A 129,890-nucleotide genomic window follows, 5' to 3' on the forward strand; every position below is an offset into this window, starting at 1 on the left:
TCTAAATATGAGAGATTTTATCTGTTATAAAAGACAGAAAAATATGATTTATAGCATCGTGACAGCGAACTTGTTCGTGCAAGCCAAAACTGGTTCACAGCTGAAGACTCGGCTGTTACAAGGAAATTTCTCATTCAAAAAATCCGGATGGATCCCTCGACGCTACACGCACGTCACGCGGCGTCACGGTGAAACTATTAGGCAAACATTGCGCAGCGCATTGATTCGAGGGGACGAAACTTGGCTGGTCGTCGTCTTATTCATCGTACTGTTTTCTTTCGTTTGTGTTACTGTCTTATATGTGCGCCGTCTGTTTATTTCTAATGGAATGGAACGGAACTTGTTCGATACATTCCTCTGCTACTACCGTAATTCGATAATGGCTCCAACTACTACAGAAAAGATGAACTTGAATACTACTTACTAAAGTTATCCTCAACTACAGACCATAGGAGCACCGTTCCCCGGCTCACGATGACAGCTGTAGTTCCCCAAATTAAGCACTAAACGGTGCCTACTTTGGGGGTATATATAGCTATAGAACGCTCTTAAACTTAACTTTCTATTTACTATTGAATAAATGCGCTCTATTGACAGTCTCTTATAGTAATAATAACAACATTGACAGACTTGTTAATTCAAAATCGCTTCACTTTGCTCCATCGAGCTTCTTACTAAAGTGGCCTGAGATCCTGATAAAAAGCGCTCGGATATGTACTAGAATTATGAGTAATCTGTGAGCGTCGACGAGCAAATCAGTTCATCCGGGCGTCTGCTTTCAACTTCCAGAGCTTAATGCGGTTCCAAGTGAGTCGGCCCTATTATTGGGTACACGGGCCGCGTTTGTCAAATGACGCTCTCTCCTATCGTATATAGTTTGGTGCGCAAGTCATTAGAAATCGAACCAATATTGGGGATCGAGCTTCACTTCTTGTTAAGGAGCTTGTAACGAGCACTTCGCTAGTGTCCGACGATAATCCTCGTACGGAGTTAGAGGGAAAGAAGCGTACCTGCTTAGGTTTACGATGGCTCTTGCGATAACTGATCCAACAAACTTATAAGCTGAGCGCCTTTAACAAACCTTTCTCGTTCCCACTGTATTACTTGCCTATAATATTATTAGTTACATTAATATGTACCTGAATAAGTAGCTATTTTTAACTTCCATATAAAGTTTGGACGCTAAACTGTCTACTTCCAAGCTTTATTGCTGGAATATAGTGGTATTTATGTTAGGTGGTTTCCTTATGTCATAGCTGATTTTAAACAATTAATGGATAGAAGTATTTTCTTTCGGACTAATTTGGTCTCGTTCCATTAATTGTAAGTATGTGTGCTCAGGAGGTCAATGTGCGTACATGATCTAAATAGAAAATTCGAACCGGCACACTTCTACCAACAACGCTACTGTATCCTTCTTATCGAAAATCCTGCTCTCTTGCCTCTGAAATTCTCCGAATCGGTGCTGTTTTGTTGCGGTATGTCTGAAATCATATTGTGCAAGTTTATTTGTCATAGAACTATGCCATTTCTATCCGACAAATATTAATTTTAAAGGCTTGCGCGGGCTCATATCTAACCAATGCTTTTTCAGGGGTGCTGCATGTGTAAACTCCTTCAATCACAACCGAATAATAATGCCTTTAGGGTATCGCCAGCCTCAGTTAAAACTTTATGAGCGAGCACAGTGTGAGTCTTGACATAAGTTTTCCAAAAAGAAATATTCGTACACGCAAACTTCCCGTTCGTCGTCTATGCCCGTATTTAATATGGGAACTTGTTCCATCATGCTTTGCTTGCCATAAATGCGAATTTACAACAGTTTATAAACATTCGGCTATTTATTAGGTGTACATTTCATTAACACAAGATCGTTCGTTTTTTTTTTTTTTTTTTTTACAATTTTATTAGCTGTTTATTGGGAGATAGTGAAAACAGTCTAAACTAGACCTTTACCTGTAGATACATTTTGTTTTTCTGGCCGTAGATCATTTGCTGCAGACTGCCGTTCGATTAAAAACAAATACGGTTCTACTGCAACGGTCAGCGTCATACACGATCTTGCCACAGATGCTTACAAAAAATAGTAAGTATTATCATTAATGAAAACGGGTTACGTTGCATCTCGTAAATTTGCGTTCATTTTCTGCTTAATTTATCTTTGGGGCCGTGGTAGCATTGTTGAGTCTTTAGCAAAACGTGAATATATAAGCTAGATTTTTCATAAAACATTTAGCTCGAATTTTTCCATACTTCTAGGTTTTGGTCACTCGGCAATGCCTCAGCAGCATCTCGGTGACAGGTAGAACAAGGGCAAATTTTCGAAACTTGAGGATACTCGCAACGCGTTATGAAACAGATTATGGTACGATCCACAATGTCGAATTTGTTCGGGGTATGAATCGGGGTCGAATTTGCTGCAAGGCAGACATTTGACACAACCGTTAAAAAAAACCTGAGAAAGTCGACTTCGCTTTATCGTGCCTTACATCAAGAGCTTTTGGTCTATCATTTGTCAATTAATAAAACGAATGCAATCTCACTGATGGGCCTATTGGAGGAGACAGACGCACCGAAGCTTGAAGAGCACTGCTTTCATGTTCGGCAACTATCTAAGACTGTACTAACTGTCTTAGGGAACGTATAGAATTGAAGGCAAGATTAAATTTCCTTCTTATAACCTTGTGCGTATGAGACGAAATTGATTGTGCCTACTTATTTTTGTGATAATAAAAAAAAATGACAGGTTTACTCATTGCTGTCTCGAGAGCTGGGCCTGGACGACATTAATTTTGTTAGCTAACCGATACTAGGCAATATATCATTGATTCAGAAAAAAATAATCAGCCCATTTCAGGTCTGTGCTTTGCTTGAAAATCTGAATATTACGTCAGTTATTGTAAAGAAAACAATGCTTTCAAAAGGCTCTTGAAGGAAAGCTCATTATAAATGTCAAGTTTGTGTATCCTGTGAAGTTACAAATGAGCAAATTTTAATCTAGAACTATTCAACGTTATCTTTGTTTGGTTTGATCGCGAAAAATATTACTCTATACGCGACACTTCTGGTTTTGCAAAGCGTTATCGACAGCGTTGATTTTTTCAAATAGATCGTATGATAGTAGCATAGGATAGTACTAGTCTTGTTGGATAGAGAAACACGTAACAGGACGATCTACGACTTCTATAATCGCAAAATGCCCCATAGAAGTTCTCTGTTCACTGTATTCCTCTATCACCGTTAATTTGCCTTCAGTGAAAAGCCCCTGTTGATTGCGCTTCGCGGTTCGCTTCTGTCTCTGTGGCACCCTCTAAAGGGTAAGTGGCTGAGCCGAATGCCATCTTCCTCTAAACGTCTTCTGTTTGTTTTGGGTTAGGCAAGAAGCAGTCGGTATAGTATAACCGTAGCAATTGCCAATGCTGGTAGAAGGTGTGAAGACGTTTAGATGGCACCTTGATCCAATCCCAAGCCAGCTGGGGCGTCTTTAGCTACTGCCATCACTACTGTTACTTGTTATAAGACGATTCGCTTAGACAAATGCAAAGGTCGCTAGACGGCTCCGATGATCGAATGGATAATCGTTCGTTTAGCAGAACCCATAGATAGCTGGTGTAACAACGCTGCAATGCCGACCGCGGCTCAGAAAATGCTTTTAGCATATTAAATTACTTTCGGAGTAAAGTCTTCTCAAATCGACCGAGATACATGTAAACTGAGCGTGATCAGAGTGCGTTTCGTGCTGAGACTCAGCCGCCTGATGGAATGCCTAACGGCGTTACCGTACATAAAACTTGAACCATTTAGCCACAGGGGGCAATAGGCTGGGCTAGAAAAACAGCCAGTATGAGTTAACATATTCGGGTGAACGTCAAAAACAGTACCGTGCACCGATTTAGTTAATTAGTATGATACTATTTGCAGAAAAGGTGTCTGAATCGTGCCAATATATGGCCGTGCATGAAATGCCACATCAGTTGTATATATAGCTACTTAGTGTCATCTAGGACCAGCTGTGCAGCACTGGTGCGGCATATTTTCAAACGACTTAAAATTGATATATTATCATGTTCCCCCGATCGCAGGCCTGATAGGTTGTTACGAATCTTTTCGAGCGAGCTTAGAATTCATACTCCTGATATTGCCTATATTTCGTGCCATATACAACCGGCGCGTTCTATCGGCCCATCTAATCGGCACCTAACTGAGTAGTGATGCTTAAATGTTTTTTTGACGATTTTTCGTGTTTTCGAATGTAAGATGTCAACATGAACAGATGTCACTCAGGAGCGGAAAATACCGGTTAGCAGATCGTTTCATCGTACACAGCGCAAAGTTGCTGAAATATCTCATCTTTACCACCATGTAATTGGCAACACTGCTAGGAAGCTGAAGAAAAACCTCCTGTTATCATTGCTTCAAATCGGTATGAAGAATCGAAAAAGGTCTACGACAAAATGCGACCACTGTATGACTATTTACGAGTTCCAAAAAGTTTAAAAGACCGCGGACTCGCTACGTTGAAGATTTCACTTCGCCGCCGACCTGAGAAGGCTAGATTCAAGGGCAGTGGACTCGCCAAGAAATCTCACTCGAGTGCTCGAATGAAACAAGCCCGTTTTCATTAGGCAAACCAAGTTGAAAAGTGGGCCGCAGAATACCGGGAAAAAAGACGACTCTTACTCTCAAATTTTTAGAAAAAAAACTTTAGGCATTTATACATATTCGCAAATGATTGTCGTGTCGAAAATTAAACGTCCGTTAGAAGTTATAATGTGATCTATGACATTTGGCAAAGGTACTGGAATGATACGTTTCGCACAGAGGATACTAGAGCAGTAGAAATATGTTGAGGTTGTCGAAGGTCAGATGCTACCTCGAATATGAAAATGGCTACCTGATGGTGACTATCTTTTCACGCATGATGCGGCGTCCTTGTTACAAGGTTTGGAGTATCTTTAGGCTGCTCATTGCCAATGATGTCCAGGTGCTGCTGCGGCCGGACCTTATGTCCATAGAGAACGTATGAACCGCCGGTTCGGGAAGGTCCAGAAATAACAAATATTCTCGATAGCCACGGGTGTGTGACGACAAGATTAACTGAACCAGAAGTAGCGCCAGTTATAGCTATAAGAAACATTCGTATAAAATGCTGATGTCATTTGCTTTGTTAGGAGTTTTGGATGCCTATTTCTTTATCTATATATAGGGCGCTGGTGCGCCGAAAATAGATATGTAATTTTTACGTTACGTTTTCTATCCTAGCTACGTTAAATGATTATCAGACTATTTGATTAGTGAATTAAAGTAAAGAAAGAACAACTTTATCGAAAGACTTCTAAATGTGACAAGATGGTATCACTATGCACGTTCTATGGGAGTCGAAGCAAAAGTTGCGCGACACAATCCAGCGCACCCCAATTAAAACGTTTGCCTGTATGATTATGACATGATGAGATGATTTCCAATTCTTCCATGACAATTTTCAAAATTCGCGAGAGCATCGTGCATCTTGGTATATTAGCCTAGAATTCCGATAGGTATACATATAATACTTAAGTAGGCTTGGGAACTTCTGTATGTGGCTATACCGTTCAAATTGTCAATTAAATGCAACTAAATAAAAACATTGGATATCACGTAACAGGTATACTCTGTTGCCTTATTTCCGGGATATGACTTCCGTTTTCGTGAGTTTGGATTTTGCTAACTACCGTTAAGGTCTCACGCCTCTATAAAATCTGCTATTCTATAAAAAAAAAAAAAAAAAAGGATGTGTTTAGAAAGTATTTGAACACAGGTGATCTTTATAGATGTTTTGCGATCACTGAGCGCTCAGCCACTCAGTGGGATATACCTGTTTTAGACTAGCGAGAAGTAGCTTAGCACCTTACTTTATTTACTAACTTCAGTATTTTCATTACAATCAAATGTAATTATTATATAAATTACTGAACAGCTGTGGTAGTGTTATGCTTCCCGTAATGGGGCAGCGGTAACAAACGCAAAAAACACGGTTCAAATCTAGCCATAACCACGCTTCGATTCGCCGTCTGGAAGAGTGTTTACATGCAGTTGGAAACACCTATTTTCCAACAGCATTTGTGACCCTTCATACTTCGTTCGAGGTTTTGTTTCGAACTCAGCAATTAATTATAATTGTATAAATAAATCCAGTGTACAAGCGGCTTTAATTACCTAACTGAGAAATGCATGATAAAAATAATGTTACTTCATACATCCCGCCACAATACAAGCTATTTTCTATTCGTTTACGATATTATTGTGAATAGAAAGAAAAACAGATAACTCTTATTGAACTGAATAGACCAAAACAATGGAAATTAATCAGATCGTTAACAAACCTGATGTACCAGACAACCTCATTTTTCGTCGATGGTGTTAAGTGCGTACGATAGCCAACTCTGATACGATAGTCTCCGCATAACTTCGAAACGCCCCTGTGCTATCTACATACTCTGTATTTCGCATCACAGTAGATCTTGCCCGCAGGCATCCTGTTTTCCTATAAGCGCATGGTCTTCCACTGTGGACTACAAGTTATATCGGATTGACAAGTGCCGGCAAAGATTTCAAAAACGCAAATAAAGTAGACAGAGCTTTTTTGATTATTGGGCAGGATTTTTTGGAAAGTCTATGTTCGCTCGGTAAGTTGAAAAGCGTATTTGTCACTCCGTTGCCATTCAACTTGAGCTTAGTATTATTATTTTTTTTTTTATAGATTTTTAACACGTTCTCGTTTGTGAGCTCTGTATTATACTCATCGATTAAATATTTCCCAATCTTGTCTTAAATTTCGCTATATTTGATTTGGCATATATACATATATACATAGTTTCATATAAATACCTTAAATATACATACCAATTGTTTACTACCTCGAAAAAGGTTGAGTAAAACTTTACAAAAAAAACGTTTCCCGTTGAGAGGGAGTTCGACTCAAGTTAATTCGCCAATAAGAAGTTCTCTGACGCACTCCAATGTCATTCTCGCGTGGTCAATAATGTCCAAAATAATATATCGAGTTAAAGTTACGAAATTAATCTAGTTTAATAAATACAATTTCGTATCTATAATAGTTTTTGCCCTGGGCTTCACTGAGCTTTCAGGGGGTAATAAACTGGATTAGTTGCACAATTCCGAACAGCCTATTATTGAATAGATGATCCGGAGCTCCGATCTGAGGGATCTGAATAGCTCCTCAAGGCATATTGCCTCAAGCTAAAGAGACGCTACCCCGTTTGCTAGTAACCGCATGTTCTGTCAGAGTCAGGTTTGATTGTTTCATTGAGTTACCTGCTGCTCTTCATTTTGACACCATTCAACGGAAAAACAAAAATCAATGGAATGAAATGTAAAGCGGCCTAATAAATTTTCAAGTCATTCCCCATTGTCCGAAGCGATTCAACAAAGGAAAAACCTTTAGCTTAGGCGAACCAGATGCAAAGCGTAATGGGTTTAAATATGGCCAAACTGCAACTAAAACTCATCGCTTAGCCCGCTAATTATTTACCAAATAACAGAAATTTCACCTGCATCATAAAAGCACCGATCCGTTATATAGAACATCACAAAAATGTCCCGTACTCCCACCAACCCGTGTTCAATCAGTCCTACAAGTATTTTGTTAGCTTTCACTACCTTATCGAAACCTGACCTCTCCAATATGTCCTTTATCGCACAGAGTTTATAAAACCGTAGTATTTTTCTTAATAACAGATCAATTAATAAAATATTAAATAAAATGCAGCGTAGACCTTTTTTCGCACGTTATAGCTAGAGAAGTGTAAAATAATAGATTCTATAGTGCTTAGATTGGCCAAGCAAACCATGTACATAGTCTCTCTTTGCTGTCAACACATTTTTTTTTTATTCCACTTTCGTCGATCCTTTGTACAGCCCATCTCAGATAAATAGAAAAAGACTATATGTTCCTATACATGGCACGATGGCCTGGAAAGGCCATTAGAGGTGAAGACGTTTTATGAATACAATAACACCATACTGCGAATCCTAAGTGCTCCTGCTCGCAACCATTATTTTCATGAAAGTTAATTTACTATCCTTAAAGCTTGTCTGTACGCCCAGTCAGGTCTCTTTCCTTCTATGCTACAATCTCCCACATCTATATGTAAAAGTTTGATGGTTTTCTTTGTTCTCTCTCTTAGGGCACTAAATTGTTACACGTATCGTGGAAAACTATTGCATCAATATTAGTAACATGTTGTAAGAAGGTAGGCCATCTAACCGGTCGCAGCTATCGTCTTAGTCCACTGTCATAATTTTGACTATTAACTTCTGATTTTGATGAACATTTTCTATCGATTTTTGTCGAGAAAATTATTGACGTTATCAACCTTGAGATGAGAACTTTGCAGCAAGGGCGTTATGACGCACTTAACACACGTCATCAAAAAAAGTCTATATAGACGTACCATAAATCTATCCTGTACTTTGTGTAGGTTAAACCATTGTGACTAAATTTTATCTACCTTAATAGCTGCTGGGCGGTTGCCCTAACACTAATGATTTAAAGGCAAACCACAAAAAAGCCCACCGAGAGCATTCGCGTATTTCACAGTTCCTTCAAAAGACATGCGAGGTGAGCAGGCTGCGTTTGACAGCCTACAAAAGGTCCTACAAAAGAGGACTGGGATAAAAAAAAAAAAGGCTAGGATTCAATATCAATTAATTACTGCTCTCTAAAACCCTGGTATTTGCATCATTTGAATACAGTGCAGCAGTTAGTGACATTAGTTATTTTCTCGGTACGAGTTGTGGATGCGTAAGAACCCTGTTAGATGGGAGCGGGAATCAAGTATTTTCTGACTTTAATACAGTTACTGAAACTTCAAGATCAAGTAATCCCAAGTATCTTGTTTGTTTCTAGCCTATTCGTACTGAAAACAAAAGAGTTGCCACAACAGAATGTAAACTAGCGTTAAGCCAGCACGAGCGATGCAGGCACGTGTCTTGCTACTGCTTTCGTTAGACTGGATTGCCTGCAACAGAGTTTATTTCAAAACGCGAGTAGATTTTTGAGGCTAAGTTGGGCATGCCATTGAAATGAATTAGCTTTCATAGACATTTAACAGGTATTGATAAAAGAAAAGCCTGTATCGTTTTTTTATTAAATTAAATACGTTACAAGAGATATCACTAGTATTGGTCCTTCGGAGACAAATGTGTTTGAATTTCCCTATTTCAGGTTATGTGGACAGGCAATGCTAACTCCACAGCGGTTTCGGTAAGAAGACAAAACCAATAGGGCAGCGATGCGGACTGAACTAGCTAAGCGCTTCTATACACATTAAATAAGAGAAATTCTAATTTTTTTTTTTAACGTCCTAAACGAACGCTGAGAACGTCATGTCCTTTTTCCACTAAGGAAAAACACAGAATTTTAGTAAAGTATTAGAAATAAACACATTTACCATGTATTTACCGCCGCTCTTTACGATCTTCATCCATTTATCAATTTATTTGTCCATTCCATTTTTACAGAAATTTTCAGGTCTATTTTTGAAGAACTCGTCCCGCCGGTTTCTGAGACCCTCTTCGTTGTTAAGCACAATGTAACGAATTCTACATTCGAATTATTGGTACAGGTGGCGCACCCTGGGCGCAAGTTTCCGAAAACGCAAAAAAGCTTTCTTCTGAAGCTGTTGTGGGGACACCTGATCGAGTTTGGCATTGTTTTGGGTTTTTGTCAGTGGAAAAAGTTTGCCCAATGCACCCAATATCTTTTTCGGATGGAGATCTTACTTAATGTTGATCTTATCGGTGCATTCCATAGCCACATCTTTCCCCACCTAAAGTCACCACTTTACATCAGCCCATCATTTACGCATTAAAACGACCTGTCGCTCCGACTGTATGCTGTTCAGTGTGCGGCAAAACGGTGGGGAGGAACTGGAAAAAAGATGCGCACACGGTTTCACCCTAGCTCCACATCATAGAGTCCGATTTTCACCCATCATTTTGTTACGGTGCCGATTCAACAACATATACAGTCACAGTGGCAAATTGTTTGATAATCAATGCTAACTGTGTCATGCACACATAGACATGTACACAACACATGCTGTAAATGATCAAAGGCATCGAAAATTTGCGGGATTAAATTTATAACACTAGCCTAAATAACACTGACTGTACTGGTATTACGTGTATACAACTGATTTGATCGAACTGAATATTTTTGTCAACTATGAAAGCAAAAATGACTGATACACCTTCACGTAGTGTTGCAATAATTCTGCACCACCCCCACCCCCACCCCCCTCCAGCATTCAACATAAATAAACGTAACTGAAGATGACAAATAACATCATTTTTTTTTTTAATCTAGTATAACGGCTGACGGGACCACCGTTAAAGCTCTTTATTTGCTGTAATTATGGTTAGGCCTGTAAGAACTCTCTGATGAGAGAATCAGTTTGTGCCATATTTCCCCTGTGCCGGCCTGTCTAGGTGTTTTGAGACTCATTAAAACCCGCTCTATTACTAGCAGCCTTCGAATGATTGAGATTAAGGCGCTGTTTCCAAACACAACCATATCCTGCAGGAGACTAACGTCGTCATGAAACCAACAGTATCGACACCTGATATAACCGAACAGACGGCCCATTTGTTTCGAATTGTAGAACGAGCCACAAGGCAACTATGTGCTAGATGTGTGTATGCCAGGTCGATTTTGATCAACCTTTTAACAAATGTGTTATTAACCCATTAGCGTTAATATCACTCGCTCGATTGAAGTTAGTCAATATCATATGGAAGCTCTATGCAACAATACGTTATCGTGTATCGAAAATGTCACCTGTGTTTCTCGCTTTTCTGTTTATGACAGTGTACCTCTTTCTACGTGTCAACGAGAATTGGGCTAATGATCTTATACGGACTCAAGGCTCCATTTGGTACCTTCGCATTCGATACTTTGAGTTCGTTGACATCGTGTCACTTTCAATATGTGGTCTTTCGTCCCACGTAAAGATCTCAAAGAAAACACACTAAACCTGAACTGAATATGGTTAAACGGCTATTCGTGACAAGGACGGCCAGGCAAAAGTGACCGAACAATATCAAACTTCTAGCAATTACGCTGTGGCACCTTTTCATAAATTGTTGACAACGGGTTACCTTTTTATATTGAACACACTTTTTTTTCATACGCATCCTGAACGCAAATAGTCGTTTCTATTACACAATCCTCTGTCATAAAATCTCAGCCGAAATTGAAATCGCCCTCGTGCATAACTATCTCGTTTTATCAAATAAAAGTTCGACTAGAATTAGCTTGATTTTGTATATATATATATATATATAGTTTGTTTCTTGTGCGAACACCAAGTGACTGTGACACTCCAGTTAGTAACATGCTAGAAGTTGACGATCAAACAATAAACACTGACACGTCTACAAGCTCGATCACGCCTCACAGGACAGGTCCTGACTACCGGAGAGGTCGTCAGTCCGCAAACAGCTGAACTCATCCTCTCTCTAATTCTTAGTATCTATCGCTAAAGCACTTTGGCCTTATAGTCGTTTGCGGGAACTAACGCCACACCTATCGTTTACCAGTAAGAGACGAAACATGACACGGTCGATCCATTAGCTGCTGGCCCGAACAGATCACTAACTACAGGTGCTAGCTAGGGGCCAATAAAACTGCCGAGGGGTAAACAGATAGCCAGTTTGCCACCATTGACTGACAGCACACGACGGCATACAGCAAAAGCTCATAGAGCGAGGCATTATATTGCATCGTAACACTGTCATTTGTTTGCTCTGCTATACATATGCGCCATAGAAATAGTTTTACGTACGAAAACGCTATACACAGTCCTGGAAACGCCTTTCCTTGTGAGTTCGAGTCGATCCTCAATCAAACTTCCCACGACCTTTGTAGTTTGGATTGGCCGTCCACGCGTCACATGGCGCCAGCGACGACGCATATGCAGAGGACGAAGCTCGTTTCTGCATTCATTTACATATATATGTTCGCTTGTTCGTCATATATAGTAAGAAACGTGTGATTTACTGTTAACGTAGACCATATTAGAAAGGTATTACGGAATTGTCAGATATCTTATTCGAACTGACAAGCCTGAAATTTTATAAGCATTAAGCAAACTTAAAATTTGACTATTGCTATGGTAAGTTACAAGAACTTGGCTATCGGAGACTCCCCCCCCCCCCCCCCCCAGGCACATGTTCCGTACATGAAATGTAGCCGTAGCGAGTTCTAAAGTGCTATGACATGCCAGCATCATCCCGCGACCCTATTTTTTTTTGTCGGCGATTATTTTGCTGATCGTTTGATTATTAGATAAAGATTTGTACTATTTTTTCTAAACTCAACTGGGAAAATTGTGAAAAAGACCAGTGCAACATGTGTTATTTCTATTTCGATATCGTTGTGCGTCCAAATGGCCTATAAACAATAGGCTTTGATGCAGCTATCTACTGTTACGCGGACGAACGCCATGTTCTGCAGGGGGCCCCATTACCACAACGAGCTCACATTCAAGATTAGTTCCCGTAAAGTTTATGCTCATGCCATGTTTGAAGTAGCCACAGAAGTGCTAATGGTGGAAAACGGAAGCTGCTCTGTAAAATTTTTTTTTTTTTCCCCCTAAAAATGGCTTGTATATATATATACACATCGATAAACGTTAGGATAGATTAGTTGTTGCTACGTTAAATTTATAGCTATTCATGCATGTTAACGTTACATTACATAATTTAATATTTATTCACGTGTTTTCATTCTACCACTTGAGAATCGTTGACTGTGACTGGTGATTTGTGTTAGTAACAATAACAACAAGGAGTCGTTGTTGATATCAGGAAAATCCCAAGCATAGTATCATAGTTAGACTTGTCCAGTCAGCATTACGCACTTTTGAGTCGTGTCCGATTATATACTTCGTGCACCGACCAAATTTTATTTCGTGTTGCAGAACGAATTGTCAATGAAATTGGTCGAGCCCGCCACCTTAAACCACACAAAATGGGGCCAATACTTTTAAAAATAGTTCAATTCATCAAGAATGAACGAATATGTCCTACAGTCGCGTACATTGTCTGCTTGTTGGAATTAATCACACGGCAGGATTAACTAAATCAGTATTCGCACGTAATCTTACACGCATCTCTCAGAGCAAGTAACTCCTGATAGCGTTGCATTCATTTATTCCACAGATAGATATTCAGTCTAGTCATAGGAAATCAACAATGCATGCATTCGCAAGCACTAGAAATTAAGCACAGCTGGAGCAACGAGCCTGGGTTCCCGTTCATTCTCACATGGCCTTCGAATGTATGCCACTAACTATGAAAAATTGCATTGTGACGATATAGATTGCCATGTAGAGAGAACAGCTTACAAACTCTACGATGACAGTCTTTTCCATCCACAGTGATCTCGAGCATGACACTCGAGGGGCACTTGTTAGCGACATAATCTGCGAGCGCGAACCTGTTTCCCCATTTTTCTTCCTGTGCAACACTGTCGCTCTCTCTGGCTCCCCAGCTGCCGCCGCCGCCGCCGCCGTCACCGTCACCGTCGCCTGGATTTGCTCTGCTTGGCGTCTGCGAATACAGCAACCGTTGCCTTTTTGCTGCAGCTGCCGGCGAGCAAGAGGCAGGAACCGTTGGAGAAACTGGGTGCCAGCCTCCATGCGATTTACCCCTTCTCCATTTAGCCTGAGCGAACGTAAATCACCTACATTCCCGCATGATTGCTTTTTGCTGCTTGCTGGTTCGGCCCACTACCACCATCGCTTCTGACGTGTTAAGGAACGACCTACTCGGCATTTCTCTAAAACACCGCTTCCGCGTACAACGCAGCTCCAGCCGCCAGCTTAAGTGTGCCCCCTACTTTCTTTGTCTGTCCTTCTCTTTTTCTCTGTTGCTCCGTCTCAACACTGCTTATAGTAGCACCCTGTCCCGTTATCATTCACCTTGCGCTAGCAGCCGATTCCCGCCTGCGGTCAGAGACTTGACCCGGTAAGTCGTGCGTGGCAGAGCGTTGAACCTGCGTTAACATCTGTTTACTCATTTGTTCATCGCATTTTCCTTCGCGGAAATGATGCGCCGCGTGCTGTTGATCGAGCGCGTTTATTCCACACGGGAATGCCCACGCAGTAAAGGGGGACGCTGTGCGTACACAAATACAGTATAATATATACGTACATGCCTCGGTCGCCGGAACTCGATTCAATACATTGGTCGTCGTCAACGGACGTACCGTTTGTCAACCATCTCCAGCGGCCTTGAACGCAGACGACCACCACTACGGATCCCAGTGAGAAACTATTAGCTGCTTTACTAACACTGGGCATAGGTAAACCATTATTTGGTTTGCTATGAATGGATGTATTACTCCATACAGTAAACAGATTTTATAGCTCTTCTTATTTGCGTAAGTCGAAACATCTCGGCCACTGCGTAGGTACTGTGAAGTTATATTCGCGGCTCCTATTACAAACTGATCTCAAATAGGCCGATTTGTGTGTCCGGTGAGAGGAACCTGATGCCCGGATTTTCACTCACTGTGTGGTAAACGACGTAGGCCCTTCACTAAAACTGAGAAAATGTTCCATTGAAAAACGAAGCACATACGACACGAACTATTTATATTTAAAAAATATATATATATATATAAAGTACGCTCACGCTACATTTGCAGTACTAACGAGCAAAGCTGAATACCTCTATAAGATGAAATTCAGTTTAATACATGTACGAGATATATTAACATACAATTTTTCAGCAGAGAGCAAATCCTACCCATACGGTCGCGTCATTACATCACTGTGTGTCACTTTCTATAATTCTGTGGGACTGACTGGTATCACAAGAAATACACATTAATAAAAAGCTAGAATCAATGTTTTCAAACGGTCCTTGTTATTAATGCTAAGTTTGCCTCGGCTGATAACAAGAGCGATCAAAAACTTCGTCGAATCAGACTGTTTCAATTAGGCCTTATTTTAAATAAATAATAATATAGTAATAAATATTTTATGCCATTTGGCCTTGTGTTCGTTATCACACGAACACAAAACGCGGCGCACCAACAGATCCCATTATTTTGAAAACTGTTCGAATTCCACCCTAAACTCCTATAAGATTGATGTTATTTTCATTGCTTCCTCATTTCTTTTTCATTGCATCTCATATTTTCGTTCGAAATTGTTTTTTTTTTTTTTTTTTGATTTAGCTGATTTTTCTGTAGATCTGTGTATCTACCCACAATAATTCTAGACAAAGAACTGCGCAATATTTAATTCAAGTACATATTTTTTTTAAATATTCAGCTTACAAATCCTAACATAATTTTCCTAACTTCCAGAGCTCAATTTCGTGACATAGTAAAATGGCATTGAATCAAGAACTTAAACTTAATTTCTTAAAAGACATCCAATCGACATTTAAACGCCCGCTCGGCAGTCGATTCGCTCGGTTTTACCCGCACTTCCGGACGATGTAGGCTGTGAAGCGGAGATGACTGCGATAGCACCTCGGATAAGTCCGGGTCCGTGCAGGTAGCTGATAAGGAAGAAACCAACCATGGAATATTTCTGCCTTTTGTGAACGACGTCCCATAAAATTGGCAGGCCAATTTCCGGCATTAATCGTCTACACAGGACAGATCGAGTCAACCGCAGTATCCCAATCACATACACAAGTTTTGTCGCGAAGTTACCCCGCCTCAACCGGTCTGGCTTTCTAACTGCTTCGAGTTTTGTATCTGGTATTGCCGCTAGGCATTTCATCAGACGACTGGCTTCCGACACAACAATACGCAGCGTGTTTACGCCCGCATCCGACTCCAGACCACCACGTGTCCCCAGTATGCTATTCACTAATCTATTACGGTGCTATCTCTCGGGGCCCTGCCTCCCCTCAACGACAGCCGTTTAAAGTAGACAAGGTCGCTCACCATTCGACTCGCTGATATTATTATTCTAGAATTCTGCTGCTCTACATGCGTCCTGCTTTCTAAATACTACCGGGTTCGTCTGCTGTGTCGGTATTGTGATTAAGGCCGGTTCTCCAAGGTGCCACTTAGGCATATATAAATCTATAAATAAAGGGTTCTAACGGATGTGGTTGACATTTATGACTAACTGACTACATATTTAGATGTAAACAACGTTTGCGTGCAGGAAGCACGCAGATGCCTATAGTCGCAAAAGCAAATGTTATTAGAGGTCGTAATAACTACGATGCCTGAGTATCGACTGTGTGCGTTTCGAAAACAGACCTCTCTCTCTCTCTCTCTCTCTCTCTCTCTCTCTCTCTCTATCTTAATTCGATGTTGTGACGTTACGAACGAGCTTTGAACAGGTATTTTTCTATACAGCTAACAAGTCTCGGTACCAGCATGTAGATTCAACTGCAAGTGTTGACTGTAGAGTAAACCAGCTCTAATTAATTACGTCTCTTTAAGGTTAGAATCATTTTTATATAGAATAAATGCTTTGGCCTTTAGGTCCGGTACTGCCGTCAAACATTGTTCGGGACGGCTGACGCCTTTCGTCATTGAACAACGTGTGTTTATATTCGGTTTCGAAAGAGGGACGATACTTAACGTTAAGTTTAGTATGCAATATATAGCGTTGCTGCAGCAATATTTTAGAAACTGGTAATTCTCTCATAAGGATCAAGCTAGTGGGAAATGATACTGGAAAAAAGTTTTGCTTCCCTCACATAAAACATCATTAAACTCTTTGGTACTGACAGTTGAAGCGCACTTATTTCAGCCGCGACAATTATGAACCCTACTGCGAGCTTTAAACCATAACATTCTGTCTATAGTGTTCATTACAGATTTACTGAATAAACGAATTCGTCTCTCGTGACACTTCCTGTCATGACTCTGTTTCACAGAGCTCCGGTAACCTTTCAGACGCTTTAGGCCGAAAATCGAGGCTGCCCACACTTCACACTTCGGAAGAGCTTACCAATTTACCGTTGTATTTGAAAGAGTATACAGAGGTAAATTTAGACAATTCTCCCTTTTTTTTTTTCATTGAAGCTCGACGATGTTGAAGCTTCTCAGCGGCTTTTTCTTCCAGTCGTGAGCTCAGGGCGGCTCCTCATCTTTAAGATTTATTGACATTTGTTGTTACACCAACATCTAGTTTAAAGAAGGCAAGCGATGTCCGATCGCTGATGGCAGCGGTCTTGACATTTCCCTCACGAACTGGGCATCTCTGTACTCATCGTTTCCTTTGGCTGTCCCGATCTTTTAAAGGCTCGAGTTTCTTGTCGATGCCTATACAATGCCTATACAACAGTACGAATTTGACATGCATGTAAGCGGGAAACTGCGAGTACACGTTTCCGTTTGGCAACACTACGAAAAACACTCGGTGGTGTGTTGTAATTAAACATTATATTACCAAATACAGGTATGATGATGTACCTGAATTACTAAGGGTCACGCGAACATCTACTTCTTGCTTCGTCAGCGTGGACTATGGCAGTGACGACTGACACGCACGAAAAAAAAACACCAAACAGTTATGGACTACATACATTCTCCGGTGCGCATTATGATCGGGTTTGTATAAAAACAATCATATAATCGAAAACTTGGTGAAATTCATAGCTTGTAAAAAGTTCACGGGTTTTCGAGACCTACTAGAAGCAAACATAGAAATAACGATGAAGTTGCAGTACGTTCAATTCAAATTACGTAGAGTTACAAAGAACGTATCCGTATGCTAGTATTTATCTATTATCTGTAACATGTGTGAGTATAGTGCGAAACAAAGCGATCTTACCAGCAGCTTGTTGGAAAAGCAAAGCGGCATCGAGCTTTTCTCTCCTCCGACCTTAATTTTTCCAATGCTTCAAAGCTATCTACCTTTACATATGTTATAGCACAGCTCTGAGGTAAAGAACTGGAGTCATAGCAAATATGACCTGTGTAATAAATTGCAAAAAAAAATTCGCAGACGGTGGACGATGCACGAGAACCTGTCATCTTCCAGTACCTTAAGTGAATACGGGCAATATATGTAAATGACCATACTCACTGACCTTTACCACTTTAAACTAGATTCGTTAACAGAGTGTAATAGAGTGGCTGTACACAGAATCTACATAGCAATTTAGTTTACACCGGAAAAAAAATACAAGTACACTAAAATGTGAGCGGACTTTTGATACCGAACGTTCTGAAGGATGTTTTTCGCAGATACCAGAATTGAGTCTTTTTTTTTGGGATCATTTTGCCATATTTCAATTGCTTCCACTATGTTTGCCTCAGCATAGCGGGCCTTTCGCGGAAGACGTTCAATGTCTTTCAATGGCTCCGATGAAAGCAAACAGCCTATTGAAGTAGTTACGACCGTTCCACTCAAGGATTAGCGTCCGAATGATACTAATATTTGTATCGCCTTGCGTGCAGGTTCATATTTTGAATGTGCTTCACAAATAGCCAGTTGTACCTAAATTATGTGTCTGAATACCAAGACGCCTGCAGGACTCCCTACTCACGCTCGTAGTTTCATAAGTAATGCTCTGCCAGTCTATTGTAATGATCGGCTGGTAATATGTACAGCCTTTTCTCTAGCTCTGTTCGACTAAGAGCTATCAATACCTACGAACGACTAGCAGTAGCAAACTAACATGAACAGTGTTCTCATTATAAGAACATATCATTTTAAGCCGCCAAATTATAAAATAGAAAATTGATCGTTTATCAGGTAGCTGACTACGTCTATTATATATTAATTAAATCCCATCAGACAAACGTTGCTACTTCTGAAAGGTCTAGTCATTAACCTATAATCAAATTAATTAAGGTTTTGTTCTTGATTTTAATTCACTACGAAGAATTCCCAGGGACAGAAGACCTTGTTTTGACCACTTGCAAACGCTTCATGTGAAGCAACAAGGAAAACACAAAGGAGATGAATTGCCTTACCTATATCTGGTAAGTTTTGACCGAAATTTGCTTGAATCAGAGTGCTAATAAGGGAAGTTCCAGGACCCTTGGAAAGGATCTCGCAAATACCCCGAGGTACCTGGCGGCCTTTCTCACTTTCTCGCCCTCGCATTCTACCATCCACTTGCTTCAGACTCAAACAGTTCCTTTTTTTGCTACTTTCCTTTGAACTACTTTTTTTTCTCTGTGCTGGTTTCCGTTGAAATTTCTATTTCTTGGGACGAAGCATGTTCGGCGGCGGTTGCATTTCCGAGACACGCTACTGCTCTAACGTGGAATCATTATCATCATCATGAACAATATCACTATCATGATGTTCCCAGGATCACTTTCTTGCTTGTGCAATGCGCTGATACTGGGGGGCATTTGGGGAAGTCGTGATCCCCTCCTGTTTCTTGTCCGTCCCCTCTCGTAAGCCCTTGGCCGTTGGTCCTGTAAGGACCGCATTCGAACTCGACTAGATGGCTAGCCGAATCGAGCTAGGTAACGCACAGCAGCACCACCGAAAGACTCCTGCTGCTCTAGTTACTCCAACCACTACCAATTTATCCTCTTTCTTCGCCCCTCTGGGGGAAAGGCGCCCGATCGCTAACGATTGCTGTTACGCGTGACTACTGGGAACAATAGAGCAACATCCCCTCGATTCATCCCCGCGTGACCAACGGTATTTCAGAAAGGTCCGCCGATCTTGCTTGCTAGGCACTCGTACATTTATCTATATATAAATAGCCAAATTTACTTTAACCCAATTGCCATCCCATCGTAAAGTAAAAGGTCTTCGGCAACCCTTCCTGGAAACAATCGACAGCTTAAATGCTGGCCAAAGCTGTGGAAACGGTAGTAGTAGTCATGTCTGTGTAGTTGTTTTTAGATACTTACTGGTTGTTCGCGGATAACCCATCTTGTCTGCTGACCTTGTGCCGAGGTATTTTATCCGTCTAATTGCAGTAATTTCTTTACTTTCTGACCTTTAGCTAGCCTGTAGCTTCCCCAGGCTGATGTATTTTTCCTCCAACCCCTAATTTCTTCTTAGTCTCAGTTAAGGTCATTTGTGTCAGAGGATGTATATGTTTGACTAACGAATGCCGTTAGTTTAGAGATTAGATTGAGGACATACAATTGATGTCTTGAAACAAGACGTTTTTTAACAAGTAAATTATACATAAATAAAACAAAGTACTATGAATCAAAAGTATTACTCTACGGTTAATGTATTATATTATTCCAAGACAGAAAATATTATTAGCCTCTCTATAGCTATTATAATTTCGTAGGGATACATGGTTCGATCTAAAGCATGTTATGTATTTACATATTACCTAATTAGTACGATAGCTTGGATGGCTAGACTTTTAATTTAACCTTGTTTGTAATGAAAAAACAAATTGTGATGATGCTTTTTAAATCGTTCTGATGGCTCTATACAATATTTGTGCATTAAAAAGCAATTTCCTTATGTCTACGTTCGAGAACTTAAGGAATAAAATTTCATACATCTATACCCTAATGCTTGAAATGACCCGATGCTCAATAAATTGCACTGACCCCTTTCGCAAAAATTAGTAAGCTGTTCCCTTCGTGGGCCCTCATTGGTTATTTACCTGGCTGACTCTGTATAGTCTGCAATGCACATAGCTTTCGCAGCGTTTGTTATCATATAAATGCTTTAAGTGCTGGGAAGATTCTAGCTATTGAACACGTAGGCTACAGTTTCAGCCGTGCTATAAGCTTAGAATCTCCAAACAACATTAAGAAACTGCCGAAAATAGATGCGTCAGAGCTTCCCCTCCACTTAGCATATTTCCTGTTCTGTACCACGCACGCATATGTGAAATAGGGGAAAGCATGTTCAGAAGCTGCCAAGTCATTATACTAAGTTAATTTTCTAATTAGCGCTTAACTTACTTCCGCCCGCGTCACGTTTTAACTGTAAAATCAGTAGAAGAAACTAATCGCTTCCGCGATAATCGAGCCTACGCTCGATAGGAATGACAAATCACGGTTTACTCTAGTTTCTACGGCAGCAGAGCTTCACCGAACATTCATTCACCCGTTGTCCCTGATTCTTAGTATTTAGTTTATTACTTTTGCCAATCTATAACGACCTCGCTACCTCAATTATGAAGTTTAAACGTGTCCAGCAAGCTAATACTGGGATACAGCGTTGGCTGTTATAACAACGAGTTGATCTGTAAACGATTCCTAGGAAGGAATAAATGCAACGAGTTTTTAGGAAGAAGATGAACTCGAGATTGTTTAGGGTAAGTTCGTACTGCTCAATGTACGTAATGATTATTGAAGTATTTCTTACGTAACATTTTCCTATTATACATTTATATGTATTTCCCTCTGAAATGCCCCCTTATTCATGCAACTTATTCACAAATGTAGTATTTTAATAATCCTGGTACCATGTTTAGGTTCGCAGAGTTCTCATTATACGAAGAGATCTTGAATGCTTATTCCTCTTTACCGCAAGAACCCATCAAATATAGTTAATTGTTGGTTGATTTCAACTATACCCACCTGGTATATAGGCGTTTAGACGCTAGTCATCATTTGCGTGAATATACAAACGGAGAAAATTTAAATTTACTTTAAATATTAGTAATGTTATTATAGTGTCCTGCATTACCACTAGAAAATAGAAAATCGCTAATGGAAACAATTCCCGACTGTTATGCCGTATGGTCTGTTCATCGCAGGATCCGAAGCATTGCCCATAGGTAGTGAAAAAAAAAAACTTTTTATTAGGAATAGCTTCCCATTATTGTAATCAGGTCTGAAAAGGCCTTGTACACGCAGGATTTTGTGCTCTTGTTGTACTTGGCCAACTCTCAGCAGGAAAACGCTGAGCTTCATGTTTTACTAGAGACAGCCTGAAAAATTGCGGATCTAATAAGCTAATCGTCCACAGCGGTCGTTGAGATTTTTTCTAAAGTAGTATCATTCGGGTTATATGTTAAAGTTATTTATTCAGCTATTCACTCAAACATGTTATTCATTAATAGGCAATACTCCGGAAGTCCTCAAAAATTGTGTAAATGTCAGTCCACCAACCGTCAATGTCAAGCCCAAAAATAGCTCATCCCTTGACATTTTAACTGCTACTTAAAATAAACGGAGCAGATTCAAAGAAAAAAAGTTTTATGTGACCGTTAAGAACAGTACATGTTAAGGAAGTTTGTTGTTGTGTTAAGGAAGCAAAAAGCCGCACTCGAATCACTATAAAACTACGCCATTGCGCTCATCAATTCGTCTGCAGCATTTTAACGGTGCTTTGTCGAATTTGTTTCTGGACATATTCATAAAACCTGTGTTTTTTTTTTGTTTTTTTTTGCCGCTCTGCGTTGGCCTTTACAAAGGTTTTACAAAGTGTTCCAAAAAACCATTCCAATTGACATTAGCATAAAAGAACATGAACAATAACTTTATAAACAAAGCTTTCCCCCCTTATTTCAGGTTTATCTTTGTCGCTAAATACGACTTCCTACTGGAAATAGTTACATACAACGAAGCAAATAGGCACGCAGGCCAACAGTTAGAGAAAAATGCTTTTTGCTTTCGTGGAACGCGTCTCCTCCATGGCGGCAACATCGAATATACATAAGCTGCCTACAAGCAGCAAGGCATGTAGCCATTCCTTTCGTCCTCATGGTTTGCTCCGACTCTAATCTCATTCCTTGCCGTTATTTTTTCTCCCGTAATAGATTCTGTTTTTCATCAACATCACAGCGCAGTAATGTTGCTTTCTTAGAAGTATCTGGAGGAGTAAATTGGTGTTGATGCTAGAAGGGTCGTTCTTCCGAAACGACCTTAACTAATTTCTGTTAGATATTACCTCAGAACGCCAATTTCGACAAACGGCGTATGTAGCATAGTAAAAACAATATGCGTCGCCAAATAACATTGAAAATCGAGTGGACCATAAGTGTACATATGACTTATCGAAGGCGTCTTTTCGCCCCGCTCTGCTCACTGTTATTGAAGATACGAAGTCTTCTGACTAACTATAATATTGCCAAGAATTATTCGTACATGTATGTGGCGGAAAGTTAGTCGGACGTTTACATAAAACAGATACTTCTGATTTAGGTTCTCGTCTGCCTCGTTGAGACTAAAATACCGCATAGGCTTAACGTTCCTGTAAAAAAGTTCATAGAATTAGGTTCATCGTCAACAGATCCTTACGAGTGTATTACTCCAAACTACTCGTTGCACAGTTTTGACAAATGGCTGCATGGCTATGAGACGCCGTTAAGCGTCCATCATCAGGCACGCATGTATTATACATTACACCGCGGCAGAATTTCCCTACACAGTTAAGACTACATGCCATTCTTGTTTATCTATTTGTATACTATTTTACTTGTTCAATAATCTCTATCCTTATTTATGTATATCTTCAGTTCTTTCGGTCATAATACTGATTTATTTGTTCGGCGGCAGGTGTCATTTTAGGCCAGTGTTCTCCTATTTGACTTCTTCTGAAAGGAGGTTCGATCGACGAAACATGATAAAATGATGTCAATGTTGTGCGTTCAGCAAAGGTCTCCTTTAAAAATTTGGACTTTTAAAATGCCCAATGGCAAGTGATAGCGTCTTTACTATTGTTTTCGCTACCATATTCGCTGTTGTCCAAGTTTAATTTATCTTTTTCTAGACACACACAGACTTGTTTCCGTAAAAACGGTCGAATAAATAACGCTGTCCGATGACATTTCCCGGCCAGAATCTATATTACACAGTTACTCTAACTCCACAGTAGTTATTAATAAACGGCGTGACGGCTTTCGTACGTTCGTATCCGGCACTTTTGTTTGGCCACTGGTTCGTTCAGGCAAGAATGTGGCACGTTTGATAAAACGATCTTTAATAAAAAAAAAAAATCTATTTTTGCGACCCATACAACAAACAAGAGATTCTATGCATTATTTTTGCTTGAATTTCAGAATTTTATGGGACTACACGCCGATGTTTTCAATACGAGCCAAGTGACAAAGTCGGCAGGTTGATTGTCGTGAACGGCGAGAAACGTTGGGACCCCCGACGTATTGCGTTAACGATTTTTCCATCCGAACTTTCTGTGAGTCTCTAAGGAACGAAAGATCAGATAGAGACCTAATTGTGTAAAGCCATTTCCAAAGATGGCCCAAAGAATCTTTGTTGATGTAATATATATATATCCTGTAATGTAACCTGGTACCGTACCTAATTACAAAACCGTTTTTGAATAAAAACCCGATGAACCCATTCCGCCGATTCATATGGAGATAAATAACATTTTTTGCCGACTCCAGTGAACAGTAACTAGTCTGCACCTGCGACCTGGCTATAGAGCGAGCATTTCAATCAGGTTTGGCCTACTAAAAGCTCGTGTATGTTAGGCTGTTACAAGCAAATCTAGCGGACTTAGAATTGAACAGCTTTCAAACTACGTTCCAATAGTAGACAAAATTTGGCTGACAGATATCCCAGTCTCCTAGAAATTCCTAAGTGAAAACCAATTAAGTTTGCTCCAGAAGAAATTAGTTCAAAAGGACAAATATCTTTTAGTCTTGAGAATCAATGTTTGATGGTGAAGTTTTTATTTCTCGAAAGCGGCAACGCTGCAAAATTTACCGAAGACCGGTAAAGACATTAAGAAAGAGGCTTCCAGCAAAAACAGAGTATGTAAAGCGTGCAAACGTTTCAAAAACGAAGAATAGAGTGTTTAGGTGATTAGATGTCGGGACCCGTAAGATAAGAACGCGTTGCCGCGATCGAGGAGGCTTTTCACGAAAGTATAGCTTATAGTCTAAGGGCTCTTTTTTTTCGGCCAAAATTGGCATTTTGTATTCAATGTGTTGCAAAATGAAAACCCAAAAAGTTAAAAATGCAAAAAATGAGTAAGACATTGCTCTTCCATCAACCGACATTAGGCTAGTTAAAAATGCATGTGGTATAATATTCCACGTGCAATTTTCAGAACCTTAATTAACAAAAAAAACTCTCCTGGGGGAAATGCTCATCATAAGCGAGCCGTGGTTCAATCTTTCCTGCCAGCCGAAAAGAAGCCAGGCGAGAAAATGGCGTCGTCTTTAAGAGAGAAATCGAATTCAGTGGTAGTGTCTAGTAGATCAGTATATGAAGGCCGTGCGCGCAATAGACATCAAAAGCATCTACTACTATGAGATACTCGCTGAGAATGAAATCTTATCTAGAAGAATATCTTAAATCCTCAACAGACGTCGGACCGTTGGCACCGCATTCGACAACATGCACTCTGGCTACTTGATGGCAACATCAGACATCATCGCTAAGCCTTAATTACTTCTTGGGTTTACCAAAGATAATGTCCAATGTTGCCTTCGACCCACTTATTCTCCTGATCTAAAGCCGTGTGGGTACGAGTTTTTCATACCCTAAAAAAGGCAGCTGGATGGTAAGCATATCCCAACATTGCTTCACTCTTAGAAGACATAGATAGAAGAGTGACATACGGGAACGCGAATGGTAGGCATATGGCTGTTCAGAAGCTGCCAGAGCTCTAGGGCAAATCACTCTTAACACATATTAAAAATCATCATTCTAGTCTGAGTAGTTTAAAAGCAAATCAAATTCAAAGTCTGTCAGATTCGCTTATGACAGTTTAATATACTGTCAGACTCAATAATCTCTAATGGCCCACACTCCAAAATACAAAGCGAATCCTATTTTGTATTTTTTCCAGCAGCCACTATAAACACAATTTGTGCAAATACTTAAATGTATGCCCCAATCGGACACGGAGAAAAATTAGGACCCGTTACCAAATAGTAGCTACGTTTATGTGTATGCGGACGTTTGATAACATTTATTAACAAACAACTAATTAAACTAGATACAATTAGTTTCGATGAGGACAAATTTATACTTAATTGGTGCCCCCTAATAATCTTATACTTAAACAACTAATAATCGATTTCGCAAAGACTATTTTGATAGTTATTTCGAGTGGCACGTAGCGTATTACATGGTACGTAAGTGGACATTGCCATTTGCCAGATCTGGGAGCAGACTGGAGGCAAATTGCTACAACATACATTGACCCTTCTATGCGGCTCCTGCTTTCGCTATCAGGTTCTACGTCGTTTGCCGTTCACAATACGGCGAGATTGGTTGTGGCCACCTCTCTCGGTCTCTGCCCTTTATGAATGACTCAACGATATCCACGACGTATCCCCGCTATGGACGTCAGGCAAGCAACCGAACTGGTGCTAACGGGGGCTCCCGGGCGAAGGGATTCTCCCGTGCTTCCCGCGGTGCGAAATGTCCAGACGATGTTCCCTCCGTGGTGCTGTCCTCTTTGTGATCTTCACTTCTGGTTAATGCGGAGGCCGAGTAACAAGGACCAGGGTCAGGAAGCGGCCACACGCTATCTGCCGTGGTGTTCCCCTACCTCACTACACCCTATCTCAACCGATGGATCCCCACATCAGGTCCCTCCCTGCTGGTTACATATTCCAACCTCCGCTTGTTTTCTATCTTTCATTTTTCTCTGCGGTGCAGAAGGATAAGAATATACGAAAGACTTTTGGATGGACAGATCAACGGAAATGGAGAGCTAGATAAACAGATGACCCATAATGGGAAAGCTATCTTTCCACCTTCAGCAGCTCCTCTGTTATAAATATATAGACAAAACCGATAAGAATGACCCGTGATCCTTAGCCTGTGGTTTAGGAGTAGAAGACAGCTGCGTAGAGGCTTGATAATAAAGCGAGCGGCGACAGTGTCACAAATCAGACTATAAAGTCGGCTGATTATTGTATATGCCGTAGTGTCAGTCAAATGAAGTGGTACAATTTGACGCTCAGCCAGACCAGTCTTGTTCACTTTCGCTTGTCCATGTTTTTACCATCCATTTAATGTCGGCGCCGGCACTGCTACTGGTAATGACTACAGGTGGACCGGGTATCACCATTTGTTCGAGCAGGTCGCTTGCCTGCTATCTGTTCTCAACCATTCGTTCATTGGTCCCTCTTACCAAACGGAGATCGCGTGTCCGTCGAGACGTTGAGCTCATATTGCATTTAATATATGTGCCAGGTAAGAGTATTGAATTCAATAGAAAGCTTGGACATGTGACCCAGACGGCTGTGCGCGAATTAATGATAAAACTGAAGAAAGCTGAATTGTGACTGATGAAGTCGTTCGTTCTATGGCGAGCCATATTTCTCTTTCTAACTGCAGCTCTTGACATATATACACTACCAGCGCAGAATTACGACTTTACAGAACGTTAGCAAAAACAACAGTAATTCAAGTTACTCTGCACCCCCTTAGAAAATGTTGGGTTACCCTTGGTGGGCTGTTCATTCACCAGGTCACTTGTTACTCACTTATTCAATAGGGAGACACAGAGTCCGAAGACGCTGCTGTATTGGACAATACAGTTTCAAACAATATAAGCTATTATTTCACATGTCGCTTGACCCAATGTCAGCGACGTTTGGACAATTTATTGTTGTGCTCCTAAAGTATTCCGGGTCGAAAAATTGTGACTACTCCGATGCTGCTGCTGCACCTATAAAAATAACAAGCCGAAAAGATGGGCTATCAACAATAAGTAACAAATAATAAGATACTTTTAACCTAAATGTATTACTAAAGTTTTACGCCAGTACAGAATATTAAGCCTATTAGGACCAACTCCGTAATAAGTACCAATGTGCATGATCTAAATGAACTAATATTGAAATATACTTTATTAAATAGTATTTTATATATGAATTCATTGTTTGTGTTGTCTTGCGTCAATATAGTTGCTACAGGAACTTTGGGTTTACAGGTAGAATAGTATTTAGAATCAAGGACAATATCGAGCGTTACAGAAGATGTTTATATTGACCGATTTCGTCCGTACTGTGAAACTAAAATTCATATTAGGAAAAAAATGTTCATACGTGTTTAAACATACATTATAATATCGTTTTTGTATCAAACGGGAAAAAAAGTCGTTTCTACTCTGCCTCGTGTATTTATAATGGCACCATCCAGCCGCCAGCTGACCGGTTGCGGAAGGCCAATTTTTCTGTATCGTTGGCGTAGGTACACCTTTAGTTAGCAGTCGAATTAAGTAGCAACAGTCTAGCTATCCTGCCATTCTATTTTATTATTATTATTATTATTATTATATTAATTATGCGAGAAATGAGCACATATGACGCACATGCCTGATTAGAAATTTTTCCTTCCTTAGAAGCGCGCCCCGTACACACGACTATGTCGAAGATACGCTTGGCATAATGCATTGCTATCAAATATCTTCATTGCTGTCGCTCGGACTAATACGCCTTCGAGATGCTGCGGTCTCTAACATTATCGAGGAGCGCTAACTGTAGTTAGCGATTTGCTGACGGTCAGAATGCATTCTGGTCTCAACAATGCCTGCAGGAGCATCGCAGCAGGTCTGGCAGTGACGTGTCGAGTGTGAACGCTTTATGGTGATAACTTTCGGCATCTGGCCAGGCTCGTTCGCCACCTGCAGGGTGCTGGCTCGACCACAGGCTGACTACTCGAGCCTGTGGTGTGGTCAAAGGCCCCACCAAACTAAAGCAGAGAATTAGAAAGGGAGAGAGAAAGAAGATGCAAAAGACAAAAACTAGAATAGATGGAGTGGCCTGGATACCTATTTAAGCACTAAGATAAAGGCCACCATCGCTGCTACTATTGATTCCCAATACCATAACTAAATACACCACAGACCCGGACACCACTAGTACGAAGCACGATCGCTTGGGTCGCTGCTGCTAAACAACCATCCCGGTAACGCTTACGCGACAACTACGGCTGACTCTGAGCACCACAGCAGGCTTGAAGGTTTCAGGTAAGGCTTTTGGCGGCAGAATATGGAAACGACAAGTAAATACTGCTGGTCGTGCTACAGGCCAATCAGCTGTCGGATAGGGGATCCCACCGAATCAGTAAGGTCTTTTAACCGGCCGGTTAGCGCAGGGGCCACCAACCCTAAGGTATACACAGGCACCGACATTTCTTCCTCCCATCGCCCGCCTGCCCGTATTTCCCAAAAAGGCCCTCTAAACCTCTCCGGCCCATAACGCAATCTTCGTTGCTAGATCCAAACATGGAACATCCATAGACACCATCGACCCGTAAACAGTCTTTTCCTGTGAGATAGTGCAGCGTCCTGCTTCTACCAGTTTATACAACCAGCCACCTTTGCTATGCTGAGCTACGTTCCCTTTTGTTGCCTCCTCTATGCCCAGTTTTTCCGGTTGTTTGCCCTGTACCTTCCCTACGCCCTACGCCTCAAGACACCTTCTGCTAAATATACAGCCGTCATGCGTCGAAGCACCTCGCCGCCAAGATGGTAGCCTTTCGGATCCCCCATGGCCTTCGATTCTACCGCTGTGTTGGTGAGGGAACATACATGCGTACTGGCTCGTTCGTTAGCTCTGATACCGGCCTGTACTCCTTTTGCATAGCTGGAGATTCTATTGACCAGCCGACTTGGCACTAACTGAATCTGCGCCACAGCGTATTTTAGTCAGGAATCAGAAACATAAGTCTTTACCAAATAACTTGCATATATTTGTATTTTTTTTTCTTAATTTAATAAGTTTTAATTTTCTGAATAAAACGTTTCCTCTTAATGATGCAGGTCGATGACTGATTGCAACGCGGCACTTATAGATAACCTGAGGAAAAACGTGCAGATCGTATCTCATCAATGTTTTAATACTTGGTTCTCAATCGTAGCGGTGATTAAATAGATATAGATGTATGGCAAAGCAAAACTGGCGCAGATTTGGAAACGTCCAATCTCTGATGACAGTAATGCAAAGCTCATGGCTTTAACCTTGAAGATTTCTCATTAAACTAAATACTATTAGGTAGTAGATTGAATCTCTATTTTCATAACGTTACATTAAATGTACTAGCGATTCTAGAATAGGAATTATTATTTATTTTTGACATCGTCTATATTAATCGAACTGATAATATCTATAATCAATAGTGCAAAATAATATATAAGCTATAGCGTATCTACAAATTCTTCTATTAGTTAGTACGATAATAAATAAGGTTCTATAGTTTTATTGAAACGGTATAGAAAGCGATGATCAGGCAGTTAAGTAGTTCGAAACAGGAGAGCTTCCGTAAGCGTCATTCTTTATAGCCCACTATAGCTGAGAGGATGCCAGAGCGTCTTGGACACAAATGCCTTTGAGGTCCAAAAGAACAGATCAAATAGAATGAACCAACCCCGGTCTCAGTGCACTTCAGAAGGCCGCTTCGAAGACCGCGCCACATAAGCGGGAATGGCTTTTCGTTATGTCTCATTATCGAAGTTGTGCTCTACTCGTTCTCTCGCGACCTTCTATGACTTAGCACTGCCAAAGTGCGCTGGACTGTACGGGATTCTGAAATTACAGAAGACTTACTTGATTTTTCCTGCACTTCTGCCTGGTAGAGTAGCAATATTGTTTTCTTCGTATACTCGTTTCTTCTATACTCGTTGCACTAACTCTGTTAGCAAGAGAATTTTGCTGATATAATTCAATGGGCAAGTTCATCGTCAACAGATTCCTAACTTTTCCGAATATTTCTTTAAATTATATATATATATATATATGGGCAAATAAATAAAAATAATGAATGCATATTAAACACTTGTTGACTAAATTGAAGAATACTTGTACAATCTCAAACTAATAGAACGAACAGAATCTAGCTAGTCTTATGGAATAAACTGCGTAGTCCTTCAAAGTATTATTACTAACTAAATAATTTAATGCAGTTCATAACTTGTACAGCGATATCCACGCATTCGACTGCTGGACGGTTTTCTTTTTAATACGGTCTCAATACATTTTTAGTTGTCAGGCAAAATAAGTTAGACCTCAGTACAGAGTCGTTAGGTTATGTCCAATTTAACTTCACTGTCTAAATGAATACAACAATTTAAACTGACGATAACTTTGCTGACTGGATTTTATTGTTATGAAAAATTAAACAAATAACGAATCGATTTGTTTTTTCAAACATCGTACAAAAGTACAGGATTTGTGCTGCATATGTTTAACAAAAAAACTTCAAAAACGTTGCGTATAGTTCCTAGTTAAAACAACAAATTGTAGTGTGCAGTTTTTCTTGAGTTTGTATAATCCCTTCTTTAAGACGCAGAATGGGTGCATTGGCGCGCACAGCTGGGGCCAAACAATGCATTGATGCACAGCGTAGTGTCTATACCCCGTCGTATAACCCCGTCGAATGAACATAACTTCGTTAGGACTAACACTCCCCCTCCGTTAAGCTTCACTCTCTGTCAGTCTTTGAGCTTCATTGAATAATATTACTGACTGGCAGAAAAGGTGCTTCTCTACGGATCAGTTCATCGTAGTCACTTAGTGGATTCTTCACCTCACCAGATGAGGTGTGTCCGAACAACTTGTGTATCCCGAAGTCCAGTCGCGTCATTTGCAGCCTCGGAAAACTGCTGCCGCCCAAAACACTTTTTTTTTCTTCAACACCTCTTTGGCTGTAATCGCTCCGAACACTCGCCCTCTGATTGTAGCGTACATCAACTCCACAAGTCCCGCCAGTTTTGTTGTGAAAGAGGTACCCTCTCGGTTTTACTTGATCAAGATGTTGTTTCTCGCTCTTGTCCTTCAAAATGGGACAGGTTACTAAAGTGTGAATAGAGTGGTTTTCTGCCTTTAGTTGCAACGGTCACACATGACGGATGAAACTTTTGCAATCCTGTATAGGTAACACTGAAAATCTACGTGGCTGTAATGATTTGGGTACGTGGAAGCCTAGCTTTCCTCCGAAGCGCTCCAGTAATTTTGCCATGTCTGGGGTCAAGTGACGAGCCCCGGCTGTCTTAGTCCCCCGCAATCCAGCCACGCTTCCATGGTAACTTCATGCTAAGCTTTTTTGGAAGCCTCAAACCCGCTATTCTATGGTCGCTTCCTCCCTTAAACCTTAAAGGGCCACGGGGATGTTCCAGCCAAGGCAAGGAGCACTGACATACTGATTGACTGTCCTCTATGCCCGCAAAATTCACAGTGCAGTAGTCCGTTATACCTTACGAAGGCACTTCTATTTGTTTCGAAGCCTGCAGGCGTTCCTAATAAAACTGGATAGCCGAGAAGCATTATTGCCTTGGTGACGGATGTTAGGCGTCTTCGCTTTCCTCTTTTCCTTGGCCCATATATATATATATACATATTAGGTGAGATGCTTGTTGGAGCATCTGCTGCTTTGCAAGCTTTCGGCATAGCTATCCTGACATAGAGTAGCTCATTAAGTCTCTTAGTTCCTCGCACACGTTTTCTTTCTGTGAGCAGAATCCCCCGTTTTAATCCGGGACAAGCTTTCGTCGCTTTTACAATTGCGCCCACTGTTTCATTGTCGTATAGCACCATGTTCGCGGCGATTTCTGCCTACGCTGTAACGGCCAGGTTCCCTAGATATACCAGGAACTTTACACTGCTCGAAAGATCTCGCAGTTCTAAGACATCGTCGTAAACAACGTTCCATACAAGCGGGCCCAGCATAGAGTCTTGGTAAGCACCCGCTGTCATTGGAAGTATCATTCCGTTTAGGTAATTAGATACCATTCGCGCCAGGTACGACGGTACAGCCTCTTACTCATCGATTTAAGCATTATCTTCCATAGAATATACTGGAAGGAATTATTGATGGCCAAATACCGCCACAAATTGATTTCGAATCTTGAATGTCGAGCAATGTATGAAATTCGGCTTCGGATGCCATCTTATTTTGCCGTCAAAACCGAGCACCTCTTGGGGATTTCGAACTGCCTCAGGAACATCGGACCATGTTCCCCCCCAAATGATCGCGGTGTATCCACGAAGCTTTTGGCCAAGGAGGTTATCAGGCAGAGCAGCTTAAACTCCCCGTTTCCTTTTGGGATGAGTACTTCTGCCTTTTTCGAGACGGCCGGAAGCAAACCTTCGTGTATGACCCTTGTGGCTATTGTGACCACCAGCTCCGAGGACTTCTTGAAATAGACTTTGACGATACAATTTCTTATCACGTCTTTATTTCACTTTGCAATAATTGACAATTGAACTACGAACTAGACTGGTTAGAAATAAGAGAGACTTACTTGACAATAGGTCCATATACCTTTATCCGGCAGCAAAGTTTAATTGCAATTATAGTTTGTACGTACAAAGCTATTTAAATGGTCGAAGAGACAGTCACCAGGGTCGCGAAGACGACCGAAATCATTAGGAATTCACTCAAACGTTTCTCGTGCTGCTATAGCACGGTGTATCACGACTAAGTTTCCTGATCGAAGTTTTGCTTGAGATACAGTAATTAACCATAGACGTTACGGTATAATCTGCACGTGGAGCGGCCTTTTACTTGTGACATCCTATTCGTAACTAATATCGACTATGTCAGGATATCTTTTGTGACGAATAAAGTGTTTAAAATTCTATAGTTGAAGTTTTTAAAATGTAATTTTTTGAATCGAGTGAGCCCCGATAATACTGCATTAAAACAACTGTAAATCGTGTTTATTATTCTGTTAGGTATCAATAGTTTTCAATTTGCGGCTTATCTTGGTTCCTTTTTTTTGTATATTGAATCATCTCGGATCTGAACTATGAGGCTTTGCTAGAAAGGTTATCCAGGAGAAGAACCTACAGCATAACTAAGCCATCTTCAGTTACTGGTCGAAATCCGCGAAGGGCAGATTTGTATTACGAGGTATCAGTCCCGATGAGAACTGCTATATTCGCCTTGTTTCTTTCCGTCGGCTGTTAGCCTAGGGATCTTGTTGGACTTACTTGAATTTTTCTTCAAAAAACCTACGAATCGGGACAAAAACCTGCCGTAGGAACCATAGGTACAATACAGTGAGTGAGCGAATCTATCGCACAGGCGGCGTAAGCAGGCCTAAGTGAAAGGCGTCAATATACTGAGCGTAATAACAATTCGAGTTCAGTTTACATTATTTTACTTAAACATTATTTATCCGCAGGTTCCAATATGCAAATCAACTAGAAAGAAAGGTCTCCACAATGTTGTTCTTAAACCGTTGAAGCGAGCGTCGAGTTTCTTTAGCCCTATTGCTGATTCGTATCTTATGTTGTAATTTAATGTCAAATTGCGTTCTCCTTTTTTTTTCCAAGACTTGTTATTTGAGGCGAAACTATAGTCTATAGCGGACCTACTTCATTGGTCCTCATAATCGCTTTTGCGACAATTCCTAGCCAATATGAACGCCATACTGCTTCACTTGATTATCAAAAATCTGGCTGATTTCAATATTATTTCCAATCAAGTCCATGGCAAATTGTCAGCACATGTCTGAATCGTACATACAGATTAGAAAGGTAAAAGCGAAACATAACACACCAGAATATGTAGCTTTATTTGTAAAATTAAACGTTCAATCTGTATACGTCATAGGCTAGTCTCAAGCCTTAGCTGACGCAGAGTATGATTGTATCAAGTGGCTTTTACCGCTGGTGATCAGAGTAGTTTTCGGTTGGGTATCTTCATCCTAACATGCACAGATATTGTACATAGATATAATATCGCCATATGGCAAAAAGCAGATAGTTAGTTACTCAAGTTAATTCAAAACTGGTTTAGCTACTGTCATAGATTCAGCTTGGGCTTTCAGTCTTTCATACCTTTCAGCAGAAGCTAAGGCAACGCTTCCCCAGCCGAAACAGATTCTGGGTCGTGGCAGGAATGCTCACCTCTCTCGCTGTCCTTTGCAAGAAATGCTGAGTGATTCATGCCCTCTTGCTCGAACAGCACACTTGAAACAGGACTTCCCGAGATTATGTCTTCAGTAAAGGAACCTTATTCTTGCTGTCAAAGCTCCTAGTTAAAAGTTATAAAAAGGGGCATGCTTTGTAAAATGCGGTAAAGTGGGGGACCTGTTCTCCGATAGCTTTTGATTCGCCTACCTGGTTGAGGGGAGTGTGATATTCTATTGGTGCAGTGTGAGAAATTCATAAAGACGTTGTTGATAATATATGAAAATGTTTAAATACTATTCTTTGTGCTTGAACATTTTCTTCATTTATGTCCTTTAAATATATAACAGATCTTTAATGGCGTTCTAAGGACTAAAGGAAACACTTTGATATTCAGATCTATCTCATTTATTTAAGGTCACCATAACGTATACTGCGTCACTGTTGAACGCGCGAGATTGAACAAATCAAGTAGAATTACCTACCCAAATACATCTGTGATGCTTAAATCATTAATCGTATCTTTATGTATAACTCAAAAAGTAGGCATTTATAGAATTTTTTGTTTCAGAAGCAGCAGTGACTATTATCCAGCCAATGCTATCGTTACCTTTAAGTCGCGCAAAAACGTCTTCTACCAAGAAATTAGCCTAGGACCATTTTAACGAAGTAAGAAAAAAAAAATCGTCGTTCTTGCGCTTGAAATACATCAATTAATTATGTCTGAGGATAAACGCAATTAGCAAATAATCAATATTATTAGTAAAGAAAGTTACATTTTTTGGTTATTATCTAGTGTCTAGTGTAAAAACAACAATAACAGTGACAATAAATCCTTATCTATCCCTTCATAACAATAATATCGTTGTTAGAAAGTTGAAATACGTACAAGGTACCTACAGTATGCTACTGGTACGCCTGTGTACCCCTATTGAAGGCATTATACATTAGCACGGTTCGACAAATAACGAGAAATGCTTGCGGAGTTGCTCTGACTTCCCTTAAAGACTTAATACCCTTATCTCTATCCGTAAGACAATGGGTGTTATTCAGCTACGCTATCAGTGGCCATCAAAGCAACATACGGAAACGCGGCCCGCCGCGACAAAACGAGGCTTGTAAAGGGTGATACAAATCGCTGGAAGCAGAACAAGCAACGACCCGTTGCAAGAAAAGCAGGTTACCACCTCCGACTGGCAGATCTATTTATGGCTTATATTCGTTAAGTGTCTCGACGCTTTTGCAGGACCACTCAGCTGACAGTCATCAGCTCGTGCCTACGGCCAGTAGAATTTAAAAAAAGTCGTTAGTAAACAGGATAGATAATTTACCACCTATAGATGTCACACAATATAATCATGTTGGCCTGATTCTATAGGTTATAATACCGCTGGACACTGGCATTAATTACGTTGTTCTTAATTGTTTCTATTTCAATATTAAGATAACTGTGAAGCAAGTTGTAAAAATACCTAATTTAATTGAAGACAATCTAAATGCACATATAAAGCCGTTTCTCGAGTTTGCAATTCTCGTGTGAATCGCTTATCACATATGAGAGGCTGATGATTGATTATGTCAAATGTGTCAGATATATGAACTACGTCATAGGCAAGGTAATGGCATCTGATTTTCACCTTTCACTCTGTCAGGCCGTGACGGGAGTGTAAAATAATTGGCAGTAAAGTGCAGCCGTACCTCCGTGTCGTCGTTTGCTTTCATAGTAAACTGATTATCAGGCTGTTACGGGGGTCCGTGTGGAACATGCAACAACCTCTTTCACATTTTTCATTCGACTCAAATAGATCAAGCACAACAGCAAAGTAGATAAGGAGGTGCACACCTGGAAAAATATCACGTTACTTAAAATGGAAGCTTCGAAAAAAATCGCTGTGTAGTACCTTCACCAACCAGCCACGGTTAGAATTTTTCAGATACAGACAAAAAAACATTTTCGTTGATTTGAACTTACATTGCGCTCAGCCAGGTGACGAATGTCTGAGTCGCAACGTAAACTTACTTTGAATTTCTGTGGCTTTAAGTTAAGCTGAAGATGTAGGAGAGAAAGTAAGAATTGACGTTGATATATGGTTACTGATCCTACTTTTTTCATCACATGTAATGCTCACTCTGTTGCCTCCGTGTGATGTGACAGATAAGCCGCGTTACGGAGTAGAGGGGGCTAAACGCCGCTCGAGTTTTGGCCCATCCTTCTATCTATGTGACAACGGTCAAAGGGAAGGCGAAAAAATAAAGTCAAGGCCAATAGGCTTCCGCTTTTAGCGCCACGACCAACCGTTTCTGTATTCGTTCCTCGTCATTTTGCCTGCCAACATAACTGCACGTCACGTTTCCGTGATAAAAGAGTAGGCCTAGTTTAAATTGTGAAACACGACGTTTCGTATGCGTAGAATTGAAGATAGAAGACACTCACCAGAAATGTAGCGATGCGCGAGAACGTAACGATCCTGTTTTCCCTTTATGTAGCAGTCATTCACTCAATATCCCTACCGGGGATACTCTATCTACAGCAAGCCAAGCTGCCTTTAGGAGACAGAACACGGCGATATTACAAGGGTGAAAGTCAGCGGTCAAACTGAGCTCGGTGGTAGTTTGTGTTAACGTCTATGCAGATTTTTTAATCAGTAAAATGTCTATGAACAATCACTCTATGAGGCGCATAGCAGGCACAGAAAGATTGTCAGCTTTTTTTCTTTTAATGTTTATAATTATTATAATAGCTTGCTATAATAAATAAGCCACGGAGGATTAACAAGCACATTTTTTTTGTTGTATTTTCTGTTTGACATCTTTCTTTTTCCTCCTGTTTTTCATGCTTAGTAATATAATAATGAACTTACTATAGGATTTAAGTTAAAATGGGATTAAGATTAATTGCATTGAGATAATTAAATTTTGGGAGAATTAAAAGTGCTTTATTGCAGGAAGCTACAGGCAATGTACGAAAGCTGCGTCCCAGTTATACACACCTTTCGTAAAAGCCTTTTGTTGCGTTCCGCAGTAGCTTTTGGGACCTACAGACAATATGTGTTCGTTAATTACTCTTTTTATATCATAAATGAATGTCTGCAACTGAGAAAAAAACTTATTATTAGACATTTAGTTATTTCAAAATACCCTCGGAATCACTCTACATTTTACAGGAAAACTTCCGTTTAATAATTCCTCCCTGTAATATTTTATCGTGTATGTGTTCTGTGTGAGCAACATCAGCGAAATTGCAATATCTGCCCTGCTAATTCGCTGGTATTTATATCTATACGTTCGGTCCCTCCCGTGGAACCAAGGAAGGTTTCGAGAGACACCTCTCGGTCGAATATAGCACAAACACATGCTTTCGGCTGTTTATCATAAGGCCTTCGTGATACCCCGCTAGGATACGTTCCAGTATCACAGAATTTTAAAAGGTTGTTCGATGCCGAAATGCAGGACCGTCTACTGACATCTGATAAATGACGTGCTCCTTATTGCTTTTTATAGCATTTTGCTATGCCTTTGTCAGATAGTCACCCATAAACCTCCCATCCGTTCTGCTTTCAAATGTTTTAAATTTTATATCCGATACCATTGGTTAGGTCTTTTATCAGACGGTTGGCTCCCAGCACGAATCCACGCTCAGATTCGAATCCAGACCAACATGCGTCCCTCAAGTTTAACAGATATATACACTATTCACCATACTATTACCGAGACTTGCCTGGTCTGCCCGCCAAAGATGTCTCATACACAAAGGAAAACGGTCGACGTACGAGCGTGTCAGTGTCTACTTACCTGTCTAAGGTCAGATTGCGAATAAATTTTTTTCGAGAAGAGCTAAACTTCAATATTAGGATACTAGAACATTGACAGAATTCTATTTTCTCTGCCGTTGTACAGAACTCGAAATTTGATTTTGTATACAATTCTGTGTGTTTCAGTTGAATCTATGACAAAAAAATGAAAATTCGACATAAGATTACAATATGTTCAGAAAATTGTGTCATTTATTCATTTGGGTGTAAGCTGAAGTTTGACACAGTGCAAAGTAGAAATTAGGTGTCGTAATTAGACGGCATGTGCTTAAATTAAAGACTGCTAAAATCCTGCACTATAAATAGTTAAATACAGAATGCGAATTGACTCTGGGTCTATTTTTCGGTCATTTAACCGTTTGCAGGCATCATAGGGGTTCGTCTGCCGCTGCAGATTGTATGTAGCAATCGATTTCGCTCTTTTGTTTTTTAACACTCATTGGACGAAGACGTCCTGTTGTTAGGCGGTCGTTGATATTGAAGCATACAGCTTTTTAACCCTCTGGCGGATCAAGCCTGCAACTGAAGGGTCCTACTATTTAAAGCAAGAGTTAAGAAAGTTGCAAAAAGTTTTCTATACACCATAGGTGTACTAAGTATTAAGGCTGTGGTGAACACAGTGGCCTTATAATCCACCGACGTGTACATCGCACCGTAGCTATAATAGAGAACAACGGCTCTATATATGTGCCATGATACTGTGGCTTTACAGAATCTATCTTTGAATCGGACATAAAAACGCTTTCATTATTTTGACTGAAACGCAGTAACCTTATATAGCCACGTTACAGGCTTCTTCGCGGCCTTCAATTGGAACCCCGGTTTGTATTCGGTTTGTATCAAGTTAGTACCAGCGAAAGCTAAAAACTGTCAGAATGATAGTATATTTGGATTATGATACATACTATACGTACTATTTTGCAAATAAAATAGGTTTCAGGATTAAAGTATCCTCCAAGGGGCGTCGTTCGGTAATATGTACTCAATATAACAACAGACAGCCACACCTGACGGAAACCTAGGTAAATCAAGCGGAACGCGTGGTCGAACAAAAGCCATAGAAATTGATAGTTATGGCTAATTAAAATGTTAATTAATTTTAGTCAGATGAAACTGATAGTTTGGGAAACGAAATTCCATTTGGGATTAGACAAACTTATCAGGGATGTATGCGACCACAGAAACGAGGCTTATTTAAGAAATCATTTCCTATATTACTATATTAGATTACTATATGTTTTGATGTATTATACAACGTATGCAATTAAAGAAATGAAGCTTAATTAAAGTGCATCTGGTGGGGGCGAGGGGTGTAAGTAATTTTGATATGAGGGCTTCATATATTTCCGTTAACTGTAACAGACAGTGCTGTGCATCAACAGATTTCACAGATCCGACTCAACGCCAAAGAAATTCGTTCTACCTAAACGGTGAAGAGCGTCAAAAAGACACGCCACACGGCTCCTACATTTACGAATCTATAGTCTTCTTTCCTTAGAGTGAACGACGACGATACTCATTCGGAATAATTTAATTGGAATGAAATAAACTTATTTTCTTTTCTCAAGATCTGAAGAACTGCATAGAAAGAAGGCGTAGTTATCTCGAACTTTCGCCCCCAAGAGGATGATCGGCACGACATTCCTTAGGTCAAAACTTTGTATCAACTCATAATAATAGATCATAGCCGTTCGAATAACACTGTAATACTCATGTGTCTACTACGTCTAACGCCTATAGGTTTGTTTTTCGGTTATAGGCCAGGCTAGAACTTTCGTATTGTTCATGTAAGTGTTTCTTTAAGCCGATATTGATATTCTCAGGAAGAATCTTTATCTGAATCGACGGGGGGACGGGGGGGGGGGGGGGGGTGTATATGATTGTTAGGTAACACTGTTTTGTATTGTAAACGAATTAAATGGGCATTAGTAACACGTTAACTATGCTATTGTGCATGATGCTGTACAATGCGGCAGGTAAATAAGTTGCCATTGAACGACAATGATTGGGTTAATCTTGCCGCTGTACCTTCGGACGCAACCTCACAATATTGTTGATCCGATACAATAAAGGAAAAATAGTGATGGTTCCTTGAACTTTTCAATTCAAGTTTTTCAACTTCAGTCAAATATGAAGAATACAAGAAATACGAACGTTTCGAGAACACAACGGGTCGTTATTAGCGATTATATGGTTAAGATATTAATTCTGTAGTGGATAGTGCGTTTGAGTGACCGGGAGTTTACAGTTCAAAGAACATCGTGACGGTGTTTCGTACGAAGCTTCTGTGTACAGCCATCTTTCGTTTATCGTCAAAATGTTATTAACTAATCAGTAAAGTTTTGGCAAAGTAATATCTAAAGTAACAATGAACTGCGAGATTTTTTAGATAGTAGCTTAAAATGTAATCGTGAAGTCAATTCACATATTCCTCACATGGATCAATCGAGTCTCTTATGAGCCAACGTTCTTACGTGCAAAAAAACAACGTCTTAAGCCAGACGTTGTTTTTTTGCACAGCTTCAACATATATGATTACGCTATACACCTAGGATTTCTGTTGATGCATGGTAGTGTTAAGAAATGATAACGCCTAAGATGACCGACCTAGGTTTTGACAGCAGGATAGTTTCAAGCACAAATGTGTACAAGAAACAAAGCACAGCCCACACAGAACGAAACACATTGAAGCACTGATTTGATTAGAAAAAATACAGCTCTATTTTTTTTTTATTAAATAGTTTATCTTTTATTAAAGGTTTTAATTTAAACTTTGTCGTAATCTTGTTCTCTCTAACCGTTCTAGGGCGTTCGAACGTTTCTTTACTTTCTTTTGTCCCTGTAAATCAGACTTGTTTATCTATATTATAACTCTCCGCGGCGCGCTAACAAAATATCGGTAATTGTTATCATTTTGCTATTGTAGAAAAATTGTTTATAAAGTAACGTACCCTCCTATTATCGTTAGCTTAAGAATGTAGCATTACCTGAAATAATAACAAACATAATAATTCTAATATACAAATTGATGATAATAATAATAATTCTCGATTACCGGTAATAAACATAGGGGATGACAGTAGCGGTATGGACTCTTGTTGATCAAATAATTGAGTTCATAAGTTAAGGCCCCTTAGTAGAGAAAAATAGTCTTGTTCTACTGTCTTATCAAGCTCTTCTTCATAGGATATTCGCCAATTGCTAGTTTTTTAGGTGAATCAAAATGGCCAACTTCCTAAACAGGCTGACATGCACCAGTCCTATCCAGTACAAAGACTGACAGAAGTCAATTGTGCTCTAATGTTTGTTTCAAGTTTGTCCGAGATCGAATAGATGCGAAAATGTATGTGATAAAAATGCGGCCTAATAGTATTTGCGTCGCCTCTGGGAGTGGAATCCGTTCTAACCTTTTAATAGGCCCTAATATACAATTAAAAACGAGAGGTTACCTAGAAACTGGGTCGTGCAGAGCACGCAGCTAAGCTACAACTTAATATTCAGCCCCAATTGTTTGAACCATTATTGGCATAAGTGTCAAATATGGGTTTGACTAAGCAACTAGTTAAAATAGAAAACTAATTAACAATAGTCATCATAATTATTCCTATTAATATTGTTAGTATCATTGTATAGATTAAAAGAAATCGCCCACCGTCTATCGATGTCTTTATTCTACCGTGTGCCGTACGTATTCATAATGGCATATGTTTATTGGGAAGATTGCTGCGTCGTTTGTGTTGTGGGATTGGTCCTCTCGAGTTGAACACTCTTCGCAAGCGTTACAGGCGCGTTGGACTCCAGCAACACGTTTCATTATTTTTTTCTTATTTTGCTAGTTATTATAATAGCCAGAAATTATGACCAGAGGCGACCGACTGGACAGGAGTGCTTTGTCTTCATCAGTGTGCTATCGTTACCACGCCCATTATCGGTCTACACATATACATACATGCCGTTATTATCATTACTATTTTTAGCAGATTTATTTTATTCAACAAGAGGAGTTCTTTATGTACAACAACGCGGAAACGTGACGTTTCCTCCGTGCGGACGCCGTTACCGGGGCCATTGTCTGTTTGGCCTGCGGGGGCATTTTCCGACGCGGGCTATTCAAGATATACGTTCGGAAAGCGCAGAGTCCCTGCTGTCGGCGGTGGCGCTGAACCCTTGTGTCATGCTCAGCACACTATGTTGTCCCCCGCCCTGGTTCCCTTAGCCCCGTACCCTAAATATGTGTGTCCGAAAATCGATAGATGGATTTTTGTCTCTTTCAGCCTAGCACGTTGACTCATTTCCTCTCGTCCCCTCCAACTCTGATCCCTATATTTCTACCCTTAAAAATAGAACTGAAGATTTATACGTCATTGCCTTGTTTACACTCGTTGCGACCGATTCGGTTCGACATTATGGGGACAGCAGTTACTATATCAGTAATCCTACTTCACCATAGGGCAAGGAAGGTGGTGTATAAAAAATTCTTCGAGCTCTGATTAGCGGTAGAGCCGTTGACGTGTTCCCCCTTTACAGCATACCTTCCTTTCTGTTATCACTCTCCTAATTCGTTTCAGAGTGAGTCGCTACCTTTTTCATGATTTGCCTGATTCACTTTGGGCTGCTGTTTGCGTACTGCCTTTATTCCTTCCGGTTCAAGCCACCCCCGACACGCATTGAGAAATATATACGTCTCTGTATATGTATTGTGAAAAGTACTGCGAGTCTGTTGGCCGTGTGCTTGCATATTTGTGTTTTGTCGACGTGACAACTGCATGAATACGTAAAGAAGAATATTGACTATATCTGTTATTTGTAGACGAAATTATGGTGATACATTTTGAGGCTCTGTCTATATCTAGCTCTGCCTGTTTACGGTGAATGCTAAGCATCAATGTTTTCGGCAGTTTACAATAACAATTGTTTATACGTGAAAAACTACGTCAGAAATGCTACTTAATTCAAACAATGACGGCATTGAAAATATTAATGGTGCCGTATCCCATCATCAACTCCGCAGTGTTCTTACTTAAATCAAAATCCAGCAGGGTGCCGTTCACACTCAACGCCCTGTATCGATTGATGCTTTGATTGAGGAGCAAAGCAACCGTAGAATAATGTAACAATGTTACAGGTGATCTTGGGCGTTAGAATTAAGTATTCTTATGTTAACACAAGAGGAGACATTTGATTTCGTTCTAAATATCGCCTAATTGTAGTTAGCGCCATAACATCTCTAAATTTGTACAAATCCACACGTACGATGTTCTTCGCATTTTGGTGGTGACAAAATTTATAGAAATAAAAAGTTATTAGTTAACGTTTGTTATAAATTGCGTCCGTCCAACTTACTGACTGACCTTGTCAATTTTCAGTTCAGATTTCTTAGCAACGTCAACAGTAGCGATATCCATGAAAGTATTGCAAAACAATGACATAGAACGTAACATTCACGCGGCGTTCTATCTATACAAACAGCAATAGACCCGTCATGAATTTTGATATCGGCCTGCATAAATATGAAGCATATACAAACAAGCTAAAATAGCCGTGTCAGATCAATCTCTCAATTATCCCAGTTAATTTCTTCTCTACAGTGAAGCGAACGGTCTTGATATCTTCAAAATGTCCAATAATCTTTCACTTCAAGGTTGAAAAATAACAAACTGTTCATTCTATCTGAACTGTCATTGATTTTGTCGTTTGCCGCGCACAGTTCCTGATATTGGTGATCGATCATGGATTGTTTCCTGATGTTTAAGACTAACAGAAAATGTTCATCTTTTTTTTTAATAATATCAGTAAATCTTTTGTGACTAACAATTGTCTTTTTTCAGTGACAACTGTCACGTCTGTATGTTTGTGTGCCCGCACTAGTGATAATTTTTTATGTAATAAATGTGTTGCCAAGGGCCAGTTAGTTAGTCGTCTATACGTGAACCAGCATTATTTTTATCACGGGATACGTCGTTCACTTGTTTAGCTCTCGTACGGACTTTATCTTTGTCTTTTTCTGACTACACTGTACAACTAAATGCACCCTAGCTGACCAAACTACAACGTTAAAAGAACATTTCGTCGACGTCGGCTTTCCAGAGAAGGTCTAAATGGAAAACAAGATCGATGAATGCACTTGGCTCTCGTGTGATTCAGATTTCCCCAAGCTTAGCACGGATACATTCTCAAGATTGAGTTCATTTGCGTCAACACTTCTCACATATATAGACATCTTTGTTTCACGCGTCCTGTAAGTTTGGTGCTGTTTCTGACTGACAGTAACGCTCGTCCAATAAAAGTTTACAGCCTTTGTTCCATCGCTTTGGGTGTCCTTTTTCGCCGTCCTTATATATGCGTGGTATGAAGCAACTGATTTGCCGCCGTTCGCTTTAAGCTTTATCATGTGCTTTACACGCAATGGCTGCTGTGGTAGTCAGGTTCGTTCAGCCACTAATACATCTCCCGGCTTAAAAACCCTCTCTTTTTGCAAACAGCGGAAGAGAGCAGAGGGGAAGAACTAGTCGTGTCACGAGTAAAAACTGAAGTAGTAGCAGTGGATACGGTAGGGCTAGCATGGTACGCCTGAGATATAATCCTCTACTAACAGAAAGACGTTGGTTGAGGTGATGGCAGATTAGCTTCTAGTTTTTGCGAGTTGTTTAATCAGAGCTTCACTGAATCACTCCTGATAGTTCATCTGTCAGGTTTGGGTTAGTCGTTTAGCTTAGGTAGACAACCTGTATCTGGCAGTGTTTATCGCTAATTTACTATTAGGCAAAGCTATGTCAAAGTAAATCTATTTGAAATGATTTGTCACTCAGGGTCTTGGTCAATTTAAGGTACGCGACAACTCCGTAAGCAGATAGCAATTATCAGGAACATCCGGAAGGTCCGGTATTCCCTTCGTTCGCGCTATATGTGGTAGTTGTTGCCCCCTACCGTCTTCATACGATAATTGAATGTTCTCCGCATGTTTTCATTGGTACTGTTCTTTGCTGCTATTGCTGCTGGTTCGTTTTCGGATGCTCGTTTCCACAGCAGTTAGTTTATCATTAGGATGGAGCATTTGACATAACCACGTACCCACGGACGTCAGACCTGTGTGTGGGTATTAACTGAGAGTCGGTCACCGTCGAGCGGGGGCAGTAGACCGGGATGATGCAGAGGTGGCGGGGGCGGCGAGTAACTGCCCGGAAGGACAGGGGCCTACGGATGGTAGAGCATCACGAATAAGAAGAGATCATGATCATCATCGTCGTCGTCGTTGAGTGTCAATCAGTCAGTAAGGTTGGAGAACCAGTTATCGTTTGGTAACATCATGTTTCACAATATAGCCGTCGGACAACGTCGTCGAAGTCAGAGACGATCACGGCGAAACGACGTCGACGGTAAACGATTTCGATAGTCGATTGGATCATGATGCCGTTGCCGTTCGATCGCACCAACCCGAGCAGTGTCGAGAAAGCGCAAGCATATGAAAACAGCGAAATAAGCAAGACTTGAGATTAGTGCAATCTTAAGCACTTCTGCACGTTACAATTTAATGACGATCATAGTAATTAAAAGAAACGTTGTACCGTGCCAAGCATGCGTGTTGGACTGACTAAATTCGCAATTACTGGAGGTCTACCAACTAACGAACAGTAGATATATATAAGATCTCTCTCTCTCTCCCTATAAAGGGAGAGAGTGAGAGCGAACCTTTGGCAACAAGCATGAGAGCTGTTTGCAGAACTGCAAACATACTTAGCGTTATCTGTTAGCTGTTTAACAGTCTAATCGATTTATAAACATTAAGCATGCATATATAAAAATATAGGTAACTAATAGCCATAAATAGGGTCTATTTATAAAATATCGTTGCATGCATGATCTTGTGCTGTGTGAAAAGTAGCCAATATCTGTGCTAGAGGGCGTCCAATCCATCTTTCTCGAAACGCCAAATAAATACCGCTATTTGCCGAAAGAAGCTATCGACAAGGTGAACAGTTTGTGGTGCCGTATTTTCTATAAGTGTAAAAAAAATAACGTAAATCAAATGGTTTTCTAAATTTAGCAAAGACTGTCTGCAGGTTTATGTCGGTCACGTTTGTCACACTTCTGGCGCGACAGCCTATTGAATTAATTGATCTCGGTGATTCGAATAGTTGTAAATTTAAAAGGTAGAAGGCAGGATGCAGGCTAATGGTTGACATGTTAGTATAAGTAAAACAGCCTAGAACGTCGTCAATGCATGCCTTCTTTGTGATGTAGTTATAGAAAATGTGTAGTGTTCGTTCAGATGACGGCCTGCTTTGAAGGACAAAAAAGCCTGCCTAAGATGAGAATCAGTTTTCTTTAATTGAGGTCACAGTCTTCGAATTTTCTCTGATCTCGGAGCTATCCAGGATTCTCTCTAATAGGTAATCCTGAGAGTACGTAGCAACTGGATGGACTGTTATCCTCTCGATACGAATTCAAAAGTGCACTGAATTAAACTGGTCATAATTCTGAACGCTACAAGCTTATTGGGTTCCAGCTGATAATTCTATGTAACCCACCGACTCCGTGCGACACTCCACTTATCCTCCACTCCGCTAACGGAATAATCATTACCTGCTATATTTGCACCCGATATTTAAAGTGTTTTAGATTTTTAAATTTGTTGATTCGCTGTCATGTTGACTAAACATGAAAATGATTAGCTGAGCGAGTTAAAACTCAAGCTTCTAAATACGACAAATGGTTTCCAAAAGGAGATGTCGATTAAATCTTATTCGTTTTGTTGCAGGACTGAAAAAGCATAGAATCGGTCTCACTAACTCTATATGTTAATGCGGACGTTTGTCCGTTTCTCATGCGCGTATATGTCGAGTGGATCGCGCTTCCTGTGTCTTGCAAGAGAAACACCAACAACATATTGATCGATCGGATGAGTTGCCATTTTCTATCCACCACGGAGTAGTTCAATAGCCAACTGTCACATCTGCCTTTTGCTGTTATTAGGACGCTACTCATAAACGATGCCGAGTTCTCGGCGATGCTGACCTACTGCTTATGCTAGTTACAATAGTTGGTGTGACTCGCACATTTCTTGAAGCACATACAGATACGGTGGACACACAACGTAAACGAGTGATTTCGCTTGTGCGATACGGTGAAAAACTACGATACTGGCAACAAGATACGTCAGTAGCGCTAATGGAAAAAACAATGGCAAGCTTCCACATTATTACGTTAGATTGCACTGCACCGTTTGATCGCAGCAGATGATTCCAGTGGTTCCCGATAGAAGCACGGTAACATAAGGCAACGATCGTATCGTCGTTATTGTTGACTTCAGCTGTCGCTGCTGTCGCTGCTGCTGCTGCTGCTGCTGCTGTTGTGTCACTGTTGTTGTTGACGTTATTGGTGGCGCTTGTGTCATTAATTAATAATTGAGATGTTCGGCAGTCGAGCGGAACAATACGAATGAAGCAGACAACAGTAGCAACGATAGCAGACGTAAATCAAAGTGTCTCGGCGCTTATCGTTGTACCAACTGAACTGATGATAGTATCGAGTTGTATGACGCATTTAGCTTGAACGTTAGGCATATTGATGGACGATAACCTAAACACTGATTCGTGTTAATTTTAGAAATGCATTTGGAAGATGTCGATATATGTGTGTAAGAGGATCGAAGTATTGGTGCGTTGCGGTGAGCGAAGATGTTTTCCAGTTTATGAGGAGCACATCTTTAGATCCGTCCTGTGCCTGTGACGTGGTTGTCGCTATGGTGGATACCGAGCATTGCCATCGCATGGCAAAAATAGAACAATAGAGGGAGCTGTGACTGTTTGTTAAACTGGGAGCAACTGGTGTGCATCGCATGCTTGTCTAATCATTATAATAGACTATAGTAGACCTCTAATCATTTCTATCGTTTCATAGTTTATTCGGCTTGCATTTTGTGGGCTAGATGCGAAAGAGGCAAAAATGATACTGCCCACAACCCGTCATCTCTATACCTTTGGTCACGATTGTATTCCACGAGCTCGTACTAATATTATGATAATTATGTGATTAAACATAATAATCATTATCTAACTATATGGACTTTGGTTAGTTATATGTGTCATGACATATGTATACGTTATAAACACATAACTATATATATATATATATATATATATAGTACGTTGGTGGGCATCTAAAAGAAGGAATTCTTTCCTGGTCAGCAGAAAGAAAAGTGCAGCAATAAAATAGCATACGTGGTTGGTATATAGAGCAGAAAGGCCGCAATGTTTTGCCGGGGTTTTGGATAGCTTGATTGGTTTTTATTTATTTATTTTATTGTCTATACTTTATTAATTGGAGAATGAAAATTACTATCGCGGGCATTTTTCACCGATATTATTTTTTGTCTGTTTTCTAATGCTTGCTTCGTTAAATCATTTACTGTATAGATATTTATCGGTGCATGTAATAAAATTACCTTTTCATGTATCGATGAACTGTTGTATGTTGTTAAGACATATTATAATGCTAGATGTTTCGTATTGTAGATATTGCGAGTCAGTTTTTTACAGTCTGTCATTTTTAATGATCATTTGTTTTAGCGCTATTATACTGTCATTATAACTCTTTGTATCGGTTAGATGAAAAAAAATGTTGTTCCATTAGAGTTAAGTATGTTTTCGATGTTTTAATAGGATCCCTCGCGTACCCTTCCTCCGATAAGGGGGCGGTCGTTCTGCGTGCCCGTGATCGACATGCGCACCTTCGCCCGCATTGCCTCGTACATCGTCATCTAAAATGCACGCATTCACATAGTACAATAGAGAAGCTGTCTCAATTATTATTATCATTAGCATAGAGCAAATAGAAAGAGTGAGCTTCGTTAGATTTCTTAGCTCCGGTTTCGTCCTTTCTGGTGCCCTTTGTCCAATTTAGAAATGTCCGTAGAGATTAGTCGTAGTGGTTTGTACCTTTGCATTATAAAGTTGTGCCGGACCCCAGGTTCTCGTGGTAACGACATGTCACTGCCTTCGTTTCGGGTCAAGCAGAGGGTGGATTTAATATCGGAAACAAAATACTAATATGGCTTTTTTGTACTAATACACCGACAACCAACCATAAAAATCGACTAAGTAACACGTAAAACGTGAAAATGTACGTTGTGTACGTGCATAGTTAGAATATAGGAAGGGTTAATTGCATGATAAAAATGCTACAATAGCAGACAGACATACAACTAATTGAATTCGACTTAAAGTACAACATTAATCAAATTATTGATTATATCAATAAAGTTCTTATATACACCATCCTAATATGGGGAACACTTTTATATATGTATATCTACAGTGGCTAAATAGGCGAATTTGTGTGAGGGGATAGCTATCAGATCTCCCAAACGGTGATATACTGCCAATTACCGTTTTGCAACGACCCATTATGCTCACACAAAAATAGGCTCAGAATATAGTCCTGAACGAGATGCGGTGTAATGATCCAGCAAACAAGAATGTTAGAGTTGTCTGCTTACAGAATAAACGACTAAAAACCACTTAGGAGAACGGGAAATTTTCCTTGGGTCGAAGAGTCCTATTCTAGCATGTATTTCCGGTGCAAATACAAATGTTTACCGTATCAAGACGCCGTAAAATATTTAATTTGCGTTGTGGATGATTAAGGTACGACGAGTCCCTGGTTCTACGAGAATTGTCGGCGTAACAACGGCACAATCACGCATATACACATCCACCCCTACCATATACATTCCTACCGGTCTAATTGATCGATTCGTTAGTAGCCTGGAGATAGCGCAACTGTTATTCCGCATGGGCTAATTCGAACAAGTTAATCAAAAAATTTAATCTCAGCTCAGAGAAAACAGTTTAACGGTCGCCAATCAGGATCAAAGGTATTGAGATAGAATTTATAATTGAAATTTATCAATATGTTCTGACTAAAGTCTATGATGAGCCTTTAATGTATCTCACGTCATCTGTATAATAACAAAATGCGCCAAATAGGCAGTTGATCCGGTCTGTTGGCTAACTTATAGGAATCGAGGCCAGCACAAGTGTTTTTTCAGATCTGGCAGACTTATATCTACTTAGCCTTTTTTGTACGAAAGCTAAGATATCATTAAGTGCGTTCAAATCTATCTTCGATTTCGAACGAACAACTCTGTACAAACAAATCAAATAGAGGTTGTTACTTTTCATTGCGAATAAATTCAAATAAAAAAATACGGTAAGAGATTGGGGAACGAACTACTAGTGTCATCGATGAATCAAAGCTATCGATTGACTGCGATTTTCTTCTCACCTTAGAACGGGCGGCTTCCATGCGTGCCTTGTAGCAGAACTCCACTAGGGCGACGATCATCGCAAGGACGAGTCCGCCGATCAGGATATAGAAGCAACCGGCCACGTTGCTCAGGGTCAGCTCATTCTGGGCTGACTCCTTTAACCACAGATGGGGTAAAAGATTACAGGAGAAGCCCGCATCAGTACCGATAATGCTTTAACACTGCTAGCAGTGTCATACACAAAGGTCCCGAATCTAACATCCAGTTCTACCGTTAAATATTGTTTCAGGCACTGGCTTGAAGTGCGGAACGAACTGTGTCTATGCTTCGTTTCAATTCTGAAGCTCACCTATGTGCTCTTAAATTTACTAGGCAAACACGCTGCCACGGTGCCATAATGGGGACGTTGCGTCTAATTGTCCATTGTTTAAATCACTGAACGTTTGCGATCGAGGCGGCAATCATTTTCATTGTTTCCAGAGAACTTGTGTCGTTTGGCTTAAGAAGAATTGATAACAAATTGTAAAAAGTCTTTAATGCACTACCTGACAACCTTCTCAAAATTTTAATTGCACATAAAATAGTCAGTTAATCAGAATAAGGGAGGCAATCGTTTGGTTTTATATCACATAGCTGTTCGTGTTGGAGCAGCTCCCGCACGAGTTATGCGGCGAAGCCCAAATGGCTTTTAGGCTTATCGTAATGGTGACACTGTTTTCTGTCAGCTTAAACAGCCGAGTTAAAATTTCGGAACGTTTAAAAAATCTTTGATCGCTCACAGCGCAAATGATTCGACCGCCCAGGAACCGCTGCAGAAACGAGGGACCGCTCTGTACACCCATGCTAGATAGAGCAAGGTCAGAAAAAATACCGGCTCGAATGGATTTTTTAGGATCTAGACGATAGAAGCACGTAAAAAAGTGAATACAAACGTTTTTAAGCCTTAGCTCGGGGCAGTAAGTTCGGTCTTGTCTGCAATATCTTATTCGATGCTACCATACTCTACTCATTCAGAAGGATACATATGTGGGTATTCTACGTGCTCATAATAAGGCTTTGTAGGGCGCGTGGGCCAAGCGTCACGAGAAAATGATTTTATTCGACTTGTTGCGGCGGTTACGGTTCATCGTGTAGACGTATCCTCAAAAGAGAAGCATTATATCCGCGCCCCGGCCATGGTCCGTAGCATCGGCAGACCGAAAGAACGGACCCGCCGCCTTTGCGTCGTGCTTGTCGCCGACCCAACAGCAAGAGATGTTATCGTACTTGGTCTTGACCCATGTTCATTTATATAACAAATGGTCCAAATATTAACTCGAACAGCAACTGGCCGTTGAAGCTGCACCTTCCTAAATGAAAATGTTCGATAAAATATTTCCCTATAAATTCAGGTGCAAAAAGAAACTCCATAAGCTTCCAAAGAAAGCTTCGCCTCCATAAGCTGGAGGTAATCTAGAAAGGGCCACATGTCGTTGCGTTAGCATGGGTATGTTTGTATGCACAATTAAATAGACAATGATAGTTTTGATTGTTTATTTTACACATCTAATAGTACTCGAATGCCTGCTTATAGAGATGACACATTATCTAGATCGTTCATACAAAATGAATCTGCTGGCTTATCGGTTCTGTATATAAGTCCTGCTAAGCCACCTTTTTTTTTGTTTATATGTTGTCGTCAATGGCCACAGGTGATTAATATTTGAGTAGCGGAGGTTCTCGAATCGCGGTCAAATTGAGCCTTTGGAATCGTTCATAAAGCGTGACTTGTATACTAGCTTAATGCTGGACATAAATCTTCAATACATACTTTGCTAAAAGTATTAGGTGATTTCTGATTATAGTTAGAATAATAACTTGTTCATTTTTTATGAACAATTTACCTGTCGTATAGTAAGTAGAATGTGCTACATTATCCTTGATGGAGCTAACGCTTCAGATTAGTTGCTTTTAGTTGACAAAGATAGGCAGATTCAACGCGAAATAATTAGTTCGTGCGCTTACTACTTCACTAAGGTATATTGAATCATTATTTTTTCGGTTCGACTCTTTGAGCCGCAACTAAAATCGGCTGTTTACAAAAACCGTCTCATGGGTTATCATTTACGCTATAGTACGTTGATATTTAGTGGTCGACCATTCGTTGAACACGTATTCATTCAAACAAACCTTGCTATCCGTAGTCCGGCATTCACTGCGGTCATACCACCACTTATTCTCAAGCCTCGCCAGGTCTCCATTTTCCTTCATCTGTAGTACAGCCAGATTCAGACGATCCCTGTAACATGAATAGTTAGACGCAACATCATTTGGAATGTAGTATCACAGAAAAATTCGTATCGCCCCCAAAATGATGTGCTTACCCTTCCGGCGTGTTTTCTAGACTGGGGTGGGCAACTGGTAAAGCGCAGCCGGTGGTGATGTAAGGAAGCTTGACACGTTAGATAATGCACACCCATATAGTGAAACATTACTTTCAAATCTCTATTGCTTCCCAAATGACGTAGGCACCTTAATGACCTCCAAGTCGACCTTGAAATACTTAGTTCACTTGAATGATTAGTGGTGTTTATTACGAATGGTCGAAATTATGCTTAGAAAAATTAATAATAAAATAATAAATCATTTTTTATATGTTTTATGAATGCACGAATAAAACCAACAGTATACGTTTGGTTTAGCGTTTGTTCAAGTATATCTCTGAGGAAAATTGTCTACTTTTATTTACACCAATTCGTTGCAGCCAATATATTAAAATTGTTTTGTAAGTAATGAATAAGTTGCTTCACTTTCCGTACGCAACAGAAGTACCTAAAGGTTTCAGCATGAAGCCATCGCATTCCTCAAAGACCGACATTGTACAATATCTACCAGTCGTTAACCCGAAGCTACCTGTCGTAATTTATAAATTTAGAAAAAGTTTATTTTGTAAGCTGGTTCCGCACTCAGACAGGCATAAATCATTTGTCTACATTTGAAATCACTTTGCGGCTAACCTTGTGATTTACTTTTCTCGTTGTTATGAACTACTCTCGTTTAGAACCGATTGGCCCGTCAACAAAATCAGTTGACAACGTTACCCCAATAGAGACATCAAACAAAGTTTGCTGATGCCTAATTCCAATATACATTTTCGTACGGAAAAATTTCCACGTACACAAATGAAAGTGACGAAGACACACTGTTACCACCTACTTGTCTTTGTCCTTATGCTAATTGTTAGCAGAAATTTAGCAGGTGAATCAATCTCAAACTCTATAAATAAAAGCTATAAGCCACCATGTGACTAGAGGTCTTTCACAATTTTCCACTGTTGAAATAACGTCATGATGCTGACGCTAACCTGAGCGTGGATCCGAGTGGGGTGGCAACTCCGTATCCTTTTGCGTCGAGATTTCGGCCTACTTTCATGGTATCGCAAGGTTGGCGTTCATTGATGTAGTCGTTCTTTGTGGACTCCATAAGAAAGGCGTATTTGCCCTTTGATTGGCGGACTCGATTGATCCCCTCTTCGTAAGTTTGTGTGAAGACGTGCTTCCGGGCAGACATGAATTCCCACATGCGGGCGAATACGTTGATCTTTGATTTCTACAAAATAGAAACACATGCGAGCACACATAGGTAATAAATGAAAATATTTTCTGTGCCTAATTTCTATTTGTGAACAAATTCTTACAGGGACCAAATGGAACCCCATCGGGATCAATTATATCCGAAGATATGGCGTATGTATTTGTCGCCTGCGGCAGGTACACATGGATGAAACAAATCTATGCCTTTCAGTCTTGAACAGTGAATGATAAAGTGGGAGCAAATCGTCTTACAGTTTATCATAATTATTGTTGAGACAAAACTATGAGATGGAACATAGGGACTGACACGATATTCTGACATTGATTTTCTCAAATAGCTGAAAGTGGACCACAGACTTTCCGATTTGGTCGGATCCCTAAACTCTCATTATCTCTTTTCCTTTTTTTTTTTTAACTCATGCTAGCCACCAGCACTGCTAGATAGACGAGCAGCTGTAGTAGAGCCATATCCTCGTTTTTATAAATTTTCATTTCAGTTTTCTCTAGCCACTTTACCTCTGCTGTTCACCGGCCCTTTATAAATCGGACTTCCGTTCAAATGCTTAACTGGGAACCGAGCGTTCAGGTCGCACATTTAAAGAGAATGTGTGTAACGGCAAGCCAGTGGTGCTAACGTAGAGAGAACGCAGGAGCCGGACACAGAGGGTGGAAGGGAGTTGGAAACCAGACAGAAGGCGTGGGAAGCAAATGGCTGCAATGAGAGCACAGGCGGAGAGACGTCGAAACTAGTCGTATTAAGCCTCAACTAACGTGAACAGGTAATGGATCTGCTGTGCTTTGCGGAGGAGCAGTATTGCTACCGCCATCGTTGGCCGCTAGTGCCACCGCCGCCGCATCGTCGTGCTCATACAGGAACGGGTCGCTCTCTCAGGGCATCAGTAACAGTGGTACTAGTAGGAGCAGCAGAAAGCGTAGAAGCAAAGTAGAGATACTGAGATATGGAAGTAACTGCGTACAAGATAGGGCGACCAGCTGACCCACACATCTCACCAGCTTCATCTATCAATTTACCTTGGTCTGGGTACCCAGACCCCACACTGCCTTGCCCGAATCAATCCCACTTTTTTTTGCCATACAACCCGCCCTCTTTTTATGAGTCCCTTACCACAGACGCTGGTATGCGGATACACATATGTTCTCATAGACTAGCTCAGTCTCTATTAGTGTCAGCCTGTCGGTACCCCCATTGTTTCCCCCTGGTCGTTGATCCCTGTGTTGAACCCCTGTGAGTGGACTTGGTGATCGGTTCTTTTCATCATTGTCGCCAGGTCGACTCGCTAGACTTCGTGGGGCCACAAGCTGCTAGTAGATCCATAAATGACAATCCCAGTGACTCAGCAGCCAAAGACATCGTATAGGCGCATCGTATAAACATATACATCCGCAAAAGCAAACGTCCAAAACGTCCACGCAAAGACAAACCGACTCTAAAACAGGGAGCGACCACACGGTGAAGAGGCGGCGGAGTCAACGGCGATAATAATAACAACAACAGCAACAGTAGATAGTAATGATGGAGAGAACATAAACGAAAGACGAAACAGGTCGAAGAGACCAGGACAACTTCACCGCTGCTGTCATTGAGTCTACTGCTGTCTGTATCAACGACCTAGCAATAAAAAAGGCAGATCAGAAAAACAAAAAGGACAAAGAAGACGGCGATGGCAAACAACAACAGGAGGAGGAGGAGGAGGCTGTAGATATACATGTAAAGAAAGGGCGGGGGGGGAGGGGTAGGTAGGGAAGGATGGAAGGAATCGGCGGGGTAATCCCAATTCGACAGTGGCTCCGGGGTTGAGAACAGATTCCAAAGCAGTGAGAGGAGATGGCGGGCGCGATAAGTTGGAAGCGGAACAACGACAGGAATGACAGCATGGCTGCTGCCATTGCAGGGATGAAGATAGAAGTGATTCACGATAACCGGAGAGGGGGTACATGGAAAGGCCAGAATACTACGCAGCAAAGGGTAGAACAGGAAAGCAAACAGGAATCGCAATGGCATCGAGGGAAAATGGAAGATAGAGGAGGGAGATTGAAACCAGCTAGTGAAGAAAAGACAGTAAACAACGAAGTAGGCTACTACTGTTTCATTTTGTCCGCCCGTTGCTCTGCTGCCGCCCGATGGAGGAACTCGTTCGGGCAGGCGAGTGGCCAAACGTCGTGTTCCAGTGATTCTCGAAACAGATTTGGATAGTTTTGCCGTTCACTGCTTACGCCGCCTTGCTCATCTCTCCGCCAAGGTAAACATTGTGCCCGTTTCTTCAACGATTTCTTTCTTTTGAGGTTACTGTTGCTGTCTTAATTCACTCTCTTCTGAGCTTTCCACGGTGACGAAAAGCGAGCAACGACCGCGCGGAGCTGTCCGGCCAAACGGCACAGGTGGCCCGTAAAAAAGACGAAATGAAAGGGATTGCTATAAAGGTAAAGACGCGATACTGAAGCCACTGGAATTTAAGAGAGAGCGCCAAACCAAATAGAGAGCCGAGCGGCTCTCGGATACCGAGAAGCGCTACGCTGGTGCCAGTATTGAGGTGTACTTAAGGAAGGAAGCACTTGATAACAAACTGACCATCACTAACATCATCTATAAAATGTACTGCTAAAATGCTGCAAACTGCTAGATTAGTTTTATAGAGGTACATTTAAAAGGGAAAATTATGGTCTATAGGATTGGTAATTTTTGTGTTAGAAGTCTTAATCTACAATAGTTTGGCTTACTTTTTACATTAGCTATAAACGTATAGTAAACTAGGTCCATTAGCCCAACGCTAAACGATTTTGGTGAACCGTGAAAGTTTCGGAAAAAATCAGCTGAGAAATATAAAATGCCATCTAACCTGTTTGGCTCTCTAACCACTAAAAGATAAAAAAAAAAAGTCATTCGCGATTCATTAGAATATCCTCTCTTGTGAAGTGTTAAGCTTATTCCGTTAGACTTTTCTCTATCGGGATCCTTTGCGGGTAGCCTACCCGAACGAATAAATGGCCATCAGAACTAATGAACACGTTCTTTTTATTCATATTTAAAAAAAACAATAAATCGAGAATTAAAATTGCAAATAAATACTTTTCTTGTTCCGTCAAACTCTTACAACAAATACTACCCATTATATTGGTCAATTCCGGGGATAAATTTATGCATTTCTCAGGCCAGCAGGTCTTATCAAAAATAAGTAACTTTAACTGTCTGTACAGACTACCTTAACCACTTCTTCGAGCTGACACAGCTCGAATAACAAGGGCCCACTGGTAATATACTCTGTGCACCCTGCTCACCCTGAAGAAATCCTGAGTGGAAGATGATTCGAGGGTTCCATACTCGACCTCCGTCTGCTTAGCGAGGTCGTCTGCCGAATTGATGGGCGTGACCATACGTTCCACTGTGAGGAATGCGGCCAGATTGGCAGTGTATGATGAGATGATGATCAACGTGAAGAACCACCACACCCCTCCCACGATTCGGCCCGCCACCGATCTGGAACAACCCCCAAATATGTACATTTCCAAGGCAAAGGCACATAACAGGCACACATATAACAGCATTCGTGATCATACAGGCATAAGGATAATAACAACGGGGACTAAAACCGAGTTTACTTGCGAGTTAGGTGCAATTATTCTGTTAGCGGCTCTTTACCTGTGCTCTGCCTACGCAGTTGCGTAAACACTGAACAGCGGACGTTTATGTTAACAGTATGCTATCGATAGGATCGCAACATACAGAACTGTACGCCGGGCTGACGCTGGGGGAACGTTTAGTCGTGTTTCAATTGTATGTGACAAAATCATTCAATAGTGGTGTTATTGGGTTGGAGTCATTTTTAATAACATTATTTTTCTCCTTGTTTTAACGGAAGACTAGTCTGATTTGCTTGTATTGTGTGCGGTTTATGCGTTGATGATAGAAACAAGTAAAAGACGATAGGTTAGAGAATTTTTAGGTTATTGTTCAGTGGCAATGACTAATATTACGACGTAACTGGACATTTGACGCTATCGCGCAGTTATGTTGAACTACAACAGGTGGGTGCCGAAGGTATTATTGTACCAGTGTGGGTAGACAAAAAGGTATTAGCAATAGGGAAAGTTGGTGAGCATCCACAGATTAGGTCTCGGGGCAAACAGCTTTGGTAACAATTTAGTAACCCTCAAGTAACGGGTGTGTGAGTCCCGCCAGAGAAACAGTGTGGGGCGATTTCCACAGCATTGAATGGTACAATAGATTTTAGACATTTCATAAAATGATCAACTTTCACAGAGTCGCGTTGTTTTTGTAAACAACGACAGCGAGAACAGCCGACATCGAGCAATGTCAGTAAAATAGAAAGGGAAACAAAGTTTAATGGTGTGCCACCCCTGCGACACAAAAGAAACCAAAAGACTGCAGAAAACAATGACCCAGAAATAAATCGAACCCAGATACAACTGTGAATCGACTATGTACGGCTAGAAAATACGAGAACGAAATGAATAAATCAAAGGACCTTTTTTTTTTTACTACTTGAGGGAGCAGGGGACAAAAGCAAGCTTAGAATGGAATCTGTCTATAACTAAAGTCTATGACTAAAAGATTGGCTCTGCAGTTGTAAGTTTAAATAAGCTTACTGCTAATAGAGCTGTTATTTCGAATTCTTAACGTGCTTGGTTTTGTTGATTATAATCTTATGTCTAATTTTACTGTAGGCCTAATTTCGCCCCATCTCCTCTACAATCACAACTCGTCTAGCACGCAGCAGCGATCATATATTATGTCATAATGAATCTGATATTAGAACCAGCGACGAGAACAACGAACGTCTTCAAAAGAGATTGATATTTGACAAAAATTAAGCCTGTTTTTGTTGCCGATTAAACCAGAACATACTAGTTAGCAGCAGCTTGGAGTTGGACGATCTTATTTCGATGATAAATTGGATTGGACTGGAATGATCGTAAACAAATCTGAAGAATGCCGAATTGGTCTTCAAAGATGCACAAACACACAGAAAAAACATTGACACGAAATTAACAACTAACGAATGTATCAACATTTGGCAAATACAAACCCGACGGATATATTCCAATGTTTGTTAAGGTTATTCTCTTGCATCTTGCAACCGTAAACTCTAGAAATTGGGTGATTTAATGTGTGCTTTCACAAGGCGCAAGGGTAGCTTAGAGCTAGAGTTTATAGCAGCTGGCTTTCTGAGTAGTTCCGACTGGCCCATGAGAGCGATGAATGCACTATTAAAATTGAAAATTAAAAAAATGGGTCAGTTGAAACAGGACGATAACGCCTAGCGAAAATCTCCCCACACTGGTTCAGAAGGTCTATTCGACATAAAGAAATAAAAACTACCAGATAGATTGTAACGTCATAACGTAGTTTGATTTCGTCTTGTTAGACCGCTTGAAAAAGATGAGAGTATTAGCTGCAAAGTAAGTGGGCACGAATAGAGTGAGAAATAATAGAGGCAGTTCTAAGAGAGATTATATAGTTACCACCATGCAGCCATATCGAAAAATGTCGCCAGTAATTTTGCTGTATCAAATACGTTTTAACAGAAAGACGCCTGGCGAAATTGCTAGCAACAAGTAGATTTAGCGGACGCCAATCGTGCAGCCAAGCGATAAGGTCCAGCAGTGTAGGCAGCGATAACAGGTATTTAATTTTTAATCGAAGTGACAAAGCCGGACTTCGCCATTCATTTAGCCCGCGCAACTCCGTCTACGATTCTAATAAATCGCGTTACCCTTCCTTCCACGCGTACACAGGTCAAATTTCGCAAAGAAAGCTAGGCGGCAGTAAAAGGCGATGGCCTAAAAGATCATCATTCGAGTGAAGGGCGTTAGGCACACTAGTAGATAACAGTAAAGGATAGTAAACGCGTGGCATTTTCTATCGAAGTTCAAAACACCGATCGGCGCTGGCTATTAAATTCCAGCTGAAACGCTGACGTGTGCGTAATGCTACCTGTTGTATTAATGGCATTTCCATGTTTTCTGTTACTTCGGCTGCAACCGTCACACGATCTGAGCTCCATTGTCATGTTGTATTTTAAGATAAGAACGATCGAGAGACCGAAGAGGTAAAATGGGGTTGTTTATTACTGTGGACAGCCCTCTTGTGGGGTCCGTGGTGGGCCGTTGATTTGGGGCTGACTGAAATAGAAAACCCTTTTGTGTCTAATTTCGTACTAGCTGGGACGACGCGATGGATTAAACGCCCGCAACGAGAAAATAGTGACATTGCCCACTAAATGGTATTTCAATGCCACTCTTTTACCATTTATAAGGTTCATTGACTTGCAAATTGAAAAAAGAATATTTTTCTTTGCATGCTTAAACATATCATGTCTTTAATGTGGGAGACTTAAAACTGAGAGGCTATGAGTCAGATCACTCCACGACCGAAACCACAAAAAATAAGGAAAAATGTAAGTGAACCGACATTTCAATGGGGTCAAAGTTAGTGTTCCTCTCGCTCCTTTTGTTGTCATCCATAACATATTTGCGGCAAAAATAAGAAACTGAGAAGGGCACGATCGCCAGAAATTGTGTAATACGGTGAACAATAACGGTAACAGGATCGTACTTAATAATTTTGTAATGAAGACAGACTTTAAGAGGTAAGTTTTGTGTTTGGACTTTTTTGCCTTTATGGACCGCTATCGTGCTCTTTAGTTTTTTTCCTCTCCCCTGTCTTTTTTTTCTTTATCCTAACGGACGTAATAGCTTTCGGGGAATTACCTCGGGCAGATATCACAGCCCTGTTGCATGAAGGCCCCTAAAGAGAACCAAAGACTGTTGTACAGCGAGAAATCGTTAGACACCGATGGTCCGACAAATGTCTCTTCATAACGCCACTCATGCGGCGAGAAACGCGACACGAGAAACAGGACGACCGATACGCCGACATAGGCAAAAATGATGCACATCCAAATCTCTTGCGAGAGCGGGTTCATGAACGAGAACACGCCCGGCTTCTTTTTCATCGGTTTCTTAATCATGATGCTGATGCCTAGGGACATGAATGGCTTCGTGAAGTCAATCACTCGCTCACGTGCAGATGTGATCGTCAGCGGAGCTATTGCTAGATGAGCCTCCTGCAAAAAACAGTCCGAACGAACAAACGAAAACCTGTTGAGCAGCAATTGCTCTACGGGGCACGCAGTGCCGTTGTGGCACTGAGAGAAAAAGTCACCTAAACGCGGATAGGCTGTGTCATACTTACGACAACGAAAAGCAGTTAAAGCTAACAAGCGACCGCGGAACTACACTATCGCACAGCCCAGTTATTTGTATCGCCGGCCTGATTATCGATGTTTACCGTACCTGCAGGCAAAAGAACTGCTGGCGATGACAGCACAGCTCACAGCGTTTGGTTACCTTTCTAATTAGCTCCCCGACCATGCCGTTCCAGCCGGAAGGTGCATTCTTGTCCTGGCCACCATACTTGCTGTCGTTGACCAGCTTGAGAATATAGCCAATCCGCATGTGTTCTGTAACGAGATCCGCCAAATCTTTGCAGTACCCTTCGTACCGCTCGTTGCCGACTAACTCCTTCCCGTTTTCTGATCGCTTCTCCATCAAATATGGCTCTTCCTGAAATTGTATTAATCATAGGTTCATAAATAGAGGCATATCATGCCACACGCGTATCCCGCTGATCCACATTGTATACTCCCTCTCTAAAACAAACGCGAAGGATGTCTACGACGGGACATGATTGACCTCTCAACAGAGGTGTGGCGTTTCAAAATATCCTACTAGTGCAAATTTTGGTACAGTTCTAATGTAGCAATAATAAAAAAGATTTTTTGGTTTACTGTTTATTTCAATGAGGGTTTCCGATAGAAACAGTTAAAAGATAAGGGGTGCACCGGGAGATTCAAGACTCGTAGTTCTCTTCGTTATAATAACACTTACCAGGATGCTAGTGACAATGTACGTCTTGTTCTCGAATTCGTTATCCAATCGGACGCGCTTGTACTTTGGCGGGAACAGTTTTAGGCCCTGATGGTCGCTCCATTCAGCCACCTTGACCATTTCACTATTAGTAGTCATCTCAACGACGTCGATCGAAAAATTTTGACGGTAACCTCGATCGTCAAATGAGATGTTTCCCGTTAAACCTACAATATTCGTCTGAAATTTTTCAAAGGGCATCAAAACTTAGGACAGTTTAAGGCGTCCATTTTCAGCATCGTCTTGAATATAAATTGTCGATTGTATAAATTTTTGCCTCGTACATGCGTTCTAACTGATCCGTTAAATAACTCTACTGGAAATTTAGCTTTCATCACGAGTGGATAAATTTGTAGCAAACGAAATATGAATAATCTGCTGGGTCTCTTCTCGTTTGTTTTCATTTCGACTCTGAATTGATGAGTGTCAAAAACAGAGATGAGAGACACAGTTTCACGGTGGCAGCTTACAGTTGGCCTGCTCTCGAGTCGCACTTAAAGGGGCTTGAACAGCCATGAGCCCTTTGTTTAACGAAGTACTCGACTGCAGGGCTCGAACTTGAGGTTAACCTAGTAGGAAGATTCCCACCCCCATATCGACGGAAGCCCGTAGGTTTTCTTAGCGAAGTTAACTTGCTTGTGCGTTTCGAGTTGTCGATATCTTTCGTTCCCACCCCGTCCGTCGTCTGATGTTCGCGATTTCACAGAAGAGAGGAGCTTGTTCGCTTGCTAAGGTTTGCCAGCCGTATCTGCTTCCTTAATTTTCGTCGCTTAAACAACAAGTTTCCAGTTACGACGGTGATGGATGCTGACAGGGCAGACGGCAGTAGCAGTCGCTGTGGTAGCTGTAGAAATAGGCCCTTCAAGGAGCGCACCGTCAAAAGCCTTAAGCTTAAGAGCTTTGCGGGTGGCTAGGCTAAGGACGGGAAGCAAGCAGTGGAGGACCAGCTAGACAATCGGCAGAGACAGAAGCAAGCTTATACACCTGAGCTACACAAGACCGAAGGGCTTGGCGAGACAGCTGCAATGTCAGACGCCGTGATAGGTTATTTTGCGCGATAAAATGGTGCGGACAGACCTGAAGATACCAGGGAGAAGTTAGGAGCTAACGGTCACGAAAAAACTAAAGTAGTTTCAATCATTTTGTACTGCTGGTATTGTCACTTGCTAGTTCGTCGACAATATCTTATTAGCAACGACCACCATCAATTACTCGGACTATCATCGGGACACCATCGCGGATCTTTCCGATTCTGCTTGTATACCTGTGCTTCTTCTCCCCCCCCCCAGTATCATTGGCGCTAATGTAAGCGATGCTCTTGATTCTGTCTTGCGCATTGATCTCTTGTATGTGGTCAACACGTACAAGAAAAAAACAAAAGAATGCCTTAAGACGGCCTGTCAGCTGAGCTATGTTAGTTTGTCGTCGTGCTGTATAGTGTCGCTAGAGAGCCCTTCCCCAGGCCCTTTAAGAATGTGATCAAGCTCTGCGTTGTAGCGTGTCTGCTGTCCTCTACGGGATCAAGAAAATCAGACGTCTGTCTGTCTACTGCTTGCCTCTTTGTGCCTTTTAAGGAATAACCATTCCTGTTTTAGGAAACAGGCCGATTGCCAACCAATTTGCCATCGTCTTTGCGTGACCAAGTTATAACCACTGATTCCCGAATCCCGGCCATCGCCTGGACAGGATGACTGATACTTCCTTTTCACCCACAGTAAAGTATTTTGCTCTCACTTGCGATTTATCTACTTTAATACGCGTTTCCATTCGTCAGGCAGGGTTGGGAACTCCTATACCAACTACTGCCCTCAAAAGCAAAGTATTGTTCTCCGGAAAGTCTAAAAGGCCTAAGTTCTCTTAGCTTCGTTTTTTTCTACAGGAAACGTCGTGCGTACCTTATATTGCTTCGTGGGAGAAAAGAGTCTCTGAATCACAAAAATTCTCCTTTCTCTTCCTCTTGCTTTCAAAGCAATAAGACTCCGGCGCAGAACATAGTGGAGCAAAAACAACATACGACACTAGATCTTTTCAAAGCTATCCAGAACCACAGAGAGCTTCGCCGAAGACGTTTTCTTTCCTTATGCGCTCTATTTTCTCGCTCACCCTTTCTTGGCTTCACATACTCGCAGAGACGCGATCGTCGTCTAAGGCGATGTTCCCCGGCAACCAATAGGCCCTTCAGCCATTGGCTAGCCACATCTGGCAATAGAATACGGTAGCCTCCATCCCTCCTCCCTCCACACGTGTTCGAGCCGCTTTGGCAACCGGCGAAGCTGTACAGCTAACAAGGGTACTACAGAGCCCACTGCTACGACACCCTTGCTTCGAAAAGCGGCTCGCTTTTTTCGACACTGTGACCGTCTTTTTGGTTCCGTACCGTGGAGCTATGCTTTGCTATTGGAGCGCTGTTTCTCAAAGAATGTAAGGAGACTGGCTTACGGACTAGTGAGATGGAACAGTTCAGCGGTATTAGAAAAAGCTTTTTGGTAAAATTTTTGTTCGATAGTTGTCGTCGCCGTCACCGATGCCGCTCTTGGCTCCGCAACCCGTTCAACGGAGGTGCCCCAGGGTATATGGAGATGGTAGCGTCATCAGCATTGCAGCTCAGGCCGCGCTTCTGCACTGACTGCTATTCACTATCATTGTTGGCCTACTCTAAGTCGAAGAGTACGAAGCATGCTGCATCATATTCTACACAATATATTTATACGTTGCGATCGATTGTGGGCAACAGAGCACAGAGTGGTCATCAGAGGAAAAGCAACGACAAAAAAATCGCGGTAACAAACCATACACCTTTAGGAGTTTGTGTAAGCGTACATAAAGCGTAATTACTGACCATCAATATGGTGTTTAATAAGTGCGCAAAAAACCGTTTTGCAAGTGACAAAAAGAACTTGTTAGCAGAATATTCTCTGATTCTGAAGGTAAGTATTTGGCAAGGTCGTAGGACTCTAGTTTTAGCTGCCGTTTTTATACAGTGGTGTCCATAATTCAGCGTAAAAACTAATGATGCTTAGGGTAGGTGGAAAGTGACTAGCGGGGATCGACTAATCACTGAACTCTTGGCTCAGCAGTAACTTACCGATCGTAAATAGTCGACGATGACTTCTCCGTGTTCCCAGGGCACTGTGGGGTTACCCTGGCAGTCAACCCCTCGCTGCCCTCGATTGTAGATTTCTCCGCGTCTCGTGTTATTACGAAAGATGTCGGGTTTGTTCTTGAGCAATCTCGAGAACGCATCAAGAATTACGAGGGCAGTGTCGTGTAAGAGAGCCACATCAGCCTGAGCGTCAGCGAGAAAAAAAACTAAAAAATGGTTAACAGATGCCCATTGTATCAACATATAGAGATAAATAATAAGACTAAACTGTTATAGGAATGATTTGAACACCGGTTCTGATGTTGACAAGGATTCTACGACTAAGATTAACACGCATAAATAAAGTAAAAACCAGCATTTAAGCACGGTTATTTTGACAACTGCTCAGCTACGGTAGTCCCGAGGACGGAAAAACAAAGGCAATAGTCCGAGCAACGAAACAGAAGGGCTAACGTCCTCAATAACACAAAACTACTAAATGTAGAGTATAGAAAATTTAATATAAAGCAAGTTTTATCTTGACATAGTAACTTCTGATTTGACTAAAAAATATTTATATCTATATGCACAAGATACATTCAGTTTCAACCAAGAGGCCAGTCAAAGTTTTTAGATAAGAGTCATATAACACTAATAGATATGAATAAATAAAAATTATTATTACTAGTTATTATTAAATATAGCCTTAAACCTCAATGAGTGCTTTAGGCTTTATAAAAATTGAAGTTAGTTTCTTTCCTGTGAATTAATGTGTGTGATAGGATTATTAGGTCATATAGTTATAAAAAAAAATTACCATTAGGTTTTTCTTTTTCTTTCTTTCGAGACATTTTAAAACTTGAACATACTAACATAGTGCAGATGCGCAATACTCCCTGAACATATTGCGTCTTGAGTGTATCTGTCGCAGCCTTTTTTTCTATATCTTGTCTAGTAATTTAATCTATTTTTCCAAGGATATAATAGGAATTGTTTTACAAATAGAGCTTAACTCTTGGAAAACCTCAATAATACATCATTTGAAAAATGGTTTGCAACACGGTCCGGATCACATATACAGGAAAGTTTCTAGGGTATACTGAACGTGATGTCGGCCATATGATATATTCAGATACAATAACATTCGTTGTCATCACCTTAATGCCGCGCCAGTTGAGGATCACTGTGATTCCTTTCCATCGAGATACAGAGCAAATCAACTGTGGGCAAAATATAATTACACTCCCGAGGGTCATCTTCCTTCAATGAACTAGACGAGTCTCTATTTTACCCTAAAAGAAAGCTCTGCAAAACGACTAAATATCTAATATAATTTTTTGCTGCCGATTGTAAGTTGACATAATTTTAGCATAGGAAGAAGGTAAAACTTCTGTTACATGGCATCGAACTATCTACAATCAGAGTTTTTTGATTTCATATAATACTCAGTTCTGCGCCACATTTGCTAACTGTGCAAAAATATGCCCGCTCTCCGTGAAGTCGCGCTAGACGATGGCTAGCGCGACTTCGCGGAGAGATTCTTAAGAAAGATAATACACAATGGGATTGATTACAGTCTTTATAAAAACTAAACACTCAGTAGAGCCTAGGTCTCGAACCAGCAATTGCCAACATGCGGTATGGGCTTTTTCTTATGCTCCAATACAAAAGGGTATGGGAGACATTGGGATATGGTCCTAATCCCATAACAGCGACCTGGCCTGATCGAAGAAACTGAACCAGAGCTGTAGCCCAGTGTATACATATAGCATAGAGCATTTATTTGGGTTTTTTCAGCTGCAAAAAGAATATTTTTTTCGCAAAGTTCTGGAGTGAACAAAGTATGAGCAAAGCAGTTCGCATCATCATTAATGTCGAGAACAAGAAATTGGCGCTTACAGTGTAAATGTCTCAATTCCCCCGCCGCCGTCCCCGCCGCCGCCGCCCTATCATTGAATTGTTAGAACTTCCCTAATCTCTTACTGTAGTTGCAGCTTGTTAAGGTGGAGATTGATCTAGGTATTGAATCAGCGAAATGCAACGCAAAGCGCCAAAACAAAATAGACGTTTGTTCGTTATGATGCCGGCTACGGAATTGGATACATCACGAAAGGTGCGATTCATAATTCCAACGACAAAATCAACTTACAGACATGCACGCTTGTTTGATCTCTCAGAGCCCAGCTTAACCTCAGACAACCATTGACAATGGCAATGATCAGAACTGATCTGCTCATTTGATGCCCGGCCAACTTGAACTCTTTCGTATTTTACTTGAAAAATCCCGTTAAGCGATTCGAAAAGGTCGACCTCTATATGGAGCATGATACTCACATATGTATAACCATTCTTTATATTTAGAAAATTGCTTTTTTTTGCAAAAAACAGCTTTTCGTGTCAAGTCTTTGCCGTACTGCCGTAGTTTCCCACCACGATAAAAACTTGGCTAAGAAGACGATGCCAATACGTCCGTCACTAAATGAAAATTTCAATGTACATTCTGTTTAAGTAATTTCGACCAACAGCTTGCTTGGACAGTCCTCGATATGGTCTCAACGTCATGATATATATACATATGCTGGAAAAAAAGAGGACTTACTCTTAAATAATCGGTGCCAGCGCCTGGCCATTTAATCGGGTCAAGTTTCTGCCATTGGCGGATGAAGTCTCTGACCTCTTCACGATGAGGCTGTACCACGCGGAAGCCCGTCACATTGAGCACACCAAGTTCCAAGATACGATTGTTCAAATACTCATCCATAACCTGTACAACATAATCGCGATATCAATAATGCTTTAATTTACTAATATGTCCTTATTATCGACTATTCAATATAATTTCGTTAGAGTGCCAATATTTTTATGAGAGTCAGCTATGTATTTTATGTACCGCAAGATCAGCGGAATAAAGCAGATTGGTCAAATTGAATAGGAATGGGGCCTCACGGTGGAGAATAGCTCACCGTAAAAATTTCATCTCGGTAACTGAGAATAAAATAATTTTCAAAAGTTAAACTATTGTAACCTGCACTAGGACACTAATAATCGAAGGTCGGCTCTGATTGTTACGGGGCACAATATTGTCTCCAAGCAAACAGGTGGCATTTAATTTTACTTTCACAGAGGTATCAGCTGATCTGAGATTATCTCACTTGTTTGAAACGTGTTATTTTTTAGTAACAAACGCTGTCGCTGGGTGGAGAGACACTAAAAGGCATAAACCTTTGGCATAAAGGCCAAAGATACCTGCTTCATTTTAAAACCACATACTGCTATTTCGAATTTAAAGTAGCTCTTCTTTCTCTCTCTCTCTGTCTCTCTCTCTATATATATATATATATATATATATATATATTGACCAAATGAGCTCCTTACGTATAATTAGAAACGCTTGATATTTACGAATCATAATACAAACCGTAAACAAAGAGTATCGATACACAACTACTTCTAACTTACAGAAAACGTTGAGAACTTAATTCAAGAATGATACATATCATCGACAACATTTACGAGATATCCATTCGTAACTTTACCTCGGCTGCGTTCCGTGAACAGCGGCAAGAAACGCGTAATATAATTATTGCCTAATAATTATCCTAATGCAGAACGTAATATGTGGTTAGTTTACTGTGCAGGCTAGAGTGTATTTAGATATCTGTGTATACGTACTAAATAAACTACTTTCGGTACAAGGTATTGTGTTGTAGTTATGGTGAGTTCGTTGTTTCAATCTTGTTCTTGAGACAAAGTCTATGATTCGAACGGATAATAATGCCGAGTAATCTGGGAACTGGAGTATGTCTAGGTTCAAATATATTGCGAAATTGGCAAAAACGTATAGCCCCAATATATGTCATCACCGAACGACCCTTATGTCGTAATTGATATCTACTCTAATATCTAATATTTTTGAGAAATGGTCTAAAGTGGAAGAAGGTAATTAACGTTGTGGTATAAACACTTCGTAAACTTCGTCTGCCTTCATTACTTACCAAGCTGGTAAGGAGGAAATGGAAATTTCGGCGGCCCATATTTACGTCCCGGACGTGGCTAACGATAATGTCGCGCGCCATGTCAGCGCTACAGTCGAGTACGACGTACTTCCGAGTCTCCCGATGACTTTCACATATCAAAGATGTCATTCCCTGCGTGCAATTGCTATCTGGCTTTTCTAAATCACGAAGGAAGTCATTCGCCTCTTCTGGGTTCTCTATACGTTTTACTACCTTTATCTCGACATTGGTATCCATTGACATACGAAACAGCTGCTGAAGCTTCAATAGGCCTAAGAAAAAGTGGAAAACATTTCCAGTGTGTCAATAATAAATGCATGATGTAACTAGAAGTAAACGATGTAATCATTTAAGTAGGCGTTGCATAGAAGCTAGTAAAACCCATTCATTGCTCGGATGTTGACCAATCTGACACAGAACGAACGTAGATCGTCATTGCGGCCTGTGGCTTTTCACATTTTTCCTTTGAGAACGATTATCTCATCAGCCTTTTCCTGATGAACCTATGATTTACTTGTATTTCAACAAACAAACTAAGCTGAATTCAATTAATCTTGCTCAAGTTGAAAGTGATAGAAACGAAAAATTGCAGTTGATCATGCCATTTTTCCGGATGACCATGGGGCTATTCTGATTTGAAATTCTAACGATGCCCTTTAAGCCCTTATTTAGAACATGAATCGCTTTCGTCCCTGTAGTCATGATACGTTACTATTATATATGAACGCACTTGTTTTCGAAAACGATATCACGATTTTATCAGAATTCCAGAGATAAGTGGGCTCACACATGTCAGCACGTTGATGTACGTGTATACGTAAACATTCGTCTGCTTTAGAGAAGCGACCTTTTCGAGCTTGATGCATACGCTGAAGTGTTCTGTTATCGATTCACGCTCGTGCGGTTGTCTTTTGCTAATCTTCTGTATTTTCCGCACCAAGAGAGCATCATTTTCTATGCTTAATAGAACAATATGATACACGGAACATTGATCACATTCAAGTACAAGTAATAACAACACGTACGCTCGGAGAAACTGTAATATCCGAGGCAGGGCAATTCTATAGGATAGCTGTGTTTGTCCGCTAAACATAATAGTGTTGTTCTGGCTCATTTTCTACGACAAAAACGTTCTTATTTTTGAATTCGCAAAAGGTGTTATTTCAATTGTTCTGTGGCGTATGCACGGAAGTTTTTCACGGAAAGCTGCAAATCATTTATATATATATATATCGGTAGTGTGAAACCACTTAGCGTATAGACCAATACTTCTTCTTACTAGAAATATACTGTAGTAGTTCCCCCACTACATAATTTGTGCTGCCATACTAACTAAACATTTAGAAACACCCTGTTATAATAAATAAATTACGATAAGTTAATTTGTGCTCGTTAAGTTAGACAGGGTGAATTCAGAACGCTCCACCGTACCTGCGTCATAGTATCCTCTTGTGCACGTTACGGAATGATGTTTTAGACCACAAGCATAAAATGTACTTAATATGACAAGACAAGCATCTTTGGCGTACTATTTTCGGGCATGACTGAAATTCACAAAGATGAAGAACGCTACCACAATGGTGGACTGAAAAACCGGATGATTTGCTTGTATTAAGCCCTCAATACTAAGGTAAGGTGACTGTCAAGGAATGTGACCATGTAAACTAGCCCAATCTGAAAGACCAGATTTTCCCTTTTATTTCTCTAGCATCCCCACACCACGGGAAAGAAGCGGCCCACTGTCTGCTGTCCACAATGGACTCCAATGATTCGTGTGGGAGGTGTGCCTCATTATTAGCTCGAGGGACGGATATTAGCTATAGGGTTTCCCGTAAGCTTTGCTACGTACTACTCCTGTCGTACACGTCTTTTATGCCTTCAGCTGCTGCTGTAGTATAGCCGCTGGCACTACCGTGAATTGTACGGCTCTCGGCGGTGGCTGCGTTGTCACACCTCATCATCACTATGCGACATCGGAGAAGGACTTCACTGTCAGATGGGATTTTCCGGAACCAAAGATATCTCCGTCAGCAATGTGATGCTGAGGTTTTATTTCCGTTATTGCATGCCGACAGGCCGTTGTGCAGCAGGCGAACTCTGCGGCTGCAGGAAACATCGCCAATAGCGGTACCCGTCTGTATTTCTTTTGGGACACAAGTGAGAACATCTTCGGCTTTCCCTTGCCGTGGAACGGATTGAGGCGAAAGGAATAGAAAGAGCTCGGCAGTGCTGATGCTAGTAGCCGTGCCAATGGTAACGGTGCTAGCGAGGGGGGCGGACGGTGTACAACAGGATCTGTCTTGACCTTGCCAAAACCACCAGCGCATTCGCGATTGGGTTGGCCTAACGGGCTGATTGGGTTATTGGGTTAAGGCCAGCTCAACGAACCTTATGTAGCAATTTGTGCAAGTACGTTCACTACTGCTTTTGCTCAATAAGGTTGATGAGGAAATGCCCATCACAGACACGGTCAACTAGTGGACTCTGACCATGTTTAGTGGATTACTTGAATTATTGCAAATTCTGATTTCCTTGAGTAATATTGCGGGCATATACTATATTATATATATGTAAGCAGAGTTTGCGTACTTTTAATATCGGCATTCTCGAAGCACTGAGTTTTAAATATTTACTGAATTTGCGTAAATTCTGAGTTTCACAAACTTATTTATATTTTCTAAATACTTTTATCGATATTATTACAAGCTTGACGGGTTCCAGCTGAGGGAATTGATAAGATTAGAGAGAACGCTTGTAGTTTGAACGATGCCTGAAGGCTCACTGCAGATAGTGTCGCTTAAAGGCGCTCATGAATGTAGTAGCGCGCGCACACGCACGCACGTACACACACACACGCACAAACACACACACACACAGGCAGATAGTAGACAGAGGGACAGAGAGAGAGAGAGAGAGTTAAAATATGTTCTCTTTCCAGTCACTATCTGAATAAAGTACTTTTCTGTTAATCGAATGTTCTCTAGCCAACTTTTAATTTCATTTTTCTAAATTCACAGAAATTATTGGAAATTCACAGCAAACATTTGTAGGCGTACTCGTGTTTGAATATGAACAAATTAATTTTTTGCATCTACTTTGACTTGTGCACCATACTATAGACGATATCTGGTATGACATTTGCGTTCTTAGAATTGGGTAGTGATATTATGCCGTTTTACCCTCGACAAAAACACTGATCTATGCGAAGGCCTAGGATGTTATTAGATGATTATAGTGTTTTCGACCGTTTGTCTTTGTTTCAGCTGGCAAGAGTTCTCCGTTTTCTAGTTTCATTATACAGACCCTTCCTTCCAAGAAGTCTCATTTTCTCGCAGCATTACAACTTGCCTCTTCATAATGCGTTCACCGGTCGATAATTATTATTTGAAGCAATTACCCTATTCTACTCAAAAAAAGTCAGAGAGAATTTGCCTGTTCTTGAGTGAACGGTCTCCCGAAATGGCCCCAGTCCTCAGGAACTGGAAAAAAAATGTCACTTTGTCGAGCCCCCTTGCGATTTGCGTATTTCGATCTGTGTTTTCCTGCTCACTAATTATAAGGCATAGATTAACTAATCCAACCCGCGTTTCAAAGGACAAACTGTACGCGGGTAAAGGTCAGAAATAAAATGTACCATCCCAATAAAAATCTCGACTTGCTCGTTGATTGACGCTGAATCTAAGAAAGCCGAGTAATCAGTAAATTTAATCAATCCTAACCTAGATTGACCAACCCCTTTAGTAATTCAAACATCAGAAAGCGAGCATTTTTGTTTCCATCGATTTCGCCATTTCAGTCCCTCACAGCAATGAACCCCGCCAGCGGAGAGCTGTTGTCATATTGTTATTCAGGAATCGGTTGGCTAGCGTTTTAATGGTGCCTACATTCTACGCTACACTGGCAGACTGCAGGATGATACTTCACCGGTGGCCGCCCTCAGGCCAGTCTTTTCCTGTACGGTAAGTTAGCTGGCTTCAGAAACGACGGCCCAAACTATATGAATCTATAGTATCGCAGCTTCTGCTGTTCCGCCGACTGTAGCTCGTCCAAAAGTCAACAAAAGCTGATTTCGTAACGAGGGCAGCAGACGCCATGTAAGGGAGCGGTGACGTCGAGGCAGAAAAGGCGAAGTCGCAGGAGGTTCAAAAAATGTACAAAAACGACCGAGGTTCACGCGAAAGTGAAATAGCAGAGATAAGAAATAGAAAGGCGGGCAGGGGACACAAAGGCCAAGAAGCAGCAAATAGCGATGGTGGCGGTGGCAGCACCAAAGGCCAGCATCAGCGAAGCGGAATACAGAAGCAGAAAGAGATCGTGCGAAGAACTCGTTTTTATTTTTCCCCGATGGTAACAGCAGAACAAGTCGTGGCTCCATTATGCTGCTCCCGCCCGCGTCACTCTCAGTACAGGACGGAATTCTCTTGTTCGTGCTGGTCCTGCTGCTTGGCCAAGTGCTTCAAAGAAACGTGCGAAACCAAGCCCTGTTGTCAGACATCGTCGTAGTCCACCCGCAGGAAATTTACATAACAATGGAGTCTCAGGATTACCGCCGTTGTTCAGTTCGCGCGAGGTCCACGAGAGGGGGAGAACAAGCTTAAAAAGCGGAAGAAGCCAAGACGGCACGTAAGGAAAGCATCCAAGGATTAGTACTGTAGGCCATTTATGGATGGCAGGCCTAAAGAAAGCGTATATACGAGGCAATACTATTTGGGACGGGAACAGGACAACGGCCGGGTAGCATGGTGCTGAAGAAAGATCAGAAATGCCAGAGAGCAAAGCGGCAGCAGCAGCAGGAAGGTAAAAAGCAAAAGTGGGCCGGGAGCTCTGAATGACAAGGAATTCATTATTGTCTGGTTTCAAATGGTCATTCTGCTATTCCAATAGGATTAGTCAAGACCGTGAGATTGCAGTCGCATAGTAGGGACGGAAAATAACTCAGTTGGCCTAGCAAGCCGCCCAGGCGCCGTACCGGCTAAATTAAATAAATCCTCTATTTTGACCCTCTGCTGCTTGCGGATATGGCTTAAAGATAGTAAATTTTAATGTGAAGGAAGCTCTTCGCAGTGGTCGACTAATTACGAAGTTGTTGCGAAAGTTCGCGTGAGTAATTATGATTCCTCCAAGGGACCGAACATCGACCAGTAAAAAATTTCCCTTCATTTGAGGGAAGACTGGCTACGGAAAAGTTTGATATTTGATTGCCATTGGACACTATAGAGGGATATATTTGATCGCACCCCAATCTGCGAAATCTAGTATTTGTAAGGCCGTTAATCACAGGCCATAAAAAAACGATCACTTACAACAGTATTGTGCAAATGCTATCGAAAAGATGGGGGAAGGTCATCGATCAGAGGTCGCGCATATTTAGTAATATAACTTACACAACAAATACTTGCTCAATTTTATTTTAAGTACGACCAATACTTTTTCGACGACTTAATATATGTGACAAATGGTAACTTTGAGCGGATTCTGATTTTTCACTCAAGTGTAGCATGCATATATTGAAACAGATCTGAAACAGGTGCTTTTTTATTGGCAAAAAGGCGAAGCACAAATGTACTTAATCATTACTTAATACTCAATCAATACTTAATCATTTACGGCGAAGCGAATTTTTTTAGGCTCTGAAAAATTGTGGTTGGCTATCCAGTCCTGCGGGCAGGAGCATATATAATTAGACCGAACAGGAGCAGCATCTCTACTGGTGAATACATGTGCACTGGCACCAGGTTGGCTTAAACGTAGAAGGTCCAACGTTTCCTCGTTAAGGTAACAAAATGGTCGGGTAGTTTATTTTCTTTCGTCAGTTGAAGTTGTTAGTTACAATTTACCGATTGTATTTGGTGCCTAACAAGCTTATACGATAGCTTACAGCAGTTACTGGGTCGCTGCATAGTTTTTTCGAAAATTGTACAAGTTGAATGTATACACAACTGATACGGCAAATATAAATGAGAGAGCAACAATGGCCGTAAGAATCGTAGCCGCTGGCCTAAAGTGTTATCAACAGCCTGGCACCGTCGACATAGGCGATTGCCATAGACCGAATGTTTATAACAAATCAGTTTGATGTCTGCAAAAGGCCGCAAGACTTTGGCCGACGATTAGGGACGACAAGCGACATGAAAAACCTGCCGTATTACTTTGCCCTCTTCTCATGGATAGTACTATAGCAGCTAGGTACGATTTTGTAAGCTGACAACATATTTGACCCCATATCCTGCAAACGTTGCAGTTGTTACTGCTGTCATAAGCAGGAAATAATATTAGTGTGAATCACGCGCCGGCTATACACATATCTTTCAATTACCTCTGTATATTGTAGCGTATATAAACAGTGAAGATTTACCAACCTTGAATAATACAAGGAGTTTTCTATTTGTAGCACACGAATCATAGTGATGTTACTACGATGTAAAGATTCGGATATAAGGAATATAAACATGATGACATAAACGAAACGCACGCACGATTTTGCCCACCTTTGTCCAAGCAGTCGAATAGGAAACATCCTATAGAGAAACTGGTTGGTACCAACATCTGTTATAGTCATATAATTGGTCTAAAGTTAATTTAAAGGTAAAAAAAGTTACAATGGAATTGACCACACAATTTGACAGAGGACAAAATGCGGATATTTCTGCTTTTCGCAACGAGTGAAAACCGTTTATAAACTGCTTCGCCTCAGGAAATATGTCGCTTTGTTCGTTGTAAACGTGTTATCCATTCTCCGGTGCCGCTTAGACTGATATGTTAACCGCGGTACTTACGGCACCTAATAATTGGAATATTCAAAATATATTTCTAAAAGGTATACGCATGAAAGGCTTTCACATGTCTATAAGTTTTCTTCTGTCGACTTTTGGATATATCACACTTAACTTTTTCAACAACTTCTCTCGGGAAATTCACGTAGATGTTAGCTTGAGGTTTCTAGTGTGAAAAAGCCTGAGGCAGGTTCAATACATGCTCCCATTCCACTAGAAAAGTGAGATTTACAAAAGTCAGCCTAAAAATTCAATCAAGACATTTTACTGATCGTTTTAACTTAAAGGTAACTTAATCGCTAATTGTTCAAATAGAAAAAAAAATTAACTTATACATGGTAAATATGCATACGGCTGGAACTAATAATAGAAATCCAGCGACCTTAATTCGTCTTTACCGTTTGGAAGAATAGACACACAAAATGATCCAACAACTTATCCGACACAACGTCAAACAAAGTTGAAGTAACTCTACAATACGCTACTTTTGTCATCACACGCTGAAGTGACGGATTATCTCCCTCCAGAATTCAAGTGGCCATTATACTTTGAAGATTATTAAGAAGAAGATATTATCGCATTATCGCCTAAGAGATATGTTAGATAGGTCGGCTTTTTGGAAAGTTTTTTCGTCCGAAGATCTAACAGACTGAAGATATTAACTTGTTAATATCATAAAAAATTTCATTTTTTTAACATTTGTCATATTCGTTTGGATTGTATGAGAATCAAGCTTCAATGTACCATTGCTACGTCTCCTAGCAACACGAACGTGTTTATATTACACGACCGTACGGATGTCTACGCATTCTGGCATGTTCACAGTGAGACACCCGAACCTTTACCTACGCCAACGTTTTAATATGGAAATTATTATAGTATTATAGCCCCATTTTGATAATTTATCTACAAAATATTGTGGCTTGCGATCCGTCTTGTTACTGAGCGGTCCGCAAGGCCTAAGGCTCTCCGCATATAATTTATATGCGATATCATATTTTTTCAATTTATTAGGGCACCTCTGCAATTTCGTGCAGAAACTGTAGAGGTGTTTCAACCAAAATTGCCGAGAGCTCTTTGACGGGCGGATTTCGATCAAGCCGAGTTCATGGTCGACAATCATTCTAAAAGTTTTATTTCGATCTTTCCAAGGATTCGACTACTTTAAATATATATATAAGTCGACAGGTCTACAAAGTGAAATACAACGATTCATTCGATCGAAGTAGATGTTCTGATCGGTGAAGTATGTGAGCCACGTAACTACCTCGCTTTTATCTGGTCATCAATTTTAAAACGCACAAAACATTAATAGCAATAGCCCTATATAGAGTAAAGCCATCTGCTATGCTCAGAATAGAAAAAGGCGAATAGCCTGTGAGAAATACAGACGACATAAGCAGCTGCTTAGTTTAAAGCGGCTCCTAGCAGCGTAACCTACCGTCATTGGAGTTGTACATGTAGATAACATACGGCCACTGATAGTAGTTGATGATATCCATGACAGCCCGAAGATAGGACGGCTTCACAGCGAGGCCGAACAGCGCAGGCCGACTTCGTGCTACCTCAGGAAATTCACTCGTCACAAACGGCATATGAAACGTGTTGGAGATTGACGCAACCGTTTCAAAGCTCTGGTTCACGGTCGGTGACATCATTGCCATTATACCCTTCGCCATCTGAGCGCATACTGAAATACGAATACCCCAAGTAGTGAACGTTACAGCTTGATTTGGTCACGTACGTAAGAAGCTCTGCAGAGCAAAACATTATTCATTCGGTTTGTCTATTCTTATATGAGCAATTATAGGGATAAACCGCATCTACTCTAACTGTGAAGTTCGGTTAGTCGGCCCTGTTGGCTCGATGAAAAGACATTAACGGACGGGAGCCCTCAGTGTGAAAAGATGAACTGTAGATTTAGCGATGTCTTTCGAAGGTCGAGTGCCATTATCTTTTTAAATACATACGGATTGCCAACCTACATGAAACTGTCCTACTTAATAGCGTAGTACCTTAGGTGAACGGTATAAGAGACATGATTTCGTTTTAGCACTAGTTTAGAAAAAACAATCAACTGGACGTGCTCATTATCGGCGCTCTAATTTCGAGGCATGTTTGACGAAAATGAGTCTATAATATGCTCATACGAAACGTTCTAAGTGGTATCGTACTGTAGTTTGCTATAGGTCAGCATACCATACGCTATTACAGACAAAAAGCTTCTGTCGAACGAAACGATACTACGAACGTTCCGAAGAATGATTGTAAAGCTATGATATCGCTCCTCGATCATCTGCAGATCATGGATGAAGATGAATGAGTTAGATCTAGCGGGAACCAATGCAGAACATCGACGTTACAATAGGGAGGGACGTTAAAGTTACTGAAGCGCACTTGTAGCCATTACCGCACGTACTGTTAATATGGTTGCGTCTTCACAAAATGCATTTGCGTTCCGAGTTCACTACCTGGATGCATCTTTGCTTGTATATTTCAAAGATTAGTTATTTCGTGCTCATTTGGAAATAACCAGCCATTATCCAGCACCGTTTCGCTGGCTCCTGTCATCGCTTCCAATGCAGTTGAAGTTACATCGAGGTTAGTAAACACTCTGTTCGAAACGAGGTCGACACAATAACCTAACGAAAGGGAGAAAAATGGACAAAAGAACGGAGAAGATCTAAAATAGGCCTTTGGGTCTTTTCGCTTGCTTCCTGTCTATTCTGCTATTTTCAGCTGCAATCCTTGGTAGACTCTAGGCGTACATCACAGTTGGTATCGGTCAACCTTTGAACTAGGTTACGTAGCACTATTATGTAAGATTAATCAAAGCGTTCGTTTAATGCGTCATAATCACAAGTAAACAAAAAATATCCAAGTTGTAGCCACAATAAAGGAACTGTTGTTTTGTCGCGCGGTATCAAAAAAAGAACGCCGCATGAAAACTGATTTCAATTCTATGAGCTGTATACCTTTTTGTAAAAAACTAAGATCTTATCAATCGATATTATTCAGGACTGGTTTGTTGCCTGTGACACGGCGAGGACTAACTTTTGACTGGGTAAAGAATGTAATTAATTTACGCGAGTGAATGCAACTCTGAGGTGGAACAATATTAAAAACTTAAGCAAGCCAAACAGTAAGTAGCCTCCGGGCATTATCAACCTTCTGAGGTCTGATGATAGTAAAAATATGGCCGACTGACCTTGTAACCGTAACAGCCAGATCGCAAATGCAATGTTCTTCTTTAGCGTTCTATAAACACTACAGACCACGACCACGACCACTTTATCTGAGGTCCGACTCTATTAAAGGATGTTAGTCGGCTGTATTTCGATGGCATTAGCATCGCCCACGACACATCCCTGAATCCTTCCGCTAGTGTTCTATATACATATATAACAGTCTGCGTATGGGCGACCAGCACGTTGCATGTGCGCGGTTATACATGTGTAATCCGTTAGGGACGATGGTAGCTCATTAGTATCCAAAAAAAAGTCCTTCGGACCTCGTTTAGCCCTGTCTCTTGCTCCGGTGCGACCGATACTATTCGAATCTATAACAGTTCTGATTATCGAAGCGATTGACGACTGCTACACTGATGTTGTACTCCTCGGTGGCCTGCTCGTATGTCGCCCCTATATACGACGATATACAATCGTTCGGGAAGCTGTTTTTGAAGGTTCTAATGAAAATGTGTTTACCCCAGGCCAGCAGCAGGAGACCACCAAAATCCATAAGGCCATCGTATTTAATCGCTGCACAGCTGCTAGTTATGGTTTTGCGTAACCTGGCAGCCTCTGGACATTGTGATGTTGTTATTGACGCTGTTGCCCGCATTAGTTTTGATCACTTGTGATTAATAAAGAGAACCTATTGGTGTTCTGATACATCTTTGAATGATAATGAATAAAAATGCCTTTTACACACAAAGGCATTATATGGAATCTTCCAGTTTCAAAACCATTTATGATTTACTGAGTGGGAATACTGCAAAGGTTCTAACGCATCCAACCGCATCAGATACAGTTGCAATATGAACGTTAAGCATAAAAGTTCACGTTCGATGTGACTGGATGGATTATCCATATAATATAGGCGCATGTCAACTCTATTCAACCGAAAAAGTGCCGGAAACCTTGGACCTAGACCAAAGCTTACTCCATTTAAGAACACTCAGTGATTAGTCCGTACTACTCTTTAGTGTATGTGCGTCAATATATATATATATATATATTTCCTATAGTTTCCACCGAGATTAAGAACAAAAGTGGACGAATCATGACCGTCCTACAGTTCATCGATTCGAAGGCTACTTCGGCTTGTTATGTCCGCTGACTGTCTCCTTTTTAAGAAACGGAAAGTAAAGGCAATGACAGACACAGCACTGCGACAGTGCTCCAACGGGAGGCAAAACACGAGGTTAGATCGTTACGTCTTGCCATCGCATAGAGATATTCGACCATGCGAAACGCAAATTAACTGTACTTCAAGCGAAATAGGACATGTTGCTTATATTTTATGAAGTTGCTACTGATATTTTTGCCGCAACTACTGTTGGCTTCTTTAACCAATGAAGAAAAACTTGCATCTCTTAGCGGCAGAAAATATCCTTTGGTCACAGTCTCACATATCCTTTAGCAGAAAAGACAAACAGGAAAGAACGGGGGTAATCTAAGTAATGGGCAACTTCAGAAGGCGAAAAACATGCGGAGGGGTGTAACGCGGGACAGAGACACTTTTGATGATACTCAAATGCCACAGTCTGCCCCTTTGTATTGTTAAATATCTTTATCTTCTGCTTCTCGTTGTGAGTAACTTCTTCCCTCTATCCATCTTCCCTTCCTGTCTCGCCTCGTTTTCCATACGAACGCTGCCAAAGTCGGCCACCCGTTAAGGGGGTAGCTCATCAGATGAAACGGCAGGGTAAGAAACGAATGGGCAGTTAGGCGCTCAAGCGCTTCTGCAAGTTACGTGTAGTAGAGTATTTTCAGTTGCATGAAGACCATTTGCCGCTGTCGCCGCGTACACAGTCGTTGTTCGAAAAATTTAAACTCGGGGCTCTCCTGGCCTGATGATTTCTTTGACTAAATGAGACGAGATTTCTTCGAATTTACACGCAGCGTAAATCATCGCGTCATATGCGAAAATAGGATCAATGTAAAAGGAAGGAAACGGTTAGCTGAATACAGTCACTCAGTTGCGTCGTTAATGGACATGAAGGATCCTTCGATAATGAGTGAAGCCAACACACAAATCGTAGGATATCAGGTGGAACCGTATATTGCAATAATGCAAATAACAGTACCCGAAAAAAAAAGGCTGCCATCTAAATATACGTCATAATGATCATTTAGCGAAGTCGTTCTAATGCGACAATGAATGATTTTCGCTGAACTTGGTACCGGTCCCACTGACAGAAAAGGATTACTCGGAGAATTTACTATATCGACAAGCTGTCACCAAACGCAAAAGTGCTCTATTTAAAACCTGCTTTGACAGGGCCGCGCTGGACAATTCCAGATTAAGGGCGGACTGGCAGAACAAACATTCAAAAGTTCTGCTGAAGTATTTTTAACACGTGAATAGTAGTAGTTATTTTAACGATCGGTAAGTTATTATGAGTGGCAATGAATTGTGAATAATTGCAATTATGCGCTTTTGTCGCGCACATCAGTACCTATTTGAAAAAGTCCATACAGATGGGTTCGAAACCCATGCTTCCACACAGTACTATATTGATTATACCGCCAATCCTTTAAACAGATTAACAACTGTCTTTATTTTCATTCATTTAAATATAAAGATCAGGTCCTTGAAGCACGATATCTATTTTGTCGGAGTTATAATTTTCAGACGTAGATCCACCATAAATCCGAAAACGCAGAATAATCTGTTATTCTGTGAGGGTTACTCCAGCAACACAGAAATATATTTGTTGCTCAGTCTAGTCGTTGCATTCAGTCCCATCTGCCCTATCAGAAATTCACTTCTAGTTTCAGAGTTCCAGAACACGAATTTTGTAGCTGTGTATTTATTAATCAACAAAAGAATTTTATTTTATTTGCCCCTTCTACCGTTATCCATGATTCACTCGGGCACATACTTCTGCAAGATCCACGTAAACCTTATCCAGAAGAAGTGTCAAGGAACGTATCTTTTGTATTTGAGACAAAAAGCCAACGCTCAATTAGAACCACCATTGCTCTTAGCAAAGTTCCCTTCTTGAACCTTTTTGAATTGCTGGAACACCTTCCTGATATTTATATTCTTCTAATGATTTCCTACTTCTCTATTTCAGTCCTGGTGGGCTGTTTCGTTCGTTATGCGGCCTGCCTGATTGACTCTTATTCCTGAACTCATCTGTAACTGCAAATTCATCATAAATAATTATAGTATAAGTAGATTACCGTAAAGCTGTCTACTTTACACAGTAGGTACAAAAGGTTTAAAATCTCAAGCCAAACTGCATCGACATGTTCAGCAACGGCCCTTGGAAAATGACTCGTATGTAACTGATATAGTGTCTTAGGTAAGATACATTTACGGCCTAAGTGTCTGAAGTCCTACCATTGTTAGATACAAGCTTAGTGGAAACCTCGTTACGTTACTTGCTCGTTTCTGTTTAATTGTTGCACTAGGTTGAACCTCATCACGGCGAAGAGAACGGGTCGTGAAGTCATGACCAGAAGTCGACGAGCGAATAAACAGCGGGAAGTGACCCTATAATTGCTCGCTTTCTGAACGATATAAATGTGGCCCTTTTTTACCCATTCCATCATCCCGATACTCCATCCGCTTCTGTTTACTTATCGAATTTGGTTTTTCATTTCTGACTGGTGCGATGGCTGCGGTGGCATTAGCCGCTCGTTTGGTGGAGTTCATAATCTTATTGATTGGTTTCTTTCATTGAGAAGGCTGATTCGTATGGGTAAGGGCTTTTACTTATTCCCTAATGCCTCCGCATTTTTTCCAGCATTTCAAATAGGGACCTCTAGAAAGACTCTATACCCGTTCCTTATTACCCTGCACGAAAAATCGTCGTACTTTCGGGACAGCGAATGAACGACGAGCGGCATAGTAGTGATGACACCCATCCATGTTTGGCTGGCCAGCCAAGAAGCTAGCGACTAGTCATTATGCAATTTGCATGGACGCAACCTAGGGAATAGCATGGGATACTGTTGGGTCCTTGATAATATAGGGGGCACCTACCAATATTGTTTCGCAATGGGTATTTGCGACTTATTATCAGTTCCTAAAATATACGGTTGCGCTAAATTCTCCAACGGGAACATATGGCATATTTGTCACGAGCAGCCACATTCAGGAGTACAAAGCACAATAAGCGCGAAGTGCCCGTACCACAAGCTAGTGTGCACCCATGATGATGTACATCAGGCCACAGATTGTTTTTTTAGTCGACGCGACTAGTCGAGCTGAAGATAAATCAAGTAGTAAATGGCTGCTGCTGTAAATCAAAACCGACATTGGCCCACTTCTACGTAGGAATTAGAGAGCAGTTACTAAGTGTAATTTACTGACACATCGTAACTAAATCGGTTGTACGCTTGGAACGAGACATGTTGAAGAAAACGAGAAGAAGATCAAGAGCTACTTGAGCGATTACTAGTGTTGAAGAAGGCTATTATGGAAACATAGACCACAGAGGCAAAGTCTTACGTACAAAGGCAGGCATCCCCGATGCGGTTACTGAGATGCCTTGCTCCACCCTCAGACCGCCACAATTAATCCAACATCATCACCAAAATTCTCCCGTTGCCCCTTTCGCTCCTTGTCCTTGAGCTCTGGTTGCGCCACCGAAATTACTATGTACGTTTTTACCTATTTCATTTTTTCGACTTCATTACGGTAGTCTATATTGTGTTACAAGTTCAAACAAAGAGATACAGTTCTAAGACCTGACTCATCCAAGAGCACCTATCGTACCCTTCGGTAGATAATGCCGTTTTTCTATGCCGACGCGTTTCTACCAAGTCAACGAAGTTGCCTAAGATGTCGGCGACCAGCATTCTATAGTTCCGTCACGAATTATGCGGAGAATGTTCAACTAAGACAGTTATCCGTTGCCTTCTACTTGCTCTGACGACTACAAGCGACCCGTTCGTCTTCATTCTGTAGCCTGCAGGAAGATAGGCCAGAATATCGAAGCGAAACACACCGGTGATAAGCCAACTCGTACATTTATCGGTGGACATTGGTTGAACAATAGTCTTTGTGCACTGCATACGTTAGCTATGAAAGGGGAAAAGGAGGTCCATTTGAATGCAGATAGTTACGAGAGCAATTGGCCGTTGCTCGAATAATGTCCCACAGCTATATCCTTGTACAATTACATAAATTCCCTAGAGTTTGTCTAGGGCGTTCAGTGTGTATTACTTTAGCCAACTATCTGGATACAAAAAAAAAATATCTCTTCGGGATGGGCTGTCGATATTTAGAAAGCTAGGCTTCTTCAAAACTCGTTCGACACCCCCGACGGAATACTTGACATAAATAGTCCGAATAATGCAATTAAAAATTATCATTACATACCATGATTTTAGTCAGATTATGACTAGACTGATATGGTCACAGAAACTTGGCTATGTTATGAATAGAATGTTTTTTTTTCTTATAGCAAGATGCACTTCAACAATGCGTTGATAACCTAGGATAAAGAAAATCGAAGAAGACTTCGCCTAAGCAGAGGTCTTAGCAGACGGACTATGCAGTGCTGTTAAACCTTAATCGCTCGCTAATCCGAGATCAGTATCATTACAAGCTTACTTGAATGTTACTCAAATTAGTGCATGAATTAACCCCCCACAGACCGCAACTACCTAGTAGAAAATTAGTCGTATCACATTTTCACACATGTTGCAAACCTGGATGGAAAACGTTTTTGCAGTTTACAAGCTATCATCTGTTTTTCATCGTATTTACAATTATTAAATGGCATTTTCGGTTACCTTCAGCTCAGCGCTTAACACGATCAAAATGACAAAACAAGTGACACCAAGAAACGTATCTTCCAGCATCTTTTGCAGTTATTAAAAATAGGGAACTGTTCATTTACACGAAAACGTTACAAACAGCCAATTGTCATAAGCGTATTTCTTTTATTACCATACGTAAAGTACCCCTTTAGGGGTGGCCGAATTTGCGCCTATAGTAAAAATGATCTTCGTTGGTTGTATGCGTCGTACACACAAATTGTAAGAATCAAACCCAGAAAGACCTGACTAATGTCCCGACTATAGCTCACTCACGAAAAGTATGTACAGGTGTACACAACTTAATTAATAACACAGACGATCCCAAATCTTGTTTGATCGATATTATACAATTACTTTATTAAATGAGATCTAAATTATGACCATCGCTTAACTGTATTTTGAACTTTATCTCCAATTTAGTTGTTGACTTATTTTGGTTCAGTGATACGGACGTGATCGACCTGTATTGATTTAATAAAGAGGCAAGCTTTCTTCTGCGAATTTTTTTCCGGTTGCATCGCATGCCCCCTTCACAACAATGCTTTACACGTACTATTTCCCGAAGTCAGTTTCTAGTTAGTAAAAAAAAAAAACAGCCTTGTTCCTGGTAGTATAACGTATTTGTTGTTGCAACATATACTTACTATAACATTAACATTTCCGAATGAACAGATAATTGAATGGCAGGTATAAACAGTCGTTATTTTAAAATTCTTAACGTCTTTAAAGGCATATATATCCAAGGCGCTGTAGACCGTTAAAGCACGCTCAAGATTTACACAATCGTGGTAGACATATCTGCAAAATAAAGTTACATAGATTTAATATCTATGGAAACAGCGTAGTGAAAGACTATGGTTTCATCCGTAATGCTTTAAGTCTCCTGCATCTTTAAAGCTGCTTTACTATAGTTTTTTTTGCCGGCTATCGTCTTATGATACATTCGGAATAGCAATACAAATGGTATGTGGCGAGATTAGATCCAAAAGATGTTGTCCGTTATTGCCGTTAGGACGTAGGTATATGCTCTTGCCAGTTAGCCTGCGGTTGGTACGGCCAAGCGTCACTTAGAACGCGTCGAACCGAACAAAGGAGCCTCTCATCGACACCTGTTACATCAAGCGATACTATCAAGAGGCCAGCCGTCTAAGCGGTATTGTTTCGTAAAAATACATTTTGACAACCCTTCAAAAAATGAAGTCATCATAGGCCCGCTAATCCAGTCTGGCAGACTGCTTTAATTTTCGCTATTTTCGACACTAACCATCAAACATCCTTCTTATCATCACATAAGGACATTTTCTTATGGAGCAAGTCAGTGAGCGGCAGGCCAATGTAGCCAGTCAAATGAGCTGGACCTACAAGCGTGAGCCTACGCGACTACACTTCCTTTTTAATATGTTTTTTATGAACGGAACGAGCGGCATTGAATTATACCGTGCCTTATTAGCAAATTACGGTAAAAAGCGGATTTAACCAGTACTAGTTGAAGATGCCTATTAACGTTGTTAATAGCTATCTCATTAACGACAATTCACATGAACCGACCTTTAAGGTTAGGTTAGCTGACAGGTAATAACAAATTATTGCTTCGCATATAAAGAATGCTTATCAATGGTGTTTCATTCATTTCAACCTAGAAAAATTACTAGTTCATTGGCATAATTATATAGAAATTTATAGAAAATCAGGAGTAGGAATGTAGCAAGCTTACATATAAAACTATGTACGCCTTTTAAGCACGAATGGGCACAGTTTTGCCTGTATGTATAGATTCAATAAAGCGACTACCAGATACGTTGAGCGCCTCGAATTTGGAAATTCATCATGTTATCTATAATATTATCCTTTTCCTCATACCATATCTGTTCGTATAATTCGAAAATCTGCACTAGGATCTTTGTCGAGCTTTTTAATAACACCTATGGAAGGATAAGAAGGAAGTGAATATAGAAATCGAGTAATTTAAGATGTAATTGCTAAGTTACTCTTTACGATGGGTCCTTTCATGCCGATGAAACGTCATACTCATCAACGATAGGTCATAGAATTCAGAAAGTTTGCCGATATGTTTGAGTTCGAGCTAAAGTAGCGCCTAACAACAGTACTAGATGTTCTAGGAGAATTTGACGCCATTTATGCAAATCTGTTGCCTACCTGAGTGGGCCTTCTTGATCGCAAGAACATTCGTATAGCCAGAAGCAATTTGTAATCTTTCACGTTATTAGTGTTTCAAGACTTTTACCTTCTATGAAGTGAACCTGCTGGGCACAACAATTGGAGGATAGGTAAGGTTCCTTATAAAATGATGGATGAACGGTGCTTTACGTTTTATAGAGACAAAATATTTCGCAGTGAGGCTCGTGAATTTAAGCCTGCTTAACATGGACAGGGACGCAGCAGCCCATAGTACGATAGGGAGCAGTCAAAAACTGAGCTCTGCTGGACTTTGTGCTAAGGCCATGTATAAACGTACAAAACGAAGCCAAAAAATCCGGTGTCAGCCTGTGCCAATTCTACCCTGCGACTTGTTTCTTGGCTTTATTTCGTTTTTTGTTTTCGTTGTTACGTCCTCTTATTCAAAAACGCTAATCAAGTAATATGTGAATCCTAAACCGAGAGCAAGCTTTTTTAGTGTATTGATTAAACGATGCTTTTCCAAGCCAGAAGCGGTCTCGCCTAGCTAAAAATACCAGCCGAAATGTAAACGGTAGAGGGACGTCAACGTTGACGTTGGTTGACAGAATGAGCGAGGAACGGTGCACTGGCGGTGTTATTCATTGAAACGCCGTTACCTCAGTACTCCTCTCGTGCCATACAGCCCCTTTGTATCCTTTCAGGTTTGTCTTACGTTTCTTGCGTTTGGCCATCTTCGGCCAATGAGTGGACGAACTGGTCTAGACCGCCACTGCCAGTAAATCGTTGCTCAACCAACAAGATAGCCTTCTACAAAACATCGTGCTGAACTCCATCGGTGTTTCTCTACGCCGCGTTCAAACCACTCAACAAAGAGACCGGTAGAAAGCGAGGGAGGGGCACGAAATCATTTCTGCTAGCCGCAGTTATGCTGCTAAAGTGAGACACCAGCGAGCTAGATCCCAAGCAAAGCGACTGGGCGAATCCGAGGCACATAAATGCGGCGAAGGGGAGTCCAGCGTCTAAATATACTCAGACCAGCTCTTTCTCCAAGACAGCTATACCAACCAAACACGTTGAAGTTAATGAGCCGGAACGAACCCCGACAAAAATGCTTGTTTCCCTTTCGTCGAACGTTGGTTACTCAGTCGGCAAGTCGGTCTGCTTGCCTGATGTAGTGGCCTCAGTTAGAACCAACTACCCGGAGCCGAGAAGGCCTCCGCCCGGGTTCCCTTTACCCTTAAAACTACATCCATCCAAGTCGACTCGCAATCCACCGGCAGCAGTACGTCTTAAATGAATCTCTTCCTTTATCAATTAGCAAAAGCGACTGATATTCCTTTTGCGTTTACTCTTTATTAGCTAAGTGAAAAGGCACGTTTCATTAAAATTGGTCAAAATTGTTATTCGTTGAATAGTTTTTTGTGTAGGTTATTGCATTTCGACGTTCACTGTCTACTGCTACTGAGCTGGATTCGATGCTGTGAACCTAAATCAATTAGCGATCGCGTAAGCCCTTCGAAATAATATGTTGTACAAAGTTGATCTCTCTTTACGGTCAACGAGTTTTAATTTTACATTTGTACAGTATATGTACGTACATTTTAGATGTACCTTGTATAGGTGTCATAAACCTGTCAAGTAACTTCTGTTCCACCCTGTATTCATATATATTTGTCTATCATATAATGTATGGTTGCTCACGAAATCACTTTATAATGTAATAGCACTATGGGACAATAATAGGACCCGTTTGGGCAAGTTGGTCCAATTCAGGGATTCTATTCTTAGTGCTATTTCAAAAGTTACGTGTTATAGTTTGAAGCTCGTTGTCTCATTATTATTATTGTTTTGCTTGCTGATTTCTGTATAACTTATGAAATTCAATACCCTTCAACTTATTAACAGCGAAACTATAAACTTTTCAACCTGTTATAGTATTGGTTGCGTAGCCAATATTCCGCGAGTTAGCAAATTTTGTGGCATTAGGTTGGTCTTCTAACCTATATATTCATCCGATTTTTCTACCTCATTGTGATTGATGTTTGAGCGTTTCTTATTGACTTTCTGACTCCTTTCTGGCTACGAACCTCTACTGCGATGGATGCCCATTTAGTTCTTTATAGCGTATCCGACCTATATAGTACGGCGTGCTCACTTAGTATAAGGACGCCGTTCGGGCAGTACCTAACTCGCTCAAGATCCTCTCCTTGAAAATGAGGCTTGCTTCAATATATCCTGCTAGAAACCTGTTCGTATACATTTTTTCCGTAATTCACTACAAACCGTTAAATAAACGTACATGCATATTGCTTGACCTGCAAAAAAAGATCCTAGTTGCAAAGAATGCTCTCTAAGGTCTACATGATTCGACGAAGCAAATGCCAGATTAGCTTGCAAATATCCGGGTCAACTCATGTAAAATCAAAATATGATGAAAACGACGATCCAGACACTCCCCAAGTAACCGGTATGATGTATGGTCGTAAGACCGCCTCGTCGCCAATAAAAAATTATTCCGCTTAGGTGAGATGGATTTCGACCTTTCGTACCACGTCCACATCCGCAATTTCGTGCCTGAACAATATTAGAGTTCGATTTAGATTCGCTACCATCTTATAAAAGAACAGTAACTATTTTAGCTAGAAGTAAAGTTAATTATGTAGTTAGCTCTCGTTTTAGATCTCGACATAATACATTCATCGTTAGTAGGTCATATATTCTGGCCACATCAAGCCTGGCACATTATTTGTGCGTTCAACGCTTTCGCAAATGATTTATGGTCAAATTATGTCTTGCTCGTCGTTGAATAGATAGAATCTATTGCTTGCTTGGATAACTTGCTGTGTCAGACCTAAATAATAAGGGTTCAACCATAACGCTTTAAAAGCTGGAATAATGCAGGATATGACATGATCCTGCATTCATGCCATCATCGTTAGATTTCTGCAATCGTTGAAAATAATATACGCATATAATTTATTAACATGGGTTTTTGAAGCCGACGTACTTGGTAACTACTGCACAGGGGATGCTTTGCATTTTCCAGGCGCCAGAAAAACACCATGAACAGCAGCCAAATATGACCTCCGAGATACAGTTTATTCGTTTCGTAATAATTTCCGTCTAAGTTCCATCTGGCAACGTATTCCAGGTACATTTGCTTCCGTTCGGCAGACTGCGCACGCGAACAGGAGGCAGTCAAGATGTCTTTGCTCGGTCTTCAGCTGTGTTATTGGGCAAAGATAAAAAATCATCTGTTTAAGAAGAGTAGAAAAAAAGCGATAAAGTTCGAAGCCGCACTGCTCTTGGAATCTGTTCATCTGTGCAACACACATAGATACACTTATCGCTTGGTCGTCCACAAAAGCCTTTCTTGCTTTTACTTCATTCAACTCATGGGACATTCATAGAACTCGTTCTGTCGGAAACCCTTTTTCTGATTTCAGTCAAGAACAGATTTGACTGGTACGAAGCCGCGAATACGCCTTATCCAACATTTGACACTCAATGCGCCTTCGATGTCCTTCCGCCACCAGTTGTGTTATTCAGCAATGCGGCTAGTGCACGGGCAAACCTTTAAAAAAAAATTTAAAACACAGCAAGCGCGATTTGGTCGTTACATCCAGGACGGAAGACGACGGTTTTGCCGCTTGCGTTTTTTCTACCGCTTTTTTTTAGAGTTTTCTATCGCATTAAATCGAGTTCCTCCTTCTTTCCTTCTGCTCAATTTAGCTTCTTCAACGCTATCATTCTCGTACCCATCTCACTTTTACAATTCGTGTCTACATACGATCGACTGACTATACCTTTCCCACTGTACGCGCGAGCCGTTACCTTCGTGTGCCTCCTCGCTTGCTTGGTTGGGTTAGGGGCGCCGTTCGCCGGCCTACATTCCCGTCTACGGCTCTACCAGCCGAGATCGAGAGCAATCTTTACGAAACAAACAGAACAACGAGTTCGCCAACTCCGTTGTCGCCTGTCGTTGTCGCACCGGTGACGAATGAACAAGACTCTGTGCCACCGTGTATAGTGGACTAAGGGAACTGAACGGCTCCGAAGCCGCGTTCGAAACCACGACGTGACCAAAGCTTTCAAAACACTGCAGCGAAAAGTGAATTGAGTGTGCGCACTAAATGTAAGAAAGTTTCGTTCTGCGTTTTCATTTCTCACACTAGGGTTCGTTATCGTTGCTGCCATCGTTGCTCGTCGGTGGAACCAGAACAAGTTAGGCCAAGGGAGTCAGCATTGGCTGCCACCACACATCCGAGAAGCACACGGTGGTTCCACGCTCGGCCCCTGATCGATCCCTAACCTTGGACAAAGCGTAGCTGCCTTTCTTTTCTCAAGCATTACGCTGGCACACTCGAACACCGAAACATTCGGGCAGACCGATTCACAGCCAGACGCCTAGACGTAGGCCATTCCAAAGCCCCCACGCAGCGCCTGCTTGGTTCCCCGAATTGAACTAACAATGTCATCGGTTTGGCCAGCACCCAGAAGGTGGTCGGCCTTTAGAAGTGATATTATCACACGCTGGTTGAAAAACCTTTTAGGACACTTTGTTGAGACGGAGAAAGGACAACAGCAAAGATTGCTGACTAGTAAATCTGCCGTGATGTTACACTGCTTCGCTGTGTTGGGTATTGACTAGTACCTGCTATGTCTGCTCTGTACACTTGGACACTGATACGATCGTACTTAAGTAATGCTCATTTTGAGTTGTTGGCCAAAGTTATGTCTCGTTTATTTGGCGGTAATATACCTATGTGGGCTCCGTATGTTATTGGCTACTTAAGTTAATCACTTACTGCAAAGTAAAACACCTCATATACAGGGATCATTTGCTATTAGGTATGCGTCCCTTTGGATAAACGATGGTGATTAGTGACGCATCACACATTGTGATACTCAATAGGTAATTGACGGGTCGGTCTATTTTCACTCCATTAACTTGTTAAACAATTAAGACAACAAGGACGTCGAACCTCATCTACTTTTGATGGCAGATGATAATTTTATTATTTGTCAATGACAGAAAACCTGCCTATTGCATATACGGAGTGTTGATTTGTTTTCACAGAATTGTGGCGCCGAGCGTGGCGCGGCCAACGGAACGAGCCCCTTCGTAATAATTACAGGAACGCGAGGGGCATACTTTAAATTTTCAAATAACAGTTACATCGGCGTCTCAACGATTTGAGACGTAGTTAGAATTGACGCCATTACGTATTACACAATTGATTATTGGTCGATTACTATAGGTCATAATCAATAAGGGAGAAGAATAGCGAACACGTCAGATAGTATCTTCATTTCCAAGACCTCCTCAAATATCAGGCTGCAAAATACTCACATTCTCGGGTCAGGTTGAATGGGTCATCCGTTAGCAAGGTGCTAGCTGTTGTATTCACACGGAATCGCCCTTCGGGGGCTTTATTGTGCACTTCACGAATTACGTACTCGTAAACGCTCTCTAGTTCTCGCATGTCCTCAGTGAATATAGTACCTGCAAAGTGAATCCATCGATGTTTTAGCGATTTGGTCTTTCCCGTTCGTTGACAGATGCGGCGTGGAATCACTGGTTGTGTTGTCATTATTTGCAAAACATCTAGACAAAATAATTTGATGTTGCGCATGTCAACGGAAAAACAAACTCCATAGCAGCTGATGGAATTGAGGTGAGCGGCATCGTTTGCAAGAAGTTGTTAAATACAATAAACTTCGTTGAAGTACTGGAAGAACAGAAATATGAACGTTTTTATTCAACCCAAAGTGACCGTGAAGGAAGAAATACGCAAGTCCCGATATTGGATTAAATATGGAACTTTATCCGGGAAACATCATGCGCGTACGAGCTGGATGCGTTTGCCTAGACGTCAGGAATAGATTTAATACATAAGGAGTTTCGGAAAATTCGTTAGATACTTTATCGAAATCAATGTCTTATTAGAGGTACGGTAACCTATGTCAGGGGCAGGGATGAACAATCATATAACGTCAAAACTATTATATCAATTCGATGGGCGCCTACAATCTGAAATAGGTGGCAGCTATACGTATGTCATTTCTACATTGTAGTCAATCTACAAAGTATGGGTGTTGACTATTTCGTTCTTCTCTACCACACGTCTGCATAGAGAGTTGGTCCGTACGGTCGATCAAACTCCGACGGTAATCGAAGCGATTTCAAGCGAACACTTCGTACTGCAGTTTGCTAAGCAAACACGCTCCGTAAGCGTACTGCTTCATCTATCCCGAGCCTTTATCGATCTGTGATGTTTGTCTACTCTTCTTGACGGCTGCCACATTATGAATGGACGCCAGATCAAAACGTGACCTGGCAATCTCTACCTACTTCTTTCTATGAGCAGTTCCGCTAGCGCGTTCAATCATGTTATGGTCAAAGCTGCCCATGAAAGCAACGAATAAATAGTTTTATTAGACCTTAAAATTGCGATATTTGTCAACCTACATTGTTGCTTTTGTTCTCGCCATTGACGACAAAGACATAGCCAAGTCGGCAATTACTGTAATAATCAATATGAAATTGCTGATGAAGCTAACATGCGCCAGACAGACTCATCATGCACACCGAGTTTCAGTTATGTCGACAAGCAAAAGGTCTAAGATATCATTTTGTCTATTGTTAACTACCAAAAACCTGGGCAGACTTATTAACTACCTACAATGATTCTTACCGAGGTTGAGGAACTGGTGCACCCAGGCAGGCTGATGTTTCGCTGCTCGTCCTCCATAGCGATGACCCATGTCGCCCGCTAAAACATTTTAGCTCTCCTGTTAGTACTATGCATGGCATTCATATAAGAAATAATTGACTGGGTAAATATTGTGCAATTTTGTTTCGAAGAGTAATTTCTTACTCGGTAGTCATTCTGACGATAGCCTGGAAAGCAGGAACCTGTTAGGTCCAACAATGGCTGATGTTGATAAAGTTTCAGAGTACGGAAGTTGCGTTTTCTTCATGCGACGTTTTTAATATAATTTCCATCAATCTGACATTTAATTTGTAGCAAAATAATTGTAAGCGACGCTTTGAGTTCGAAGTGGCTCAAATCAAAAAGGCCATTCAGTCACGCCAGCTTGATCCTTCGCTGACAATGTCCTGCTTAGCTTTATATGATTTTAGATCCTCTTACCAGCGGCACCCATGTTGCGTGGCATATCAGTCTTTTGCGAAACGGAATAATGACTATTTCTATGCTAAATTTTTTAAACATTTTGCTGAGAGCCATCGTTCGTGCTCGTCTGCCAGTTGTCAACGTTATACTGCGTCACTAGGGTCCGAGATTATACATAATGCGTTTGGCTTTTCCCGCTGTAACTGAGACATACTACAGAGAAGCCAGAATCATTTGCGAAGTTCTCTCTGCCGCTTTCGGTATTCGCCAACCTTCGAACCGTTAGCGGTACGCATAGATTTTCGAATTGTCTGACGCAGTGATCTCAATATGTTACCCCCGTAGGACAGGGGCTACAGTGACTGGTATAGAGCTGAGCGGCATAATTACGCAACAGTTCACTATAGCTACTCCTTTTACCCATGTTAGCGTTACCTACAACCCATAGATAGAGAGAGAAAAAGATGATATTGTCTAGGGAAAAATAATAGCGCTTGGAACTTGCAAAGAGCGATTAACTTAATTTGCGTATAACTTTGGCACCTCTCACAGCTGATTAGAAACAATGGAGATAGCGAGAGAGACTTAGCCATCATATCACACCATTGTCCTTAATTGGTTAGCCGTAAGGCACACGGACGTGGAAGTGAGGGAAACAATGTTCTTCAAAACGCGATATGTACTTAATGAACTTTTTGCAAACTATGAAGTTTAATTAGCGGTGAGTAGAAACCGATAAATAAATATCTGGATCTTGCGACAATTCCAAAATGCATTTGACGGATGATAATAATTGTCAAAAGTCGTGTTAAAACCGAAGATAGACGCAGCTAAAGTACTTTGAATTTATAGAGTGAAAGCGGTGCATACGTTCAGTATACTCTTCTCAAGCCATTGCCATGTGATGGCTTAAGAGGGGTATACTGTGTAATCTTCAGTTTCTCGCAACCAACCTTAATCGTTTACAACGCCACGTGGCAAATGTCTTCAACAATGCTTCGATAACCTAGCGCACAATAATCTTGCAGAAGATGCTTGAATAACAGTCAAAGACTAGGGCCTCGTAAAGGAACCACTTCGAACTGACAGATAAGTCCTGGTTTTAAGTGTCGACTTAGTAACGAAAAAACCTGTTCTATGAAAACACATCGCCGTTCACGCATATTATCGACCTTGACATAATGATTTCGAGCAGTAGTTTTAGCCCCTCGGCCTGAAATTCCCTTTAAGAGTCCTAACCTGCTTTTTTTAAATAACTTACGTGCATACAATTCTAGAGAGACGAAGTTAAAGGCAAGGGTTAGCTTCTCGCTCCACATTCCTTACAGAGTTTCATTCTATCGTAGATTAATGGGGATACAGATAACATGTAAGTTAAAACAAATACATATTAAACTATATTCAACCAACTAAAACACGAGTCTTTAGACCGGTATTATGTTTTGACTACGAGTACGATAACAGAGTAAACGCACCTCTCCGTATTTTCGAAATACAGACAGTTTTTTTGATGTTTACCCTAGAAAAACATGGTCTATACATTAGCTTAATTGTCTGCTTGAACGTTATAGAAGTGATGCTCTTTAAATAAGAAGATGAACTGCCCACACTAAAATAAGACTTTTAATAAATATAATCGTACGTTCTATTGAAAACGCTAAAAAAACGTTTAACGTGAATTAGCTGCGCATATCCTACGGCGACCGTCGAAATTTCCGCCAGATACCAAGAGTTCAACACCTACAACGTTCGAGATAGCTTTGTTATTTCTATGTTGTATTTTTTGACAAATAGGGAGATTCGTTTCGCTCGCCTACAACACTTTACAAAATACTTTCTCGTTGTTTAAAGCTCATTAACATGTTTGCCCTCATTTTGCCTATCCAAAGTTTCAGACTAAACTAATCCACAATGACAGTTTTAAACATTGTACTCGTTTCAATCGTATCCTACCGAGTTTTGTACAACTTGTCATAGTTCTGCCGCAGACCGTTACTAAGCGAAAGCATGGAACACACCCTTCATTGATCAATTGAATTATATGATAATTCTTATTTGAGTTGAGACTATATAGATATAAGCGCTCTTTTTCTGATCTGTGATACTTTCGTACAAGCTGCTGCTTTTAATGAAATGCCACACAACAGTAGCTGTTCCTACAATGGTTCGGTGTCAGCTTCAAGAGCTTCAGTGAAACCTTTCGTGCAGTTTGTCCCCCCTCTTAACTCGGCGACGAGCCCCCGCCTTCTACACGTATTTGAACTTTCCCAAGCCATCCACTATCCAACGACCATCGGCAACATCCGTGCACTCTCTTCCTCTACATATGTGTATGTATTACCAGGACAAAGCCATTGTTCTCAGATTCATGCATTTCTGCTTCCTAGTGCTATGGCGAACGCCGATGTGCACGCATCTGGCCTGTCAGCATGGCTAGCGCGTGGTGCCACGATCTCAGTCCAACTGTAGAAGCTCCAAAGTCCCGCAAAAGCTGACCGCCGATGCCGAGCTAGCGAAAGGCTCACAGCCTTTGCGTATCACGCAAAAACTCCATGTTTACTAATCTCGTCGGCTGATCTTCTCTTAACGCCCGGTGTAGCGTCTGGCTGCAAGAACGCCATTTAGACTTCTGAAAGGACGACTAATAGCGACCTCTGCGAGGATGTAAACCGATAACTTCAGTAGGAAGGCCTCAGGAAGAGGAGCAGGGATACCGGAAAAACGGCCGTCTGTGCAAGTTAGAAGCCTTGACGATGGTTTGTGCCATTGGTAGTAGTGGTGGTGGCGGTAACGACGGGGAAAATGCTCTGGGTAAGGCCAGTTGGCAGCTGCCGGTAGGGACCCCGAAGGCAGCCAAAGATACGTGGCTGAATTAGTTTGTCGGACAAGGTTATGGTATTAACACGTGGACTAACACTAGCGGGCTTCGCCACGGGGCAATAGGGGTCTCTAACGGTACTGTGTTGTGTTTTCCTTCTTTCTATGTTCTACATCTCTTTCTACGGTTTCTACCTAGTTACCCTTCCTCGTTTCTCGCTCCTTCTTTTGAACGTGAGGCGCGTTCGCGTAGCGTGAAGCTTGTTTTCATCGCAGTAACCACGGCCAGCAGCAAAGGCCGAATCGAGCCCGAGGGCGAGCAAGCCAGCCGAAGAGCTCTCGCGAACAAATACTAAAGCTGTGTTACGTGTCGCAACTTCCCTATATCTTTGCGTCGTCATGTCACTTTTAGCTACCTTAAAATGGCGGCAGGAACACTCACATACGAGGTACGTACAGACCCACCAAGTGCAGATATACACACTTACACACGTACATACTTTCGCATACTCGTGCACACGGACGACGGGACAAAATGCCGCACCAGCAGTTTGTCTCGTACAGCGCAAATGAATGCTGACCTTGCATGTCACTTCGCCTCGCCTCATTTCGCCAGCCCGTCGTTGCCATCGTCCTTGCAGTTTTCCCAGCAACTATACAGCCGCCCTTCGCGGTCAACAGCGGCGGCTACGAAAGGAAGCCGATGCAGGACCAGTAAAATCACCTGAGGGCAGTTTGCCTGATCCCGCCATCGGTTCCGTTGCCGGTGTCAGTCCACATGTATACGTACGCAGGCAAGTGCGCGTACATTCTGAGTGCACGTTCGCACGCACGAATAAGAAAGTTAGTCTTCCGTTCTCCCAACTCCTGTCGACAGAGCCTCGAGCTGTGAGACTGTTAAGCTGTAAGGTCTACCTGCTGCCTCGGTATACGCCACCACCATTGCTAGCTCTAGTGTATCTGTAACGTACAGTGGTGACTAGAAAGTAGTTTGAGGTGGTTACACGGAAAACATAGGCGAATCGGTCGAAGCAGTTGCAACTGTGCCGAGAGCATCTTGTGCATCTACTGCCGTAAGTAGTTTCGGGCTCGTGACATGTCTTTCCTTTCTGAGAGAGGACAAGGTTGTCCAAGGGCAGTATCCTGCGAAAGCCGGCTAAGGTTGCTCGTTTGTCTTACGATTTCTACTTTCATTTCTTGACTGACACTTTTAACGATGCTGAGTCTGTGTCAATTCCGAGCACAAAGCAGATTCTGTTTTGTCGTGTGTCTGACAATGTGTTCAACTTCTGATACAACTCCGCTCATTTTTCATTTTAACTAAGTAATACTACAGTTGTAGGATTTCAAGCATGCTAGGCTTCAAAAAAAGCATTATGAACTTCCTTTGCTCGCCATGCTTATTTAGCTTCAAAAGCTTCATTAAGGGAATGTGATCGTCTGAATACGTTGATTGAGTTTGTAACGAACGGCGCTGGATGCAGGTTCTTAACTTTGTAAGAAAGCCTCACACATATTTTGTTATACTTTTTAACGAAGTACCGAATATTCATTGGTAAAGATTTCTATTTTTCGCGTATCATCTGTTGCGCTATATATGTATGGCTCAAAAGTGCGCGACCGGAAGTATTCTATCCTGTAAATACTAAAAATGTCGCCTACACCAAGTATTTTTGCGCTTCCACGTACCTCAGCAATTGGCCAGAGAAAAATGCAATGAACATCATTCAGGGAACTCGACTTTTTCAACAAAAGCCACACCATTAGGAGCAGGTTGGTGACTCCTCTTTCTGACTGTTCAGCTACAGGCGAAGTAATTGAATAGACATCGGGCGGAACTCATCGAGCTGAAGGAGTAAGAGAAGGAGGAGGTGAGTGCAGTAGAGGGCACAGTTTGTTTCTGTTTCTACCTGATTCCTCATTTACCCATGCCCCCACCTCATACTCTATGTTCCATTTCGTCCATTGCCTAAGGAGATGTTTCGCCGGCGTCCCGCCCCCAAATTAAGCTGAGCTGGATGTTCGTCTAGACTCACATAGCGAGGATATTGGAGGTCTTTAGCCAACGCAATCTGCCACGGCCTTCCGCGACAAAATCATGTAACACTGCACTGGACATACATCCAGTCATTTCAGCTACGGTGACTTCTACCTTAATTGCTGTTAAAATAAGCTGTACGCCTACCGGCTGCCTACTCTATCCACTATATTGGCGCTATTGCAAGACGGTCAGCCACGCTGAAGTGTTGCTCTACGACACAAAATGTAATACGTTCGTTTTTTCCCATCCGTTTTTTCACCTGTATCTTCTTTTTGTCTTTAATCTCTTTAGAAAGAAGACTAAAACTTGCGGTTGCTTAGGTCAGTCTACCGCTACTGTTGCTATCAGTACGGCTTCAACCCGGAAATACTGAGTGTTTGCTCGGAGTCCTCGGTCAGGATGAATTTTGTGGCGATTGTAAAATAATTCCGCTGGCATAGCCATCGTGGGAAAGACTCACAATAAAGAGGCCTGATCTGTCCGTCTAATGACTGACGGCGATAATACCAAGAACGTCTTGACCGACCTCTGTTACTGAAGACCAGTGCTATTCTTTTCCTTTCTCTCCCTCTCTCATACACACTCATTTCACTCGATCAGTCAGTCAGTCTCTTTAACCAACGAGCTGTCTGCTTTAACTCGGCTTGTGGTGGCATAGCTCCAGGAACGTCTGTTGAGGTCACGCATAAAGCACCACTGTCTCCCACAGCCCTGTCCAGCAGTACAAGGTTGATTTGACGGCAACGAAGCGGCAAACGTCCCCGGTGCGCGTCATATAAGAACACAAACTTACTGGACCGATGCTTAGATTAGCTTAAAAGCTAAAGAAGTGTCGTGCCTCGAAAAGCATGTATCGTGTCTGTGTTCAGCTAGCCCTGTTGCGGCCACTGGTTCAGGCCGAACACGGAATGCAATCGTCATATTTCCGGTCCCTGTTTTCTTTTCCCGCCTGTTCCTGTATTGTGGAGATCAAAAGTACCTCTATTCTATCTAAAGAATTCTATGCTGCACAGCCAGCTAGGTGCCTAAGCGCGTTCTCCGTGGTAGATGAATGTAATCATGACGGTTCTCTTAGGGAAGCAACTCGTTTCCGCTATATACAAATATTAATGTAATAAATCTATATGCCATAGCGACTACCATATCTTTTCAACGCCACATTAGTCACCTTGTTGACTTCAGGCTACGAATGCTTTGCAACACCCCTCGGCTGTGCGTAAGCATTGCCAAAACACTGTCTCAGGAAGAGAAAGATAAAGGGACCATACAGTTCTATATAGGGGATGAAACGCATGATGTACCAAGAACAGCAGCTAAAACAGACGAGCAGAATGGGTGTCGGTGATGCCGGTGGCCGTTGTATTGGTTGTCGCGGTGGCTGTTACCGCTCGGACCCATCTTCGTCCGGCCCTCTATTTTCCTTCGACTGTCTTTGCCCCCGCACTGAGCCCGTTATCCATGCGATTCACGTCGGAGTGCTGCAGTCATCCTTTCATCGTCAGAACGCTGTTGTGTCAAAGAGAGCACGGCATGTCGGGCTGGTCCTAGACGAGACGTAGGGATCTTAGGCGAGCAGTCATTCGTATGAAAAATGGGGCTAATGCCACGAAACTGCGGATTGGTGGGGCCACGTTAGATTCTCGAGTACGCAAGAAAAAAAGGGCACGGAAAACCGGTTGCTTGGTAGTTTATGTGCCCTTTTACAATAGGCCAACAAGAGATTCCTAAGTCCACAACTGATAGGTTTCTTAACGAAAATAATAAAAAATTGCCCAACGTTACATTAGCGGTTCGCTCAAGCATGCTTATTGTTTGTACTCGTACGTCCTTGTTGTCATTCATCGCTTAGAAGACGGGAAAATCATACTGACACGTCCGTTCAAATGAGCTTCCACGAACAAGTAACTGGTGAGCGTATAATCTTCAGCTAGTGAGGCATAAAATCTATTATACTATCGTTCCTTGACGTCCAGCTCATAGCCATTATGTAGAAAAAGGTTTCCTCACTAAAATCTAACCTAACAGATTCTAGGAATGGTAGAACTCATCGCTCAATTAAGCTGAGAGGTTCCGTTGCCAATGCATGCAGAATTCATTGGTACTTGGAAAGTGGAGTGCATGCGGGCCTAAATAGACGCTGTTGCGACGCGGATGATATACGTATATGTGGACACGTATACCATTGCCTCAAATGATAAAGTCATCATAAAGGATCAGTTATCTTAGAAGATTTAGCGCGGACCCAGCTATAAAACAAATTTTAGGGCTACGTAGAACAGCGACTATTGGAACCATTGAAGTGAAAGCTGAGAGTTTGTTTGCGCATCTCATCGTTGAAAGAATGAATACCCTTTTAGGATTTTGTGGATGGATTGTCAACGGCGCCTATAATGTAGTATATCTGCGAATATGGAGGTTACGCTGCTACAGGGCACTACATAACGGCTTTCGAACGAGTATACAAAAAGGACCCCAGAACGAAAGGTTGCGAAAAACTAAACCAACGGTCGGCCAAGAAAACGCTATAACTGCTGACGAAGGAATGGATTTCATGAAGCGTACTTTATAGAAACGATCTATGTAAGAATAATCATTGAAAAGCAAGGTTATCTCGCGACCTAGTGAGTAGAATTTTGCCACGTTTCAACATCGATGACAGCACGTTAGTTTGACGTATTGTGTAATGACTCATTGATTTTCGACATCTATCTTGTAGTAAGCCCTCAAATATCACGCTACAAACAATTACAGATTCCTTACTTTTATGAACTGTAGTTCTGTACATCGTTCACATATGGTGAAGGCTTTACCCTGACTATTTTCGTGCTTCTATACTAAGTCTGCCTGAAATCTTTTGCCATTGTAACGCCGTTCGTTTCTCAGATTATCTATATACAGTGCTCAATGCTTGCTATATACAAATGTTTGATGGAATTTTCGTAGTCCCCTATTCTAGACGCCACATTGCTCGGGTATGCGCGTACATAGAGATAAAGATGAGTAGAAGTGCTATTGGGCCTATGGCTCGTAGGTCTCATTCGACCGTAAGATCCTTTCTTTTGAGCTCACGTGCGAACACGATGGGTCGGTGGTATTATGAGGCTATCAACTGTCACTCGATGTCCATCGATCCATGTGCTTCTCAGAATTTTTTCAGTCGACGCGTCGCAGATTACTACTAAGCCTAGAGGAATCACAGGAAGATCACTAGTCATTGCTGTTTTCCCTGAGGTTTACACACAATTGGCTATTCGCAAGGAAATCAAACTTTGTCGCTGATCCCTTCATTCGCTTGCGCGAGGGCTCGCAACTCTCAAAAAACGTTTTGCAACTATACAAATACACATGCGTGAAACGTGGGCATTTGTATACACGCTTGCTACGAAGTGCCACTCGACTGTAGTCACCTCAATCTGATGATCGTTAACGCGATCGGTTCTATCCGCATTTTGCTAACCTGTATTTGTTTTCTGGCAACTGTGTGAACGAACAAAAAAGCAGTTTGTGCGAAAGAAAAAACGGCTAAGTAAGGTATATAGGGGGGAACTGTTATCGGCAGTTCTGTGCGTACCGCAAATGCACAGTTCTGTCAATGTTATCAGTCAGTTGATGCGAACTACCCATATACATTGTATACGTGTTGTGCTGTAATATTGGCTCTCCTCTCCGCCCGGTGCGCAGCCTACGAAAATTTCAAATTTTGCCCGCGCATTTAGGTGAAGGCAGGGGAACTCCATGTATCATAAGGTACGGGAATTCTATTCTATTACTGACGGCAACGACATACTTAACTTCCTATAAGTGTATTAATAGGCGACACACCAAAATAGGAAGCCATTTTCGTCTTGGTCCAATTATGATTTACCATTGCACAAAATCACTATGATAATCCTATTTTTTTTAATAGATCCATTAACAGAAATGCCGAATTCTTAACAAGTTCTTATATGAAAAGTTGGTTTTCTCTTCAAGGAATTGTTCGCCATGATGGCGAACAGTAGCAGATTCGGGTTTTTATGGTACATTAGCAGGTAGAAAAAATTGGCGCTCACTAGTTCCTTATGAAATTGCTGATGGATCGAGTAAACAGCATTTTGCTGTTAGGGTAAGCTAGCAAGATGAAACAGCAGCATAATTATCTGCTTGTTTACAATATTTCTTATTGAAAAAGATAAGTTACTTAAAAATTAAAAGATTGTTTTTTGCAGTCGGCAACTTAGCACTGCACAGACTTTTCTTGTGTACGTACGAAACTTGGGTTTTTGAAACTTTTTTTTTATCTTTGTTGAATTATGCTTCATAAAGGAAGAGAGCAACGAAACGAATCGAATGAAGATCCGACAGGAACTTCGTCGTCGTCGTCGTTGGCCCGCGCAGAGCCAGGCATTTTCACAGAGGTCACAGTAACAGTCTCCAAAGTGGCCGACTGTTTCTGACCTCTCCGTGGCCATATATCGATGTTGTTGAACCGGTGTCACGACAGTTACCGACGGGCGTCGGGCATTAGTCCGTCAGAGCATCTACTTGGAAACGTGGCTGTTACGAAAACAGAAAGCTCTGCCAGCGCTTTATTAGTTAAAGGAACGCAGGCTAGCCGATAGCAGCTGGGCACGTTGCTGGCTGGTAAGATGAGCTGCTCGTCATAGGGAAAGCACCAGCCACAGAAAGACGGATACAGAGGCAAAAAGAGAAATCCACACGGCGGAATAGTTGTGGAACGGTCACACTAGACGCGTGCCCTGTCCGTGGCAAGCCATGAAGCGGCGCACGACCAATACCACCGCTACCATAAGCGTCACCTGACCAAAACCTCTCAGTCAGGCTGTATGCTTATGCGGTGTGAGTGCCCCTCCGTCACTTGCTCGCTTGTCTTATAGCAGGTTCGGGCGCAGCTGTGTTGAATAGGACAGATGGCTATTAAAAAGCCGTCCTATCTACGGAAATCAGCAGGCGTTGTGATATCAGCAAGCCGCCGCCGCGTACGACAGCAAATGCGGATACGTCAACGGTCGTTGGTGTCGAGATACAGAAAAGGAACGGGAACAAACAGTATCGAATAACAGAAATAATTACATCGATTAGGGCGACGGCCGTAAAGCCAAAGACGAAAGAGGCGACGCCGACGGCGAAGACAGCAGAAACAAAACGTCCAGATACCTAGCGATTCGGCAAAGAGGCAGAGATCCCTTTTGCACTTGCTAGACATCTACAAGTATTGGCATGTCGTCGATTGTTTTCTTATCCTGCTGGCTACTCTAATAATATTAGAATTCCCATTCTTGACACACTTCAATATTCATACAATTTTCCTGAAGCCAGAAGGCAAGTTTGAATACAGATTCAATTCAAAGTAACAATCACAGTTTCGTAATCATCGTATTTAGACAAAAACAAATAAACTTTTTTTGTTATTGTACTAAATGTTTTATCCTTTTTTATTTTTTAAAGTAATCATCAAACTAAACGTGCCACATAATCCGTGTGTGGTTCTTCGCTTCAAAGATAGGAACGCGCCTGTTTGGCCGGTCGCAGTTGCCTTATTTGGAGTGATTCTCCGATAAGAAGTTCCTGCGTCCCTTTATCAGCTCCATGTCTAGGACTGCAAGCTCGAGCTAACGGAGCTTCCTGCGCTCGTACACGTCGGATGCCGTGGGGGTTCTTTTTGACCTTCGAGGCAGTCGTAGGCCGTCAGGTGTCGTCAATATTTGCCTGGGATTCATAATAAACCACCTTAAATTCCTACTTTGATAGCGGACCAAGTCGGGTACGGGCATTCTCTTCCTCCGCGTTGGTGGCTACCAATCTGTTAGCAGACCACCGTGGTGTTAAAGAAATGGGCAAAGCAAAACGGTGATTTTCGTTTGTGGTCGGCCAACACCGCAAGCCTGTCACAGAGTGAGCTCATAAGCTGTGGCTTACTGACTACAGCTGCGAGTAGGTATATGACAGCGCTAGTTATACATGTTGGAGACCGCGAGTTCGAAATTTTAAACGACTAGCGACGAGGCAGAGCAGGCATTACGATAATATATGGATGCTGATGTTTAGCTCTAGCAGACTGCTACCGTCGCCGCCGCTGACACGTCAACCTGCACATGGGTATCATACTTTGTGTGACTTTGGCGAGACTGTGAACGAGGCGTGGCCTATCGAGTTGTCCTGATGAGTATTGATATGATCGTCTATTGGAGCCGCCAGTCATATCTTATTGATAGCTGCTACTATAGCTAACATAGCTGCGAAAAGTTTCTGACTAGGAGAAATTCTCAGACGATTAACAGTTAATAGTCGAAAACGGATTCTACTTACCTACTACGTATGCAAATAGTACGTATGAGGACTGAACACGTTAGGTCTATCCTCATTTCATCGACAGGTCTATGTAAAATTCAGTCAGTAATACTCGTTTGGACGGCACGTGGAAAATAGATTGCGGAGCGTAAGTTCGTCCTGTATGGAAAAGTCGGCCAACGCTAACTCTATAGCGACGAGGGTGAACTGGCAGCAATGGAACTGCATAGCTAATTCGGCCGGTTACGTTACTGGATTTGTCAAAAACGTTCTACGCTTTATATTCATATAATGGCTCGAACAGTATTGATTTCACAACAAGGGGGAAATAAACAACACACATTTTGATATTCTCTATAATTATAAAACTTCTCGATCCTTTGTCGAGACGAGACGAGACTCGCCGATTTTTCAACAAAATGAAAACATACGCGATATGCAGTAGGGCAGTAATTAACTAGTAGTGTATCTATTTCCACAGTCGCTTCTAATGAGAAGCGAACTCAAAAAATAGAGACACCGACCCTGTTCTCCTCTATAGCAACAGGGCTACAGAAGCTTCGCTAAGTTAGTAGTCTATCTAGTAGCGAAGTCTGTTATTGCGAAGCTACCCAAAAGAGGGCCTCAAACGCTAGTCCCGTGCACAAATGTTCCTTATTCTCTAACAATAGCTTGATTAGCTGTATTAAACAAGCTGATAGGTAGTGTAAAAGACAACGGCACTCTATGTGGGATTTCTTCGGCTTAGTATACGCTTGACTATCCCAGAAGCCCCCTAGAATTTCTACTAGAATCACACGAAGGTCTCTTCGATGTGTAGACATGATTGAATTGACAGGAATGTTATACATTTAACCCATTTTTTTAGATTAAGTTGAATAATTTGTGTAACTTTCAGGCGTTTGCGTGGTCGCACGTCGCTCTAATCAGCCCCCTGCACTAAAGGAGTCCCAGTGTGACTTGCTATTTCCCACCGCTGGAAAAATGACTGCATCACTAGTGGTTTCTGTTTCCTGGAATTTCGAATACTTTAAGCTAAATCTGGCTTTGCTAATCAAGACCCAGTAAGAACTGATATCTGAATTGCAAACGATGACACAGCTGCAGTGATCTGCTATGAAAAGCTATATTGATGACACGAGTGACCCCTTGAAGTAAATACGCTATGCGTTAATACGCTGCGAACCAGTCAAAGCTCGTCTCAGAGAATGCGGGAGAACAAATGGATCAAGACAAAGCTTGCTTCAAAAACCATCTAACTAAAGACGGAAACTCGAAGCGTCAGAAAAGACTATGCCGACGATGCGGCGTGGTAAGGAATATGGACCCCGAACTTTTACAGGGTCAAACGACATTGCTACATATCGTAACAGTGAAGCCAACGGCAAGTGAAATTATAAATGATAAAGTATGTCAATGATCAACGAATATTAAGTTCCAGTTCGCAAAAAAAAAGATTCTCATCGGTAATTATACGTTGCTTTGTCCGTCCGATTCTTAACTCAATGTAATTAGGATCATTTTGAGTAATTAGCCACACCATCGCTCTGAAACCAGAGCGGTGTCTAAAGAAACTATAAGATATAAAACGAAGTAGAAAAACCCAAGTTTATATCTCAAATTATTGCACATAGGTCCTTACGTATAGGGTTATTTCCTTTAGCAGGATTGACAAACGTTTCTATCCTATCCGGCAGATAAACTCTTTGAGCAAACATTGTTCGGTACGTTGGTGTTTATCCGTTCATATGTATTTTACTATAACGATGACGTTCCGTCGACGCTACCAAATATCACACGTAAGCAATCGTAGTTGAGTGTGCCTTCATCGTTGTGTGCTATTCAGTATAGCGGCATCATTGACTTTGCCCCTAGTGTTTAGTCGATCGACAGGTTGGCACAAATGAATGTAATACCATATTTCGGTCACTGGAGGCTACGCAACAGTTATCAAGAAATGACTCGATTACTTGGTCGCGTGTTCCGCCATGACGAGAACGGAACAACGCATGTTAACCAACGGATCATCTGTCTCCAAACGTGGCTACAGCTTGAGGCATTAGGCAGTGTCATGCTCCGGTGATTCGTGCTTCGCTTAACGTAGACTTCCGAGCAAATTGGCATCGATCTGAATTGACATCACTATAGCGCCTATATGCGACAGCGCGTGTATAAGGGCACAGATATGGTTCAGAGTATATACCCAGACAATACCTGATCTCTACATTTTTGGTAATCGGTTATACCTAAAAAACAACTGCAATTTCTACAACAATCAATTTCTGTCTATGATCCCTCTGAAACTTTTAGTTTCAGTATGTTTATATAGTCGTCCATATATACACATAACACTCGTCGAGGTAGTCTAATCTGTTTTCAGGCCGTTTTCATATGTTGCGTAAATCATGTGCATAGCTCGGGAAGCCTTAACTCGTTAACCCTACGTCCCACATATGCGGCACATTATAGGCGCATATTGAACGATATTGTGGTAAACTAGTTGGGCCAAAGTGCTAATTTTGCCTACGATTCGCGATCCCCTACACGCGATGCCTACACGATTGCTCTATTTCTCGGGATATGCTTGCTCAATTCGGTTGCTTTTTCTAGGATATAAATTAGAAGAATAATCAGGTTGAAACCACCATTAACTATTTCTTTGTTTGATCCGGGAAGTACGACGATAGGGTCTGGCGTTGTCACTAAGTAGAAAGACAGCATGCTTCCGATTTCCATGTCAACGGTCCATCAATTCCTTGAGTCATATTGAGATAGTATGACGACTATCTCTCGCCTGGTTCCTCTCCGGCTAATGGTAAAAGCTGAACCATCTTTTTCCTATAGTGACCATATGTTGCAAGCGGGTTTTGTGTTGATTGAAGTTCCGCAAATCCCACGTGACCTAGATTACATATACTTGCTTTTGGCCTGGAATCAATTCACGGGAAATCCATTGTTTACTCAGTTTTCGCATCATAATTTTTCGTCATCGGCAAGACGCTACATGTCGAACGCCAGGTGCCGCTGGAAGCCTTTACATTCTAGGCCCTGCCTTTGCAAAAAGCCACTCGATTGCGGCAATGCGTTCCTGTCCTTCGGATCCCGACATTTCATTCATCATCCCACTAACCTTCAACACTCCAATTTCAATTCTTAAAACGTATGCACCATTCACGTGCTGGGCTTTCAGTTAGCACCTCTTTGTCTTCGGCAACTTTTAATGAATTTTCACAACGCTATGGCCTTCGAGGAAAAACCTTAACCACTAAACGTTGATTTAGCGGACTAAAAGATGCTATCTTTTAAACTCACTTGTCCAGGGGGTTAACCTAACCGGTGTTTACCGATGAGCCTTTAAAGGGCTGAAGTATTTACTACCAATTTCGTATGCTAGCGGCGCATAATTTAATAAGAAATCTCAAAGTCCGCCGAATTTGCTTGTCACAGCATTAGAAGTAGTATATTTTTATAGTATACGAGTAATGCTTGCTGTTACCTCTTAAACACAGGTAAATTAACCCCTTTCAAAAGAGTTATTATATATGTATATCTATTACTAATAATCATGATAGGTAACGGTAATAGTGACACGTATTGCGCTAGAGCCTAAATCGGGTAGATTCTACGCAGCACAACGATTCCAAGAGTTTTGAAATAATCCCTGCACGATTCTACGTACGCTACTAAGCATGGCTAGCATATTCTTCAGAAATATTGTTTCTAATTAGAATTCAAACACAACTATGGAACTCTTATGGCCCCGTGCAAAGCGACACATTAAGTAAAATCCCTTTCTGGTACTCAGAGGGACCTGTCAGCGTGTCTCTACCGATTCCTTTCATTGAAAAACACGCAGGGGTATTAGCAGGGGTATGATTTCTGTGAGGCTATGCTGAATTGCCCATTAGGCAGTCAGATTGATCTCACTATACTTATTTTTAATTATACCAGTGGCTATGAGAAGCTTGAAATAGCTTTGTGAGCCGGACAGCCGAACAGCAAATAGCCACCGTCCATTTGGGTCGGCAAGTCGACTAAAGTCGATAATTCGCCCCCCAGTATGAATCAGAGTAAAGCTCGTTTAATGTACTGCCACTAGAATTCTAACATATAGTATAGAAAATTTACAGTTTCAGTCCACCTATATATATATAAAGAAAACGTAGTGTTGTTTAGTTAAATAATAACATTTTGGTCGCCCGCGAAAACCGAGCTTGCGCCTATTGGCTGCTACACAGCCAGCATCGCTGACCGCGACGTTTCAAACAATCTCGAACTGGCCGACGATACCGAGCGTCACCAAGCTGATAAAATGCAACCTATCTATCTACACGACTATACAACATATGATCAGGTCTTCAAGATAAGAACACCAATCAGGTATATAGTGACGCGGTGTGAAAGCGTTCTATGTAGATGACGTTCCTTGCACGTGTGAATCGTACGTGCGCACAAATGTAATCGGCGAAACGAGCTGCGGAGATCTGTATAGATATTATGTACATAACATTGGGATTAAGGGGTTAAAAGAACAACACTTCTCAACCCTCGACATAAGCAGTCATTGTGTCAGTTGCTTTGGTGCCTCTTTCTGTTTTCGTCAATATGCATATCACTAATACGTTATCCTACGATTTTGCCAGGGAAGGAATCCAGTCAGGGATTCCGCAATCTCTAACAAAGGACCAACATAAAATATCTACAAGAAATATTATTGTTCGTTCAGGTCAGGGCGCCGCACAGCGGTGACAACCCCTTCTACTGGGCGGAGGGGTCTGATGCAGCGACTCGTTTCAAAATACATTTATGAAGGGAACGATATGGAACTTGAAATGAGAAAAAAACGCGCTTTTTGATTTACTACCTTATTTACCTAGCGTTTAAAACTCTATAGATTCCTGAGGAACATTGCGCATCGTGTTAAATCGAGCTACGCTCGAGGCTATTACTGCACTCAAGTACGAGATTAGCGATCAGATAATTATTGTACAGATTAATGTGTGCGGTAAAATTAACGATTCGATCTGAAGGTTTGACCGTCCTATTTAACAGCTTGGCGTAAACGGAAAATGCCGTTTTTCGATTTCGTTTTACCTGTAATGTTCTATAATCATCCCTGTTCTGATTTTTTATTTTTCACAAGTTATAACTTTCTCTCCAGGTTTTGTTCAATGCAAAAACGCGAGTTCTGAAAACCACGAATAGTTTACTTGCGGTTAGTCCGGAACTTCACTGAAGAAGAAGCCAGACTTGTGTCCTGATAAGCTATCCAGTTTCATAGCTCACTTCTTCCTAGCTATTACCCGCAACTATAGCACAAAACTACCCTCGTATCTAATACACGCGCGTGAACCCGAAGGGTTCACTTTAAAGGAACTGGAATACCCTACACCGGTCTGCTCTGCTCTAAAACAAATAGTCCCACTCAACCAACGTCTTTCTTGAGCGCAAGCAAATAAAGATTAGAAGCTTCGCAGAGCCCACAGCGGCGAACGGTCGATACGGCGGACATACTAATAACTACGCGACACTGGCCACTGGGCGAGGGTCATGTCGGAGGGAAAAGCGGAAGTAATGCAGAAGCCTGAACAGAAGGGCCCCTACGTTTTCGGTAAGTGGCACGTCCCTAAAAATCTCAGCGATGGACTAAGTTGGCTGAAGGGTAGTGTTTTAAGGGGCTTTGGCCAAACCGAGGTCGAGACGCTACAGTTACATGACAAGCGGGCAGTTCTGCCCGGCGCCCGAAATTTTCACGAACGGCTTCCCTATTTTATGTGAAGGAGTGTGCCTTTCGTTCTGTAGCAGAGAAAAGCAACGAAAAAAATGCACGGAAACGATATCGCCGAAGAAGAACGTGCGCACGAATAGCTAGATTCGACATTGGCATTTCGCTGCTCAATCTGCTGAGACGCGTTGGCCCGCCTGTACCAGATTGTGCCAAACAAAACAACTTCCACGCCGTAAAAAGGCAAAAAAGTGAAACCTGTTAAAAACCGACTGAGTAGGACATAAGCATAGCGATCAAGTGTGTCCCTACTTGACGTGACCCAAGCGGTAAACTATTTACACAGAAAGCTCATTTTTACACATCGAAAACGTAGAACACTGGCAGAAAGTATCAACTCTTTGGCTGGAAATTAGCGCAGATCTTACCTGTTCGTCCTATGCAATTGTTTAATAATACTTATCACATTGTTTTCACCTACGGACAAGTACATAGCTCTAGCGCCATTTCATCCCCGAGATAGCTTAATGAATGACATATCTGGCTGTTAATTTTAGAGACACGGTAATGGTCTAGGTCTGAGTGCGCGTGCTGGACGTAAAGCTCCAAACATTTTACATTACTGATTTCAACTACCCAGTGTTCTTAATCACCCTATGTCAAACTTTCCCCCCTATTCCCTAATTAAACTTGGTTGCAATCTAATTTCGTCACGTATGTTCGTACGTATCTCATTAAAGAAGACTCATAAAAACTGTGCGTGATTTGGTCACAAATGTTATCTAAGCATAGTGGATGATGGCTAACAGGAAAACGTCATTTTACGTGCTTTACGTAGAGTTGTTGCGCTTGCTCTATCATAGAGCTTTCGGTATGTACCTGTCTCAGCTTTTGGCTTATGTTTTTGTTGAAACAAATTTCTATAGCTTTACATGATTGGTATATGATTTTCCCTGCCCCACCTCTGTTGGGACTGGAAATCGTTGCCCAATTGCTTCGTTAAAGCCTACCGCATATGCAAGTTAGTGTAGCGAGCAAATAGCCGAGACGGAAAACTGCTAATTACGATGAACGATTTTAATTTTTTCTATACGTTTCTATCTCTATCTATTGCTATTATTCATGCTTTTTAATTTCCATTCGATATTTTCACTGTTATCGTACAATGTTAAAGAATAATAAGCTGACATAATCCTTGTTATTGCGTTTTGTTTTTTTTTTACGAGATATGTAGGTTGACCGGAAGAAGCTTTCAAATAAAGCGTTCGCTCACTTCTCTTTAATGAGATTAGTTGTCCCACCGCCAGCTATCCTAGGTTAAGGCCCTTAGCGTAAGGTTATCGTTTCGTTAGAACAGCAAGAGAGTCGAATGCCGCAAGCGTCATGGTATTTTACCGTGTTTTTTAGTGCATCTCCGATGTAATATTTGTCTAGTTTGTCTCTGTTGTAATGATCAGATAAATGCTCGACTGGCAGGTTTTGCTCGCTCCCCGCTGCCAGCACAACTGTCTTAATTAGCTTATTAGTGAACAATAGTAGACGAAAATGAGTTCTTTTTTTCGAAAGCCGGACGTAAAGCTTCAGCGTATAGAAACCGGCAACAACAGCAACGATCAGCAGGCCTTACGTTCGTGTATTGCTCTCTCTCCGTGCGGTCATTTACGCCTAGGGACCGACCGACTTAGCCGGAAGGAAGACAGTTGTGAAGCAAGGCATTCGGAGAGACAGAAGACAAGTTGGTGACCGAAATAGCGAGTCACTACCGTTATTGCCATCTTCATCACATGATTCTGTTGGTAAGAGCAGGGCTCCCGGTCTTCATACCCGGGATCGTGGTTTGCAAGCTGTCTGAGAAGTCCAGCTCGTTTACATTAGCCGCTGCAATGACGGCGACCAGCTAACGCCTGCTGGCGTGGGCAAACACCCAGCTTATGGACACGGCGCGCTCGGAGAAGTCGCTTGGACGGATCTTTATAACGCTATTTCGCCGGTCATCCGAGATCCATGATGCGATCTAGGATATAAAGGGGCGAAAAACGTTTTGTGAGTTGCTCGCGAAACAAACCGGAAAGAGAGGCAGTAGATAAGAGCTATTGGAACGTAGAAATTAGTTAGCTTGACGAAGTCTCGGAGAAAGCCTTCTGACTCGGCTACGCATGATCAAGCATTGTATCAAAGGCACTCTTTCTTCCCACAGCAAATACATAGTTGGTGCTTTTACAGACGGCACTAATTACGTAGATTAAGCTAGACAGATTTGTAGATGTTCGTCCCCAACAATCTCATTTAATAACGATCAAAATGAATAAGGGAGCTGCCTAGTTCACGCCGCTGAATGCCTAAAGCTGGTGGTAATGATACGGGTCGAAGTTGAAACGGTTGTTAGCGTTCGACACCCCCGGTTATCGTTAGGATGGATATGAATGTCTTACAATATGGTATTACGAATAAGGAGATACAGTAGCCGCGATCTTCCCAGCCTTTCTTATACTTTTACTTCGACTAGGGGAACAAGCTTACGGTTTGTCTGCAATTATTGAATGTCAAATGTCCATAGCTATACGTGATACGGTCGTATCAAACGTAAAGACGTGGGCGACTTTTCTCATGACCACCACGTGGTCTATTATTATTGTGAAGACTATTTTTAAAAGTGCAAAGAACCCCATCTAAAAAATACGTACACATACGCCTAAGACTGCTGATACAAGAAAGTGTATTTTAGCCAACTCTGCCTGGACGCCACGAAAAATGTACGTTTTCAACTGAACGCTTAGGTGCATTTTTCAATTGTGTAACGATTACAGTGCCCGTAGCCCTCCTTGTGGAGAAGAAACATAAACTACTGCTATGTGCTATAGAATACACATAACAGTATATGCTTAAACCTGCCACATACAAAATGTAGTGCCGCTCCTATTTTTACAGCCGATATCTGCTACGCAATAACCGGCTCATGATGCTCTAATAAAATGTTTCCCATGCCCAGACGTCTAGCAATAGTACCCTCAAAGAGTACGAAGAGCCTATGATTTCTTTTACGACGACAAATCTGCTGCCTTCAGGCACAACCAGCACGCCTGTTTACCTGCAAGAGACCTTTTTATATCATTGCTGCAGTTTTAAATATTTTCAACTTACGACATGGCCACTTACTTATATTATTAGAGTTACTATATTATGTCGCAGAAAATGTCTTGGAAAAACAGCCGCTATCAATCAGGACTTACTTATACATAAGATACCCGCAGACTAATCCAAGAACTATATAAAAACGTAACGTAACAGTTCTTATATAGTATTTGCTTCATTTCGATCTAAAAGTAAATTTCTGACATAATTCTAAAGTGAATCCGTAAAACGCTGATGCAATTCCAACTAAATATTGCTTTCTTTTTTATTAGATACCTCGATTCTGTAAGTAAATCGTAGCTGAAGTTTGTAATCGTAGCAGTTCTTTGAAAACATATAGCAAGAAAATTATAGAAAAAAATAAGTAGCATACAGGTGTCGTGTAATTGTCAGTAGATTATCAAGTGTTACGACGTTCGTTCATAAAAACCAGACTCATTTCGGTTTACCAGTCACGCGAAGGACACTGTGATTTTTTTCACAATCTACCTTCAGCTACAACGTACCATGTCTCGATATCGTTGATTCAAAGTAACTTCAACACGAGCTAGTATCGACAGAGTGCAATGAAACCGCATCCAGTTCGATCTGTCTCCAAAGAGGATACGAAACCGGACCACTGGCATGTGGATAAAATGTCTTGGACTAATGAACATTCTTGAGAAAACGTCCTGCTCCGATTCTTATCCTTAAAATAGCCTGATCTTCTACGTCGACCTGACCCAAGCTGTCACTCTAGCTTTCCTTCGTCGCCCTTAAATAGCATCAGCGCCAGCAGCAGAAACTCCCTGCGCGCAACGCCGAGATGACAGGTATGCTTTGGCGAACGTAGTCAATGGATTTCAAGCTAAAAGACGGAACGTCAGGATCACTGCGCTCACTATCCATGAATGAAACACTCTTTGTGCATATGTATTCTATAACCTTCAACTAAAACCGATAGAAAATATATATATAATAATAACATAGAAACTCTTCACCAATGAATGGGGATGATTTGGCTCCATTAGAAAAACGGTGTTCTATATCATTCATTAGTCAAAATGCCCCATCTGATTGCTTGTGTGTTCGCAAGCCTACTTAGAAAATTTCATATATATTACAAAAGTGTTACGCTGGAGTCGCGTAGGACTTGTAAATGTACTAAAGAAAAATAATTTACGCATATCTTAACTGATACATAATTTATGCTAGATATTGTTGCATGTTCTCAAAAAGGAAAAACCTATTGTCAGTTAGATAAACGTCAGCATGTGCTTTATGGAAAAGCTCTTTAAAGTATTATATTTTAGTGCAGTGCACGATCAATTCGGGATTATATATACCTTACATTTTTACGTCCGAAAGCACAGAGCTGGATATGTTCAACTGGTAAATAACAACACCGGGACGAAGGTACCCTATTATTAATTCCCCTATCCCAGATTTTAATCAACCAACTCAAACGAATTTCACAGTAAAACAACGCTATGTCTGACCTAGTTTCCGAACAACAAGCCACCAAAGTGATAATACGAAGTGCTTTTAATATTGACCTTTCAGTTTAGGCTCTCGACCTTGGCCGTCAGATTAATATCATTCTACTTTCAAGTTCAATAAAAAATCTTAACTGTATATACCGCAACGGTTTTCGGTCCGTTTTTGGTGGATAGCCACGAATCAATCGGCCTGTACAAAAATGTAGAATTTAACTTACATTTTTTAGCTAAAACTTTAATTTCGGGTGCAAGTGAACCAATTACAATTTATTACTGAATTCCGATGGTGAGTGAATAGGTCATTCTGAGTTTGTCCTTAATCATATAACAAAAAAAAAAAAGACCACCAAAATACAATGAGAATAAGCCAACACCCAGTTTAGTCTAGTCGTGGTTAGTCATCGTAGAGTTAGTCGCTTGTTCAGGTTGGCAAAAAGAACAACAGGACAAACATTTCATTGCAGGACAAAAAAGCTTGGATAGCGGAAACAAGAAGGGCAGAGAGGGAGTGGTACCGAAAAAATAACAATATCGATCTAGATATTGTATTTTTTCGGTTTATATCGATATATATCGATATAGATGGTTGTTTACGGCTGTTTGCTTTTGATAATGGCTAACTATATGGGATATTATAACACTAACTGCATTTAATTAAGACTCGTATAAATTTTGACATAAGTAGGAAACGGCCTGCTTGCGCATAATGTGCAACTATTTACCAGGACACGTATAGATTCATCAGTGCCCCTTATCCTCACTTTCGAAAAAATTGTTATAGTTGTATAGAGCGATAACCATCCCCACACAATTGGCTTCACGATAGGTCTGCAAATGTTTGTTGAATCGTGAAGTGTTTACGTCGCAGAACTTGTATGTCGAGGCATTTTCTGCTATGACTATTCTTGCCAAATATGTAAATGGGATATAAACACATTGGGTACATCGGAGGAACAGCTCGGGCGTCCTTTGGTTACACTGAAAAACATGGTAAATCAAAAGCTTGTAGCTACGGAAGTGTCAAGTGTAAATCGTTTAGAAGAACAATGACCTTTTCGACTATTTGTGCTGGGCTTTTTCCTATCAAATTCATATTCACATAATAGAAATTTCTAATAGCTCTCAGACACAGCATTGGCAAGTAGAACGAAGTTTTTTTTTATTGAGCTTAACTTATCACCTTACCAGTGGTTTTTCTAAGAAGATTATGTAAAGTTCTCGACCCTTTGAACAAAACTACTATAGGCTCCCTGTTAGAAAGCTATTAAGGAAGGTCTCGAGCATAGTTTACTGGTGAATACGATACCTCTTATGACATAGCCACTTGAATGGACCCGTCTAAGGTACTGTCTAATCTGTTGGTAGCTCGTAAAGCCAAAAATAGTTTCTGCGGTGCGAAGAAGTACGTATATATACACTGTGATCACATACGCGCTATTTACTTCACTCGTAACAGTTAATCCTCCTTCTCTAGTGTACATCTATCTGTGCAGGTGACACAACGTGCGCGAGCTTTTCTTATACGGCCTAGAACTTCAGCAACCGCCGCATTTAATTAATAACTATAACATATAAACACGCACAAAGAGAGGTCTACATAAAAACTACGCAAATCAGTAACATATAACGACCTAATGAACGTTTTGAGACATTTGGTAAATTAGAGGAATTAACGTTAACAGCTGGTCGAATGAACGGCGAGGGTGTCCGTCACCAGCGAGCGCACAGACAGGCACGCTGCGGTGTGCCTGCAGCCCTCGGATGGATCCTTCCATAGCTGCCAAGCGCAGTTCGTGGAGAATATATAGAATAGACGGAGTCGTTTTCTAGCAGCATTCACGTAAGGGACTCGCTAGGAAAACGAGCTCTATCTATGAGCGTATGCCAATAAGAAGAACAGGCCGGCTAGCGTTCGGCGAGAAGGACATGCCTGTGTTCCGCCAGCCATAGGCGACCACCTAAAGAGTACCACCAAAATGACCGTCCTGTAATTCGCCTCCAGTAAGGCTCTTGTCGAAAACGTCTTTTTTGAGCCTTTCAATTGAAATAAATGATTCTGCTAGACGAACAGGACACGAACGCAATCCATCTCAAAGTTAACCGACAAAACCAAAGAAATGGCATATCCGTTATTTTCACATTTGGCGACAATCGTCTATATAGTTGCGCAGTGTTAAAACGAGGGTGACAGCAAGAAACGATGTCCCATTGGTTACTGTGAGAGTGATGTCTGATGACGTCGGGGACCGGTAACTACGTATATGAAGCACACGCAGATAGTCAACTACGAACAAAAGGAGTACAGCATAGGAATACAAGTTTCGACGATTCGTATTCTATATATTGACAGTAAATGTGTTCCAACTGACATGGAATAGATAGGAGCAAGTTGGTGACCTCTTCGTGGCGACGCACTTGGCGGAGAGCAAGTTTCTACGCGAAGCAAACAGCGGAAAAGAACACACCGTTTAACGTTTCCCGTTCTCGAAAACTGCGAGAAATAACAAGGCGTAGACGTCGACAAAGAGCTATGAATACCATGGTTTTGAATAAGGAGGCGAATTGTACGGCAGAAGAACTGTCGATAAGTTTTATAGGCGAGCAAACCTATAACGATCGAGATCACCGCCACCTTTACATTAGAACCAGCCGTCTTTCGAAGGATGAAAAAAAGCTGACACGGAAGTTAGGAAGGCAGACGCCAAGAGACATTGTGCTCTTACGCTGACAAAAAAATCAGCGTATAGGAACCTGGGGCATCGGATGAACATAACGAACAAGGAGAAAAAGCCAAACCTTTGCCTGTCACTAGGTGATCTCTAATGTCTCTGATCGCCGCTGGCACTCTGACAGCAGCAGATTAGATTAGAGAGTTCATTGCAGTTGCTACGCATATCCTTAGGTTACTATTGCAATAATAGCAGTAGATTATGGTGATAACAACGAATCGCGATAGAACAGACGCGATGTTGCAAGCTAGTGCAACCAATAGGCGAAATAAGCTAAATGACGGATAAATTTCATTAGTTGCGGGTGTCTATAAATAGCACTAAATCGTATCGTTTAAACACTGATACCTACACCATCTGTCTATGTCCATTGGTTTTTTTTTTCTGATGGATGTTGGCAACAAAGACGGCACGAAGTGGTGCGTCACTGAAAATACTAGCGGTTGTCATTTCCTGGTGCATCTTACACGTCCTGGGTACGTAAATTGATACAGCAACGTATGAATAATCAACGAATGAAAATGAAATGTGGTCCTTGAAAATCTATTAGTCATCAGTATGATGTATATATACAAATCAACTCACCATGGACGTTGACAAGACCGTTGACAAGTAGAGCTATAAGAAACGGAGCCACGAGCTTAAGCCCTCTGAAGCTGGATCTCATCGTGCACTGAGTGATCCACCGTGTGCCTGGTCGTGGTGCAAAAGCAAACTGTCAAAACCGACCAAGCTATACGATTCTCTATTATCGATCACGACCGTGATTGACTTGGTAGCTTTTGCATGTGGCGACGGGCGGCTCGTCGCCCTACACCCTGCTGCTTTTATTCAACTCATCGCTTGCTGTTAGAGCTTGACGCTGCTCATTCAGCTCTACTCTTCAAGCTGTCCAGCCTCCATTTCGGCAAAACGTCACGCCAGTATTACACTCGACTGCTCTTCATTTATCTTCGCTTAGCAGACTAATGCATATAAAAAATCACTCATTGTCTTTGTTTTTGGTGCTATTATTCACCAAATGAAAATCAACAAAGGTAACAGACGTGGTTATGAATGTTACTTGGTGCTATTGTTCGTGTTATTGCTGTTTTTGCCTTTCGTTTTTACCGTTCGATGTGGCCGTGACTTGTTGTTGTTGTTATTATTATTGTTGATTACGTTGGCGCTCTTTTTGGACATGTAGCGTTTAGGTAGTGTGCTGGTATCTTGCTGCATACGGTGTTTCACATTATCCGTGGCGTCGGCACGTGGCACCCATTTCATCCCGTGCTGGCCACCTCCGGTTTCTGACTGAGGATGGGGATCTTCTGTGACGGGCGATGCGGTGATTCGCCCTCTCCTAGGATACATACCCTTTCCTTCTGGAGAGGCAAAACTGAGCACGCAGACAGTCTTAGAGGGGCCTACGTATCGTGCACGTCATTTACCGTTAACCAAGAGAACGAAGGCAAAAGGGACCGATGTTCGCACGAGTGCTGCCACCAAAGATGCCTATAGTACACTATCAGAAAAAGAGTGAAACACGTTATGGGAACTGGCAAGCTAATTTTACATACCCAAAAATACGTAATACAATTTTGTGAACAAGCCGACCGATACGCCAATAAATATCATGTGGGCATAGCCCCCTTGTATGCAAGCGTTGTATGCATCGATATAAATTAGCCGGCCTGGCTATAGGACATTGAGGACATGACAATAAAGCTTTGAAGTGATAAGTACAACAACTGCCTCCGCGAATAAACATCCACGGGCAGCTGCCCGGTTGTAGGGGTTGAGCAGCTTGTGGGCATCTTTTTGCGCAGGTCTTGTCATACCGCCGCAGCTGTTGTTGCCGTCATTGTTACCACCATTAAAAGGGTAGAACAACAGCCATCTCCTGAGGGACCCATTGGAACTTATAGGATCAGGAAAAGCACGCATCAAGTACTTTCTAACAGCTGCACTTTCCCATCTCTGCTGCAGCCTCAGGCTAGTTAGCAACGACTTCACGGCCGCCAGCCGTGGGCCAGTTCAGTAGTAATAGCAGCACTTGCTTTGTTTCCGGATCCTTCTACAGTAAGCGCCCTTGGAGGCGCTAAAGCTGCTACGAGTCCATAAGATAAGCTGGTAAGTGATGTTAGGGAAAAGCATAAGGAGACGCCCCTGCCTAAAGCAAAATGTTTATAAGAGGCTTGCTTCTTGCAATGCGTAAAAGGCAGTTGGATACAAAAACGCGTTTCCCACGGGACTGGAATGCCCATGGCCGTCAAATGATAGGAGGAAATCTAGAAGAATGGGGGGCGGGGAGGGTTTTTCCGAAAGAAAATGGAAGGATTGTAAAAGCGAAGTCTGAGGTCAGACAAATATTCGTTTTATCGTGCGAAGGTATCCACAGTCCCGATTTCGCTTGAGAGCTAACCGGCGCGTTGTCGAATTATTAGCTGTATAAAGGACGAAAGTGGTTAAATCGAAAAATCCTTAAAAGGTTAAATTTTCCTTCAGCACTGATGAAGAACGTTTTTTTCCCAAATTTTTGCAATAATCCCTAGAATAGATCGCTTTAAGCATGTTGCGCTCCTACGAGCACTTTCGATATGCTCTGTTTGATGCTTACAAGATGGATAGGAATAGTACGTTATGAAAATTAGAGCGGTTCATTTCAAGAACGTAATTTTTTCTCTACCAATAATAAAAAACGAAAGTATTTCAATGATATTTGCGTGCAAAGGGCATCGCCCACCTAACCGTAGCAACTTGAATGACAAAAGTATTATCTCACAAAGGTATTAGCTTTATAAGCAAAAAAGGCATTACCTATTGGTAAAACGTATTTATTGTATATGGACAGACTGAAAAATAAAAGCAATATATTTTTAGGTGCCAAGAAAGCATGTACTGGCCAGAGTATACTAGGATGACACAATACGCATAAGTTCCGGCTTATAAGATAAATACAAACGTATGTATAAACAATGACATGTTATACTGCCAAAGTACGTCAATCTGCTACAGGTTTATGGTAAAAGTGGCTTTCATGATGGCGTAGTTACGTATTTGTCTACTGAAGACAAGGACAGGTTCGGTTCTCTAAGTTCAAATACGGGGCGCAGATACGCTTTACTCGTACTAACAGTACCTTCGCTCAAGACTTTTTGTTGATTACGTGTGTTTTTTTCTAAATATAAACACTCTTTCCTAACAGCTTATGTATCCTTATACTAGGCTGGTTATATATATATATATATATATATATATATATATATATATATATATGGTTGAAAAGATTCGTTTAACACGAATATTTTTTATTGAGATTTACAACGGATAAGGTTATTCCTGCTATATGATTATCGCACACTGACATATCATACTCTCACCGTAATTTTTCTCATATCAGAAGTAACCAATGTTTTTAGTTTCTTGTTTTTCAGCTCGTAAAGAAACATTCAGACAGTCAATTATACAGCCGATTGTGGGTTCTGACGAATCCGGAACGCGGTACAGTGAAAACACATTGTTCTGATCCTTCACCTTCTGCCAGTTATCGACTATTCCCCGAACGCTGACCAATTTTCACTAAATATCTTTAGTAGTCTTTGCGTACGGAGAAATACGCTATGAATGGAAAGATATATATGCAGGAATCGGAAGCGACAACTTGGCCGATAACCTCGCAAATCTAGGTTAATAATATGGCTTAAGAGCTCAGTTGTCGCCAGTTGTGACGAAAATAGTCGCTTATAATTGTCAACGTATGGAAAGGGTTTTTAAGTTGCGTTTGACTTTGTTTCGGCGATCGTTATTAACCACTATAGTGACTTAGGTTCAATTCTAAATAGAATTAAATCGTAGCTAATAGGCTCATTCTTTAATAAAAAAATGATGCGTAGTGTACGTTATGATCTTCGCGAAGCTCTCCTTTATCCCTCTAGTATATGTCTACGTTATAAAGTCATTGTTTAGAAAAGCCAAAAAAACGAGCGTATTATGTCAACTGCAACACGCCAGAAACGCTTAACCTCCCACCATCAAGCCGAACATACATATCTATAAACTCATGTAAAACATAACAGATTAACGTCTCTACATAGACGTGTAATTTGCCGGCCAAATGTCCCTGTACTGGGCCTAAAATACACGGCTCACTGATACTGATCAGGCAGATGTCTCGACCTATAGTTGCTTCAGCGTTGACTTTCTCGCCACCTTTGATTCAATTGGTTTCGCTTCGTGTACAGCACCGAAAATTTTAACCTGGAAGCCTAGAATTTTTCCGAGAAATTTCTTAGTCGAGATGCGTGTTGTATTTTGGAGACGTGTCAGCTGTTACCCAGACGCGCGAGGGATTACTATTGACTGTTGACTGGCTGCTGAGCACCTTACTCACATTCGCTTCGCCAAATATGTTTATAGAAATACGTTCAGACGTTTCCACTGTGTGGACGTAGTCTATTTGTGGGTGCCCCATACGTGGTCAGCGAAACATTTGCATCGTCAACCTGTTTTGTGTTGTCATTGAAACCATCCACAGCATTCAAGTGGCGTTCAACGGGATAGATTCGATGTTTCATGTAGGGTTTAGTAGTGACTGTGAGATGACAAATTGCCAGAAAAAGGAGCTGAAGACCTTACTATAGCCTCCGAGGCACTTCCGGTGTCGGCCACTCTTTTAGAACGTGTTTCCTTTGCTTGTATACAAAAACGATAAATATATATAATAAACACTTCACTGCTATAAGAGGAGCCCTTCACACAAGATAGTCGATCCTTTCATTGGGCGTTAGCGTAGCATTAGTAACAGTTGAATCTGCTACTTTATTAATTTAGTATTTTTGTAAATACTGTCACGTTTTACCATTGAAGCACAATTAAATTGTTCTGTGATCAAATGATTCTGTCTTGTTAAAACGTTGGTAGGTCCTTTAACGTTAATCACAACGGCTTATTTTAGATATAGCTACAATGAAAGTTGTTAACATTACTATTATTTTTGTGTATTGGCCCATCATGGTTAGACTGTTAAAACGCACTATTTCGTTTCACTTTCCGAAAATTGACATGTTACACTAGGCTGTAAAAACAAAGGAGTCAGCCACTGCTGGAAGAAAAACTTGCGGAGATAAAATATTCAGTAATCCGGTCGGTTTCGATAAGATAAGGGACACGGCATAGCAATGCGAACACGCTCCATGGTTCTACTCTTGAAGGGCTAGACTTTCTGTGAGACGAAAGTCGCGAACGCCTGTTTACGCGTCTTCTCTGCAACCTTACAGCTAAACAAATACAAAATATATAAGTAAATTAAGTTGAAACTTATTAATGATAATTTGTTGAGTGTTAAGGAATCGAATTCGACTGAAACCTTGCTAAACATTATACAGGGGAAGAAGGGACAGGAGGATGCTGATCTTTCACCTCTTATTTTGCCTTCTCGTTCTTGGATACGAACGACTTTTGAAAAGTAAATCGCGTATTGTGGATTTTCTACTACCCTAAGTCAACTTAAAACTGTTCTTGGAAGCACTTCGTCAATGGAACTAGACGCTCAAGTTCAGCGTAGTTACCGCATCAGCAGTCTTAGAGGGAACTCTAGGCCAAGAAGCTGCAGACATGGTAAATGGCATCAGTATGCTCAGACTGAAAGTCTGAGCATACTGATGAATCGTCATTGTTCGATTCGTATATGTTAACAATACATTTATATTTCCAATTTCAGCGGGAAGTGTTCGGTTCAAATATTCATACCTGGAAATTGAGGAAGCTTCATAAAATTAGTATTTCCATTCTCGTAGCAGTTGGTGTATTGGCCTAACATTGTTATACGAAGTTTTTTTTTAAATTTTATATTGAATTGAGGCAAATTTGCCTGGAGCGTCCCTAACGAATAAGTAGTTTGCTAATACTTCGTTAACTTCAAGTTCAAGGTGCAGATAGTTATCCGAATGGGTAAATGATACAGGTTTAGAACCTGCAATTACCTCTTTCGCTAAGATAGTAACAAACTGTCTTTATCTGACGGCTACGGTCTCAGCTCATGTGAACAGTAAACGTACGCTCGCTATATCCAGCATTATTTCAGTCATGAACTTATCAGACTTTGAGGTGTGTTATACTGCATCCGGACAGAATCCCTATATAAGTGTTTTTCTTTGCTTTTACTCATTTTACAGCCGAAGACTACCTATAAGAGTACCTGTGAGTTTTAACTGAATATTTTTTCAACGTAAGTCAAGTATCTAAAAAATTGTTCTCCAGAAGGTTTCTTTGGAGAAAGGCAAGCTTGTACAAACTTTCCTCCTTCGTTCCATCGAAACTTGAAAGTTAACAATTCTTCGGCAGTGCTTGCGCCGATATTTCGGATGTTCTCCTTAGTGGCGCACTTCAGCACTTCGTGGTAAGGACTCCCTGCTGCTAAGCTAATATTTGAGTCCAAGCCAAGGGGATTCATCGCGGCTCTTACTCTAAAGGGGGGTAGAGTCATCGTGGCTGTCAAGCCCCTGCAGCTGCTACGAATCGAAAGCCTGACAGCTTGGGCTTTTAGAACCGGCTTTATCCTAAAGGACAATCGCCTCCTGGGAGCTACATCTAGCCGTGATCAGACTCCAATCCAGTGACTTAGCGGCACGCCAATAGCACTTAAGGCAGGCAAGACTTAAACATTGTCAGGTGATTTTAACACAATCCAGCGTTTTATGTCGACAGAGATGCGTAAATATAATTCAGTATGAGCAGCGAATCAATTCGGGTGCATTCAAAAACGAAACGACTTATGGTTAGAATTTAAGGAAACCACTTGGCGGCTTGAGAGTTCCTTAAAACAGATCGTTTTAACGTGATATTTCGTGTAAATGCTGTTTCGCTACATGCAATGACGCTAAACGGCTGTAAGAAGTAGTAAGTATATAGAAATCTACGATAAATATTTTCTATATATATAAATAAATATAATAGTAAAAAATAAAATATATAAATTAAAGAGAGGATTTCCCAACTCTTGAGAAGGTTTTCCTAAGCAAGAATCTTAAATACTTTTCTGCGATAACTTTTCTAAAATAACAATATACGGGTAAACTGCCCGATTGCCAGCAGTTCAGATGAAAGGCACAAACCCACTATATGTTGCTTTTGTAGATTAACTACAAATAATATGGTGAAGTATTTTTTCGAGCAGAGGAGTCTGAAATTGGCTAACGTTTAGACAACGGATTTGATCTACGCCGATATGTGTCAACAGGATCTGTTTCTGTAGAAACACTTGAGTGCTTACAGACATAATTAGCTTGGGCATTGTGATTAAGATGACCTTGTTGAGCGCTGTTCTCGTATGATGATCTCTACGATTTTTTTCCTTGGGGTAGCAGTATGATTCATATTTGGGTACCTTATAGGGTACATACGAGTGGGCGCTATATAATCTTGCATGACCAACGGAGTCATTTCTCAGAGATAGCCCACAGCATATATTATACATTGAACTTCTAAAATCGAAGTAGAGAGGACCAAGTTAGTAAGAAAGGGCAACTTGTTTACGTTTTCTAAATGTAGTAGTTTGTAAACTTTATAATAACTAAATAATAGTTTACATATAACCGACACCAATCTATATATATATATATATGTAACAATCCATCACCTAAGCAAATCAAGATGAAATCTGCAACCTAGCCGTCAAATAAATGACATATCACTTTGCATAATCGCCTGCGACTTTGCTCTAATAAAGACTTTATGGCAAACTATGGGCACCTCCTTGACAGACGTGGAAATTTAGATATTATGATCCGCTGTACCAGATTGCGCCCCTATTAGACCAAACGGGATGACGGAATCTATGACAGTAGTCTTGTCATTTTCGCAGACTCTTCTTTACGCCCTGCCGCTGTCTGCAGGCTTTATGGATGAGAAACCCGGCCCTTATCGATCAACCATGTGTCTGGGTAGTTGTAGTGCTTGCATATATCAGTAGTAGTAGCAGCAGCTTTCTGCATTTATTTCGGGCAGCAGTGGGCATCGACCCAGAGTGCATTCGCTGCACCCACATCCATACAGACATACATCCAACAAACGTCGCAGGGATATACACATTCAGTTGGTTTACTTACACCTTGCTGCTTCAATTTTTGGAAGTCCTTGTTTACCCACACATGTAGCTTACACGCGTCCTATTTGGTTCAACAACGTTATTCCACTGGGGTCATCGATAGACTTCCACTTGTCGCATGGTGATGAGGCATGAACTGAAATAGGTGGTGGCTCAGCAACTATTTGCACCCAATCATGATGATCTCACAGATTGAGCGGTCACAAAGATTTGCGTGTATCCGCCACCGTCGATCCCCTTATGCCTCCAACACTTCCCGATCTTCTTTTACTCTATATTGTTCCGACTCAGATGCTGCCCAGCCTTCATAAGCATACGTGAAGCGGCACGCCTATCGTCTACTATCTTTCTCCTACTCTTAATAGAGAGCTGACAACAGGGCCAAATAACATACGGAGCATGTCTCCCTATAATCGCGGAGCCATTGAAGGGATACTGGGCGTCTTTGCCCTGACAAAGTGAGCGTGGAAGCCGTATGCACCTTTTACCTTACATGACTGTACACACGTGCAGTTAGAAGACAGGAAAAGACTTGAAGAGAGAGAAGGACACGTGATGATAGTCGGAAGGCTAGAACATTTGGTGTGCGATGGTTCCGGAAAGAACGATAGCGTTTGGAGGAAAGATAATCACTTGGCCTGCGAGGAATGGAAAACCGAGTTTTCTAATGTGTCAGCTGCTTATACAGGTTAAAAGAGCAGCTTAATTGGCCGAAAATGAGAAGCCATAGTAGATTAGACTTCTGCATACACAAAGCAGAATTTTGTTACATTTGTCTCCCGTTGTCTGGTCTTTTTGTTTGTGTAGGGGTCTGTTATCAGGTTACCTTCGGAAAAAAAGTTTCGGACCTCGACTGAAACGAGAAATAGTTTAATCTGCCTATTTTCTTTTGCATTTAGTCTCTAAGCAAATGTACCAGCACATCCTTACCTTTAAGCCATTTACTTTATTGTCATGTCAGCAAATACACAGCAAAATATATAGCAAAGATAGTATATATTAAGTATAAATATAATAACGTCTATTGAGCTATGACGAAGAACACAAAAACATTCTATCCAATAAAACACTGCGAAAGCGAAAGTTCGTATCAGTTTTCTCTGGCGGTAGTCTGTCGATCATGTTTCATAAGCAGTAACCCGGACATGTATGTTTAAGTATATATTTTTTTAACTTACTTTTCAAGTTATTCACCTAATATATCGAGTTTTACGTTGCTAAATGATCTTGAAAAAGGGCATGATTTGGTCAAGTCCCTTCTGGAAATATACAGATAACATATTTTTACTTTTTTTAACAAATTTTTTTGCTCTATTGGCTGAATAAGCGATTGATTGAGTGAACAGATGGGATGAATATTTATACTGTTCAGAAAGTGTTAAATGAGGAGTTCAGGGTAAAATTGTTTGATATCCACAAACTAGTCAGCTTTGTAGTGTCCAATAAACGTACGAAGGCAATTTATGTAACTATAAATCTCTTCTCTGCACGGACAATTATATTGGGCAGGTCGACAACTCGATCACCCGTGGGCTTCGAAGCATCTTCACGAAGATTATTTTCCAGTATTTGTGGAAATGCACATTTGGGTCATTTGATAGAAATCAATATAGTCGATTGTATAGTAATATTGTCTCTCAGTTCATCTATTTTGTTGCCTGTAGTCAACACGTATATTGTAACAACAAATGTATTCGCATGTTGCAGTTCTACAAACCCGTAGAGATTATTCAGATGCACGTAAGTGACATGTGAAATGTCATTTTTTTAATACACATAGAAAATAGCTCCATGCGTAACCGAACGGGGTTCCGTAATCTGTTTTTTTTTTCTTAGTTTTATTCCTTTTATTATTTTATTTATTTATTATTTATTTTCCCGTTGTTTTGTTCTCGACCAGCCCTCTCAGTTACCGTATTGGCTGAAGAAAATTACTTTATAGATTAATCGCTTCTTATTACTTCGCTTACTATTATTTATTTATATACTGTCGAATGCCTTCCACAGATGCTTTTCTTTTAGTTTAAGTCACTTGCTTAACGAAATCCCTAACTACTATCATCAGGTCTTTCATATTCATAATCCGTATTGGGTTTCTGTTTACAATTTTGTTTCTCCCTAAAATTTAGCCAACTGACAATTACGAACATTCCCCGGTATTTTGTTGTTTTTTTTTTGTTTCTTTAAGGCCAAAAAGAACTGTTGGTCTAAATCTGTTGGTTGGACCTTTCTAAATAGGAGAGTAGTAACACTTTCTTTTTTATGATTCGGGTAGTAAAGGACAAGGAAGAATATTATGGTGTCCTGTTGTGATTCGATTCGGTATTCCGTCGTAGCCTAATGCTGAGAAATTTTCAAGCCCATGAATACATTTCGTCAAATCATTGCTTAAAGGGCCCCTGAACTACACTGTGTCATTTGTTCCTGAGCAGGCCTTAAACGGCTCCACATTCCTCACGTATATACTTTCTTTTGTTATTATAATAGCTGAGTCCTGTAGTGGATATATTTTTATATTCGTTCGTGGCAAAAATTAAAAAAAGGTTTATTTGGGTATCTCTTTTTACTATGCTGTTTTAGGCTAGTCTGGGAATGATCTGACCCATTCTAGATAAACTGTTTATCGCCTGTACCTTACGCTAAGAACTGATAATGTTTTGCAGACTGTACTAATAGCTGCTTCAATCACATTATTGGTCTCATAATATTAGGATCTTTTTCTACTTTTCTAAAGTTAATTGGTCTTTATTTTAACTTCTGGTTTTGGATTCTGTAGTTTCTTGGAGTGCCACAACGACTGCATTTTCTGCTTCATTTTTTATTGTAACTTTCGGATTTTATACTGCACTATTTTCTAGTGCTATAGTACTTGAGCCACTATGTTCAAATCCTTATTTACATTCGCATTGTTTGCCAATATGTCTCCCATATTCAGCTTATTCAACTAGCCATCCTAAGCGCCACAAACGCGGACCAATCTTGATTCTGAAGAGTTGAAAATTTCTTGATTCGATTATTTGTAAATGAAGTTAATTTTTTTTCGCTTTTAACAATTCGTATTTTTTTCTTTCCTTATGTTTTCTACATGTGTATAT

General features: G+C 41.2%; 1 protein-coding gene and 2 long non-coding RNA genes across 3 annotated transcripts; 1 reads left to right on the forward strand and 2 right to left on the reverse strand.

Annotated features, from left to right (window-relative positions):
• Positions 1-30,054: 30,054 nt before the first annotated feature.
• LOC111263504 (uncharacterized) lies at positions 30,055-36,078 on the reverse strand. Its single transcript, XR_002682267.2, has 3 exons — positions 35,626-36,078; positions 34,654-34,849; positions 30,055-30,396 (listed from the first exon to the last, which is right to left on the reverse strand). It is a non-coding gene; the product is annotated as an uncharacterized LOC111263504 (long non-coding RNA).
• A 5,181-nt stretch (positions 36,079-41,259) lies between these two features.
• Positions 41,260-119,987, reverse strand: LOC111263501 (glutamate receptor 1). The gene is made up of 16 exons (XM_022838624.2): positions 119,295-119,987; positions 94,056-94,133; positions 92,711-92,863; positions 77,658-77,906; positions 69,423-69,715; positions 68,027-68,191; positions 65,431-65,631; positions 62,307-62,525; positions 61,767-61,982; positions 61,128-61,483; positions 57,675-57,873; positions 54,149-54,393; positions 52,975-53,083; positions 50,823-50,960; positions 47,758-49,296; positions 41,260-45,731 (listed from the first exon to the last, which is right to left on the reverse strand). The coding sequence occupies exons 1-15, from the start codon at positions 119,374-119,376 to the stop codon at positions 49,192-49,194; spliced, it is 2,808 nt and encodes a 935-aa protein (XP_022694359.1). The 5' UTR covers positions 119,377-119,987; the 3' UTR covers positions 41,260-45,731; positions 47,758-49,191.
• On the forward strand, positions 48,273-50,767 carry LOC111263502 (uncharacterized). The gene is made up of 2 exons (XR_002682266.2): positions 48,273-48,364; positions 49,199-50,767. It is a non-coding gene; the product is annotated as an uncharacterized LOC111263502 (long non-coding RNA).
• Positions 119,988-129,890: the final 9,903 nt, after the last annotated feature.

This window comes from Varroa jacobsoni, unplaced genomic scaffold (genome assembly GCF_002532875.2).
Source record: "Varroa jacobsoni isolate VJ856 unplaced genomic scaffold, vjacob_1.0 scaffold_772, whole genome shotgun sequence".
Taxonomy (NCBI): Eukaryota; Metazoa; Arthropoda; class Arachnida; order Mesostigmata; family Varroidae; genus Varroa; species Varroa jacobsoni.

Excerpts from the sequence above, each read along its gene's own strand:
- LOC111263501 (XM_022838624.2), bottom strand. The coding sequence starts at position 119,376 with ATGAGATCCAGCTTCAGAGGGCTTAAGCTCGTGGCTCCGTTTCTTATA. Across the intron at positions 77,907-92,710 it reads ATTCAACCTGACCCGAGAAT|TATGCGCTCAGATGGCGAAG; the intron begins GTGAGTATTTTG and ends TTCGTATTTCAG. Across the intron at positions 57,874-61,127 it reads GGCTGTGATATCTGCCCGAG|ATCGGTGGCGGGCCGAATCG; the intron begins GTAATTCCCCGA and ends GGGTTGTTCCAG.